The sequence below is a fragment of the Myxocyprinus asiaticus genome, chromosome 11 (genome assembly GCF_019703515.2).
Source record: "Myxocyprinus asiaticus isolate MX2 ecotype Aquarium Trade chromosome 11, UBuf_Myxa_2, whole genome shotgun sequence".
NCBI classification, from domain to species: Eukaryota; Metazoa; Chordata; class Actinopteri; order Cypriniformes; family Catostomidae; genus Myxocyprinus; species Myxocyprinus asiaticus.
In genome coordinates, this window is record NC_059354.1 from 44293749 (window position 1) to 44437927 (window position 144179).

The 144179-nt window shown below is 37.4% G+C and overlaps 4 protein-coding genes across 12 annotated transcripts; all 4 read right to left on the bottom strand.

The window, feature by feature from the left end:
• Positions 1 to 5975: 5975 nt before the first annotated feature.
• Positions 5976 to 27117, bottom strand: LOC127447911 (dnaJ homolog subfamily C member 10-like). Of its 3 annotated transcripts, none has more exons than XM_051710103.1 (23): positions 26829 to 27117; positions 25287 to 25563; positions 25032 to 25197; positions 24844 to 24894; positions 22108 to 22190; positions 21520 to 21651; positions 21316 to 21409; positions 18690 to 18767; positions 18428 to 18471; positions 18144 to 18275; positions 17939 to 18028; positions 17163 to 17273; positions 15805 to 15919; positions 15254 to 15381; positions 14728 to 14844; positions 14037 to 14138; positions 11374 to 11529; positions 11132 to 11265; positions 10975 to 11028; positions 9528 to 9675; positions 8876 to 8998; positions 8668 to 8778; positions 5976 to 6621 (listed from the first exon to the last, which is right to left on the bottom strand). In XM_051710103.1, exons 2-23 carry the CDS (start codon positions 25482 to 25484, stop codon positions 6610 to 6612), a joined length of 2379 nt encoding a protein of 792 aa, XP_051566063.1. In that variant the 5' UTR covers positions 25485 to 25563; positions 26829 to 27117; the 3' UTR covers positions 5976 to 6609. The 3 variants fall into 3 exon arrangements, with proteins under 3 accessions (XP_051566063.1, XP_051566062.1, XP_051566064.1); XM_051710102.1 differs by having other exon boundaries at positions 26296 to 27117; XM_051710104.1 differs by lacking the exons at positions 5976 to 6621; positions 8668 to 8778; positions 8876 to 8998 and having other exon boundaries at positions 11202 to 11265; positions 26296 to 27117.
• A 1591-nt stretch (positions 27118 to 28708) lies between these two features.
• On the bottom strand, positions 28709 to 32033 carry LOC127447917 (spermine oxidase-like). Of its 2 annotated transcripts, none has more exons than XM_051710121.1 (4): positions 31959 to 32033; positions 30407 to 31616; positions 29763 to 29946; positions 28709 to 29156 (listed from the first exon to the last, which is right to left on the bottom strand). In XM_051710121.1, the coding sequence occupies exons 2-4, from the start codon at positions 31594 to 31596 to the stop codon at positions 29037 to 29039; spliced, it is 1494 nt and encodes a 497-aa protein (XP_051566081.1). In that variant the 5' UTR covers positions 31597 to 31616; positions 31959 to 32033; the 3' UTR covers positions 28709 to 29036. The 2 variants fall into 2 exon arrangements, with proteins under 2 accessions (XP_051566081.1, XP_051566080.1); XM_051710120.1 differs by having other exon boundaries at positions 31804 to 32028.
• Positions 32034 to 39247: 7214 nt separating this feature from the next.
• On the bottom strand, positions 39248 to 60889 carry LOC127447910 (villin-1-like). 5 transcript variants are annotated; one of them, XM_051710101.1, is made up of 20 exons: positions 59967 to 60889; positions 51175 to 51285; positions 51006 to 51080; positions 50692 to 50888; positions 50055 to 50163; positions 48552 to 48662; positions 48174 to 48379; positions 47600 to 47678; positions 46573 to 46671; positions 46252 to 46405; positions 45709 to 45809; positions 45487 to 45624; positions 44950 to 45108; positions 43036 to 43215; positions 42670 to 42815; positions 41665 to 41809; positions 41385 to 41573; positions 41204 to 41272; positions 40971 to 41117; positions 39248 to 39833 (listed from the first exon to the last, which is right to left on the bottom strand). In XM_051710101.1, the coding sequence occupies exons 2-20, from the start codon at positions 51250 to 51252 to the stop codon at positions 39720 to 39722; spliced, it is 2496 nt and encodes an 831-aa protein (XP_051566061.1). In that variant the 5' UTR covers positions 51253 to 51285; positions 59967 to 60889; the 3' UTR covers positions 39248 to 39719. The 5 variants fall into 5 exon arrangements, with proteins under 5 accessions (XP_051566061.1, XP_051566058.1, XP_051566059.1 ...); XM_051710098.1 differs by having other exon boundaries at positions 58739 to 60889; XM_051710099.1 differs by lacking the exon at positions 59967 to 60889 and adding an exon at positions 58434 to 58452.
• Positions 60890 to 61033: 144 nt separating this feature from the next.
• On the bottom strand, positions 61034 to 79158 carry LOC127447912 (integrin beta-2-like). Of its 2 annotated transcripts, none has more exons than XM_051710105.1 (16): positions 79011 to 79158; positions 74515 to 74572; positions 73705 to 73796; positions 72785 to 72968; positions 71869 to 72039; positions 68513 to 68754; positions 67314 to 67472; positions 67121 to 67216; positions 66302 to 66391; positions 66063 to 66194; positions 64408 to 64595; positions 63863 to 64095; positions 63191 to 63407; positions 62032 to 62237; positions 61731 to 61894; positions 61034 to 61210 (listed from the first exon to the last, which is right to left on the bottom strand). In XM_051710105.1, exons 2-16 carry the CDS (start codon positions 74567 to 74569, stop codon positions 61142 to 61144), a joined length of 2298 nt encoding a protein of 765 aa, XP_051566065.1. In that variant the 5' UTR covers positions 74570 to 74572; positions 79011 to 79158; the 3' UTR covers positions 61034 to 61141. The 2 variants fall into 2 exon arrangements, with proteins under 2 accessions (XP_051566065.1, XP_051566066.1); XM_051710106.1 differs by lacking the exon at positions 79011 to 79158 and adding an exon at positions 74661 to 74684.
• Between the last annotated feature and the right edge of the window lie 65021 nt (positions 79159 to 144179).

The following is a 144179-nucleotide window of genomic DNA, read 5'->3' on the forward strand; positions in this document are numbered from 1 at the left end:
CATATAGCAATGTGTCTCGTTCGCAGGTGCAGAGTGCTACATGATGAAGGGATGCCCTGACAGTACAGCTCCAGTTATAAAATGCTTTACAGATGTTTGATGAAGTCTGCCTCGTTGCTGCTGTTGCAGAACACTTAAACAGCTGTACACCCTACATTTATATACCTGTTTCTTTGCCCTCTGAAAAATAATGCTGCCCTTTAATGAGGCAAAAGACAAGTGGAAGTTTTCTGAACCCGGTGAACACGTCTGAGAGACAAAAATGTGAACAGGTGTGTCCAACAGAGCGATCTACTAGTTAGTCTTCATCCAGAAATGAATACTGTGTCATCATTTACTCAACCTCATGTTGTTTTAAACCTGTATGACTTTCTTTCTCTCGCTGAACACAAAGAAGAAATTTTCAAGAATCCCAGAGCCTCAGGGCCTGGGTAGCTCAGCAAGTATTGATGCTAACTACCACCCCTGGAGTCGTGAGTTCAAATCCAGGGTGTGCTGAGTGACTCCAGCCAGGTCTCCTAAGCAACCAACTGGCCCGGTTGCTAGGGAGGGTAGAGGCACATGGGGTAACCTCCTCACTCCAAAAAAAAAACTTTCACTATCATCAGTTTTACTCAATCCTTGCATGTTCATGAGTTGATTCAGCTAAAAAGAAGTGTCTTGTCAGCTTTACTTATTCCATGTGCTTTGGGACAACATGTTATTTTTTTTTTTTTTTTTAAAAAACAAGGAGAGTGAATGTTACAATAAGGTGAGTAAATGTTACAATAAGGTGTTATTTTGTGTGTCTTTGTGCAAGATTAATATAAAAGGGGAGAATTGTTAATTGTTAATTGTTAATGTTTTGTTATTTTGAGATTTAGAATAATTTCTGTTATGTTGTAGATTGGGGGAGAACCATCAAGGTGAAGAGTAAACTTGAGCCTAGTTTGAGGAACAATACATTTTGAGTATTCTACAAATCGTTTAATCCATTAGACAATTGCTGTGCTAACTATAACATAGTAATCAAGTTGGATTCTGTAGTGCTTACCACAAGCATGTGTTTAGCATGCTAACATTTCATGTTTTAGCTAGCATTTCACTAAAATAATTTAATTTGTGTTATTTTGACTGTTAAATTTTGTTGGGTTTACTTGATTCCGTTAAGTTAAGAAAACTCATTTCAAACGTGTGAAACCACTGTCCATGATTGAATCATGTTCAGCCAAAGAGTTATTTTTTAAGTGTAGGCAGATGTGCAATTGAGATTTAACCAAATGTTATAGTATATAAATATACATATGAATAACGCCCAAAAAGCTATTGTATGACTTCAGAAGACTTCTAATATAGCAAACAAGTTGTATGAACTTCTTGTATGATACTTTCATGGTGCATTTTTTCCCCTATTCACTTTCCTTATATGAAAATGCACACCTCGGACAGAAAGCAGGAAAGTTATACAGGTTTGGAATGACTTGAGGGTGAATAAATGACAACAGAATTTGTTGGGGTCGACTTATTCCTTTAGCGAGATCCAAGCCCTTGAAGTGCGGGATAAAGACAAACACTGAGGACTAGCCAGGTGAGAATGGGCTCTAACTCCCATTTCGAAGGGATTTGTCATGGTTCCTGCAGCTGTTTTCCTCTTTCTACCAGATTCATTTTGAGCAACACATTCTTCTAGACTCTCCCACAATTCCGTTCTTCAGAACTATGAGGCTTTGCCTTGTGTTTTTCTTGTTTACTTAGTGCTTAGCTTTGTATACTAAATAATTAATTATCTGAAAATAAGCTTCTTCCTCTCAGGGGAAAAGCCAACACTAATTGGTCAAGTACAACCTGCCGTGAGGTTTTGAGGACTGAGTATGCTTAAAGACAAACCCGTTATGATAAGATCTCTATGATAAGCAGCTACAAGCTGCTTTTGGATAGCCAATCAAAGAGGACAGACTTGGCGCAGAGCTGCTTACAAAACCCCAATTATCACATTTGCATTGTCTGGACAAATAGATGCTTTATCTGTTTGGTATCTTATTTACCCAACCATTAACACGTGCTTTTACACATCAAACTGGAGATTTGCATGATAGAAAGTTGATTGAACTAATTTTATTGGGCAGAAAATTCTGCATGTAGGTCAGTGACAAATAAGGATGTTTGAGAAGATGTAAAGGGATTTTTTTTACTTTGTTTTTTTTTTTTTGTTTAAAACTCATTTGCCATGTTCTATTAATAGTATCCTTACATATTACGGCAGGTTATTTCATACATTTAAAAAAATAAATAAATAAAAAAATGTCAAGTGGCATAAACAGTAATAAAATATCTTCCATATACCCTAATTACAGACAAAACATGGTGAAATTACATTTAAAGTTTTTAAATGTCAAAAATGCATGATATTTGTAAATAAATAAATAAATAAATAAATAAATGCCCTGGTGGTATAACTGTCTGGGGATTGTAATAAGAAAAACTTGGAAAAAATATTAAGTAGTTTGGCCTTTATTATTATTTCTTTAAATAATCAGTGGAGAAGCTTTTTTTTCCAAAATACTATTTATATGTCAGTATATATAACAGACATATACTGAATCTGCACCCGCAGATTCCACAGAAAACATGCTAAAATATATCAAATTTATAATGCTTTCAGCAGCCATTAAGACTTTTAAGTACTCTCAACTTATTTTAACTTTTTCAGTTTAAATTAGGACTATCAGTCGATTCAACTTTTTTATAGAATGAATTACATAATGTGCTGATTGATTAACTGAATTAACCGTATACCAATATTTATTGAGAAAGGCCCCCAAATAAAGGACATTTTGAATAATTAAAATAATAATACAGAGGTCTAATAAATATTTTAAGTTAGATAATTCAAATACATTATATTATATTATGTTTTTTTAAAGCATTTACACAAGTAAAGCATTTAGATGAAACAAAAAGTCTTTAAAAGTCAAAATACTTTTGTTTTATTTCCATATCATTGAATATAACTCTATTATTGGCCTACTTTCCTCTGCTCTATTTTTAATTGTTGCTCTAGGTAGGCCTACTCATGCATCAGACAGACACTTTTGGAGCAAATTTGAATTGTCCCGATGGTAGGAACATTGCTTATACTATGGAATTTCCGTACGTGATTAATTACGCTATTTTTTTACGTGTTATTTTTCTGCAAAATCAGCACAATAAAATAAAATAGAAAAGGCAGCAGATTTTGTTTTTTGATTAAATCACATTCTAGGCCTAGGAATGGCTATGTCTTAAAAGTAAACCTTCTGTTGCCCAAAGTCTCATTCGGTTACTAAGATTAGGTTTAGTTTTAGATTTAGTGGTAGGGTTAAGGTTAGGGCTAGATTTACGGGTAAGTGTAGGGTTTCTGTGGGACGCCAAATAAACACAATAAACACAGACAGTGTGCTTACCTAGCGACGACCAGGTAAAAGCAACATTCAGGAAGCCATTTTTATGTCATGTGAAAAGAAAACCAACAGAAAATATAACAGAAAGTATACTTGTAGACCACCATGGTTGAGTGTCAAGGTCATTAGGCCTAAGTTTGATATAAAAATAAAAGAAATTGGACCTTTCTGTGACATGGCAAGGTTGAGTTTACCAGAAGTTATCTGTCTAGACACAAACACACACACACACACAAAAATGTTACGTCATTATGTAGACTTTCCCCTTCCCAGTAGCTATTAGCATCTAAATGGATAGTCATCAGGGAGCTTAAAAGTCTTTTTAATTAAATTTTGCACCTGATGGAGAAAAATCATTAAGGCTGATGGAGAAAAGAGTCATGTGGTTCCAAGGACTGCAGCAAAATAAAAGACTGAATGAACAGACACAATTAAAATCACAAAAACTTATTATTTTGGTGTGCAGTTTAATAAAAAAAAAAAAAAGTATAAAACTTTAATCACAATATAAATTTCAAAACACATTTGTATGATTGTCCAAAAAAGTTTTTAAAAGCGTATAGTTGTTTTCCGTGAACTCTAACGTTCCTCTCATAAAAAAAACAAAAACAAAATGCAACAACTCGCTGACGCCATGCAGAACTGATGAAAAGTGCTGCCAGCAGAAAGAGCCTGTCCAGCGGTCCCAGGTGGGATTTTTCCACCTCGGAATGAAAGAAAATAAACTTGTAGCAATCCCGCATGGTCGCCCAGTTTCCCCAGGCATCACCAGGGCAACCACAGCTCTGGGAATGCTGCCTGACCTGGGCAGAACATTCACACGCATACGCACATGCACAAAACACACACACTTATCCCCCCTTATTCCGATGTTCTCTAATGGTCAAAATTACCCTTAACAATTTTCTTTGTGCACCAAAGAGAAACTTTTAAAGAGACAACAACTTGCACACCCTAAAGATCCAACCTGCCCTGGGATTAGGGATGGGAATACATTTTTTTTGAAAGATTCGGATTCCTCTTATCGATTCTTTTAGTACCTTTGAGAAATAAATATTTAGTAAAACAGAATTGTAAATGCACAATTGTTGTTACATTTAGGCTACTGCCGTCAGCAGTCTGTTGCCAAATAATGAGATAATTTCTGATTTCAACAGATACATTGTTTTTTTTAAATTTTTTTTTATTTATTGCATTTCTCAGCATTTAGTAGCTTCACAAACTGCATTTTTAGAGGAGGTATAAATGCAGTCCAATAACTGGCCAAGCTATAGGCATTCATTAAATAAAATACCACAGAAAAATCACGTGGTCGCATGCATTACATTTTTTTTTATTATCCCCTTTTCTCCCAATTTGGAATGCCCAATTCCCACTACTTAGTAGGTCCTCGTGGTGGCGCGGTTACTCAATCAATCCAGGTGGCGGAGGACAAGTCTCAGTTGCCTCCGCTTCTGAGACAGTCTGCGCATCTCATCACGTGGCTCGTTGTGCATGACACCGTGGAGACTCACAGCATGTGGAGGCTCATGCTACTCTCCGCAATCCACGCACAACTTACCACACGCCCCACTGAGAGTGAGAACCACTAAATGCGACCACAAGGAGGTTACCCCATGTGACTCTACCCTCACTAGCAACCGGGCCAATTTGGTTGCTTAGGAGACCTGACTGGAGTCACTCAGCACACCCTGGATTCAAACTGGTGACTCCAGGGGTGGTAGTCAGCTTCAATACTTGCTAAGCTACCCAGGAACCCTTGACAACTTATAATGTTGAGCTATGTTGTCATATGAGCAACCAGTAATTTGCTACCCTGATTTAATTCTCACAAGCCTTGTGCACATACACAACGTACAGTTCTTAGTTCCTCTTAATGCGTTAAAATCAATATCCCTAGTTTAAACACATTCCGCAGATTTTTCTGCAAAAAATGGGCCTGTCTAAAAGGTATTCCTCATGTTGTGAGGGTCTCATTCGTGGTTACTAAGGTTAGGGTTAGATTTAGTGGTAGGGTTACGGTTAGGGTTTCTGTGGAACACCTGATTCTCTGCATATCCTTGCGAAGGATCGCAATGTTCTAACACAGATATAAAAATAGCTTCATGAAAAGCTATCATGGCTATGGCAAAAATTGTTCCTTCGGGGGTACAACTGTTTGTTACTGGGGAAGTACCCTCAAAGGTAAACCCTCTGTACCTTCTTTATAACTTCAGGTACCAATATGTACCCATTAGGGACAGATAAGGTACAAATACATTTCGATTGACATGCAAAAGTTCAGAGTGGGTGTACCTTTGAGGGCACTTCCCCAGTGACAAGGTGTCGTATTCCTAAAATTAAAAATTTTTAATAAGTGTTTATCTGGACATTGTGTAATATTGAACAATCAACTGAATAAAATGAACAGAGACTGTTTCTTTGTGTTTTAGGTCTGAAGCCATTGATGTTACCTCACTGACTCCTAGTGGCCTCCTTCTAAAACGACACAGTCATGAGAATATTTACACACCCTCACAATACCGAAGATGACATTAAACCATGTTGGGAAAAATGGAAAGTGAAGAGGTTTATTCTACAATGGATCTCTCCAAACACATATGACTGCTGGGAAATAAAATACAAAATAGTGCAGAAAAAAATTAAATTAAACTACAGAGTTTACCAAGAATCCACTCTAACCAGTGTAGTTTTATGCTTTCTACAAAATACTCCATGATTTGGCAACTTTGACAGAATGAGAACTAGAATGTATTCTAGAAAAAGACAATAAAAGAGCCTTCTGAAGTTGAACAGAACTCTAAATTGCATTTTACTAAGAAAAATACAACAAAACTTTATGCAACTGGACAAATGCATCTATTGTTAGTTATAAATACAAGAAATAAAGATTCAGTCATTTTTAACAGCACATTCATATATTATGGACAGTCATAAATAAATTGCACTGTGGTGACCTTGTCTTGCATCAATAACACATTTGGAGGTGTTTGTTGAGTCCTGAAAATCCACTGTGATTTCCTCTTCGAACCCTCTTTGAAGCAGCTGAGGTGAAGTCACTCTCTCTACAGTCTGTTTGGCAGTAAACAAACTCAAACAAATCTTTCTCTCATCAAAGAGTCCTTCCTTTTGCGTGTGCGTTATCATTCCACAGGCAAGAGTTTCTGTGTATTGAAAGATGGTTGAAGTCTTACAGTTCATCCTGTAGGAAAGTAAAGGGAATAGATTTGACGTAAACATTAGTTTATTTATTCAGTTTGGAGTGTTCACACTAGTGCTGGACGACAAGTTTGATATTCACAAAATACTGATAAAGTTAACATTCTTCTGAAAAAAAATCAATATCTCCATTAAAAATGCTCTGCTACGGCACTTCCTGGATCTTTTGGCACCCCAGAAATGGGCGTTTTGTTTCAATTGAGCTGAAAATGCCCAAAAAGTGCTGTTTGTGGGGTTGAAATACCCAGTTTCCAAAAGATAATTGGTGATTTGGGCTTCTTTAAATTTCTACCAGGATCAGCGGATCAGGACAAACTCGGGATTTTTACTTACTGACTTATTTATGTCGGGTCATTTTCATTAATATCACGGATGCTCTAATAAGACCCAATTGAGTCACAGCTGGTGTTGGTAGATTTGAACTTTTCACCAAGGAATCACACACACATCACATTTCTCAGGCTTTAGAAGTGTTAAACATTTGAGAATGTGTATTCATCAACCTTTTACATGTCTGACATAGTTATACAGGAACACTGAACCAAGTTAAAACTAGTTTTGTCGATAGTTCAGAAAGAACCAACACATTTCTTCACCAGAAACCATAGATATCCATTTATAATTAACATTAACAAACATTACTACATGATATAATGCTTAAAATATTATTAAAACCTCAGCGTATGCATTTGTGGCATAATGTTGATTACCACAAAAATGAATTTTGACACGTCCCTACTTTTCTTAAAAAAAATACAAATAAAAATAAAAAAAAGATTAGAGGTTACGGTAGCCTAGTTTCCATCCACTTTTTGCGCTATTTTGTTATCGACAGTGAAAATGCGTAAAAAAAAAAGTTTGGGACATTTGCCATCTTCTGCCTGTTTCCATTGGAATGGCCTTTTATCGATAAAAATGGTGTACGTGATGACGTCATGCCTAAAAAACACTTTATCGCATACGTTTTGGTTTATCGCAAAAGAAATCTGCCCTTAAGCCGTTTCCATACAGAAATGTGTGTTTATCGCCTCCCAGATGTCCCAATTTTGATCAACATAAATTATTATTATTATTTTTTTTTTTTTGTATTATGGGCTAATTCCATGACTGCCATCTATTATTTTGAATGGTGTGGAAAAGCAACTTTGGCTACGGATGGCTACCGCGATTAAATTAATCACAAACAGTGGCCATTAATTTGTTCTCTGTGCACTTGTCGATGTGCATGATACGAGATATTTGTGTTGGCACTCCTGGAAGTGTCACGTTTGCAGCATCGGATCTGTGCAGGTATGCCGTTAAGATCAATCCATAATCACGTACAATAAATTGGCTTTCAAGGATGTATACCTTGTCGTCATGATTAACACAGGCTAACGATTGGGGTAAATTCTGTCATGTGACGCTATATTTTTGCATTAACGCCAATTTTCTCGACAAAAAGTGTTTCCAAGCCAGTTTTTCACGACATTTGAAGTATTGACATAGAGTTTATGCGCTAGAGTTAAACGGAAATATATAATGTCGACACTTGTGAAATTTTAGCGATAATTTGCATTTCCATCAGCTTTATTTTGATGCGCTACAACTATTTTCGCAAGAAATCCTTTGGTAAGTTTATTTCATTTCCTTGTATCAGTTTAAAAAGTCTGTTTCAGAGAATCAATTCAACGATTCTTTGCGCATCACTCAAACATGTTCACGAAAAGTCTCTACTTGGCATTTTTCATGTCTTGTTCATTAAAATGTAAAAATAGATGTAGGGAAATGCTTCTCTGTATTAATAAATACTATTCACCGCAAGTTTTCGGCATTCCAACAATCTTTTTCTATTTTTTACATGGCCTCTGAATAGCACTATGGATCATCACAGTACCACTTTTCAAACTCGCCATGAAGAGTTAGATGCATTATTTCATTTTAAAACTTTCCATGCCAAAAATTTAGACTTGAATTCAGACCTTGAGTACAGAACATAGCAAATTTATTCCTAAACCCATCCAAAATCCAAAAGCAGACAGTCTCTTACTTTGAGTTTGGAGGACTTTCCCTGTGTGGCTAGCTGCTGGAGTCGCTGTCGCACAATGTCTGCAATGACATTGGAGTCTCTGCTGTTAATGTGTTCTCCACCCTGATCTCGCTGAGGGTGAAGACAGATAGAAGATACCCATTAGAAAGGCAACCCGGAGAACATCCTGAATAAAATGTTTGACCGCATTTTGCTGTACTAGCCTTACCCGTGGAGTGCCCAGATGCGGGTAAAACCTGACACTTGGGTAAGCCTTGATGCCAGCACTCTGACAGGTCTGGTAGTGTGCCTGACAGTCCACTTTGCCAGCTCTCACAGTACCCTTCATCATCTGCAGGAGGCATGAACAGGTGACTGATTAGGGATGTGTAAAACTACGTACAGTGGCCTCAAAATCTATTTGGACATATTTGGATACTTGTTTGTTTTTAATGCCACGCCAGCTTCTGTGGCTTTTTGTTTTCAATTCTGAAATTAAGGTTACAATATAAAAACAGGAAAATTAACAAACCTATTTAAAATGTTTAAAGAAATAGTTATAATTCTGTTGTCATTAATTCACCCTTATTTCATCTCAAACTCGTATGACTTTCTATCTTGTGCGGAACACAAACTAAGATTTTCTGATGGAAATATGATGCGTTTTTGTCCATACAAAGCAAGTCAATGAGGTCAAATACTTCCAAGCTATGTATATGCAAAACTGCATGAAAGGTTAGAATACATGTGATTGGCTAAAGCACTGCATGAGCCCCCCCATTGGTCCTGCCAATAAAAATGCATTTCCAACTACATTTGCATTTCCTGAAGGAAGCGCTGTACAGTAATCATTGTCAGTTCAGATTTAGGAAAAGTCTTACCCTGGCAAGAACTTCAAACTCTGGGGCAAAGTGCTGGCAGGGGCCACACCATGGAGCATAGAAATCTAACACCCAGTGATCCTTTCCTCCCAAAACTTTTCTCTTAAAGTCTTCAGGTGACAGATCCACTGAGGCCCGAGGTAGAGAGCTACAGACAGAAGAGTCCATGCATTAGAGGTTAAAAAATGCAATTTAGAAGTGCTGTATCTTTCAAATACGCATAAGCATTATTGCAAGAGCAATAATAACTCCTAAAAACAGCACTAAAACACTCTCATCATTGTTGACTCAATCCATACTTAAAGCGATAGTTCACCCAAAAATGAAAATCCAGATGTGTATGACTTTCTGTTAAACACAAACAAAGATTTTTAGAAAATTATTTCAGCTCTGTTGTGAATGTTGTCTCATGTTAGTGAATGTTGGCCAGAACATTGCAATATCCAAAAAGCACAAAGGCAGCATAAAAATGATCCATACAACTCCAGTTGGTCATTTCTTCAGAAGAGATATGATAGGTGTGGGTAAGAAATAAATCAATATTTAAGTCCTTTATTACTATATATTTTCATCCCTGCCCAGTAGGTGGCAATATGCACGAAGAATGCGCATTCATCGAAATAAAAAAAGAAGAAGAATGTGGAAGTGAAAGTGAAAGTGCAGATTTATTGTAAAAAAAAAAAGTACTTAAAATATTGACCTGTTTCTCATCCACACCTATCATATTGCTTCTGAAGACATGGATTTAACCACTGGAGTCTTATGGAACTTCATAGTTCTGGCCATCATTCACTTGTATTGAATGGACAAACAGAGCTGAGATATTTCATATATTATCTTTATTTGTGTTCTGCTGAAGAAAGAAAGTCATACACATCTGGGATGGCAGGAGGGTGAGAAAATGAGAGAATTTTCATTTTTGGGTGAACTATTACTTTAATGAATAATAAACAGCACACATTGTGTGGTTTTGGGCGGTACCCAAGGTTGGGGAATATATACACATCTCAAATATTTACAATGATTTTGCCAGCAATGTAAAATTGAAGCAATATTGTGAATTATTTTGGGTTGATTTGGCCATAAAGTTTCTTAAAGACTTATTTTCACCAAACAACAACATTAGAGTAGGTTAATTCTATTTATTTCCTTGATTAAGTTCAAACTGTCCATTTTAATTAAATTATTCAAAACTGATTTGCTTGCAATGCATTTTTCCCATCATGTATTTTTAATGTGCATTCACGTTGTCTTTGTAAAAACATATGTAGGTAAATACTGGCATTCATTAACATGACTGAATAATATTGTTCCTGTGAAAAACATGCCTTGATTAGTATCAACTAAACAATTACAGTATTTTACTTCTTCCATTAGGCATTTTGAATTTTGTCCAACCCTAGCCCTAATATTTTGAATAACAGGAAGTGACGTTGATCCTGCTTACCTCAATGCCCAAGTCTTGAGTGAAAAGGCATCCCGATGCCATCCATTGTAACTTCTGTTCACAATGAGAGAGAAAAACAGAACTTGTTGAGCCTGTGTGCAATTGTGTACAAGGTACTGAACAAGACACTTCTTTAGCTCTCGAGGGAGACACGCACTGGTATTGGTCTCTGCGGTTGCTATTCTGAGGGAAGAGGCGTATCTCTGGATAAGCTTGCACATTCTCACCCTGACAAAATGAGTGGTGATGCTGGCAGTCGACTGTGCCCACATTTATAACCCCACTCAGCATCTAGAAACAGACACAGTGAGATCATACACAAATGCATTGACCAGTAATAACGGGTGATAAGTAATGGTGCTCAAATTGGTCATCTGTGGAATAAATGAGAGCAGATACCCGCGCCATTCTCCTCCACTCAGGCAGCAGCGCCTGGCATGGGCCACACCATGGGGCATAGAAATCAACCATCCATGTCTCTGTGGACTTTCGTCTCTTCACCATCTCCTGGAAAGACTCTGGGCTCAAAGTCACCACTACAGGATTCACCAGGTCCTGAAATTAATCAGAGGGACCATCATTTCAACCAAAACTGCCAAGTAGATTTGACATGTTTACCGTTAGAACTAAATAAAATAAAAATCTGTTTAAAATAATCAAGGACACTGCGTTTCACTAAATGAACATAATGAAAAAAAAAATATCTTTATATTTACCAACATATATTTTATAAAAAAAATTCATATATGAAAAAATGCAATGCATTTTGAGTGACGGCACGAGCAAATAGTTGAATTAGTTTAGAATCAATGCATTGAAATGTACATTTTGAACTGATTCAATAACTTTAATGCTGCTTTTTAAAGTTTAAATCAGAGACACTTTCAAAAAACATTTGTCCAAATGCTCTCATATTAGCTAGGTGCTAGAAAAAGAAGAATTGTGAAAATAGTGTAATGACACATACGCAACATCTTATTGAATTTTTGAGAGCGCGCTAATTCAAAGTGCAATTTTCGTGCCAGTACAAAGCACAAGTGGGTGTTGGTGAGAGTGTTTGCACTATCTGTGGGTGTATGCGCGCAAACTGTGGGTGTACTGTATGTTAATGAAGTGGCGCGAAGCGCAATTTGCTATTTTCCTGAGAAAAAGGTCATTGCGCTGACTTTTTAGTACAACAACTGTTTTCAGGTGGTAATAAAGTTAATGTCCAAACTCTGAAAATATAGTGGAATATCAAATTATATCTCTGACAATCACTGATGTAGCCGTTTTATGAAACTAAATTTTATGAGATTTGTGTAAAACCCTCTAGAGGTCATGGTTTATTTTTCATGTATTATTATTATTATTATTATTATTATGGTTAAATTTACAATTGTTTATTTATGATCTAATTTGTATTAATTTTTTCCCACCTGTTGTCGTAAAGTGATTTTTAAATCACTGCAAAGAGGCTGGTGGTAGAAGTTGGTTAGGGTAAAATGTTAAAATATTAAGGGAGGTGGTTTTATACGATTTTTGACCTTTTGTGACTTTATTATTTTGATTATATTTTCATTTAGTTTAAAGTGTAATTTGAATTTAGAAATATTTTTTTTAGTTTTAAAGGAAAATTGACTGGTAGAAGTGAAGTGGGTCCACAAAATCCACAGCCAATCGTGGACGGCCGATATAATCACTGTTAATATTAGCCATGATTTGTGTGTCACTTGGTCAATTTGATTAATAATACTTACATTCACTATTATTTAATGGAGCGTACATCCAAATCCTGACGAGAAACATATTTTCCATGTGTATAAAAGGAGCGTGTCACTAGAAATATGCCTAAAGAGTTGTAGTACGCACACATCCAAACATTAAGGCAGGTGCACTATCAAAAATGGACACTGCTGTAAATGCTTCCATGTAATTTAATAGAAAAGACAATGTTTCGACCTCTTTGTCACTGCCTGATGAAGACCCAAGCGGTCTAAATGTTGTCTTTTCTATGAAATTACATGGGAGCATTTATAGCAGTGTGCCATACTAGAAATATGCCTGACATTCCACAAGGATGCAGATAATACACAAAAGAGTCCATATTCCTATTCTTCTAATTCATGCATTCAGCCTATCAACACTACCAACTTCTTATGAATGTGCCGTCTTTGTTTACATCACTGGTGCTTGACAGGGAATGGACTACATAAAAAGATGCAGATGGTGCAATAACCTGAGAAGAACCTCCAAATTAAATTGCACTTAACACACCCCATTAGTGCTTTGTGCACGCAATTACGTCAAACCCACTTGCACCTAGATTTAGCGCACGCTTGCACAAAAATACCAAAACTTCATGGTCATGCCCACTGAATTTGCACACTTGACTTATCGCATTGTACTGCACTTAGTGCTCTTAAAATAGGGCCCATGGTTTCTGGCAAAGTTAAGTGCAAAAAAATAAATAAAAAAATAATAGCATAAAAATCAGTTATATTCACAATCTCAACTTTATATTACCAGCCAAGTCATTTTAAATATAGTCTAAGCATCAGACGGCACACCTACAACTGTAATTGCTCGCTTTATTTCTCATTTAGACAGCTCTTCCTGACTAAATGAAAAGAAGTGGTCCTTGGCCAGTGTAAGCTGCAATACTTTTGCCATTTTAGTCAAAAAGTTCTGGCTACACAAGACTATTATAAATTAGGGCTGTGAATTGATTACATTTTTTAAACCAAGTAATCGCGATTAATCACGATAAATTATTGTACTTTATAAATTAAAACAAACATTAAAATATAATCGCAAATATATTTACTTAAATTAATATTCTGGGTGTAATACTAGTTAAGCTCAACTGAAATCATTTGTGGCATAATAGATACTACATAAATGTTTTTGTATGCATTAAACAGTCAACTATTAAATCGCAGTAATTAACGTTTTAAATTTCCCAGCCCTATTATAAATATATTGAATATTCAATATATCACCCAGTTCCTATTGTGTAGGAATTGTAAATGAGAGCATGAATGTATGCAATTGTGATCTGTGTGTTCAGGCCTTTCTCTCACCTCTATAAACTCCAGGATGCCATCTGCAGAGTGATGGCCCTCATACTCATGGATACTGGACTTGTTGAAGATCACAGTTGTTGGATATGCATTAATGTTGTACTGAAGAAGGGAAAGAAGCAAGTGAGAAGGATATTCATATTCAAGTAAAATCTGACTATTATTATAAAAATGAAGAGGCCTATAATTATCCTACATGAGATCTAAACATTTCATAAGCAATATCAACACATATGTTGGCCCTGAAAATTACTTAGACCCTTAAAAATGTCAATGTTGCTGTATTAGATATCAAAATATCTAAGTGGCATCTATAAAAACAAATTATGCTATTGCTATTGTCGGAGCTAACTTTTCTGAGCCATTTTTGCAATTATTTTCAAAAGGTGTCAATGTGTTTTTAGTAGATACATACTTTTTGGGGCCAATGTAAGTCAGGGCAAGTTAAATTAATGCTGTGCTTTCCGGTGGATAGGTTTCAAAAGGTTTTATACAATTTATGGTAGATCAACAGATAAACAGTAAGACAGGAAGCTAAAGAGGACTTTAATACATATTACCGGTAACTACATGCTCTGTGTTACTGAAGAGAGGAAACCACATTAAAAAGCTAGAATTAGTCACTGCTGAGCGCATCAGCCAAACAGGTGTCATCAACTTCAAAACTACACATCATGCCAGATTCATTTACCATACTGCAGAGCCCCTCATGCACAGTACAGTCCAGAGTCCCAAATTTCAACTGTCCAAAGAGCTGGATGGAGGCTTTCCTTAGTTCAGGGAGAGCAGCTCGACATGGTGGACACCACTGCAGGACACAAACATTACCCATAATCAATCACCAATATGCTGTGTCTCTAAATTACAGTAGCTATTATTCCCAAATATACATAGAAACGATCACCCAAAAACATTTGCTATTGGAGCAAAGCAAGTCATATGGGCTTGGAACATTATGAGGATGAGTAAATAAATGACAGAATTTTCTTTTTTGGCTGAAATAACTCTTTTAACTTTTGAATTGCAAACTGTGGCAAAAATGTTCACTTTGATTGCATCTGCAGATTACTTCCCACCCTTATGAGCTTCATGAATCAACCATCGACAGGAAGATGCCATGGCAATGTGTGTACGTTCTAAGCAGATTTTTATTAGCGTTCAAATAGAGGCTTCCAGTAGAGGTTTAACAGAGTGATTTAGATGTAATGATAACTCACAGGTGCAAAGAAGTCAACCAGCCAGGGCTCTTTCTCACGATTGGGGAAGTTCTCAGGTCTCAGAGTGGTGACATGGGAATTCACACTATCTTTTGCAAAGGCCACAATGTTATACAGGGCATCCTTACCTGGGCAATTAAACACAGCGTAATTGGCATCAGAAATTGCGTTAACAATATAAACTACGACTGGGCAATATAGCTAGAACAATTATATTTCTATATTTTTCAGCCTTTTGATGGTATATTTCATGAAATGTACAGTATGTATTTGCCACAAAAAATACAATACAAATCTGAACACAGTTTTTATATTCTCTCTTATTTCTTCATTTTATATAGGAAACAAAATCATTGTGAATATATTGTAAATATTCAATATCACCCAGCCCAATCTTGAAAGAATTGGCTGTACTGAACAAAATTTTAAAATATGGATGAATGTTGTTTACAAGTTTTAGTGTTACTGGTTGAGCCAAAAACTGTTTTAAATCACTACAAGGTTATTTAGATGCACAATATCTAGTCTTACTATAACTTTTCTGAACTTACCATGGTGAATCTCAAAATCATGAATTCCAACCCCTTTAAAAACAGCCACACAGGGCTTCTGAATATACAGAGAAGCGCACAGCTCTGAATCTGAGATACAGTCCACCTTTCCCACCTGCGCAGACAAATGAACATGATGAATCCAAAACAAAAGCACCATTTAGCAGAAACTGCACGACTTAAAAGTAAAAGTTCATCGCAAATTAACAATTCTATCATCATTCACACACCATGTCGTTCCAAACCCCTATGACTGACATTCTACTGTGGAACACGAAGAGACGTTTTGAAGAATGTTCTCACTGCTCTTTTATAGGAGATCCCTTAAAGGGATAGTTCACCCAAAAATACAAATTCTCTCATTATTTACTCACCCTCATGCCATCCCAGATGCATTTGACTGACTTTCTTCTGCTGAACACAAAGATTTTTAGAAGAATATCTCAGCTCTGCAGGTCCACACAATGCAAGTCAATAGTGACCAAAACTTTGTAGCTCCAAAAAGCACACAAAGGCAGCATAAAAGTAATCCATAAGACCACAGTGGTTTAATCCATGTCTTCTGAAGTGATCCAATTGATTTAGGATGAGAACAGACCAAAATATAACTCCTTTCCCACTATAAATTGTGACATCAGTAGTCTCTTTGGCTATCACGATTTCAAACTCGATAATACTTCATAGCGGCATCTCAAGCACTAGGAAGCGTAATCGAGCTTGAAATCATGATCATCCCAAGAGACAGCAATGGCGAGATGTACAGTGAAAAAAAAGAGTTACATTTTGGTCTGTTCTCACCCAAAACCGACTGAATCGCTTAAGACATGAACTAAACTAGTGGAGTTGTATGAATTTCTTTTATGATGACTTTGTGATTTTTGGAGCTTCAAAGCTTTGATCACCATTCACTTGTATTGTATAGAGCATAAAACTTTAGATATTCTTCTAAAAATCTTCGTTTGTGTTCTGCAGAGGAAAGAAAGTCATACACATCTGGGATTGCATGAGGGTGAGTAATTGATGAGAGAATCTTCATTTTTGGGTGAACTATCCCTTTAACCAGGAAACTGTCAAGCTCCAAAAAAAAATAAAAAATAAATAAATAAATAAAAAGACCTTTACAGTGACCAGGCACTGTATGCTTCCATTGTATGTGAAAGTCCTGCATAAACATTCTTCAAACATCTCTTTTTGTGTCCCACCGAAGAAAGTAATTCATATGGTTTTGGAACGACACAATGGTGATTAAATGATGACATAATTTTCATTTTTGGTTGACCTATTCCTTTAAATAAATCAGGGAAGATTGACAGACACTATTTTAATAAAAACAAGGACAAAAAGAGAAAATCACGTACCTGTATGTGCGCATCTTTCAGAAGAGCTTTGAGTTTTTTATATTCATGTGATGCCAGATCATTGTGTCCAAAGGAGAAGCTAATGAGCCACCGGTGATGAGCCAATTTATGCTGAAATTATAAAACCATAGATATAAATACAAATATTATCCCCTTAATCACCAGGTTACAAAATAACACCTGCCGATAGTAAAAAATTGGCTTTGGCAAGTAATGCACCAATAACACACCAGTTTGGCGAGTTACACACTAGTTGGCTGGTAACTTTATTAGGAACTGAAAAATTACATGGTTTTAAGTTGCACTGTAAAAACGATAGTCTGGCATGTGCCATTCAAATCAAAGACAAACAAACCATTTTGTTTGTTTTTCTAGGATGCCAAAAGGTTTTTTTCTCTCCAGACCTCCATGTGGCAAGACACAAATATGCAAGTAAAAAAACAGCAATTTAATTCCAATGTCTATAGGGACAACAATACATTTTGGAATAAAATTCATTCAAAATACCATTTCATGGACATTAAGAAAAATGTATGGCCTGTAGATTTTCCTAATTCACCCCATCATATTCAGGTGTTATCTTTAGACCCTGTTCATGCCACTTTAAAACAGTGCCACACAATCATATTTGACCATGAGTGTCAGTTCCCTGCTGTTACTGAGTAAACAAAGATACTGCAGGTAGTGCTGGGTGGGGTACTGGAATATGTTCAATTCATTGCAACAAACTCTTTTAAATGCTTGTTCATATTAATAAAATTCCCTTGAGAACTTACCTCAAAGCTGTCCTTTGTAAGAATCTCAAGGTCAGGCAGATACTTCAATACTTGTGCATATATTTCTTTAGTATCCAAACTCTGGATAAACTGCAAGATAAATAAGAGTCATATACTGTAAATCAAAATGAAAACCAGATCACCAAATTAGGTCTATTAAGAGCTACTAAAATCAAATGCATGATTTTTAGAAAGATGTCCCCACCAATACGCTGCCTTTCTGAGCAAGGGAACTGCCAGGGGGAAAGAGGCCTGTCGTGCTAGTGGTGATCTCAAAGCTGTCACACAGATCTGCCTGTTTGGAGCAATCCATCCATCCCACATTTACCAGACCATCCTGTAGAGCGAAGCAAAGGGAGGACTTTACAATGTTGATTCACGCTCACAAAACAGATTTCAACTGTGAGAATACCCGTTCTTAATGCTTTCTGTTTATGATAATGTGTCACTGGAATTGAATTAGATGAAACATGCCTGCACAGTGCTTACCAACATTCCAGCGAGCTTCCGTCTTGTCTGAGCCTCCAGACAATCTATGAGGAATGGTGGTGTTTTAGTGACTTTTCGGCAAAAACAAGAGTCTTTCTGTAATTATTTTCTATTTTATGCATTTGGCAGTCATGCAATCCATTTATCAGTATTTGTGTTCCCAGGGAATCGAACTGGTGACTTTGGCATTGCAAGTGCCACGCCCGACATGTTGAGCTACAGGAACTAAGCTCCAATTATTAAGATTTAGTAGTTGTCTTACCCCCAGTGTCTGCACAGAACGTTATCAGCCAGCCAATTTTTTCAGTAAACGCTCTATTGATCTCAGTGAAGATATTCCCTGAAAATACAAACCAATTTTAGAGATACAATTTCAGCTTTCAAATATAACTAAAAACACCTAATAACATTTGCAAATAAAAACTGATGTCTCACAATAACCTGTTCAACTTCAGATAGGGCTGCACAATTGAACTGCATTTAATTTCGATTAATAGAATTCATTTATTTGATCAGTTGTGCAGCCCTAACTTATAGAATTGAATTTTAAATGTATTACTTATTTTAGGTGACTCATCTGCATGCCGTAGTCTTTATGTCGGATAAACATCCAATGCAAGCTGAAAACGGTGTCCCTGAATGACTTATTGCAGTTAAAAATCAAGACTAGTTGCCTAACTGTCAACTTACAAATAATAATAATAATAATAATAAATATATATATACGTGTGTGTATGTGTGTGTGTGCATATGTGTGTATATATATATATATATATATATATGTATACACACACACACACACACACACACACACACGCTCTGGATATAAAAAGTCTACACACCCCTGTTAAAACAGCAGGTTTTTGTGATGTAAAAAAATGAAACAAAGATAAATCATAACAGACTTTTTGCACCTTTAATGTAAAAATTACAACCTATGCAATGCCACTGAAAACCAAAGTGACACATTTCAGAGAAAAAACAAAAAAAATAAAAAACTTAGAACAACTTAACTGCATAAGTGTGCACACCCTTTTATAATTGGGTATGTGGCTGTGTTCAGAATCAACCAATCATCAAACTCATGTGAAATAGTACACACCTGTCTTCACCTGAAGTGACTCTGATTAACTCCAAATAAATCTCAGCTGTTCTTGTAGGATTTTTCTGACATCTTGGTTGCAGCTACAACAAGAGCCATGGGCCACAAGGAGCTTACAAAGCATCAACGGGATCTCATTGCTGAAAGGTATCGCTCAGGTGAGGGCTACAAAAACATTTCCAAGGCATTAGATATACCATGGAACACAGTGAAGACAGTCATCAACAAGTGGAGAAAGTATGGCACAACAGTGACATCATCAAGAACAGGATGTCCCTCCAAAATTGATGAAAAGACAAAGAGAAAACTGGTCAGGGAGCCTGTCAAGAGGCCTACAGCAACATTAAAGGAGTTGCAGCTCTTTCTGGCAAGTACTGGCTGCTCCCTACATGTGACAGCTATCTCCAGTATTCTTCATCTGTCTGGGCTATGGGGTAGGGTGGCAAGACCAAGCCTTTTCTGATGAAAAACCTATATCCAGTCTCCCAAAACCATGTGGAAAAATGTGTTATGGTCTGATGAGACCAAGATTGAACTTTTTGCCCAAAATTGTAAAAGGTATGTTTGGCGCAAAAACAACACAGCACATCAGCAAAAGAACACCATACCCACGGTGAAGCATGGTGGTGGCAGCATCATGCTTTCGGGTTGCTTTTCTTCAGCTGGAACTGGGGCTTTAGTGAAGGTGGAGGGAATCATGAATAGCTCCAAGTACCAGTCAATTTTGGCACATAATCTTCTGGCATCTGTTAGAAAGCTGAACATTAAGAAATCTTTCAGCATGACAATGATTAATGTTTTGGCCCAGCCAGACCCAGACCTGAATCCTATAGAAAATCTGTGGGGGGACCTGAAGAGGGCCGTACACAGGAGATGCCCTCGCAATTTGACAGATCTGGAACGTTTTTGCAAAGAGGAGTGGGAAAATATTCCCAAGTCAAGATGTGCCAAGCTAATAGACTATTATCCAAACAGACTGAATGCTGTAATAAAATCAAAGGGTACTTCATCAAAGGGTGTTAGTTCAGGGATGTGCACACTTATTCAGTTAGGTTCTTTTTTTTTATTTATTTATTTTTCTGAAATGTGTCACTTTGCTTTTCAGTGGCATTGCATAGGTTGTAATTTTTACATTTAAAGGTGCAAAAATTCTGATATGATTTATCTTTGTTTAATTTTTTACATCACAAAAATCTGCTGTTTTAACAGGGGTGTGTAGACTTTTTATAGCCACTGTATTTTATATATATATATATATTTTACTGTATATACAGAAGCAAGGTTTCTGATTCATTAAAATGTTTTTACAGCGGTTGATCATGTTATAATCAACCCTTCACAATTAGTTAGGTGTGGCTTCTGCAACTGTAGTCTTGATCATTTATTTGAAGCCCTAACGTAACTGGAAATGAAAATGTATTCATATCTATTCATTATACATAGCTTAATGATATTAATGATAACGATAATATTATTAAAACAGTGGGAATACAAATGACCTTTTCTGCTACTTTTTTCTTTACAAATTATTTATCCGCATAAGAATTTAAGTGAAAAGTTTAATTTAAAAATGAACAATTCTCAGAATTTCTTATTTTCTAAATATTGATTAGTGACCTAGGGGAATTACAGGATCTTAATTTTTTTTTATGCTGATTTTTCAAAATCTTAACACTTTATTTCCAGGTTTAAATGAGAGAAAAAAAAAAAAAGAAAACACACACAAGATTTTTAAAGTTGTCTCATTTGGACCTCACTGAAACGGATTTGAAATGTAACTGAATACCTTGCCACAGTTCCGTCACTTTGCTCTGCACAAACTGCATTGCAAACGTGGTGAGGCTTGCTTTCGATCGGTCGCCATAGTACTTCTCTGGATTCTGTTGGTATGATTGCATTTGTACTTTAGAGTGACAACAGACATTAAACATACCGTATACGTTCAGTTATGTATATAGACACTAACAAAGCAAAGGCAGAATGTTCTCACCATTCCAGCTCTGAACACATAGAGGCTGGGGTAGCTGCTAATGCCTTTACTACGGCACAGTCTGCCATTATCACCACAGTTCACTGCGCCGATCCGAATCACACCGTCCATCTCCTTAGCAAACTCCCGCCACTGCAGGGTCAGGAAAATACATGACATTAACAAAACCAACCCAAACATGTGTGAGGAGGAAGTGACTACACTGCAAAAAATTGTTTTCTTAATTAGTATTTTTGTCTTGTTCGAACAATTTATTAGACAAGCAAAATGGCCTTGTTTTCAAAAAAAATCTAGCTAAATTTAGCAAGGTTTTTGCTTGAATCAAGAAACTATTTGCCAATGGGGTAAGAAAAAGAAACTTATTTCAAAGGGAAAAGAAGTTTATTTTTGTTACCCCACTGCTTGATTTTTTTTTAAGCATAAAATTTCGTATATTTTGTCAGATTTCTCTGAAAATTATCTTAATATCTTATGCCATTTTGCTCGTCAAGTAAATATTATATATTTGACAATATCTTGTTTTAAGAATATGTCGATATTTTTACTGGAAAACAAGACAAAATTACTAGTGTAAGTGAAGTTACATACCGTGGGGGCAAGTTCGTGACAGTGCGAGCAGCGTGGGAAATAGAAATTAACAAACCAGACTTCCCCAGAATTTACTGCTGCATCTGTGGAAAGACCAAACCTGTGTAACAACACTCCATTTCCAAATCAGTTTAAGCCACTATTTGAATACTACAAGATGAGCAATAAAAGAGGCGATGGATGAATTTCACAAAAACCTGTCAAGAACATGGCCAAGTCATATTTCACCCTAAAATAATTATCTTTTTGCACAAAGGAAATGAAGCCTATAATTGGGACCATTACAGTTTTTTTTTTTTTCAATCTGGTTTAAGCATATATATATATATATATATATATATGAATTTTGGCCCATTCCTCCAGACAGAACTGGTGTAACTGAGTCAGGTTTGTAGGCCTCCTTGCTCACACATGCTTTTTAAATTCTGCCCACAAATTTTCTATTGGATTGAGGTCAGGGCTTTGTGATGGCCAGTCCAATACCTTGACTTTGTTGTCCTTAAGCCATTTTGCCACAATTTTAGAGGTATGCTTGGGGTTATTGTCCGTTTGGAAGACCCATTTGCGACCGAGCTTTAACTTCCTGGCTAATGTCTTGAAATGTTGCTTCAATATATCCACATAATTTTCCTTCCTCATGATGCCATCTATTTTGTGAAGTGCACCAGTTCCTCCTGCAGCAAAGCACCCCCACAACATGATGCTGCCAGCCCCATGCTTCACGGTTGGGTTGGTGTTCTTCGGCTTGCACGCCTCACCCTTTTTCCTCCAAACATAACGATGGTCATTATGGCCAAACAGTTACATTTTTGTTTCATCAGACCAGAGAAAATTTCTCCAAAAAGTAAGATCTTTTTACCCATATGCACTTGCAAACTGTAGTCTGGCTTTTTATGGTGGTTTTGGAGCAGTGGCTTCTTCCTTGCCAAGCAGCCTTTCAGGTTACTGTATGTCGATATAGGACTCCTTTTACTGTGGATATAGATACTTGTCTACCTGTTTCCTTCAGTATCTTCACAAGGTCCTTTGCTGTTGTTCTGGTATTGATTTTCACTTTTCGCACCAAACTACGTTCTTCTCTAGGTGACAGAATGCATCTCAATCCTGAGCGGTGCGTGGTCCCATGGTGTTTATACTTGCGTACTACTGTTTGTACAGATGAATGTGGTACCTTCAGGCATTTGTAAATTGCTCCCAAGGATGAACCAGACTTGTGGAGGACCACAATTTTTTTCCCGAGGTCTTGGCTGATTTCCCATGATGTCAAGCATACAGGCACTGAGTTTGAAGATAGGCCTTAAAATACATCCACAGGTACACCTCCAATTGACTCCAATTAGCCTATCAGAAACTAATTGGCTAATTGCCTAAAGGCTTGATATCATTTTCTGGAATTTTCCAAGCTGCTTTAGGCACAGTTAACTTAGTGTATGTAAACTTCTGACCCACTGGAATTGTGATACAGTCAATTAAAAATGAAACAATCTGTCTGTAAACAATTGTTGGAAAAATTACTCGTATCATGCACAAAGTAGATTTGCCAAAACTATAGTTTGCTAATATTAAATCTGTGGAGTGGTTAAAAAAATGTTGTTTTAATAACTTCAACCTAAGTGTATGTAACTTCTGACTTCAACTGTGTGTGTGTGTGTGTGTATATATATATGCTGGATGTGTTTTGTTTTTGTCACCATTTGGAGAAAATTCTAGAGACTGCTGTGTGTGAAAATCCCAGGAGATCAGCAGTTACAGAAATACTCAAACCAGCCCATCTGGCACCAACAATCTTGCCACAGTCCAAATCATTGAGATCAAATTTTTTCCCTATTCTGATGGTTGATGGGAACATTAACTGAAGCTCCTGACCCGTATCTGCATGATTTTATGCACTGCACTGCTGCCACACGATTGGCTGATTAGATAATCGCATGGATGATTGTTGGTGCCAGACGGGCTGGTTTGAGTAATTCTGTAACTGCTGATCTCCTGGGATTTTCACACACAACAGTCTCTAGAATTTACTCCGAATGATGCCAAAAACAAAAAACTTCCAGAGAGGGGCAGTTCTGTGAAAGGAAACGCCTTGTTGATGAGAGAGGTCAACAGAGAATGGCCAGACTGGTTCGAACTCACAAAGTCTACGATAACTCAGATAACCCCTCTGTACAATTGTGGTGAGAAGAATATCATCTCAGAATGCTATTCAGAGATGCGGGTTGGTGCTGTTTTGGCGGCACGATGGGGACCTACACAATATTAGGCAGTTGGTTTTAATGTTGTGGCTGATAGGTGTATATCATAATCCTTATTGCTGTAATGCTAAACAATAACAAGCATTTATACATCACAGTAGTATATTTTATAATGCACATAATTTATGCTGATTTTTTAATAATTGCATTACAATATTTTTTCATAGTATACAGTAAATAAATGTATGTAGTACACTAATGAGCTCAAAAGTAAATTGTCTGGATGCATTACAGTAATGATACTTGATAGGGAAAATGTGTTTAATTGTCATGAAAATTATGTCACAATGTCTGTCACAAATCTAAATAGTACAAAAAATATCTTAATTTTCTTTATGGAAAACATTTTCTTATTTTGATTTTGGAGTGCAATGTGATCTGGACATGTTTTCGTGAGATTCATCCCAACATTCTAGACTCCTTTTCAGTCTGTCCCGAAATGTAATATACTGCTTGATCTGTGTCAGATCAGCTCATTACTTACCAAAGTCCCCTCTGTCTAGTGTAGTAATTTCTTGATCATCGTCATAAATTCCTGGAAAACACATTTAAATGTTTTTTTTCTCGAGGATAGACAAATATGGCATATCTTGAAGAGCTTTAAACATACATTCATTTTTACAATAATTACAATAATATCCATACAGAGCATGATGGAGAGAAATCAATTACCAAAATCATATCTGTAATAGTTCCAGCTTTCATATCTTCCTCCCTGTTGTTCATCTTGCAGGCCCTTCTCTCCATACTTGTCATATTTCTTCCTCAAGTCCTCATCCTTCAACACCTCGTAGGCCCGATTGATCTTCAAGAATTTGTCGTGGGCCGTTTCATCGTTCTAAAAAGACACAATTGCTGAGATCTCAGAGACACTCCAAAGGATGATGTGTTAATTGCTCGATGGCATGCCAAAATAAATCTACTCACAGGGTTTTTGTCCGGATGCATTGTGAGAGCGAGCTTTTTGAAGGCCTGCCGGATCTCTCGAGTGCCTGCCTCTCTCGAAATACCCAACAACTTGTAGTAATCCTCATCGGAGGAAATGGCAACAAACAGCCATAATGCGATGAAGGCAAACACCAAAGTTCTCCTTGAAGGTCTTTGATGATTCTGGAACATCTCCATCGTTGAAGGCTGTAGTTGGTGCAGATTTTTGGTGAAGGATTGCTTACAGGAATCTGATGCTCATCCTCAACAAAGGCACCTTGCGAGCAATGACAGCGAGAAAGAAAAAGAGACACTCTTGGTGTGGAAAGTGAACACGTCAGTGTTTACAGAGGGTGGAGCAACTTCATACTTTCTCTTGACATCTCTGACATACAGACAGACACACCACATCATCTGTCTGTTTGATCACTGGTTCTCGGCCAAAAAATGAGTCGCAGGTCGCGGACAGCAGGGGGGAAAAAAACAATGCTAAATGCAATTAATAAAATGCAACTAACCATATAATCGTGTATAGTTGGAATATTTAAATAAACAGGCTTCGGCTAATAATTTTGCCCATTGATGGGCCCATGCAATTGATTGTAGTTTTAATAAGTTCCAATGCCTGATTTGTTGCAGCATTGTGTCTCCACTTGCCAAATTTGGTTCCTAAAGCAAAGCCAGTTGAGAACCAATCATTTTATTCAGATCACGTCATTTAACAGTCAATTTGTTTTCTTTACTGTCTTTACACCTAGTTATACAACACATAGCTTAATATGAAGCTCGAGATTACGTATTATATCTCTGCTCACATTAAGATATTTTTTTCTGTTATAATACATGTTTATGCGACATTACAAACATAGACTAAAACCGGTTAGATAATTAGACATCTAATTCCTGAATTCCACAGCAAAACTTCTGACCAAAATCCAATCAAGTCATTCCCAGTATAAATTAAGTAAACTCAACGTTTGTTTTCGATGCAGTGTGTATATGGTCTCACCTTTTTTTGAATACTCTACAATAATCAAGCAGCAGTGCTCTAATTCATGCTTTTATTATAGGACAGACACCGGTGACAATAACAGCGTGAAGCAAGCAGTAGAAGGAGAGCAACAAGCCACCAGAAGTCTTCCTCTTCTGCAGTTTTTTGGTGGTTGGCATTCACTGCCACCAACTGGTAAGGAGTGTGGGTCTGGATCAGCTAATTCTTCTTATACAATTGTGACCTAAACTATGAGACCTAAAGTCTGTCTGTATGTCAGAGATGTCAAGAGAAAGTATGAAGTTGCTCCACCCTCTGTAAACACTGACGTGTTCACTTTCCACACCAGGTTGTATGAAGAGAAAAAAGGTGCAATGTAAGTGAATGTTGACTGAGGCTATCAGTCTCTAATATTCTGCTTAACATCTCCTTTTGTGTTCAAACATTTTGTCTTTTTAGTCATTCATATCTGTTAAATATTACAAACAGACACATGTCCTGATATTCTTATTAAAGTTGTATAACAGTATAATAGATAATTAGCAGATTACAATTTCCAAGCAATGGTAAAATGATTCTCTGTCTGTTTTCTGTCTTTGAAGCATCTACAGGTGTTGTTTGCTGGTGAAGCTACACATGTGAACTTCTACACCACAACCCATGGAGCTTACCTCACAGGGGTCAGAGAAGGGCAAAGACTCATAAGCCATTACTCTGGTTGAACAGTACAATCCTAGAGAGGAGAATATACACTTTGGTTTCATGAAGATAACATTTTATGAGTGTATACCATTTTATAGACTTGCTCTCACACCCTAGACTTACACAAGTTTTTAAATGATCCACAGGAAGTTTATAGCTGCCTGGAAATCTGCATAAATATAAGTGTTTACATTCAACTGTACAATGCATATTTCTATCCTGTTCATTGTTAAACAACCTCAGCTACATGATGTACATGCAGTTTTGATGAAGAAATATTTTTTCTGAGTCTCTAAAGCAATGTTGAATAATATTCTCATTCTTTAAATAAATGATAAAAAATGTAAAGATGACTGCAGTTGTATTAAATGGTCTCAAAATCGGCTGAACTGATTAGAATGAAATTGAATCCGATAATCAGATTAGAATAAAAAAAATACTATTTCTATCTAAAATGTGTTTTCATTGAATATTATAATTTATGAATCCAATTATTTAACACAAAAGAGTTGACTCATTAACCACATAATCCCCCCCCCACCACACACACACACACACACACACACACACACACTCACACTTTAAGACCCCTTTATATAAGTAAGAAAATTCTATATTGACCATATTTAAAGATGGAAAAAAATTTGGTCTCTATAACATGTGTAGGTCTTATGGCGTACGGTCTGTAATGAAACAGTGCCTTTTTGAAACAGTAGAAAATAAAAACAAGCATGGTGTGAATTCAAATACACTTGTAAACAAAATGCATATTAAGTTACAATAGTTTGCAAAATTCACAAATAGACATTTTTTATTTTTTTTACAAGTAAAATTACATTGATTTATGGTATGTAGTCAAAATAATGATAAGATGAATGAATGAAATTATTTATAAATCAACCAAGAAGCACATTTTCCTATACCTAAATATAAGATGGTTATTGGAAAATTAACTTTTCCTGATCAAGTACCATTTTAGTTTTTTACTTTTTTTGTTGTTGCAAAAATTTTTAAAAACAAACAAGGCACCTGCGACATAATCTCAACTAAGCTGAGCAGACATCAACATAATGGTAAAGGAGTAAAAAAAAAAAAAACATTCTTTTTGTAAACCAATGTTAGGTCATTCCAAGGCTTTCTAATAAAATAAATTATTTATTAGCATTCTTCTTCTTCATATATTTCAATTACCTAAAAAAACAAATGTACTTATTTCAAACAAATATTGAAAGCAGGTTGGGTCTTCATAAATTTAGCTGTACATAATCTAAGTGCCCGAAATTGAATTTTGTAGCCACCGGAAGTCAGTGTGTCTTAATCAAAATAAAAGTCTGCAATCTGTATAAATCGAAGTGACAGTTTCATGGTGTATTACAGAAAGCTAAATTTATGAAGACCCAACCTGCTTTCAATATTTGTATATGCCATAAGACCTACACATTTTATAGAGACCAATTTTTTTTCCATCTTTAAATATGGTCAATATAGAATTTTCTTACTTATATAAAGGGGTCTTAAAGTGCGAGTGTGTGTGTGTGGGGGGGGGGATTATGTGGTTAATGAGTCAACTCTTTTGTGTTAAATAATTGGATTCATAAATTATAATATTCAGTGAAAAAACATTTTAGATAGAAATAGCATTTTTTTTATTCTAATCTGATTATCGGATTAAATTTCATTCTAATCAGTTCAGCCGATTTTGAGACCATTTAATACAACTGCAGTCATCTTTACACTTTTTATCATTTATTTAAAGAATGAGAATATTATTCAACATTGCTTTAGAGACTCAGAAAGAATATTTCTTCATCAAAACTGCATGTACATCATGTAGCTGAGGTTGTTTAACAATGAACAGGATAGAAATATGCATTGTACAGTTGAATGTAAACGCTTATATTTATGCAGATTTACAGGCAGCTATAAACTTCCCGTGGATCATTTAAAAACTTGTGTAAGTCTAGGGTGTGAGAGCAAGTCTATAAAATGGTATACACTCATAAAATGTTATCTTCATGAAACCAAAGTGTATATTCTCCTCTCTAGGATTGTACTGTTCAACCAGAGTAATGGCTTATGAGTCTTTGCCCTTCTCTGACCCCTGTGAGGTAAGCTCCATGGGTTGTGGTGTAGAAGTTCACATGTGTAGCTTCACCAGCAAACAACACCTGTAGATGCTTCAAAGACAGAAAACAGACAGAGAATCATTTTACCATTGCTTGGAAATTGTAATCTGCTAATTATCTATTATACTGTTATACAACTTTAATAAGAATATCAGGACATGTGTCTGTTTGTAATATTTAACATATATAAATAACTAAAAAGACAAAATGTGTGAACACAAAAGGAGATGTTAAGCAGAATATTAGGGACTGATAGCCTCAGTCAACATTCACTTACATTGCACCTTTTTTTTCTCTTCATCCAATGAAAGTGAATAGGGACTGAGGCTATCAGCCCCTAAAATTCTGCCCAACATCTCCTTTTTGTTACACAGAAGAAAGTTTAGAACAACATAAGGGCTAGTACAGTAAATGTTAACAGTTAACAGTTAACAGGGAGGGGGGGGTGCAATATCCCTTTAAAAACATCTAATATTTTGCATATATGTCAGGGTTCCCACACTTTGTGTCCAGTGAATTTTCATAACCTTTCAAGCCATTCCCTTTCAAGTCATTAGAGTAATTACATAAAAAGTGAACCCTTATACAAGATAATGGACTCACATACTCTCTGAAACAATATGCATTTATTGATATAAAAAGAAGCTGAGCACTTACCTTCCTCCCTCTGCTTTTAGCTTTAGGAGGAAGAGGTGACGCCAATGCCTTGTGTGCTTTCACTCCATTAACACCATGAGGAATAAATGTATAGGAGCCACTGACGTGGGAATCACAACCCCATCTGGAGATTAGTGTCTTTGAGACTTCTGGTATTGACCAGCCTGTGAAAGATCTTAGCAACCTTTAAAGACATAAACAGGATTTGTCAGCAACAAAACATGCACAAAACATGCAATGAGCCTATCTTGCAAATTAGTGATAGACTGATATATCTATTGGTCAGGTCAGTTAATAGGCCAATAATTGACCATTTTAAGATTAGGTGCATCCAGAAATAACCATACTGTTTGGCCTATTAACAGAAGTGTTCCAAAATCTACCAACAGTCTTGTCAATTAATAAAACAAAAATTCTCTTTTGATTTTTTTCTGAATTTGGAGTAATTATTGCGTAAAATAAGACCATTTAATTTTGGCAGTTTTGCGTAGGCCTACTTCTTATTTGCTGTCATGGCCACGCTGCTCTCTAAATAGATATTGGCATCAGCATTGGCCACTGAAAAACCCATAATGGTCATTTGTCACTATTACAAATGGCTCTAAATGAATGTAGTTGTCTGACAGCTGCAATAGATACCATACCTCACACAGATAGCTCCAACTTCACTGTCCTGAAGCGTCTCCATGTATAATGCTTCTCTACCAGTGATCCAGCCACACAGAGCTGTTGGGTGACGTGCCACCGTATCAAACCCGGTGATTTTCTTGAACCAAGTCTTCTTCCAGGATTCTCCTTCTAGCAGAGACTGATAAACGTTTTTATCTTCAGGGCCCTCATCCCACACAAGTTGAACCCCAGCACAGTCTTCTGGCCAAAACCTTTCCTCGAAATACAGGAAGATTTTGTCCACTATCCCAAAGCCGAGATTCTCAATTGCAGTCAGCTTGGATTTTGGTAAGGATGGCTTAAACATGGATGTTGCTTTGTCTTTGAGGACCCCCAAAGACACTGTGACAATCACATGGTCTGCTTCATAGCTCTCTCCATTTTCACAGATGATCCGAACAGGATACTTCTGCCCTCCATGCTTCCCTTTTTTAACCAAATCCCACTGGATGCTGTTCACCGGTGCACTACACTTGACAGTTCCTGCAGGAAGATCTTTTAGGAGAACATCTAAGATTGCCTGATAGCCACCCGGTCCCAAAGTGTTAAAGAAACCTCCCTCTAACGCAGTGTAATAACTAATCTGCGAGGCAGACACCTCATAGAGAGAAGAGCAGGCTTCATCTGTGCATTCCGTTCTCTTGCACCATTCGAAAACTTTTTGGCCATCCTTTCCCGCTGCTAAAGGTGACTCACCAAATGCATCATCCAGATAACCTCCCAGAGTTAGCTCTCTGTGCCTGCGTTCAAGAGCATCATCAAAAGCTTTGGCGGTGAGCTTGCTGAAGTGCGAACACACTGGATCTACAACCGTTGTGGAGACCTGCTTTCCATCTTCCTTGAAAAAGTAATCTCGAGGAGTTACCGAATGGGGCAGGCACATGATCTTGCTTGCTGATGGTCCCTCCGAGAGCAGGTTCTGTTCTTTTGCAAGCTGGAAAAGGGGGTTTCCTTTCTGTCCGTGAATCCAATTAGCCCCAACTTCAATTATATTCTCAGTGAACGGTTTAGTGGTGTAGACTCGCCCTCCAATTCTTTCCTTTGCCTCAACAACCAGGACATTTTGAAATCCTGCTTTGACCAACGTTGCCGCAGCAGCCAAACCTGCAAAGCCTGAACCTACCACTACAACCTTGGCACTTTTGGGTGCTGTAGAAGTGCTCATTCCTGCAGCTTTGTTCGGCTCTTTAGAGAAAGAAAAGCAGAAATTTAATACAGAAATTTTTAAAAAGCAAGGTGTCTAAAGTCCTAAGGGCAAACAGCAACACTTGCACAGCAATAAGGAGGAACTTAACAAAGAGTACAGGTGATACTGCCTGCAACCTCTGCACTAAATGTGTTTGCTTTATGTGCCAGGTCAATATTTAAACACCTGGTAAGCTTGACGTCATTGACCTTAAGTCTATATGTCATTGTTATCAGAGTTCAGGCGGTCATAGTATATCCAATGGCAGATTAAGTTTCAGATACTGTAATATGCAGCAAGACCTTCCCTCGCGTGCACTTGGAAGGTTGCATGTTAACTACCTGCGACTGCAACCCACTCGAACTACATGAACACGCACTCAACATGTTGTTTTCTACTGCCTAACGGCAATGTCGTAAACAGCAGTGTGAAGCAGCGACATTTGCGAGAATTCATGGACCGACGAACTTCAAAATAAATGTCTTTGTAGAATAATCATAAAATAACACAAAATATATTTATATCGGAAATTTGATGTATAAAAAATAAATAAATAATCTTGCATTTATTGAGTGACAATTGGTTAAAAATGAATGAATGAATGAATGAATGAATGGCTGTACTGTACACTTCTGTCAAACCCAGTCAAAACATTATGCTTAAACTTTCTGTATTTATTTAATTAATTTAATTTCTTTTGTAAATTATACAATTTGTCATTCCATGTAAACACATAGATGGCGCTACTAAGCAACGCTTTTCTCGTTTCATTTTTTTTTTTATGTGAAACGATCAGTCGACGTTCCATAAATGGGACTTTATAGAATTTATAATTATATTATATTATATTATATTATATTATATTATATTATATTATATTATATTATATTACCACTCTGAGTCTCCCATCACTTTTAATTGGTGGTTGCGATTTCAAAGAAACTAAATTTCCCAACAAAACTATCAGAAATATGTTTGATAACATTTTATTCCCTACTGTAGTTTATAGAAACTTTATTTCACAGTTTCTCTCAAAAGAAACTATTTACAGATTACGTACACATTATTTAAAATTCCCATTAACTCCCAAAGCTAAGGAAATTCATTTCAAAATTTTAAACGATGTTTATCCCTCCAGTGAATTTGTACGACTAAGATTTGGAATTGAAACTAGTAATTGTGTATTTTGTGATAATATTGAAACTACTGATCATTTATTTTTCCATTGTATGTATGTAGATGCTTTATGGCTTGATATTCATGAGTGGCTTTATCCAAAGGTTCCTCTTCTTGATGTCTTCTCTCATAAGGACATTGTCTATGGACTTGTTATTAACAGCAACAAAGACGATTTTCTGTTTAATAATATTCTTATTCTTGGGAAATTTTATATACACAAATCTAAATATTTGAAAGTGAAACCCAGGTTTTCTGTATTTCACAATATGTTTCTTTCTTATACAAATGCCCTTATGTTGATGAAAAGTACAAATGCGAGAAAACGTTTTGATATAATAGAAGAATATGATTTGAAAAACAAACCCTAGCTTTCTTTTTTATTTTTATTTATTTATTTATTGTAATGGTCTTATGCACCTGATCTCATTGCTATATTGCAATGATGTATAATGTTGTTTGTATATGACATTGTTAAAAAAAAAAAAAAAAAAAGAATATATATATATATATATATATATATATATATATATATATATATATATATATATATATATAATTTTACATTATATTATTTATTATATTATATTATATAATATTATATTGTATTGTATTATTATATTATATTATATTATATTATATTATATTATATTGATACGGAAAGCTTTTCACACTTGTTAATATTAACAAGGTTTTGAGTTTGAAAATCATTCAAAAGTTAACAGTCAGAGAGATGGACCGACTAACTGCCGATTGATTGTTTTGAATGGATCATTTATACCTATGTGAGATTAATTATACGCCAAAATACGCAAAATCTTACGTATCTGCCATACGAATATAAAGCATTGTATTGGAATGGAAAACTTTAAAACAAAAGCTCATTAAGAAACTCATCACTTTGCTAAAAGGCATAAAACAACCCAAATCAGCCTGGGGTAAGATGCAGATTAATGTGCCAACGTGTAAAATGCTCATTTTTTTCTTTTAATTTTAGGCATTACATTTTATTTGGCCTCTAAAATACTTGTTCTTAATAGCAGGGCCGTAGCAAGGTATTGGCTATTTCCTATTAAAAAATACTGTTTAGAATTGTGGGGCCCCCCTGGACCTGTGGGCCCCTGGAATCGTTACCAACTTTCACCCCACTAGCTACGGCCCTGCTTAACAGTATTTTGATTGTAGGCCCGGTCCAGTGTTGGGAGAGCAAAGCTCATTTGGGAACAGATAAAGGTATGTTATGGACATGTTTTTAGTTTGTTTTTGTCAAGTCTGGTCCTGGTCATTCATTAGATGGCGCTATGACACTATTTTGTGATCACTTGTGCATTTAGAGATAAAAGAGTATGGGATCAAAATCCCGGCAAATGTATTGCGGTCGGATCCAAAAATAATAATCGTGAATAAAAAAATAATAAGCGCAGATTAAAAATTATAAGCATGAATCAAAAATATATAAACACATTTAAAATATGCTGCAAAAAAAAAAAAAAAAAAAAAAAAAAAAAAAAACAAGGCTGGGTTGGTGTGGATGTTTGATGCATGTTTTTACTAGCTGTACCAATGTAGTCGTGTGTTCAGAACCCAACATGATCCGCTTTTCCATGTTGCTGAATGTGCCGTTATGTACTGATCCTACGTTGGCATCACTGGCACGGCTACACGTAGTTTCTTTTTACACGATACTGCAGTGAAATCAGAAACAAGTGACCAAGCGTCCCCACGTAAATTAATAATATAATAAAGTTGGCTTGACGTTGGACGTTCTTGATTCACAAATAGTCGCAAATTTAGGGACCGTCTCTAAAGATACAGCATACATTTGCATAACATAGAGTATACAACTTCAGTAACATTTGAAGCAAATGACTTACAGGCATACAATCAACTCCAAAGTGCGCATGTAGGTGTCAGCAATAATGCACACCTTTTACATTTTTGATATAATAATAATAATAAAAAAAAAAAAAGTCAAGTTATATGTAAGCATTTCTATATACATCAGTATTGTAATAGGGCTTGGTGTCGGGATCTGGATTTTATTTAATGGAAAAGTGAATCAAGTTGGGTTCTGAACACACGACTACATTGATACAGCTAGTAAAAACATACATCAAACATCCACACCAACCCAGCCTTGTTTTTTTTGTTTTGTTTTGTTTTTTTAAGGTATGCAGCCAATAACCTACAAAAAAGGGAGTCTTAAATAATGCCTAAACTAAAGACTCTGCTAACTAAATTCAGCTGACTCGATACGTGTTAACGGACTGTGATAATGGCCTACTCAGACAACACATTGTTTCCTAGAGCTGGCAGAAAATACTCAAAATAGACACAAGCAGTGTATCTAACAACCACAAATAATATCATCATGATGGCGCTGCGGATGTCTGCCTCAGTGTGGAGCTCCTCATTTGTTGTTTTTGTTTGTTGGTGCTGTGTTTAGTAATCTTTTTCCAGTCAGTTTTAACAGAGACGAACTGCTGAACATTCGACAGCATGTACCAGACAATCTTTTCCCGGTTTTTAAATATTCAGACATTTTGCTAGACATTTTAGTGAAGGCGCGGCTTTGTTGTTCAGGAGACACAGGTGAGGGAGACGAGTATTCACTTAGCGAATCTCCGCTCTCTTCCTTACAAAACGGACGAACTACATCTCCTCACAGTAAAAACAAGGACTTTTCAACCTCTGCTGCCTTGTGCTTCACAGAAACCTGGCTGAGTGAAGCCATTCCGGACAGCGCGTTACATCTGCTGGGCTTCCAGCTGTTCAGAGCGGATCGAGTTAACGGGGAAAATGAGAGGTGGTGGAACATGCTTTTATATCAATGAAAGTTGGTGTACAGATGTAACAACATTAAAGAGGATGTGCTGTCCTAATTTGGAAGCTTAACTGTAAGCCTTTCTACTCGCTGCGGGAGTTTTCCTCATTTATTCTGGTGAGTGTGTATATCGCACCAAACAAGTGTTTGAATGTCGTGGTGCAAGAGCTGGCTGATCAAATCACAGACATGGAACAAAAATACCCGGAATCAGTTATTATTATTCTTGGGGATTTTAACAAAGCAAATCTCACACGTGAACTGCCCAAATACAAACAGCACATCACATGCCCCACCAGAGACAGGAACATACTGGATCATTGCTACACAACAATAAAGGATGCATATCGCTCTGTCCCTAGAGCAGCTTTGGGACTCTCTGATCACTGTCTGGTTCATCTTCTTCCAACCTACAGGCAGAAATTAAAATCAACCAAGCCAGTAGTAAGGACTGTAAAGAGATGGACCAATGAAGCAGAGTGGGAACTACAAGCCTGCTTCGATTGCACAGATTGGAGTGTTTTTGAGGCTGCAGCCACAGACCTGGACAAGCTCACAGATACTATTACATCATATATCAGTTTCTGTGAGGATATGTGCATTCCTACTAGGACTTATTTAAAGTTCAACAATGACAAACCGTGGTTTACAGCAGAGCTCAGGCAGCTTCGTCAGGCCAAAGAGGATGCTTACAGGGGTGGGGATAAAGTCTTGAACAATCAGGCCAGGAACATACTGAATAAGGAAATCAGAGTGGCTAAAAGGAGATACTCTGAGAAGCTGAAAAACAAGTTTTCAGCTAATGCCCCTGCATCAGTGTGGAGCGGCATGAAACAACTCACAAATTACAGGAATCCTACCCCCAACCCTGTAGAGAACCAACAACTGGGTGACGACCTGAATGTGTTCTACTGCAGATTTGAAAGGCCCAATCTCACACCCCACACCCACTCTGACCTTCACTTCACACAAACACCAACACCTCCTGCAACCCCCCTCCTCCAACTTCCTGCTACTCAACCTGCACTTAAGATCTGTGAAGATGATGTGAGCTGCGTCTTTTTGAAACAAAAGATGAGGAAGGCTTCAGGCCCAGATGGCATCTCACCAGCGTGTCTTCGATCCTGTGCTAACCAGCTGGCCGCCATCTTCACACAGATCTTCAATAAATCACTGGAGCAGTGTGAAGTCCCATGCTGCTTCAAACGCTCAATCATTATTCCTGTCCCAAAGAAACCAAAAATCACAGGACTTAATGACTACAGACCTGTCGCCCTGACGTCTGTAGTCATGAAATCATTTGAGAGACTGGTGTTGGCCCACCTGAAGAACATCACTGGACCCTTTCTAGATCCCCTTCAATTTGCTTATCGAGCAAACAGGTCTGTGGATGATGCAGTCAACATAGAATTGCATCATATCCTGCAACATCTGGACAGACCAGGGACATATGCAAGGATCCTTTTTGTGGACTTCAGTTCAGCTTTCAACAACACCATCCCAGCTATACTCCAGAATAAATTACACCAACCCTCTGTTCCCATGTCTATCTGTCAGTGGATTACCAGCCTTCTGACTGACAGGCAGCAGCTTGTGAGACAGGGGAAACTCACTTCTAGCACCTGTACAATCAGCACTGGTGCCCCCCAGGGATGTGTGCTCTCCCCAATACTCTTCTCCCTCTACACCAATGACTGCATCGCCAAGGACCCCTCTGTCAAGCTCCTGAAGTTTGCAGACGACACCACTGTCATCGGCCTCATCCGAGATGATGATGAGTCTGCATACAGAAGGGAGGTTGAACAGCTGGCTGTCTGGTGCAGTCAAAACAACCTTGAGCTGAACAAGCTCAAAACGGTGGAGATCATTGTGGACTTTAGGAGAAACACCCCAACACTGACCCCCCTTACCATTCTAAACAGCACTGTGGCATCAGTGGAGTCATTCAGGTTCCTGGGCACTACCATCTCACAGGACCTGAATTGGGAGACCCACATTGACTCCATTGTGAATTTCTTTCGCCAGCTGAGGAAATTCAACCTGCCACAGGCGCTACTGATACAGTTTTACTCAGCATTCATTGTGTCTGTGCTCTGCACTTTAATAACTGTCTGGTTTGGTTCAGCTATGAAATCAGACATCAGAAGACTACAGAGGACAGTTTGGACTGCTGAGTGGATTATTGGTTGCCCCCTGCCCCCCCCCCCCCCCCTTTTAAAGAACTGTACACATCCAGAGTGAGGAAAAAGGCTGGAAAAATCACTCTGGACCCCACTCACCCTGCCCACTACCTTTTTGAACTGTTGCCTTCTGGCCGACGCTTCAGAGCTCTGAGCACCAGAACCGTCAGGCACAGGAACAGTTTTTTCCTTCAGGCTATCCATCTCATGAACAGTTAAATTGCCCCATTGAGCAATAACTATGTGCAATACACAGTTTAGTCTTTTTTATATTTATCCAACACATCCAAGTTCTTCTGCCATTTCATTCCTCTGTCACCTCCCCTCTTCGAATGATTGGCTAGAGGAGGATCTGTCGATCAAGAACTAGTGGACCAATAGGGACGCAAAACGCCCCCTGATTTACATGAAAATCTACTCACAAGTTTTGGAAAATCAAGCGCAGAACTTGGAAACAAAAGCAAAGAAAAATATGGCATAAGCGTACAAAAAAAATGAAAATAAGAGCAATTTTGTCCGAGAGCACAAAAAACAGTAATATAACCAAGGAAAACATGGTTTTGTTTGCAATTCTGATGATTTTGATTTATTTATTTATTTATTTTTTGCAGCATATTTTAAATGTGTTTATATATTTTTGATTCATGCTTGCTATTTTTTGATCCGTGACCACAATACATTTGGCGGGATTTTGATCCCAAGTTTATCCTATAAAAATCGCCTTCGCCAGAAATTCATGACGAAGTGAAATGAACTCGATCAACTGTTAATGCAATGGCGTATAACTCATCAAAAACCCAAAATAACGAATATAGACCAGCAAAAACGATCTTTACGGACAAATTATAGGGAGAACAAACCTAGAGCAACCAACCAAAGGACACGACACCACACATGGCCCCACGTAAATGTCGCCATCTAGAAGGTTCTGCAGGGATTACAACCAGCTCAAGGTAACATCAACATCTTTTTCAGTGTTTTTTCACAGTTGCATGACTTATTTATTCAGATATTTAGTTTGTTTTAGTCATTGTTCTACAAGGTATCTGAGGTAAATCTACATGTCTAAGTTGGCATGTTTTGGGGTTAGGGATAGGGTACCAAACACCTTTTCTGTGTTTTTCTGTATTTACCATCACACAATAGCTTGCCTGAGTGACTATGAGGCTATGCCTGTCATCTTTTGTGTATGCTTTTAAACATTTGGTTACCATTCCCAAGCAAGAATGTGTCTATTTTGTTTAATACAAGAGAAAAAAGCTGCCTTGCCTAGGGCTACAATAAGAGTTTTACAATATGACATTGAATTTGTGCATGAGTTAATGTATAATGTTATCAAAGAGGTGACAAAAGAGTTTCCATTACAATGAGGTCTTTTTCTGTTTATTGACTTTTCCATTAGACAGGTGATGTGCCTCTTGTGTACAGTGAATGATTAATTCCATGGAAGTTAGAAATTAGATAGTATAGTTTATTATCAGTGCTCTCTATGCATCAATGAACCTCATACAAAACCTTTATCTTAGTTACTGTAGAATATTACATTTTATTGTAGTGCTTAAACAACTGAAGAAAAACAGATTTTGGTCAGTGCTTTATCCATCCTTTCGAATCCAATACAAATCCCTGTGTAAATAAGACAGATTTGCAAACTTAATTTCCCCATTTATTCCATATTCTCCATTCAGTTGAAATTATACTTTGAGGTAAATAATTCAGTTCCATAACATCAACTTTAAATATGACTACCAATTTGATAGCTTTTCCAAAAAATATATTTAAATAAAGTAATTTTATGTAAACATGTAAATCTAAAAATCTAAAAGGAAATGATCCTGACTGTTGAGTTTTTGCACAGCGCCACTACTGGCATTCAGACAGTTAAGCACGTGCTGTAGCACAGAGATGCATTTGTGCGCTTCCTAAAACAGGCCCTTTTCTTTCTTCAGGTTCAGCTGCTTCCAGGCTGGCATGGCATAGAAATCCAACCGAGAAATCCCCATAATCAGTGCAAAGTCATCATTTGAGAGATAATCCTGCACAGACAATAGAGGTAAGGTGTTAGGTTTAGAAATGGGTACATTTTGTCAAAACACGTCCAGGTCACGTTTCATCCCAAAATTAAAATGAAAAACATTATTATAAAAAAAATTAAGCCTTTTTGAACCATCAAGATTTTTGCATTGTGAAATTATTTCCTTATATTATGATTTTCCCCCCCACATTATAGTCATTAAATTAAGATTTTTTATTTTTTTTATTTTTTTGGATAACATTTGTGAGATTCACCCACATCGATAATATATTATTTGTATTCTTTAAATAAAGTATGCTTAATTTGTTTGGAAACAAAACTTGTTTTGCTGAATGCTAAATGATTTGAATATGCTTACTAAAAGTAATATTTTATTGATTTTGGGCTATGATTTTGGAATTCATTCCATTTAGAGGTCTGCGCAGGACTGTTTTTCACTCCTGCAAGTTTCTATCCCGCACTCTAACTCTCCCGCTGAATTTTACTCCATGTTCACCACTCTCTGCCTGCAGTAATTTTCTTACCGACCGCTCCCGTTACTGCAACCATTAGTTTTCCACATTGGGCAAAAAGCATTCAAATAGACAACACGTGTACACAAAGAACATCTTGTTTTTCTGTTATTGCTATTATCGGATGACACGTAACATGATGCCCATCTGACTTGCCTGAGGTTGATTTCTTAACACTAATTGACCATTTTGTAGTCAGTTTCACAGCAGTTGAATACCTGGATAGCCTGCTCTAAATATTGAATAATTTGATGCACGTGCTGTGTCCACATTTCTACATAGCATTTTCTGTTGTTAAAAATAAATTTGTTGTAATATAACATAATAATTAGTGTTTTTTTGTTGTTGTTTTTTTTTTTTCTTTGCATTCATAAATTAATATAATAAAAACAAGATATCCACATCAGGTTTTTCAGGATATTCTCTGATTGCCTGCTCCCATCCATAACATATGGATGTACTGTCTGCTACCGCCATCATGTCGGAAATTTAATTCTGCACTGCAAGAAACGTAATTGGTCCCGCGAGCCCTGTGGGAGTTCCACGGGAATGCAGACCTCTAATTCCATTTCAGTAGTTTGTAGGTTAAATTTGCTACGGTGTCTGAGAAAGTTAGATAAGTTTACCTCTTTTCTTGTGGGATCGACTCCATCAGGTAGGTCCTCTGTTATGTTCACCAGCTTGTCAGGAGGAAAGGTTTGCGCGACAGGTCGTGGCATCATGCCTCCAGAGTCTTTTGAGTTGGTTTGGTTTGTTATAGGCTGGGTCATATCCTGTGCACAAGATGTAATATCATGTTACCTGTTACATCAAGAATGGATCACTACAACTTGCCCTGTTGAGAAACTTAAGAACCTACCACAGTAATTTTGATAAGATCAGTTGCATCTCCAAGCTCTGATTTGAGCTGGTCATAGGATTTCCCACCCTAAAAAAGAATAAAATACATTTCTGACTTTTAACTTGTGCTCATGCTTGGAGGTAAGTTTTTATGCTGAAAGGCTCAGTGGGGAAACTTACAGTATGTAAGATCTACTTACACTCCACTTTTGTGGGTCCCAGGCATGGAACCAGCCTGTAAAGGTAGGTGGCTCAAATCCTTGCTTAACCACCAAGATAGGTGTATCCAGGTCACGTCCTGCAGGATGGGTCTTCAGATATTCCTGTGCTGTAACCACTGCCTCTTGCTTCTCCTTATCGTTGGCACCTTTACCGATCCACAGGAACACCTGACAGAACATACATGTGCTGTGGTCTTTTTATTGTTGTCTATAAATGATGAAAATAATTGCAAAGGAAGACAGCTGCCCAAATGTTCACCTGATCCCAGATGTCCAGCAACATGACATCGTCTTCATCCAAGTCATCTTGATTGAAGTTTGCAATCTCAGTTGCTATAAAGCGACCAGTCTGGTTGGAGCACTCAAACAACCGTGGCGTGACATTGCTGTTCTCATCCTGAAGTCTGCTCACGAGAATGGAAAACTAACTAATAGGCTCTGTTCCAAAACCTGTGAGTTATATTTGTAGTTTACTTAAAAAAACAGCCAATTTTGCGACAGGTGAGATTGATTTTAATGCACTTCCCATTATTTCTATGGTATCCGCAAATGATGACTGACTGTCGTAAAACTCTGAAAGCGATTCAGTGATGTCAGGACCATTATTATATACTGTATTATTGGCTTTAAATGTACATGTGATCCAAGTTGAGCATTACGCTTTCTCCAATTATACAAATGTGGAGGTTAAATCAGTGCTGGTGTAGCATTGTTACTGAAGCTTAACAACATGCTAATGTCAAACTCTTCTGAAATCAAAGTCTTTTTGAGCTTCCCATGAGGAGTGCTATTTGTATGACGCACAGAGATGCTGCCTTCCTGTAGAGCATTCCAAACCAGTAAATTATGAGGTTCCATTTCAGAAGCTGCCATAAGGGCTGATTAAACTGAACATGGTTGTACATCCGTCTGCACTGTTTTTTAAATTGTTTTTTTTTTATGTAAACATGCTCTAGGCGGACACTTTTGACTGTTGCGGAGCGTCTCGCTGTTTTTTCAGCGTCTTGTGCATGATGCCTTTTTTAAGATGCTGTGTCAACTTAAAAGAGCTTCAATTTAAAAAAAATGTGTCTCAATACACTAGTGTTCTGTTCCTTTTGTTGCACTGTGTCTAGCTTTTTTTGTTCTGCAAGAACATGTTCGGCCTGGACGGCCCCTTAGAAGGCAACTGCCTATGTAGGCAGTAGATCACTAAGTTTTGGAACAGAGCCATGTTGTTTAATGTTGGACAATGTGCAGTAACAGTGTTTGAATGGTACTGTACCTTTTGCTGCTGGCATACTGGGACTTTCCACCAAGGTTTACCCAGAAGTCAGCAGGTTCCTGACCTTCTGCAATAACTTGCTTCTCCCTCTTGGAGATGATGTCAGCCAGCGTTTTAGCCATCTCTCTCTCATCTCCACTGCAGCCCTGCATTGTAGTATTTAATTGACATTTAAACCCCAGGTAAGTATGTAGGACAGACCAGAAAGAGAGCATTATCCGGACAAAACAAATAACAATAAATACCAGAATACCAGAAATAATAACACAAATATTGGTGCTCCCCTACTCATATGCAGAAACACTAAATATTCAAACCCTGGTTGGATTCTGCTTGATTTTACCTCAAGTAACATTGGATACCAACCTTGCCATACCACAGGTAGCAGCTCTTCTCTGTGCTGAGCACAAACACATCATTGGAGTTTAGAGAGGATGAGCTTGGAGGAACTTCAGTGGCACGTGTGTTATACTCATTTGTGCCGTGGAAATGAAACAGTCTTACTGGTGGCTGAGTGTGGTTGGAGCCTTTCCTGGAAGACCCTTCCTGTTAAGCAATCACAATCAGTAACAACAAAGGGAAGAGGCATACACTGTGAATCCTTAAAGGAATAGTTCACCCAAAAATACAAATGACATCACAGATGTGTATGACTTTCTTTCATCTGCTGAACACAAATGATTTGCAATGATTTCAAATGAAAATATTTTTAGAATACTTTCTCAGCTCTTTTGGTCCATACAATGCAAGTGAATGGTGGCCAGAACTTTAATGCTCAAAAAAATGACATAAATCAGCATAAAAGTAATCCATAAGACTCCAGTGGTTAAATCAATATCTTTAGAAATCAAATGATAGGTGTGGGTGAGAAACAGATCACTTTCACATTCTTCTTCTTGTGTTTTTGTGATTCACATTCTTCATGCATATCGCCCCCTATTGCTATGTTTCTCACCCACACCTATCATATTGCTTCAGAAAATATTGATTAATACACTGGAGTCGTATGATGTGCTTTTTGGAGTGTCAAAATTTTGGCACCCATTCACTTGCATTGTATGGACCTACAGAGCTGAGATATTCTTCTAAAAATCGTCATTTATGTTCTGCAGAAGAAAGAAAGTCATCTGGTCATCATACACATCTGGGATGACATGAGGGTGAGTAAATGTGGGGAATTTTCATTTTTGAGTGAACTATCAATTTCATTAGTGGCACACATAACAAAAATAATTATTTTTTCAAGCAGATTTCTGAAACACTCCTACTACTCCTTTTGCCTTGCCACTTGTTTATAGTTGCTTTCACACGTACAGTACAGACTTGTCCAAAAAAATAAGGCCATTTTTCACCATGTGTGAACAGGACCCATAGTGAAATACCGGTAAACCGGAAAATTCCCGGAATGAGAAGTTGTAACATTACCGGAAATGTTCAGTTTTGATGCTATGTGTGAACAAAGCTTTTAGATTAATGGCTGACGTAAGAAGTCTGCTTTGGGCCAGTCACAAAGGTCTGACAGAGATGATGCAATTACTCTGTGCCGTTTAACGCGTAATTTTACTGTGCTTTTTAGCTGCTGGTAACATCTCTGCCTTTGTATGTTAAAGATGCATTTTGTTCCCTTCAGTTCATAAGTTCTATTTGAAGACATCAAATACAATGCCATTGGGTCACAACCAACTGTATAAATGAAAACATCAACAACATTACAGACAGTGTACGTTCAGATACAAGTCAGTCATACCCCGCCGTATTTTCAAATTAAAAGCCTAATTTTCTGACACAGCCATTTAAAGGTAATTTCTGGCAAATGACATCAAAGAGTTTATCGGGATTTTGGTGCTGATGTGTGAATGGTTGCAAAATGAATAAAAGATAGAAAGCTGATGCATGTGTGAAAGCAGATATGGTTCATTTATCCGAAAAGGCAGTCCGGCTATTTTACTGCAATTTGATAGGTTTCTTGTCTTGGGTGAAAGTGGCTAATCATTTTGAAAGCACCATAGTGTCCACTCTTCAGGAAGTCAACCAAATTGCATACTTACAGTTGACTTTGCACAATAAACTTGGATAGGAGAACATACTGTAACATCGAAAATACTACACACTTCCTCCTTAACCACCCAAATGTATACTTAGTTGCAAGTACAAACAAGATCACTGTTAAAACAGGAAGTCTGTTTGGGTTATGGGTAAATTTCCATTATTACATCTGAAGACATTTCTAAAGACTTCTTGTAGTGCAATAAATAGAAATAAATGGGATAACAGACCTACCTCATAAACAACCATTTTACCCTTGAAGATGGCCATCAGGTGCATGGGCTCCTTTCCCATGGGAACGCGAACTTGCACCGGTTCTCCATTGTACTTCTGGTCCAGAATCACAGCCTGATATGCAGAGGCTGTCAACTCTGCTGTGCTGGCATGGCGACCCTAAAACATTACCAACAGAAATTTTACAATCAGGTGCACCCAAAATTGAAAATTCTGTCATCATGCACTCACCTTCATGTTGTTCCAAGCTCATATGACTTTTTCCCCCCAGGGAACACAAAAGGACATGTTAGGCAGAATGAAAGCCTCAGTAACCATCCATTTTCATAGTAGGAAACAAAAAACAAAAAGCACTGCTGACTGAGAGTAACACACAGCCTAACACCTCCTTTTGTGTTCCACGGAAGAAAGTCAAATGGGTTTGGAAAACATGAAGGCAATTAAGACCAACATGACTGCAAATGATGGCAGAATTTTCATTCTTTGATTCATGAGATGTACATAGAGGGAGTAAATGTGAGAGAAAGATACACCTACTTGCCACATGTACAGAATGTACTGTAGCTTGCTGTTGACTTCATATTTGTAGAGAATAAGGTAACAGTCACCACCGTAGAAGTGCCCAAGCCACTTCCTATCTACAGGGACAAGTTCATTGTCCTCTATCCTCCATACCTAAGGGATGAATAGACCCATTCAGATGATTTCATGTGATATGTCCTTATTTCACAGAGATGAAAGGCAATGTATTTCACTGACCTCAGCTTCGCCTGATCCATCGTCCACCATTTTCTGCTGTGCAGCCAAGTCAGGTCTAGCATGCATTGAGGTGGCATCAAACTTGATTTGCTCAACCTTGGCTACAAAAATCAATCAAAACACATCAAACTCAGAATATTGCAGAAAAAGGATGGATCTCTTATTATTACTATTATACTGTACTTTCTTTGCCTCAGTAGCTGGTAAAAATGATTTGTCAATAATAATTATATATTTTTTATATTTTATGATAAAGTATACATTATAATAAACAATTTACTATAATTGAAGAAATGTTTAGGTTCTATTAGGTTTTTTAATTTTATAGACATTGCACTCATCAGGAGCAGTGTCTCACCAGTTAAATATTTTAGAACCTAGCAAAAATTCACCACTTAATGTATTTTGGCATAGTTAATTACTACAAAGACAAAAACATTATCTACATTCACAACCACCTGAATTTGAGTTAACTAATTTTTTTATACCAATGCTGCAGCTTCTTTAGTAGTATGTCAATTGTTACTATTAAATCATGTTTACCTATTTTCCCTGGATTGTGTGTGGTGCCCAGTCCAACTGTCTGTCCCTTCTCCGTCCACCGCTGGAAGAGCTGCTTGAAAACTGACGATTCTGCACCTTCGCTCACTGTCTCTACATAAGTGGATGCAGGATAGCCTTTTGCCTTTATGTAGGCCTTGAACAGAATGTTAAGTATTTCACTTCATTTCATAATTTACTTTTGGGAGACATGACAACACAGTAAATGCGTAATGTGGCATACAACATTCTGAAGTCCATATCTTTTATTAAAAAATGCTAATGACTTGGGAAGCAAAAATACTTAGGCAGGAGTAAAAATACCTCTGCTTTCTTCAGAGATTCTGCCCGCTCAGTTTTTGATGCTTTTTTGCCCTTCCAAACAAAGATCTTCAATCCACCTTGATCCAGCAGATAACAGTCCTGCCATGGAAATCAGATTTCAGAGTTGTGGCAGACTTTTCACATTTAGTCACTCTTCTAGTTTCCCTCCATAATTTCAGCTATCTTTGCTGGTGTCTCTAACAGGTAACAGATGTGCAAAAATTGGTTCTATTTTTTATTTTATTTTTTTTACTAAATGTCTCCATTAACATGAAACCATAACATGAAATATAAAGCTAACATAAAATTAAAATTGACCCCATTTTGTTAATGCATGTTCCTGGTCTTTTTGTGCACAATTCAATTGTGCACATTATTCCAAAATTTTGATCAAAATGTAATAACTTGCTCCATCTCTCAATTTACTTTTCTTCTCAGCTGACATCACAAATCTCTCTTTGTTTTCAACCCCTTCCTTTAAACCAGGTGGCTCCATTCTGGTATGTTACGCCCACTTTACGATCCAATCAATTCCAAATGGATAAAATAACCTTACATACAGTGAGATGTTTTTAATCCTGTGTTGCTTAGAAATATATCAGATTGCAGAAGAAAAATGGGCTGTGAACAGAGTTTCAGGTTGAGTTTAATGCTTTGGCTTTCACTACAGTAGTCAGTTATATTTAGACTTTCAAGACCTCAATCTTTTGAACAGGCCTAACTGTGAAGTGGGCTTGACTGTGTTCCTGATAGCTCTGTCTTATCTAAAAAGGCATCCATTATGTTTCCTTATGCATCTTGCTGATGCAGACAGAATACACTTATCTAACTCGTTTATGAGCCTCGCTATTTTATCAAGTGTGTCCCTCGAAAAATGCCGGTCAATGGAAAATAGCTGTGCATGGTTGTAAGGGGTGACATTTGACCTAAATGTCAGTGGAGCCTCCGCTATCAACATGGCCTTTAAACAGAATTGCTTTATGCTGTGCTGGGTTAAATTTGGGGTTGGGGTCAGGGTTGGTCTTACCTCAGTTTTCAGTAGGTCTTGAGTGAGGGGTTTTACTGCTACCTCCTGTACTACAAGGTTTCCATCAGAATCTGAAATACTTTGCACACCATATTACTTATTTTAGTTTGAGCACATACTGTATTGGTTGTCAGAATACAGATGTATTTTTTACATCCATCCCAACAATGCAACAACAGTTTAATTTGTTATTCAACATTAAATCAAAATTTACTGTATTTACTTTAATAATGCATGTTCCTTGTCTTATTGTTACCGATTCATCAGTGCTTTGTAATCTTTAATCAAAATCTAATAACTTTCTCTTCCACCGAAATAACTTTCCTTTTCTGCTGATGTCACTTAGGCCATGCAGACTATTTGGTAATGTTAAATAGCTATTTAGCCATTGTTTTAGCAAACCCACATTCATTCTATCTCCATTTTTGCATGGAACAATTCTCAATGGATAAAATCAGGTCCCACCCTATATTTTAAATATTCTGATTCACTCGGAAGTATGTAACATTACAGAAGTAAATGGGTTGTGAATGGAAATTTATGTTGGCTATAAAACAGTGCTTAAATGACTCACTGAAATAGTTTGATGGCAGTCTTCATTTTCTCATCAACAATTTGATCGGGGATGACATCTTTGATGGCATCTCTTTTCTCTCCCAGTGCTTGCTTCATCAGTTTCATGGCTTCCCCAGATGATTTCTCATCATCTCCTTCCACGACAGTTACTTGTGCTCGACCACCCCTCTCTCGATCACGAATGTCCTTAGCTAGATTCATCCCCTACAAAAATAGAAGTCTTCATTAAACTTACTGACCAGATGTGCTAATATACACCCTCAGTATCAAAAACTTTCCCTAAGCATCAAGAACATGTGATATTTGAAGTCACTGAATTGGTGTTATTGTTTTATGGAATCTATTTTCACATGGGAAATAAGCATGAATGGTTTACCTTTAACCTCTCCATACGGTTACTTTTGGGTCCATTCCACTGAATGATCAGGCTCCCAAGGTCCAGCAAGAACACATCACCTTGATTGAAGCTGTTCCAGCTCATTTCCACCTGACACAGAGGAAGCGCTTAGTGTGCATCTACAGTATTTATTACATGACATAGTAAAATGTATACAATCACAGTAAATCACCATATCTGGCATTCAGTGTATACAATAATTAATTAGGTTTATGTTAAAAAATATATCTCAAATCTCAGCTCTCAAATCTCCTTTGCGGTCAAGTATATTCAAACTTGCAGCATCACAATTGGTCACCTGACACATGATCGCCAGTGACATGAAATATATATATATTTTTTATTAAACAGATGCACAAATGAGATTTGTGAGCTCTGCTTGATTATCACTGAATAATGGCAAAATTTTGGCCTAAGTTTTCTTTCTAAGATTTGAAAATATAGCTCACAAATTGCATGAAATACTATTATGGTGCTTTTTTGTGAATCACCATTCACTTTCATAGTATACTTTCGGGGATGGAGCACCATGATCATGTATATGATGACAAAATGAACTATTCTTTAATACTCATACAGAATTATTTCTTGACATAATTTAGACATTAGATTATTCTTTATACCCTTGAAATGTTATTTTTCATATGCTGTTATTTCAGCATAAACGTCCTCCATAAGACTCCAGTGGTTCAATTAATGTCTTTTAAAGCGATACGATCGCTTTTGGTATGAAAAAGATAAATATTTTTGTACTTTTTAACTATAAATTATCGCTTCCTGTCAGTAGCAGTATGCACGTTCACAAGAGCGCTGAGTTCACGTGGTCTCTCGTGTGACGTATTTGCGTTGGCATGTTACGTAATCTCACGTTTTTAACTTGGTTGAGACATCCAGGATAAGTACACAAACGCACCATTGTGAAAAACATACAGATACAAATACAGATCTAAACCAAAACCAAAACCAGGGAAGCTTCTGTGCAGCATTCCTCCTTCTCAGTTGTAAACAGCGCTGTTTTTCCGGCTGTGTCGCATGTGCGTCAGTTCTCACATGAACATGCCAACATGATTATGTCAAACTGCTGCTGACCGGAAGTGATGATTTATAGTTAAAAAGTACTTTAATATTGATCTTTTTCAAACCAAAATGATCGCTACGCTTTAGAAGACATTAATTTAACTGCTGGAGTCGTTTGGATGACGTTTATGCTGACTGTCTGTTCTTTTTTGAGCTTCAAAGGTCTGATCACCATCCACTTGCATTTCAAGGACCTACTGAGCTGAGATGTATTTCTATTTTTCTTTAGATGTGTTCTGCTGAAGAGAGAAAGTCATACACATCTGGGATGGCATGAGGGTGAGTAAATGATGAGAGCATTTTCATTTTTGGATGATCTAACCCTTTAACTTTTTACACCATTAATATGCATTGCGGTAGTGGTTTTAATTTCCTCTTTTGTTATTTGGGTGCGGCCATTCTCACCTCTCCTGCAACTACATGCTTATTTCCCTTCACATGCAACAGCCTTCGAATGTTGTATGTGTTGGTCTCCACTTGTTTCATCCCAGTTGCAACTCCACCTTTTTTGTATCTGAAATAAAGGGACTAACAATGTGATACCAGTGTGACCATTCAGGAACCCATTCTAAAGTCTATTTCAGTTTATCTTCACCCTCAGATTATTGCTTCTTACAAACTGAAATGAAGAAGTCTTGTTTTGTAAACTTCCCCAAAATGTAGTATTTGTTTTTAGACATCGTGACTAAGAGAAAAGAGAGGTGTTGTAAGTCATATGCTTCCCGCATGTGTTGTACTGCCTTTCAGACTGATCTTAATTAAAAAAAATGACTGTACTAAGGTAAATTTTTACTTCAAAATTAAAACGATTGGATGCATTAAACTAATGAGAATTTGGGGTTGAAATGTGCTTGATTGTTATGAAAATATGTGTTACATTGAAAATATCCTAGTGGTCATAAATGGTCCTTTTGGTTGGTTTATTTATTAATTTTTTATGTAATGATCAGTACACGTTTTGGTGAGATTAACCCATGGTAGTTTTAAAATGACTTTTAATACGAAAAGACTTATTGATTTCTATTCTGAAGAGAGGGCTTACATGATGCCCTGTTTGAAATATCCTTGGAAAATGGCACTCTCTTGGCCCTGGGTCTCTCGATGCTGTACGGCAACGCCCCCCAGGTGCTCATCCATCTGGGTGGTGTATATTGCTGCTGCTCCCTGCTCATCCTGGGAGGTGCATTTGCCCAACCAATAATGGATGTCATAAGAGAAGTGGTTGCTGGTCTTGTGAGTCTGAGAATGATAAACTAATTTAGCACAATCATTCGTCTTCATTGATCTTTGTGTTTATCAGCTCAAAACTATTACAACTATTACAACACTTGATTGTATCTAAGTGCTGGTACTTACATAGAGTATTATGTAGCTGTCTCCCTCATAAAACTGTCCGTATGTTTTAGATGGACAGGGCACCAGTGCCATGTTCTGACCAATGATTAAACAGAAGATTGATTAGTGATTTGTTTTAGTTGTCTAAATCTCAAACAAAGTAAGCTTGTTGCTTATTGTTCCTTCATACCTCCACTCTCCATATCTGAAGTCCTGGTGTGGTTTTATTGAGGACTTTTGGAACATCGGTCTTGATTTCCTGTGGCATGATGCCAGCTTAAGTCTCAGGGAATTTAAATACCTGGAAGAAAGAAGTAAGTTTAGAATGAACAAAATTACTTCCATTCAATGACATACATTGTTTCCTGGAATTTCATATCAGAACTACATACATTTTCTTCAGAAAATGTAAATGGTGCTTGCCCATGAAAAACTTGCCTGAAGATCAACCAAAAATGTAATTCCAAACCTGGAAGCTGTTAATGTTACTGCTGCTACCAATGACTTAAATTTAGATCTGTTCCTTACACAAAGCTATCACATGGGTTTATAAGACTAGCGAATGCTTTTATGCTTAACAGACATGGTCACTATGATCTGTCATTGTATGAAAAAAAAGCTGCTTAAAGATTCTTCAACATTTCTCCTTTTTGGTTCCACTGAAAAATTAACAGCATATGAGGTTGGAACAACACTAGGGTGAGTAAATAATCACAGAATTAACATTTTCCAGTGATCTATACCTTTAATATATTAAATCACTGTTAATGATTTCTTGCCTGTTAGGCTTTTTCAGTGTCATTCAAAGGTGTAAATGAGAATGGCCTTATCAGCATTCATTGCACTGCAATTCATGCATTAGTAAACCCAGACACAAAGCTGAAATTTAAGCTTTAAGAGGAAGGAAGATAGATAGCCACCCAAAGGAAAGGAAGTGAAAATTCATGTCCTATATCTAATGCAAATCTTTAAAAAGATACTGTGCCTATAAGGGAGTTATAATCAATATGGCTGAGATATGATCAAAGGCCACAGTCCCTAACTTTGCCTACTCCAGTGAGCACATAGTTTATACATCCTTACAATGTAGCTTTTTTAAGGCTATTTATTCAAAAAATTAAGGAACTATACAGAAAATGTTATATTTTCTATCTGATCCCCTTATATTATTCACCTTATTAATATTCTTTGGAATGATACACTATAACAAGATAACAGACTTTTTAGTATGTTTTAAGGTTGGACATGGTTTATGATAGAAAACTGTAAATAATTTTTAAAAGTTTGCTCTGTGTCTTTTTTGTGTGCACATTACCCAGCTGTTTAAATACACTGCAAACTATGTAGGGAATCGATTCCAAAAAGAATACATATATCACATACATACATTTTATTTACATTTTTTTAATATATTGTAAGAAATAAACCAGTTCAACAATGTGAATTTTTTAATAAAACTGAAGTGTATTGTTTGGACATTTTGTTCAGTGTACGAAAGATAGTGGACAATTGCTGTATATTCTAATTTAAACCTCTTTCTAAACAAGAACTCACGAGTGGTAACAGACAGTTTCAATATAGGTTAAATGGTGCTTTCAAAATATTTTCGGTAGTTCTTGGAAATATAGGCGCATCTACTCAAACTTCCCTCAAATTTATCTCATGTGATTGAAGCATCGCGCTTTGGTATGTGCATATAGGCCCTAATTAAATTTGAGAATGGACCTATTAATAGTAGATGTCATTCATGCTATTATAAACAGTGCAAAGAACGCTTTGTAGTGAGCTATTTATTATGAGATTTTACTTTGCCTCCTGTTTTTTTTTTTCGTAATCAAAAAAGAATCAAATAAATGAGTCTGGAATCTACTCTTGGAATCGATTCTAAAACCAGGAAGTCGATTCCCAAATTTCTGGAATCGAACAGCCCTAAAACTATGTGTTTAGCGAGATATACAGTAGTGTCTCTTTTTCAGAGCTGAGCCATGGCTTCATCTCATGTTGATATACCAACTATATCCTCTCTAGTATCCACACATCTATGTGCTATTCATCTTGCATCTGATATTAGCAGGAAATTAAACATGTTTCTTCCAAAGGTTCAGGTACCCTGAAATTAACCCCATTCTGACGAAATACTGGCAAGCGGTGGCTAGGCGATAGGACGATGTTATCGACGATATCTTACAAAGATCCCGATGCCGATTGCGACAATCAATTGACAGACGATGATAGACAATATCGGGAAATGGCAAAACCATGGATCTGGGAAGTCGCCAGATATATTAAACAGTGGCCAGGGTGTGAAACAAGCACCCACCACCCGCGACAAGGCGAGGCTGAATCCAGTTCGCAAGCTCCTCATCCAAATGCAGGTATTTCATGCGCTGGTAATTTTGCTCATCTACCTGCAACAAGCGGGCAACCTGTAAGACATCTCAGAGTGACACATGACAATACATGCTGTTGGTAGCAAAGACATGCCCTTGAAGAAACACACGTCATTATATTTTTAAGAGCAGACAAAAGAAAATCCCTCAATGCTCGTGTCTGATTTGCTGTTTGAGGTGTGCAGTGCGAGCCTGTGCATGTAAAGAACAAGCGCATGTAAAGAATTTTCACTCTTTTTTCTCTGTTTCATTCATCTGAAAACTGTTTGGAAGAATAATGTTGTCTGTGACAATGCTGCATATGATCTCGGATCATCTCAGGAGGTGCTGTAAGTTTAGTTCGCTTTATTTCCACGGACCAGTTCGTGGTTAAAATGCATTGTGAACGCAACTCTGCACATTCAGTAATGTATATCTTTCATTGTATTAAAGAAACAAAGACGAAAGTGATTAAATAATAAAATAATAAAAGACATGTTCACATTGAACCTAAAATTTAGTTTTTTTTTTCTTTTCTTTAGGCAGCAATAATTGTATTACCAAAACGCAATACAAACACAAATTCGATAAGAACACATATTTGGCAGCATTATTTTGGAACTCAAGGAAATTTATTGGGCTTAATTATTATGATTATTATTATCTTTACATTATAATTGTCTTTAGTTTTGAATCTGTATGCTATTAGTAATTTTCTACCTGGTGTCATTGACTGATACTTGTGTGATGGCAAATGTTTGGATTTGAGGAGGTAGTTATATAAGATTTTTTGATCATGTCATAATTTTAATTGCTTTTTTCATTTAAAGAATAAGGCTCTCTGGAATGCCTTGTTCTGATTGGTCAATCGAGGCTTTTTGGTCAAATATTTTTGAACAATGATGATTAAACTGAAACTATATAGCAGCTGTTCCTGTAGCTCAACTTCTATAGCATGGTGCTAGCAATGGCATGGTCATGGGTTTTATTCCTATCACACATACTGATGAAATGGATACCTCATGCGCTGTACAGTATGTAGCTTGGTATAAAAGCATCTGCCAAATGCATAAATGTAAATGAACAATTGAACATTGTCCCGGGCAACCTATTTCCATACATTACTCTGCGGTTTCTCTCTTCTCGTATAATAAAGTTGTTCAGTTCAAATCAAATTTCTACTAAAATCAACTGAAATTTGATATAATTTTATTTTTTTGAAAAGAATCAGGTCGGATTATGTACACACAACTTCACATCAGGGTCCTGATCACCTTGTCAGTTTATTGTTATTTTTTTATATACTGTACTGTACATTATGCCTTAGATATGCACACCCACACCCATACACCCCCTAAGGAATAATTTTTTGTTTGCATATACCAAATTTATGAGCTTCATTATCTCTATTTTTATTTATGTTTGCCTAGTAACTTGCAGCATAGATTTTGATATGGTGTGATAATGCGGATGACTCAATCACTCTTGTTTGATTGGATGTTCGAGTTTTATTGGGAGGTTGTATCGCTGTCTCTATAGCATAAGCAGATTGCAACGACTCATGTCACCGATCACGATCCCTCTGTCCAGTGCAAAGTTCATATTTCCTATCTAAATCCTAAAGGTTTCTTTGTAAGTGCAATAATGTCTTAACTGTCCTACACCACTGTTATAATTACAGTAGGCATATCATGAATTATCTGCCCTCCAGCATTACAGTAAAATATGCAGGGATTTTACGTAACCTGGCATTACAACACGCCTGATCTGTGTATCTATACTACCCCACCTCCATTCCTATAGCCTTGATTAATAGTATTCCTGCAGACTTCATTAGTCTCCATCATTGCCAACACAACATCATGTTTTAAAGCAAAGCATGTTGTTCCACTTGAGTACAACAGATTTTGTATCTGTAATGCAAACTCATAATGTAAAATGTAAAATAGGCACACACATACAAAAAAAACAAACAAGTTATTTAAGCTAAATATTTCATTCTGTTCTTATCCTTTTGGTTAGTCTGAACATAAAAGCTTGATCACAACTTAGCCACCTAGATTACCAGTCAAATGTTTGGACATGGCTATTCATTCTTTATTATTACTATTTATTTCAACCATTTTAGAATTAAAGTCATCAAAACTATGAAATTACTCAAACTGAAGTATGGGAATTGCGTGACCAAAAATGTTAAATCAAAGCTTTCTTATAGTGTATGCCTCAAAGTAGCCATCCTTTGTCTAGATTACAGCTCTGCACACCTTGGGCATTATTTAAACCAACTTCATTGAAGGAGTTCCTATGAATGCTGAGCACTTTCCTTCTCAATCTGCTTCAACTCATCCATTTCAAAATAAATAAATAAAGTTTATTTTAAGTTTTGTAAAGAAATGCTTAGGCATTGTGTCAGGAAAACTCATTTCAAGCATTAGCGTGCAAAAGGTTTTTAAGATCACAAGAAACATTTGGTCAAGTGTGTCCAAACCTTTGACTGGTAGTGTAGCTGTTAGAAGACATTTACTTATTTTGGCTTTGACCGTTCAAAATGAAGAACAGCAAACAAGCTGCTAACACGCTTGCTGACGAAGTCAAATTTGAACATCAAGCAAACTTTGTTATTTGTTAAAGCACCTGTAAATAATGATTCTTGCTAAAAATTAAGACATAACTGCTGGATAATATTCTGTTGAGTCAGAGTTATGCCTTCATTTCAAAGGACAAGTGCTGTTGCAGCATTTTACCGAATTTCTCCTATAACTTTTACAATCAGCTTGGTAAATGAATCACTTTGATGAGCATGTTCAAAGCTGTTTTGGGACATGCTAAAAGTCTTATTGTCCTCAGCATTAAATGTTTCTGCAAAGAAAAGAGCAAGAGGGATTAGAGGCACTCACCTGCCACCGGAGAAATTGAGAAGGAAGCAGCCAGGTAAAGGTGCTGCCAGATCACAGACAATAGTGGAGACTGTACAACTACCTTTCTCCCTACTTTACAACCCTTGCATTTTATCTCTCTCTCTGTATTCAATCACTCAGGTCCATATATGGCAAGAACAGGTGATATGCATACAGGTGTGTGTCATATCTGTCTTACGGGCATTAGTCGCTCATCTCGCCCCCTCCCCAATCAATGACTCTGAGCAATAGAGCAAAACAAATGTATTTGTTTACCTCTCCACCCCCAGCCCATCTGGCGCTGTGCATACTTGTCCTTTGCATTTTACTGTGCCGTGTTGAAATGACTGTGTACTGTACTGACTACAAACCTTCTGCACTGATACAGTTTTAGTGATACAGTTGCCACACCTTTTGAGTAATGAGTATCAATGACTTTTCTAGATAAGCATAAAACAAAAAAATCATTTTATAGAGATAGCACACTCCAATAAAATATAATTTTTTAGCAGAGCATATTATGTTCACTATAGAAATTTCCAGGGTTATTAATTAACATGGAAATCACAACTTGAAAATGTAAATTGGTCATTTTTGGTATTTCCAGGTTTTCCATGACGATGGGACCCCTGGTGAATTTCCTAAAGGGTACGAAGTGCCGTCTGTATTTCTTTGCTTGACTCAAAAGAATTGTGTTCCACAATAATAAGATCATTATAGATTTTTGAAAAAGTATACATTCCCTTTAGCTCATCAAATCTGATCTGCTCAAAAACAAATGAACACTTAAGAAGGAGAGGCTTCAAAGTGTGAGGTCACATCTACTTATGATAGATAATGGCAATTGGTTAGATGACATCAGCTGGTTTGATCACCAAACTAACCTTTTGTGTCAAAAAATGCTATTGCCCTTCTTCTAACATTGCCTTTTTTTCTAACATGATTTCTAGAAAAAATATTTCTCCATGATTTTCAGCATATATTCACCCTAATCTTGACTGGAATGCATTAGTCATTAACTCTTTGTACTCCATGGGATTACATGTAATTAACTACCAGTCAAAACTTTGGACACACTTACACTCAGTTGACTCAGAATTAACATTCTTTCATGGAGCACAAAAGAAGTTCTTAAGAATGTGTTGATTGCTCAAAATGGACAAAAAAAGCACTAGAAATGTATCATAAAAGTGGTCCACTTTTGTGCTATACTGAAGTCATTTGAAGTCATACAATAGCTTTGTGTGAGAAACAGACTGGTGAAATGCTTGAATGAGCAAAAATATTATATTTTGACTGGATGTGTATATGTAAGAAACTTACTACAACTTAGTACAAGTCCTTTCAAATTAACCATACATACCAAATGAAATTATGTACACCATGGTAATTAAATTAATAGTTTCAAAATAAAGGAGCAGGTTATGTTGGTTACTTCCTGTGTTTTAGTAATCTAATTAATGGCTCTTTGGACATAGATCTCCCTTGGTGAACCTCAGTATGTTCACCAAAACTTTCAGGTCACGTTTTCCTCAGGACCCGTTTTTTGGCAAGTGAAGTTGGTTACAAAATGCTGGGCAACCAGAAAAAGCCACCTTTTTAGAGAGTTAAACAGACCATCAAATGTGGGTTGGTGATCATTTGTGAGATGTACAGTGGCTCACTGTATAGGCCCTTTTAGTCTAGTACAGTCACAACTATTTGTTGTGTTGTGCTCAACCCCATGCAGCGAGCTCAACAGAACAGCCTTTGTGAATGACATAGATTATGAAGGGTGCATTGGAAACAAGGCGCATGGGAAACAATTTGCAGAATTACTACTGAGGATACACTCATTTATGACTTCTAAGACACTCCCCTCCCCTAACCCCCAACACACATTCCGCCATAAAATGGCACTACAAAGGAGTTACACTACCTCACACTTTGATAAAGTATGAGGTAGTTTACATCAGTGATTCTCAACAGGTGGGTTACAGGTCTGTTCTGACAGAGTTGCAAACAGCAGAGAGAAAACGATGCTAAATTTAAATAATATAATGAAATTTGTCTAGTAAGGATAGCAAAATAAATAGGCTTATCAACTTTTGAAAGGGTGGAGAAAACACTTTCCACATCTTTTGCTGCTCACGTCCAAGGTTGTGCATCCAATCAAACTCTATGGAATTTCGCCGCATATTCACCTGTCACTTGTTAGAAGCTAGCCAAATTAGGCAGATGCGAACATGGTCAGGTTGCGTGACATGCCTTCATCCTTGAAAATGTTGACATAGACATATTTCAGTGCTTGATCTTATGGACATTTTGTTTACTTTTGTAAAAATTTTGCTACTGTGCTGAGTATAAAATATGGGTCCTGCAGCAATACCAGCCACATTCTTAATATTATAAAATCTGACAAAAGTTTTTGGAATTAATAGTTGTTCCCAACCATTCCAATTTGACACTAAACATATAATCTAATGCATTGACATGGAACATTGCCTACCTTTTTCAGGCAGCGTTCCTTTCCTTGGTAGAAGATTGTTGGGCGCTGTCTCCCTATCTTTTCTTCTCCCTGATTTTTCCTAGGTGAACTTCAGACTTCAGAATGTGGGCGCTCCCCTCTTCTTCCTTAAACTCATTAACCAGCCTTACTGCTGGGAGAAAGCAGCCACCAATGCTCCAGTTCCAACTCTCACCCCCTTCTCTTACATAATCCAGGACACACATTAACGTGGCTGTTAGTTCAGCTCTGTGACTCTGCTTTTGTGAATGTGCTGCAGAGTGTGTTAGGCCTTAGTGGAGGCTGGGCTTTGGCCTCACACCGGTTCTCTTCTTGGCTGCTTCCGTAATGTGACAAATTATGCCTTTGCAGGCAGGATAAGGAGGTAGGAAGGCATCAAGGCAGATCCGAATTCAATATTTGCTTGACTTCCTGTCTATTAAGATCCATTTATCTGGTCAGTTCTTGAAGGCAGCATAGGCTGCGTACGATATTCTGTGTGTGCAGTTGGTGGAACGAGTAAAACTCTTCACTTAAAAAATAACTTATGAATCCATTTTTACTGAGAAATATGCATCGTAGTCATTAACTATTTGCTTGTTTATGTCTAAAACTCAATAGATCTTTGACATGCATTATGGTGCCTTGGAAGCCAGTTTGAAACCTGTTTCCTTATGAGGTACCTTCATGCAAAATTGCTGTCTGTTTAGTCATTGAATGACTTGACAGGTTTTCGGACACATTCTGATCTGTTTACAGTTTTAATATGGCTTTGTGCCATCAGAAATCCCAGAAAACAAAGCACAATTTCTTACTTCGGTAGTTTGGGATGCAAAAAGGTTACGTTCCCTCTGCGTGATTTCAGGCCTACATACAAAGTACGAAAACGTGTTTGTCAGTTGCACTGGTTGTTGCTGCTGTCATGATACACACATAATACACACAACAATAGGACAAACTCTTAAACTGCCAACACATTTAAAACAAGTCACCTGAATAATAACATCTGGTTTTATAGCGCAGACATTTAAAGGTAACTATCACCCCCTTGAGTACTGAGGTTTGTTATTATTACAATAGTACAGGAAGCTAAATATGTACAACCTGACTGCGCTTTGCAATGCGTTGGCCGATCATTCACGTTTGCATTGCCGTAGAGTATGTTTCTAGCCTACTTCCAGATGCTCAATCTCCCAAAGGCAAGCACTTGATAGAAGTTGGACGATTTTACCTTGGTAATTTTATTATCGTTGATATGCGCCTCAGCAGTAATCACAAAGAAATGTGCTTGGTTTCCTTTTCATCCTGGGTTTCCATTCATTTTACATATAATTGGTGTAAGCTGTATATGTGGGCAAACAAAATATGACAGAATAATAGATAATAGATGATATTTAATAGTAAAATATAATAGTATTTTTGTTTTAAACACATGAAAACAGAGCAGTTCCTGCAAATTTTTGGTGTAAATCCAGATTTAAGAAATTTGACAAGGCCCTTATATACATACACACACTACAAGCTAAGCTGGATGTTATGAACAACGAAGGATCAAAAAGAAGGTTACAATGCAAATCTAAGCAAATTTCCTGGTCACCCCTCCATTATGCTTAAAATGGGGAAAACCAACCTATGTTCAGTGCTCATATCTCATAATGGAGAATCTGTGCATTGCAGTACAGTGACATTACAGAATGATCTCATTAGTTTTCATAGGTATTCGTATTTAAAGTTTACAGGTAAATTTTTACGTTAGCTAGAAGCTGTCATTACATTGCTATTGTATGTATCAGTGTTTATTAAAATGTAAAAAAATGTATGTGTTCTACAACCACACTTTACTTATAAAAACATACTAATTCTATTTATATTGTGCAGGACATTAAAGGTGCACTCAGTTAAATTTCTATTTATGTGCACTGACAACTAGTGGCGTAGATGCAGCATCATGCAGAAACAGAAGTTCTCACTTTCTGATGTCATTGTAAAAATGTGCTATTTACAGTCAGCCATGATTAATTTATTCCACGAGCATTCAATTACAAAGGAATATTCAGATAAAACGAGTTATATTTGGCTGGTCATGTGATCGTGACATGCTGTGCTTATGTATGTGTGTTCAGTACCAAATTTAAAATAAAGCTGCTTTTCTCTAAGACTAATATGACTGATTTAATTCTCCCTATCATGTGTGTATTTTAAAAAGATTTTTCAAAAATACTATACTACAATTATTATTTCTTTGTTTAAAAGTTTATCAGTTAGAAATTAGTTAGAATTACTGAGTACACCTGTAAGAAATGTTAAAGCTGTTTTATTTTATTTCATGATAATGTATCAAATTCATATATTTATTAATATACATCCACTCTGTGCTTCATCACCAGCATTTTCCATTCAGGTTTCTTAAGAATCTCCGGAAAATGTTGGGTTTTGAACTGTGGTTGTTGCGTCCTTGAATAATGGGTTGGTACCCTGTGGGGGAAGGGAAAAACAATCTGTTATATTACATTAATCATTAAAAGCTGTTCGCAACCCATTTTACTTCTGTAATCTTATGGATTTCCAAGGGAAACAACATTCAACAAGAAAAAATGTTGGACGGGACTTGATTTTATCTATTGGGCATTGAATGGATTGGGAAAAGTGACTGTTACATGAATGAAGCCAGGTGGTTTGTAGAAAAGGGATTGCAAAAGTACAATTTGTGACGTCAACTGAAAAGGAAATTATTTATTTTTATGAAAGATCACATAGACTTTTTTTAACGTACACCAATGAACCAGGCACAATAAGACCAGGAACACTGGTTAAGAATGTAATCAAGGTATTTTGATGTCACTTTGGCTTTAAAAGTTAAGTATGATAACAATCAGGCTTGTCATAGCACAGCCATCTTCAATTCAAAGATTAGCCGCTGTATTTCTGAGATCTGAAGAGGGTTTGACTGAGGATCAAGGGAAGGTTTTTTATAAATAGAGAAAACAGAACTTACAGACATTTTTTCATGTTTCCTGTCTTTTTCAAATCTTCTCCATTCTCTAAGGTCACTTGCATAAAGCAGTGCCTTGACGATGAGGAGGATCAGGAGACCAATCAATGCCACAGCTGCGAGAGATCCTCCTACAATGGCCGCTATGTTTGGCCCCTCAGGACATTCTAATAAAAGATTGGAAAAACATGAAGGTGAGTAAATAAGAGCATATTCATTTTTGGGTGAACTTCTTTTAACAAATGTGAGTAGCCAGTACACGTTTCAGTATTTCTTGTAATACTCCTTAAGTTTAGATCCATACCTCTGTCTTTCAAGACATTGACAAGATAATTGTCGAATCCATCCAGCTCAGTCATTGTAAATGACATCCAGCAGCCTTCTTTATCTTTGACACGACAATCGCTCTTGATCAACTTCTCAACCGTATTGTGTTTAAGATGGCCACAGGACAAGGAACAATTCTTTTCAAATGGACCGGTTCCAAAGGCCAAACATTCAACACAACTCCTGAAATAGGTGAAAAATTTACTCTGGTAATGTGACAATGTTTTGAAAACAGCTGAGCTACTCTCATGCCACTGAAAAACATAGTGAAAGGGATAGTTTGCCTAAAAATGAAAATTCTCTTATCATTTGCTCACCCTCATTCCATTCCAGATGTGTATGACTTTCATTCTTCAGCAGAACACAAATGACGATTTTTAGAAAATGATCTCCACTCTATAGGTCCTCAGAATGCAAGTGAATGGTGATCAGACCTTTGTAGCTCCAAAAATCACATAAAGCAAACATAAAAGTAATCCAAATGACTCCAGTGGTTAAATCCATATCTTCAGACATGATATAATAGGTGTGGGTAAGAAACAGAACAATATTTAATTTCATTTTTACTCTAAATCTCCATTTTCACATTCACTTTCAGATGTGAAAGTGAAACTAAACAGGCACCACATGTGACTTCCAGATGTAAAAGTTAAAGTGGAGATTTAGAGTAAAAAAGGACTTAAATTTTGACCTGTTTCTCACCCACACCTATTATATTGCTTCTGAAGATATGGATTTAACCACTGGAGTCATATGGATTACTTATATGTTTCCTTTATGTGATTTTTTGGGCTAAAGAGGTCTGATCACCATTCACTTGCATTTCATGGACCTACAGAGCTGAGAAATTCTTCTAAAAACCTTTGTTTGTGTTCTACTGAAGAAAGAAAGCCAAACACATCTGGGATGGCATGAGGGTGAGTAAATGATGAGAGATTTTTCATTTTTGGGTGAACTATCCCTTTAAGATAGTCGCATCTCTACTTTATGTCATTTTCAGCCCTACACTGATTTGTGATCATAAAAAGGTTATGAAAGGCAGCCAAAAGCTGTACAAGCTAGATATGGCATCCAGCTGTGATTTTGTTAAATATTTATTTTTATAACACAGATAATTTATTCTGGTGGTTTCTTACCCTGACTGTTGACATGGACGTTGGCAAGTAGGACACGTTTTGCAGTAGAGCCCCTTGTATCCTCTCTCACATTCACACTGGTTACATACGCATTTACCACGTTTATGACAAACAGTTCCATCTATTTTACAAGACTCATCTGATTTTGCACAATGACACGCGGTTCCCTCGTAGCCTGCATCACACTCACATTTACCACATTTACACTTCCCATGACCTGGAAAAAGTTAACACAACTGTAGATGTAAAAATTCAAAAACAACAACAAACTAACTAAAACAAACTAACTTAAATATAGGCCTGTAATGAATATTAAATCTACTTTATGATTTAAGGTAGTCATGATAATTGTGCATATTAAATGTAATTGACATTTTGCCATCCAGATAAAGGAATTTGAAAAGCAACAGAAAAATATTTTTCATGACTCTTCTTCACTGTGCGATGCACAGTATGTTCACAATGCCTTAAAGGACCGTAAAAAATTATTCCACGTTTTTTGAGAATAAATTACATCTTAAGCGTGTAGGCGTACTACTCTGTGACATGAACAAAAAAGACAATTAAATCGTTAATCGGAATTAATGGTATAACAATAAATCTTCAGCAAAAAAGGATTATGACAATCCTACTAAAACACTTTTTAAGTATCAGCTTCTCGCCATGATTCACCTGCACACTGTTTATTGTCAAATTTTTCACAGTGCTCATCATCACATTCACAGAATTCTCCATAGAAATTGCCGCCGCCCTCTGTGAGGTGGCACTGACATCGTCCGCACACACAATCTCCTTTTCCCTCGCATTCTGTCACGTTGTCCTTCCTGCATTGTGCTTTTAGTGAGGCCTCGTCTTTTTGGCCTAGTTTGCACTCACAGTGCTGTCCTAAGAATCCAGGATTACACCTATGGACATGTGGGGGTTATATGCAGTATTTTAGAGATACATAGTATAATGGACAGTCTGTAATTGTATAGGCAATAGTGGAAGTATAATACAATCAACTTTAAACAAATGTTAGTTTTAATATTGAGCATGTCATGAATATGTCCTGGTCATATTTCACCCTAAAATAAATACATAATATTTTGTTGAAAACATGTTGAAATATGACCCAGACATGTTTTTGTGAGATTCACCCAGACAGGGCCTTTTGAATTTAAAAGCAGTAAAAGTAACTAAAAACAAAAGAAGAGCAAAGGATATTTTTCGAGTACCTGCAGCCACCACAGACGACTTTGCCATTTCCTCCACAGTGGGGATGAGGTGCATTTGTGTCATCACATTCACACTCGCATCGAGTTGAAACGTTCACCTTTAGTTTTTCACTAAAGCCTAATGGCCCGATGAGGAAAGACTGAGGCTTAATACATTTCTCAGCTGTAACGGTTACCCGAAAAGTCACCTGAAAAGATTCCGTTAAGAATAACAAAGTAATTCACACAGTCTAAAATTGTGTCTTATTGCACTTGTTAATATTGCTAATATGATAAGTAAGGAATCTGCAATATTAGGCATGTGTAAGATTATTGGCGCATCATTGGAGGAGAAATGTTGAAGGCCAGAATGGCCAGAAATTGTGCAACACTCTGGACAACACTAAGAATGGGACAATGCTCAAAATAATACTCTTTAAATGAGACGTTACCATGAGCATTGATTTAAAATGAGGATTGTTGCATAATAAGAATGCTACATCTTATGGCACACCAGGGGAATTTTCTCTGAGGAGGCAAGGGAGGTAGTTCCTCCTCGAAATTTACTCAGATGAGAAAATAATTGACAGGAAAAAAATGAAATAAATAAACACTTAAAAATATGACAGTGAATATATAATTTTTTTCTGTATTGTTTGGTGTGGCCACCTTTGCCTTTAAAACAGCACCAATTCTCCTAGGTACACCTGGACACAGTTTTTCTTGGTTGTTGGCAGATAGGATGTACCAAGCTTCTTGGAGAATTCACTACAGTTCTTCTATCCATTTAGGCTGTCTCAATTGCTTCTGTCTCTTTGTGTAATCCCAGACTGACTCGATGTTCATTGGGGGGCTTTGTGGGAGCAATGCCATCTCTTGCAGGGCTCCCTGTTTTTCTATTCTAATAATTTCTATTTGCAAAAGTAATGTTTGGGAGTCTAAAATGTATTTTTCCTATTGACACATTAAAGCTGAATATATAAATAATCATCTTATGACAAATGTTTTTGTGAAACATCTTAAGTACCTAAAACTTTGCACAGTACTGTATATAAATATGTATAAATATAAATATACTGTATGTACAGCAAAATATAGGTGAAAAGTCATGTGACACCACGCAGTTCCTCCTTGTTGCTGCGACTGGCTGACTACCCTGTTATTGTGATAATATCTGTAATATATGATGTTCACAACAGATCTACAAATCGGCCTGAATGCGAAAGTAACTAGTGGAAATGGATGGACTTATTACAAAATAAACAGCTCATCCACTCAACTCACAAAATTACAATATATGTGAGTGATCCAGTTTTTAGCAAGAACTAATCTTGGCTAAATTAAAGCTCCACCTCTGTGTCATCCCCTTGACCCTCATTGCACCTGTTGAGTTTACCAAGGTTTTAACTATTGGTCCAAAAAGACAGTGAGGTTAATAATAATAATGCTAATAATAATAATAATAGCCAAAAAACAGTTGGTGCTAAGAAATTAAAGATACTGTACATATTGTACTAGTAGTGTTATTAACACGAAAATTTAAGATGAAACTTTGTCAAAAACATTGCAGACCCCCTGTGCTAAACAAATCACTACAATGTTGCACTTGCAAACACTCATATGGGGAAGTACTCCAGTGCTTCACATTTAACACTACACACTTTTAGTAAACTCACCTTTTCAAATTTCACATTATCACATTTCCCCCGGTCACTGGGCTTTTCTCCACCTTTACAGTTTGATGTGTATTTCACAGATATGAAGTCTGGGAGGGTATCATGTACCACAATCACTTCCGAGGTTAGGTTCTGTTTAAACCCCATTGGATATCAAATAGGTCAAAGCTCTGCTCTGGTAGCTGAATTATAAGGCTTTTGATAAAACATGTCACAATTCAAAATCCAAATGCACTCACTTTGTATGCATCCATAATTAGTTTAACAACATTGTTTGAGTCTTCAGAAAGCACTCCAACTGCAGATTTAGGGATCAGTTTGCTCAGCTCCTGTTAAAGAACACACAACTGCAATCAAGTACACCATTGTACAACTGCTATTAAGAATAATAATATGCAGATAATGCCCTCCCCCAATATATTTTTATTATACATTGTTATATGAATAACCAGACAGTAGTTGGATTGATTTAAGTTTTTTTAACCTTACAAATGTGCATTTTTAAGGTTGTTTTTAAAACGTGTACAGTAACACAGCAGTGGTTTTCATCTTATTTTGATGTGATAACCTGCTGTTCAGTGAGGGAAAGAGTCATCCGAGCCAATTCAGTAAGGCGGAGAGTTGACTGACAGATTAAGTCCAATGACTCCTATGTTTGATTTGGACTGATTCACCAATTGATTCAAGTGATGCAATTAAAAGAACCGTACAAATTGAATGTTTCATTTGCAAACTGGACAGCGTATTGCAGTGTTTTTGTGTGCAGTTAGCGATGACAACGCAACAGAAAATTGTGTTCGCTATGTGCTGTCAATATATTATTTTGCGGTCTTTTTCTCTCATTACATACAACTCACAAATTCACAACTCAGAAAAAATAGGCCTTTTCGTTGGAGCTGTGGTGCAAAAAGTGCCGCATTTTCCCCTGACATATACTGTATGTATGAGCTGTTGGCTCACGGGCATGATTCTAATCTGAAATAGGTTGTGTCTTCATCACATTCCCCTTCTCTTCAATAGCGGTGAGGGAAACACTTAACTAAATATGATTTACTCACTGTGTACACAGTTTCCATTTTCTTGGTGACTGCAAAAATTGGTTGTATGTTCTTCTCCTCCAGCTTTCGCGCTATCTGGCCAACAGATGGATAGTCCTGAAAACAGATCATGCCATAGTTTTGACTTTTTCATGGTTTAGTTCAGATGTTCTTAACAAATATCCAGAACTGTAATACCAGAAATGAATCATACCCAGACGTTGCTCTTGCTGTACTTGTTGTTGACAAGTTGACAGGTTTCTTTGTTTGGTTCTAGAATGGCAGCGAGTTTTCCATCACCTGCCATGTGGAAGCCATCATCTGTGGCCAGTACCAACAGCCGAGTACTACTGTTTCCCCAACCAATTTCATTCTGAGTGTGGAGAAAACATTAAGCTTGGTATTTGCTCAAATCAGTGGTTGAAGTCGGAAATTGTTTTTTTCATGTATGTATGTACAGTATATATATATATATATATATATATATATATATATATATATATATATATATATATATATACACACACACACTGCTGTTCAAAAGTTTGGGGTCACTTGTGGTCAATGTTTTTCATCTTTTGATCTGAAGGCGTATTCTTAAATGTTTCAAATGAGTTTTGTAGACAAAAATATAATTGTACCAACATATTAATTGATTTCATTACAAAACTAAAATTGTATAAAAAAAAAAAAGTTTTTGAAATGGATGACTTGACTGAATAATAAAGAAAAGCAGCCAATAAGTGCCAGGCATAGATGGGAATTCCTTCAATACTGTTTAAAAAGCATCCCAGGGTGATACCTCATGAAGTTGGTACAGTTTGTCTATATGTACATTAATATATATATAATATATATTAATGTACATATAGACATACTGTATACAGTATCTATATAATCAGATAATTTATATATATATATTTTTTTTTTCTCCCTTTTTTTCCCCAATTTGACATGCCCAATTCCCAATGCGCTCTAGGTCCTCGTGGTGGCGTAGTGACTCACCTCAATCCGGGTTGCGGAGGACAAATCTCAGTTACCTCCAAGTCTGAGACAGTCAATCCACTCATCTTATCACGTGGCGTGTTGAGCGTGTTATCGCGGAGACCTAGCGCGTGTGGTGGCTCACGCTATTCTCCGCAGCATCCATGCACAACTTGCCACACGCCCCACCGAGAGCGAGAACCACATTATTGCGCCCACAAGGAGGTTAACCCAAAGTGACTTTACCCACCCTAGCAACCGGGCCAAGTGATTGCTTTGGAAGCCTGACTGGAGTCACTCAGCATGCCCTGGATTCGAACTTGCGACTCCAGGTGTGGTAGTCAGCATCTTTACTTGCTGAGCTACCCAGGCCCCCACGTATATAATCAGATATTTTCATGATATGTTAAATAATTAATCAAATCTCACCTCGCAGACTGCAGCTTGCATGATGGCATCCAAACTTCCTTCTGGGGGGTCCAGGTTGCCAGATATGTTCTGCCTTGCTACCATTGTTTTGAATCTGTCTCCGTTTTTCGTCAGAGAAAGGACATGCTGAAAGCCAAATGCTGGCTGACATGGTTCATTTTTGTCCGGACAAGGTCTTTGGAGCTTGTCTACATTGGTGTCAGTGAATGGAAGAAGCGTCTTGTCAACAAACGAACCGAAACCTGAATCAGGAAAGGAGATTCATTACCTTTTAAAAGCTTTTTTTTTATTATTTTATGGTGTGTGTTGTCAACGTGAAATTCCATTCGCAATCCATTTTTCTTCTTTAATGTGACATGACTTGGAAAAACTGACCGTTCCATACCAGAATGGAGCAACACCTGAATGCGAGTTTGCAAAAACAATGCTTAATAGTTATTATACTATTGGTTAACATTATCTAGTAGCCCCTGTAGCCTAGGTGAAGTCACAGAAAAGGAAAGTCATTTTTGAAAGATATGTTATTTCATTTAGGGATGCAGCGATCGATCGGCCACCGATCTAGATCGTCGATCTTCCTCTTAAACCTGTGATCAGCGATCAGACTAATCATGCCTAGATTCAGGACTGATTTTTTTGATTTTATCGCAGCACAAACAAAATCACACATATACTGCTAACCCTTAATGAATGAGTGCTTGCTCAGCCCTCGAAGCATGACATTGTGGCCACTGGAGGGTGTTATTCACCATTCTGAGCATTCGCAAATTTATACTCTCAAACATGCAGAATGAGAGTATAATATGAATATGAATCTATCTTATAAATACTATATATAAATACTATTATAGGTTATAAATATAGGGTATAATAGGAGATGGCAGTGGCGATAACTTCATCTTGGACACAAGCGTGAGTAAGCGTGCGGTGTAAACAAAGATGCAAATGAATTCCTTGCATTCAGCTGTCTCCTAAAAAAATGCAGATTGTGAGCAGCAGCAAGCCGCCTTCCCCTGGACATCTGATGAGTTATGCCATGAAGCGCACATATACGCAGTTGTCGTTCACTCTGCTGTGCATAATGGCACCAAAATAACAAAAAAACAAAAAGTACGATGAGTCGCGTTGTGTTCTCCATGCGTGTTTGTGATGACGTAAGATGAACGCAAATGGACCGGGGTTTGATAGAATCAAGTGAGTGTGAAACCAGATCAATGCTGCGGGGGGCACCGGGAACAACCTTAATCAGAATTACTTAATCAGATTACATGTAATTGGATTAAATTACATTTTAAATACTCGTAATCAGACTACAGTTACTTTTTTGTAGATTACATTATTACATATTAACAAGGCAACAGCAGTAAATTGTTAATAATTTATTGATCATCCTAATCATTTTTCAATCTTTTACATTGTCCATTCTAAATCAGCACACCACTGATATCCGTTCAATAAGTCTTTGAATATTTTCGGAAGAGAGCGGGGGGGGTAGGGTTGTGTGTATTGCACTCAGAACTGATACTCGCTACTAGCCAGCCAGGTGATGATGGAGCGGTCTACCATAGCATTTAACCACTGGATCTATAGAGATTATTTCATTTTTAAGAATGAAATTACACCAATGGTGTGCAGCTCACACACTGAACTTAACTGCTTCAAAGGATCTAGTGGATGCCATCTCTAAGGGTCCTACCCGCAGGGTACACGATTGTTCAACTGCAAAATGTGCAGAAATATGGAACAAAGCCCATTGCTCTACTGTTGCTGCTGATGGAGTGGAGTCCACTGCATGAAACGTGACATAAAACTTGACACAATTGTTCCTTGCGTGACTCGGTGGAAATCTGCTGTTAATATATTCTGCTCTTTTAGAATACTCTTGCTGTTCAAAAGATAAGACTGTATCTTTTACCTCAGCTTTGTATTAGGTGATGGACTATAAGTAAGCAGTAAGGGTTAAAAGTGTTGCAGTGTTTTTAGATGAAAGCTTTGACTTAGCAATGTCATTGCTGTTGATTTTATGGTCAATAATGTTTGTAATGTTGCTATCGTTTAATGCACTTAAAATGAACTTGATGTCTCAGTGTTTTGAATTATAAACTTTGGCCACGCACTGTCATTTCTGTTAGATTTAATGTTTATTTCATTCATGTAATTTTTAAAGCACTTTTTAAAAATGTCATAAGGAGCTCTTTTAGTAAGACTCTTTTTGTTAGTTATAAAAAATGGAACACATTTTCTTCCTCTTTGTACTTTTTTGTTAAAATGATTATCCTACTCAAATGCATGTGTCATAAAATAAAATTGAATTAGTTTGAAAGTAATCCAAAAGTAATCAGATTATATTACCCCAAAAATGTAATCTACGATATTACGTTACTGATTGCATTTTTTATCATGTAATTTGTAATCAGTAACTGATTACAATTCACAAGTAATCCGCCCAGCACTGATTACAAAGAAGTATTTAGAATAATGTGCATTGATAAATTGTTGACAATAACACCAGGAACATGCATTAAAGGGATAGTTCACCCCAAACTGAAAATTTTCTCATCATTTACTCACACTCAAGCCATCCCATTTCTGTATGACTTTCTCTCTTCTGCAGAACACAAACCAAGATTTTTTGAAGAATATCTCAGCTCTTTTGGTCCTCACAATACAGGTGAATGGTAGCCAGAACTTTGAATCTTCAAAAATCACGTAAAGGCAGCGTAAAAGTAATCCATAAGACTCCAGTGGTTTAATCCATATCATCTGAAGTCCTATGACTGGTGTGGGTGAGAAACGGATCAATATTTACAGGAAGCCCCTTTTTTCTTTAAATATTCACCTTTGACTAGTCCTGACCAGTAGGTGGCGATATGAACAAAGAATGTGAATTGTCAAAAACAGAGTTAGTAGAATTTAAAAGTGAAAGTTTAGATTTATGGTGAAAAGGACTTAAATATTAATCTCTTTCTCAACCACACCTTTCCTATCGCTCCTGAAGATATGGAGTCTTATGGATTACTTTTATGCTGACTTATGTGATTTTTGGAGATTCAAAGTTCTGGCCACCATTCACTTGCATTGTATGGACCAACAGAGCTGAGATATTCTTCTAAAAATCTTCATTTGTGTTCTGCAGAAGAAAGAAAGCCATACACTTCTGGAATGGCATGAAGATGAGTAAATGATGATAGAATTTTAACTTTGGGGTGAACTATTCCTTTAAGACAGTAAATATGGTCAAATTTGTTTTTCAAAAAAAAAAAAACACACACACACACACACACACACACACACACACACACACACATATATATATATATATATATATATATATATATATATATATATAAACTCACCTATTCTGGCATTGCCAGTGATTTTAGTAAGCTCATCAAGTAAATCTTTGCCCAGCTTTTTCACATTCTCCAAATCATCTTTCATAGAGTAGGAGAGATCCATCAGGTAGTAAAGATCCACAGGATAGCCTTCTGCCCTTTTAAATTCAAAGTCAAAAGTGTGGGGCCTTCCTGAGAAAACAAAAAAAATCGAACTTATATATTCTTTTAGAACCACATTTAAAAAGAATAGATAACATTCACACATCACAAGCCAATCAATTATTTAGCCCTTTTTGGCGAATCGCACCTGCAAAATCCAAAAACTGTATTTCTAGGTTTAATTAATATTTTGAATAGACTTGAAAAGCTTAGGCTTACCCCTAAACCTAACCCTCACAAAAAACTTTCTGCATTTTTACATTTTCAAAAAAACATTGTTTATTATGTTTTTTAAGCAATTTGAATTATGGAGACACTAGAAATGTCCTCATAAACCACATTTATAGCATAATACCCTTGTAATAACCAGGTAATTTTAGGTTTCTTACCTAAAATTCTTTTCTTGTAAACCACCCAAACCCGCCCACACACACACACACACATACACATGCACACACACACACACACACACACACACACACACACACACACACACACACACACACACACATATATATATATATATATATATATATACACACTTTTTTATATATGTTATTTCATTTGAAAATGCATTGATTTTGCTACTTTTACTCCTTTCGACCACAACGTTCCTGGACTGAAAACCTTTAAGACCTACAAAAATGCACTTTATTACCACATACTTTGGAAAACTATGACGTTAGGAAACTGACAACAACATTTTCAAATGAAAACAGATTAGTGTGGATGTAGCTTAAGTGTATTGTAAATAAGCCCAAAGAATAGAACATACCTGGTCTGAGATTCAGTTTTACTTCTTGTGGTTTGATTTGCACTGGGTTATTCAAAGGCTTGTTTGCTATTGGTACAAAGTCATTCGGAGGATTTTCTATATCTGTAGATGCACACCCCTTTTCTTTAAGCACAGCAACAGTGTCACAACGCGCAGCTTCCTGCTCCCCAGTCTTGGTGAAATTCTGTGGTTTAAATTAGATAGAAAGCAGGATGTGAAGGAGATCTTGACAGTTTCTTTAGTTAAAATAACTGAGAATCAATGTTGGATAACCAACGTGAAGGATCAAGAACGCTCTGCCTCAGACCACGGACCGCCCACAATCCTTTTACTGACTTCAGCTGCATATTGCACTCAAAACTGGAAAGCACTTGTGAAAATCACAAGTTTAAATAAGATTTCACAACACCAATGCAACTTTCAGAAGTCAAGTTTGTAGTAGTTGACCAGGAAACAAAATTGTCTTTAAAAGGTACGAAGTGTAGCTATTATATCAATGGATTTACCAAAGTTTTCAGTTTTATAGCTTCTGATTCTTGAAAGATATTCATAGTTTTATTTGAGGCACTTAGTGAGAAAACAATATATTTAAAAGCGGAAAAGTATATGTTTGTTATCACTGGTCCTAAACGGCATGTAATGTTCCCTTAAAATGTCAGTTAGATGGTCTCTTCCTGTCTAAGAAGGCAGTACTTGGCCAGAATGAGCTGCAAAGTGGATCAAACTTTATGCTGAAAGTCAAAACATTCTGTCTAGGCGAGACTATGTATCAAAACATTATTACATGAGGGCTCAGTTCAGGCAATTCTTTCTCATTTTTGAACTCCAATTAAATTGTGTTGCATATTTTCCCCACTACTGAGATCTTAATATCTGCACCATTATCAAGATAATCTACCACTCTTTAAAGCAGGGCTTACCACATGTTTACACCAGGCACAGCCGGGCCCGGACTTGATGCAGTCTCCACATGTGTTTACTGACGCTTTTAAGCATTGCTCCTGAGTGTAGACTACAACAAACAGTTTAAACTTCAGTTCCATCTTTAAACAATCTTTTCATGATTCACCATGCTGGATTTTTGCTCAGTAACATTTCAAAGAATTAAAAAAAAAAAAAAATTTTTTTAAAGCACAGTACAAACTGCATATATTTGTGAGATACAGGCTCAATTCCAGAACCTAGTGGGCTGCCTATGTTGGCGCAAGCTCTACTCAAAATCAATTGGGAGTCAAGTCTCTTGTGCATTTCATGTGAGAAGTACTATTTGAGGTCTCTTACATGCCATACTGGTGGAACTTTCTGGAGAACCTTTGAGCTTAAAGGAGCCTCAAATATTCTATTTATGCACTTGAGAATATACAAGATATTTCAAGAGCCTCAAAGTCTTTCTCTTATGATGGGGTTACTGAAAGAACCATTGACAGTGCTTAGAGGTCTTTCGAGTTCTTGAAGAAATACAGTAAAAGCAAGTGTTTCAAGCTAATTTATTTCTCTAATAATATCACATTATATTACAAATCCTTGTCTGATTAGTTGGCCATGGGTGCGTGGCTCTCATTTAAGCTTTGATGTAGCTTAGAAAACACTTGCCTATGTAGGCAGTAGATAGCAATGCAGCTCACTAGGTTTTGGAACAGAGCAACTGTTCTCTGACTGAGGTCTGATATAATCTTGAAAATGTAAAATGCAGTTTAAGAACATCTGCACAAATTGTATAACATACTTACCATGTCTTCCCATCAACAACAGGAGAAGGCTCCTCAGACACAGTGACTGAAGCATTTCCTGTTGAAAACAGCATTCCTTATTATCAATTTGACCAAACACAGTACATACAGTATATCTCAATCCAAAAATGTTACAAGTTCGTCACCAAAAAGAGAGGAAATTAACTTGCTGTCTTAAAACCGAGATGGGAATCTACATCTAAATATGCTGTATTCTGCATCACTTCTGATCAGTTTTGCAACAGTTATGCAACAGTTGTGAAAGGCACTGCACGGAAGAAGTATCAACTTGAAAAACAGCAGAAGATTTTAGCAGAAGTAAATGTGGGTGACACATCTCAGAGAAGGGAGTGGATGCTATTCTGTATGTGGCTATTGCTGCATGCATTTGTCATTCATAGCTTCATCGTGGATCTACCCCTTCGCCCGGTAAAACTCATAACATGATGGTTAATTTAGCCCACTCAGAAAGCTTGAAATGTTTGTAGTGGTTTTTACATTAATAACAAACAAAAATAGAAAACAATTTCTATGCAGAAATTTGCAAGAGAAATTTACTCTAATTAGCAAATAAATATGACAAGGCTTTCTACTTTAGGATTGATACAAGATGACACATTGTAAAGATAACAAACAATAATATATAATATTTACTTGAAGCCAGAGCATTCATTTTTACATATGTGAATTGAGTACACATGTTGAATTTACTTAATATTTTCAAGTTCATGCTTAAACTAACTGATTAAATATAGAAAGTACTTAATCTTTTCTGCTATATTTACCACAAAATATTTTTTTTTGTGTATATTTACACCTTAGTTTCTACAGCGAGATGAAAGTGGTAAGCAATACGGCATTTTATGGACTGTAAAAATGCTTACAGCAAAAGAAAAAAAGTTCACTCTAGAAAAAATAAAAAATAAACATTTTGTCACCATTTACTTACCCCTATGTTGTTCCAACACTGATTTATATTATTTTTGCCATGAAACACAAAAGATGTTAGGCAGAATGTTTGAGCTTATGTTTTCAGTACCAAAAATTTTAAAGTGATCTAAAGGCCCTGATTTACTAAGACCTTAACTAAGTGCTAATTTGCTTGTGCAATCTAATCAAATTGCTTGTACTCGTTGTGGTTGAATTGCAGGTAATTTACTAAGAAAAACTGCGCAAAGAGATGCACATGCAAATGAGGCTTTTGCGTGTGCCAATTGCACCAAATGCACACTCACAGTACGGCTCTCACTAAATAATAATATGGCATTTATTCATAAATATATTTACTAATAGAATTATACAATATCATTATAAAATCCCTGCTATTTAGCAAGTGTAAGAGTAGTTGATGAGATTAATTTACAAAGAAGAAAATACCATATTATGTTCACGTTTAGCCATCACACCAATGATTTACATTAAAACTAAATCTGAATTTCAAACCACAAATATCGTAACCATGTTTAAGTTGCGCTTGAGAGAGACACAGAGGCTGCCAGCACATGTTGCTAATTTTATGGGAGCCAAACACACTTGTTTGGAGTACTGGTGCGCACTGGCCGGACCACTTCAATCGAGCACTGGGTAGAACCAACACTTAAAATATTTTGACAGTTAAAAACAATGTTTAAAACATTGAATTGCTTTTTTTTTAGCTAAGAGTTATAGGAGATGGATGATCATTAGCATCATTAGACATAAATACATTTCCCATTGATGTGTGTCATCAATGGGTGTTCTATGTATTTTCCGTGGTCCAAGTCTCTTTTTTGCCACAATAGCATTGTTTCCACTATCGGGCCAAATGAGGGCGTGCTAGTGCTGCCAGGGCCAGTTGCATTCCCACTGTCCCTTCTGGGGGTTCATCGTGCCACCTTGGGGCTTTCTTGGGGCCAATGGCCCGCCTTTGGCCCGCTGATTACCGTTGGGCCAAACAAGGCCAGCTGGGGACTGAGGCAGCGTCGATGTCAAAGGCAGAGTTTCGCCGAACTTGCTAGGTTGTGTATCCAGCGTCCAATGGGACAGGTTCAGGGAAAAATAAGAGAAATTGCAGGCACAGTACAAATCCGTTATAACCCACAATAGACAAAGAGGTGCCCAAAAAAAGGACTTTCTGTGGTTCGAGATCATGGATGGTGTGTTGGGACATCATTCCCTGTTAGAGGATGACTACACGGGACACCATGGCAGTTACAGAAGGTGAGTTGTCAATGCTAACTTGTCTTGCTAGCTAGCTAATGTTTACAAATAATATAAACACGATATTCTACATAACATGGTACCTCAGCTTGAGCTTCCCTCTTGCTTGTGAAATGGGTGGGGTGTGTGATGTTGGCAGCAGGTTGGCACATTAAGGTTTTAGTGCAACGCTGTGGGGCCTTTGCAAGTAGATATAGATGCAGGCCGTATATCTCCAAATGTGGGCGGAATCTCCAAAATAGGTTGTGGTTTCTCCAGAAGGGGGCATGGTAATTCCAAAAGAGGTATGTGCTAACTCCAATGGGGGGACACCTCCACAGATGGTTTGCTGGTGGTTTGGAGCTCCTGTCCCTTTTTGGAGCTCTGTCTGTGGCTATACACTTCTCAGCATTTAGCTCGCTGGTGGGAATGCAGATCGATTTTGGTCTCGAGGACCAATGCTATTGGCCTCGGCTGGCCAGTTGATAGCCCTGGCTCACACTGGCCTGATAGTGGAAATGCGGCTAATGACAGGATAATGCACAGCTCGATTCAAATTAATACCTGCATTTTTTCATTCATATTAATTTGCTCTTGCAATTTATGAAATGACTTTCAGGCTCAATAAATCCCTTCGCAAGTGCAATTTGATGTATTTGCATCGACATTTGCCTTTATTATGCACATTTGAAGGCATGCCTCTAAATTCCATATTGCAGTATGCATGCAGTAACATGCATAAATTGTCAATACGTGCTATTTTGCGCATCTTAAAGATGCAATACTTAGAAGACTACTGTACGTTAGTAGATCAGCTCAGACCTTTTTTGAGCGTGCTATCAAGTTTGCATATGTTTTTATACATGTAAACCTGTAGTAAATCAGGGCACAAGTCTTTTGAAGTAATACAAAAGTGTTTTGTGAGGAAAAGACCAAAACCGTTATTCACTGATAATCTTCCCCTCTGTCACAGCTCTCAAATATATTTTGTGGTCAATTTTTAAATATGTGTTGCGATGACACGTGAACATGAGTGAACAAATAGTGATTGGCTTCAATGACTTTAAAAATTTTTTAATTGAACTCAAGCCAAATGGTATTTGTGAGCTCTGGTGGAAGGGAAGATGTTGACATAAGTGTTGGTCCATTTCTCACACGAAGTGTGACTGCAGAAGACTTCGAATATAGTGCTCCACATTTATGGACTACTATTTTGAAACTTTTGTGGTCATAGGCATCACTTACTGGTAGGATATTTCTTGACCACTTTTTTATTTTTAATGAGTGGTTTCTGCAATTCTTATCAGTTGCAGAAAGCGACAATGTTCTCTCACGCTGACAGCTTTGTCAGACACACACTCTACATATCTATTGCTTTTACACAGCTCATGATCCGTTCCAGAGAAATCTTAAAATAAAATGCAAACCCTGAACCCCTTGTACTCAAAGCGACAACTTAATCAGTCAACCAATTAGTTAAACTTAATATTAAAATTTTGATTTATATATTTATCCACCAACCTACGAAATCCTCGGAATGACAGTGGCAGATGTACGAATAAAGTGATCTAATTAAGTACGTACATAGCTGATCTCAATACATAACATAAAACTATTTATTTATCAAAACAGTAAAAGATTGTTTAAAATTATTTGGGCATAAACTAAATATACAGATTTTTAAAACAAAGTGAGCCCTTACGGTGCTTTTCTGTCCTTTTTGGAGCTTTGCACTGGCAGTATAAAACTTTCCACTTTTGTTGTTAGGAAAGGAGCTGCTCAGACATTGCACCTAACATTTTGTGTTAAATGGAATAAAGATAATAAACCTGAATTGGAAAGACATTAGAGTGAGTAAATGTTTGCAAAATGTTATTTTTGGGTGAACTATTCATTAAAGGTAATGCTAGTATGAAGTAGATATTTTATATCTGTAACAATTCCACAATCCTCCACGAATGTAGTAAATGGAGATATTGTCATCACACAAGTTCTCCAAATCCTTTAGAGAAATTCTCTTTACAAATTTTAAACACAAAAAAATATATATTTTAAGTTTAATGATTTTTGTACTGGCTAAAGAGGTTACATAGGCTATTTTATACACAGTAAATCAACATCACAATTATTAATATTATTCGGATTCATCTTTGATAATACTTAGTATGGGTTTGTTAGTGAACACAATGCTATGCAGATAGGCAAGATATAACTGTTCTATAAATATGGAGTCACTTTAGTAAAAGAAACTACTCTAGTCATAATTTTTCACATAATTTGTTAAAAAAGTTTAAAGCAACAAATTTGCCCATACTTACCGTTGTTAAAATGCAGCAGCTTTGAGAAATACTACCGTCATGAGTGGGTATGAGAATTTTTTTTGGTTTCCTGAAACAGATCACAGTTGCTTCAGCACAGAATAGAAGTTAGCAAACTGTCGTACACATGACAGGAAGAGAGAGAGGAAGTAGAGTGAAGTAAGTCCTGTGAAAAAGAAAGGGTGGTGATCAAGGGCGATTAGACAATGCAAACCCAAAACCACCACCATATGTACTGTTAAGTTTTCACCATGTCGGTACCCCAGGATGATTTACAGGCCTAAAACTAGATTAGACTAATCTTAAGATTTTGAATTTTTGGATGTTTTACAATAGATATTCATTTGGCACCACAACTAAGATACCTTCAGTTCTTTATTTGATTAGTAGACTTCTTAAAGGAAAAGTTCACCCCTTAAAATGAAAATTCTGTCATTTGTGCAATTCCAAACCTGCGTGACTTTTTATTGTGATGAACATAAAAGGAGATGTTTTGCACAATGTCTGCTATGAAAGTGGACATTGATATTTAATGCCAAACTCCATGCAATAAAAAGGACAACAACAAAAAAAAAAGCATAATAAACGTACCATTAAAGTTTCCCATATGTCTTATGCGCTATATTCCAAGTATTTTAAAGCCATATGATAGCTTTATATGATGAACAGACTGAAATTTGTCATTATTTTCTGAAAATGTCCCCCTCCACCATGGCCCTCAAATATACAAAAAGGTGTTTTTTTATATATTTTTTTTTGGTGTCCTTTTTAGAGCTTGAAAGTAAAAAACACCGTCCACTTTCTTTGTATGGAAAATAGTGGATAAATATCTCCTATTGTATTCCATGAATATGGAATGATATACAGGTGACCGTGAACATTGTTTGTTGTGCCACACTTAAAATGGCATGATATAATTCAACATTCATGAAGAATAATATAAGTGCATTCCATTTTGTTTGAATATTCGTTTATCATTTCTTTTGCAGGCAAATGCAAGATACAATTCCTGTGAAGTTCACACCTCTGACCAAAACAAAACGAACACTAAAAACTGAACAGGACCATTAAGTGTGTTTTGAAAAATGTAGAAAATGATTTATGCTACTTTCAAAAATTATAAAGTAGAATCTTGCTGTGTTTCTTTGGTGAATACAAAAAAAAATATGTTCCTGAAGAAGGAAGTAACAGCAACAAAGAGGGAACTAGCTTGTCTTGTTCTTGTCTAAATATACTGTATATAAGAGATGGGCGAAGGGCTAACACAAAAGTTTCTGTAAAATTACTTTTTAAAATTATAGACCACACAAGTGTGTCAACATCTTCCCCTATTCATTTTCTCTATGAGGATATTAATGAATTCTTAAATAAAGCTAAGCCTTGAACCACAGATTTAAATAAATATTTGAAAAACAGAAATACAAAACTGTCTTAAATATTTCACAGTGGCATGTTTTATTTTTTGTATCTGACAAACCTGCTGCATACTGTACACTGCGTTTCATGAACTCTTAACACTTGCAGCAACACATTTGCCACAGACCTTTGTTATAAGTGAGATTTGCACTCGTGATGACTCATACCAGAACCTGAAGTTAGCGGTTCGAAAAGATGGACCTCAAATTAATTAGCTCAACACAAGAGCTACTTTTTGTTCAAGGGTGATGTATCCTTAGATAGCTAACAAACTACAGTATAAAGACAGTGCCTCTTGGAATTTCTTTCTGTCTGAATTGTTGTGGAAATAGCACCATCTTTAGAATTTCCCAAGAAACACATGGTGTCAACTCCATAAACAAATCTAATGAATTAATTGAACTCAAAACCTCTACATGTTCACCATAATCTTGTAAGTTATTTCAAAGGAGTTATAGTATACTCACTCAAAGGAGCTGACATTTACTGCATTTCTCAAAAGTCCCAATGAGTCATAGTTAACCCCCACTCAGACTATTATTGCTTCTGTCTGAATCAATGATCCTTCACAAAAGTTGCTCTTACTAAACATCATGGGAGTCATTTTCTCTTAGTCATTTTCTAAAATTTCTCTTTGTTTAGTGACCCAAATTCCCCAATTTCAGTTCTACATTATTTTTGGGGGGACGATAGGATGAGGGTGGGGCAATCTTTATCTAATGTACTGTTCATGAACCAAGCTATTTTCTGTCAAGCTATTTTCTGATGTCGGTCTAGAAGCCATTCTTTCTCTTGAGCGATGAGGGGACTCAGAAGCGACTCTTGTGATTGCTTCTTACAGATGAAAAAACAGATAGGATTAACTGATGGACTACATTTACATTTATGCATTTGGCAGATGCTTTTATCCAAAGCGACTTACAGTGTACTTATTACAGGGACAATACCCCCGGAGCAACCTGGAGTTAAGTGACTTGCCCAAGGACACAATGGTGGTGGCTGTGGGGATTGAACCAGCAACCTGTTATGTGCTTTAGCCCACTACTACGCCACCACCACTCACTACAAAAGAATTGCGTTGATTATTCGAGAAATTATGATAATTTAACAATTAGTGCTTTTTTGTAATGTTTAACATTTTGTTGATCGAGGAAATAAACAAAGTCCGAACACATAGGCGTTACTAGACCCTTTTTAGGAGGGCTTTAGCCCCCTAAAATTCATCTCAGCCCCCCTGAAAATCTGTGTCTTTGCAATCAGCATGCAAGTGCTTTAAATTAGTGATAGGCGCTTTCGAAGCATTGCTTCATGAAGCTTCGAAACCTTTACGAACAAGTCATGCCTCTGAGTGAACTTGACTCCCAGTGCCTCGGAATCGAAGAATCAATTATTTTAGGAATTGACTCCCAGCCCTAGCCGAAATTCACAACACAAAATGTGTTGTTTTTTTTTACAAGAAAAAAGATGATCAGTTGCTTGTTTCTATTTGAAGCGGTAAGTTATATACAGTACACGACACAACCAGGACAAGGTTCAGCAGACGTATACTGTAGATTTTACTCTTATCGTTAGTTCTACTACTGTTTTGGAACGATATCTAACATTTTGTCCTACGATCCTAATCCTACGATTAGAAGTGACTTTTACTGATGGAAGGAGAGGCCTTCATTGAAAAACATTGAGAAACAGATCTTGCTGTTACTAGCTATTTAACAAGAAAATCAAATTTTGAGATGGCAATGTATATCAAAATATTGTGTTTTGTAACTGTAGAAGGCTCTGTACAGAATAGTCATCTTGAAAAATGGCAGACAAAGGTGAAACTCACCATAACGTGATGGCTGCACAGAAAGCAATATTTATACTCTGATTTCTACAAAGAAATCCCTGATAGCACACGTACATCACCGAGACGTCTATTTGATGTCTGTGTGTTTACATATGGAATATGTATTTTTTAGGTTGTTTGTTCATCTGCCAGTAGCGGATCCTGGCATAGGTGATATAGGCAGGCGCCTAGGGTGGCAACGCTCTCTGGGGTGGCACGACAGGGTACCTTATTGATCACCCCTGCACAGAGCTCGCAAGATCGCGGTGGGTGAAAGGTGCCCCAGCTATTATATCGCTTCTGAAGACATGGATTTAACCACTTTAATTGTGTGGATTACTTTAATGCTGCCTTTATATGCTTTTCGGAGCTCCAAATTTCTGTTCACCATTCACTTGCATTGTATGAACCTACAGAGCTGAGATAATCTTCTAAAAATCTTAATTTGTGTTCAGCAGAAGAAAGAAAGTCATACACTTCTGGGATGGCATGAGGGTGATTAAATGATGGGTTAACTAAATTAGTTTACAATTCCTTTCAGGTATGGAGTAATTGTTTTACAAATCATTAACATATGGCAGCGTCCTCCATGTATTTAGGCAAAACTGTTGTGAAATGAACATTATTATGAACATTAACAGGAAGTTTAAAGATGATCCTCCATTTTTCATAATTCTATAACTGGCCGAATAGCTAACAGGAGTAGTAGTGGTGGTTTATTCATTACTGATTTTTTGAACGACTGTTTAAAGTAAATGAATCATTCGTGTTAACTGGTCAAGACTGACAAACTGACAATAGTGCAAGCCAATAGCACTCACAATTTATAGACTTGTATTGGTCGTGAACGGTGCTGGTTAGCAAGTCAGTTAAATGAATGATTCAGTAGGCCTAACTCACCCATAACACATAAATACGCTCATTTGTTGTAACCTACTGGCGGAAAGACGTCACTAAAAGAATCAATTAACTTATCTTTATGGTGAACAGATTCAAAAGACATTTCAAAACGCATCCAAATCATCCTGTACCGTCATGAATATTATTTGGATGTCAGGGATGATGAGTGAACAAACTTATGCAGATAGGCAAGATCGAAAATAGAACAGAAAAGATACCTTCATAGTAATAAGTACTGTTAATAACTATTGATAAAATTACATAATGTTTCACATTCAGAAATGCATCACAGTTGCTAAAACAATATTAAAAGCTCTGCACAAGAAATGTATTTTTCCAGAACAGGTATGTGAGATAGACTGCATTGTTCGGTGCAAGTTTTGGTCACTAGATGGGAGCATTATAAAGAATAAAAGGCTAAAGATATTCTGTATCTTCACAATTTCTTGTAAGGATTCTCTGACCAGGATGTTTATTTATATTAATCTATGGAATCGATTATGTTTTTTCACTCTAGTTCATGTGAGGGTATTAGCAAGATACAAATTGTTGCTGTACACAAAGCAATATACACCGTGTGACTGATTTAATAAATCTCTTATGAGTTGTCATTTCAAATGCTAAATTACTGACCTTCGTCTCAATCATGGATTAATTCAATAACATTTTTGAAATGTTCACTTTCTTCCCACATTCTTTTTTTGATCCGACACAGCACATGAGATTTCTTGTGAAAACTGAATTTCATAAATCAAACTGCCCTCACATTTATGTGGAATTCAGTTTGTTTTGACAAAACAAAGGAGAACAGAGAAAATGCTATACAGATGTGCTGTTTGTTGAAGTTCTGCTGCTGTGCGTAGATGTTTTCTTATGTTAATTTGTCTTTTAGAAGCTGTTTGCACACAAATAAAGGTAATATCCTCCCCACTGAAGGGCTGACGAAGGGAATTACACAGCTTTGACCTGCCTGGACAGAGAAGGATGCTGATATTCAGGACTTGAGAGAGTTTTGGACAGATAAGTGCTCTCTGCTAGATTTGTTTGCACACTTTTGCTTTCATTATTTAATAATGCCTATGTCTTGGTTAGTTATCTTTCATCATATTTCTCTGCAGGTATTTACTCTGTTGCAGAGGATTAGCTTATTGCTTGAAACATTTTTTGAAAGTACAGCTACGCAATTTCAGGGCATTAGAAGGGCATTGACGGATAGGATCGAGTTTTGTGACGGAGTGTCGCTTTTGCGAAAACTTTGTGTTTTCCACTATGTCTTTGCAATGCACCATACCTATTGAAATCAATGGATTTTCAGTGTTCTATGACCTCATCATGTTGCATATGAGTATTATTTTTACCATTTGGCCATCTAATCTAAAAATATACATTTCTGACTAATGTGGCTCCTGTTAGATCCATCTTTTTCTCACCACCTTTGTTCTATGTGCTGACTAAGGATCACTGCAGCAGTGTGTGCGTGTGCAGGGGTGAAGCAAGCTATTAAAAGCTGCCACTGTATAAATAGCCCACGTGTATAAATGAAGACAGTCCGACAGTATTAGATGCTGGGAAACTGCATCCAGCACTCCACAGGATGTCGTTGACTTAAGTAAACACACAATACATCTAGATCAGATGTGAGTGGACCTATTTGAATGAATCTAAGCTAAATACGGCATAGAATGTTTTAAAGTATTGGCCATATTTAATAAAAAGGCAGCATTACAGCAGAACATTTGGTTACTTATGCATTGTATTTTCAGAATTCGCCCCCACTGCAATTTCAGTGTCTCAAAAGAAGCTGTGATTTTGTGTGGATACCAGCCATAAATATGTGTGGAAATTTGGGCTACCATTTTGCCTGCTCTATGCAGATGGTGGCTGTTCCCTGTAGCTACTGAAGGGGATATAAATAGCAGCAGTTTCTGCCTCATCCCTCAGTCTCTCTCTCTCCACACACAATACAAACACACTCTATGTGTCTCTCTCTTTCTCTCTCTCATTCACATCCTCACCCTTGCTCATCAGTTTGACTTGTAGCTTAAAAATGTCCTTTCTTCTCTCTTCTTTATCTACCTCTGTCTTTCCCCAATCGTCACTCCCCATTAAGAAAAATGACAAATCTGGTCAAAGGAAAAGTTCGCCCAAAAATTTAAATTCTATCATTATTTACTCACCCTTATGTTGATCCAAACCTGTATACTGTTGTTGTTGAGTTTCATTTGTTTGTTGTTCTTGTGGAACACAAAAGCAGAAATTTCAAAGAATCTTAATGCAGCCCTTTTCCATGACAGAGTAAAAATATTTATTTTCCGATGCATCACGATCTTTGTTTGAACGATCTTGATATCAATTGTTAAATCCCAAGAATGATCTTTTACTCTATGTGGCGACACTTTATAATGCAAGTAAAACATTCACACGTGTGATCAACTTTCATGTTCTGCGCCTAAAAATGTCTGTCTTGTAAACTTTCATATTTTACTCACCAGTGATTGAGTAGTTCTTTTCACTGAATGCTGAGAGTATCTCGTTCTGTGCGTCCAAAGACAAGATTCACACAATCCATATGTCATTAAAAAATGTCTCTTTTAATACACTTTCTGTTCTTTACAGTCAGTTTTTGATTATAAACAACAACATCAACCACAAGAAATACTTATTTAATTCTAGTTACACATGGATGCACTAAAGAAACATGTCCTCTCTTGTTATATGGCATATGGTTATTACTGGCATCACTGGCTGACAATTTTGCAAGTGTTCTACATATTAATGTAAATACTTGTAAATAATACAAATTATGCAATAAGGAATAAACATGTAACAAACAAAATATATGCAACATAATATATGCGATTTCAATACATTTATTGATGAAATAGACTGAATTTGAAACATTTTTGAAAGCTAAAAGTGACCAATATGATGCAAAACTAATGATAAAATATAATTTGTAAAATTAATATTTTCGAATTGTACCTAGAAGGGTTACCTAGAAGGTAAGAAGGTCCTTTTATAATTAAGAGCATTAGCTGAGAGAGAATTTCTTTCATATGTAAGCAAAATGGACATTGTAACAGAAATATACCCATACTGTTTGAATTGATATCAAATCGAAAGCTTGTGAATTGGAATCGAATCAAATCAGGACATTTTTATCAATACCCAGCCCTGCACTTTTCCATACAGTAACAGTTCATAATGACCACAGCTCAGATTCTTCTGCAACCATACTATAGCTTTGTGTGAGTATGAGACTGAAATTTAAGTCATTATTCACTAAAATCTTCCCCTTCAATGCAGCTCTCAAATCTAATTTATTAGATTTATTGAACTTAACTGAATTTGAAATTGCATTGCTTGTATGGAAAACAGTAGCTGTATAGTTTTGTGTTTTTAACAAGAAAAACAATACAGGTTTTAAACAATCGGAGTATTGAGGATTATTTATGAGGTTAATAAATAATAAAGATATTTTATTTTTAGGTGAACTTTCCCTTTAGTATCTTAATTGCTTCTCTAAGACAGCAAAGAGATAAATTGGGGAGCAAATAGACTTTTTGCTTAAGTGTCCTGCTTTTTCTGGGAAAAAACGAAAAAAATTGTGCTTAGATTTGCCAGGATTACCCCAGTTTGCGAAAGTCTTCGATTCACTCAAGAAAAAGCTTAGTTGGGTCGTTGGGTGAATAGTTTGGTCCTTAGTGTGAAAACTCCATAGCAAATGATTGTTTCTATTCAAAACCTTTTTCGTACTGAACAGTCACGCTGAATAGTTGTGTTTGGTGTAAAAGTTGTTCTGAACCCAATTCACCACCTTTCTTTGTGGATTAAGCCACTTTTACACCATCGGGCTGAACGGTTCTGAGCACGGTATGGAACGTTTACAGTAGCATTTCTGCTAGAGCACGGCACAGCGCAATTACAAACCATTCTCGGCACGGTTAGCTACACGTACTCAACCATGCTGGTGGAGTGGCTTATGATTGACAATTTGTCAATGCCAAGGTTGTTTCTAGCTTGCCAACTTTGCTACTATTTAGGTGAAGTTAATAAAAAATTGTGTATGTTTAGTGTATCTTCATGACTTTATGATGATGGTTTAACTAGTATTATTGCCTAAATTTATTTTTCTACACACCTTTAGCTCATTAAAACTCAGAATATATCAATATATTCTCATATACTATTTTAATATAATACTTTTAAAATATTTTTTAAATAAACATCATTTTTAGCTGGTCTAGGAACTTTTACCTTTCTGCATGTTTGTGTCCGGTGGTAAACACAAGCCCTCAGCACATGATGGTAAACCTCTCACCTTTATCTTTTTGCTTTCCTTTTTGTTACATGGCCCATGTATTTCTGTGTATTAGAAGAGTAAATGCAGGGAAAATAGCAGTCTTAAAAACTGGAATGTGTGATCATCCTCCATAGCGCAATCGCTTCAATGTTTACCTCTCACGCTGTCGCCAGTAGACGGATCTGTTATGGACATTCTCCTGATTTCATCGCGCCACAGTGGAAAAAGAAACTGCAACCTCGCCAACTGGCCCAGATTGGCACAGAGTGGTATGGTTTTGCGATGACAACTTTTTGGTCCAATGCTGGAAAAGTGGCTAATGGTTGGTGTAATTTAGGTGCTTTTGTTGAAATCAAATTGAAATTAAAATTACAAGCATTTTAAAAAGCTCTGAATTACATTTTTATTCTAGTATTATAAATAAAAAAGCCCTTTGGCTCTCTTAAGATTCATGTTGTATGGGACAGATTTAGTATGTAAATGTAGGACCAATTATCCAGCAAGATTAAATGCTGCAGAGAAACCGTGGTGTACAGAAGTTAGCAGCCTGATCTTTTGGATGTAAAACAAAGAAATCAGATGCAATGCTGTACTATTTTTTTGGTTTGTTTTTTTACTCAAGATCATCTCTGCAGAAATGCAAGTCTTCGTGTTTGTACTCCTATAGATGGGCATCTCAGACATTGATTGGGAAGCTACTTCAGAGACTCCCTGTCAATACAACACAGCTTCTTGATTGATCTGTTGATATGTCTATAACCACTAGGGTATCTGATGAAACTGGACACATAGTGCATCTGTCTGTCTGTCGGTCCATCTTATTATGTATTTATCTCACCCATTTGAATGGGTTATGATTAAAAACTAACATTCAGAAGGTGAAAAATTTCTCAGCTGAAATTCGGATCCAACTGTTCTACATTTCACTGTTCATTCCACCCCCTGCTAGGCTTATTATTCTCAGTTTTCAGAATAATTTAACACAAGTCTGACTGTTTGTTTTGGCTTGAACAGGAATAGAAATGCATGCAGGATATTGGAGTGTGGCTATTCCTGGCTAATCCTTTTACTTAACAGCAAATCAACACAAAGGCACTGGCGTAAGGGAGACCAAATGCAGGGGAGCCTTCAAGGGGTTACGAGCCAATTAAAATCTAGAGCAGTCCTTATTCTGCAATTGAAGTTGCATTTATATAGTATATATTTTATATAGAACTTATATAGCATGAAAGTAAGTGTCTACACATACTTTGTAATGCGGTATAATAAATAATGACAGAATTGTCATTTTTGGGCAAACGATTCCCTTATTCCTAATATTGAAAATTACACACTTCACCTTTAAAGGGGTCATGACATAAGGAATAAAATTTTCCTTGATATTTTGACATATAAGATTATAGTGTGTACTATCAAAACACTAAGTTTCAGAACTGAAAACTTCCTCCTTAATAGAAAAATAGCATTTATTTAAACCAGGCTCTAGAAACGGCCGGTTTGGGATTTGTGGAGCAGCTTGTGACGTCACAAGGACCAAATACATCTGCATAAGACTGCCTCTTCAGCAACACATCAAGGCCTTTTTTTTATGTCATTGCACCCTTGGCCCCACCCACTGGTGCTCACTGCTCAGTTACACAGGTGAAGTGGAGAGAAACGGGCCTGTCATGGGAGATTCATCTACACCAAAGGGGACTTACACAGGACACTTTGGACGTCTTTGATCATTTGATGCGTTTCCGGGGTTGTGCGCCCCGTTTTAAGAGCGGTACAAGCGCAACTTTTAAAAATACGTTTCATTCTGCTGCTGCCACTTACTGGGAGAAACACATGCTGTTCTGTGTGTAAACAAACACGGAGGATGTGTGAGATGTTGCTTCTGTGAAGACCAGCGTCTCTGCTTTTGCCTGTTGAAGCATCCAACATCTCTGTGGATTGTATTACGTTTGTGTTTTCAGAATGTTTCAGCGTGGATTGCTTGTGAACCAGTCGCAATTTGATTCAAGCTTTGCAAAGGAACTGTTATTAAAAGACGGGGCAGTTAAAACACTATTGGACCGCAAAAACGTAAGTAAACAATTGAATTTATGAATATTTCATATGTCATGACTGTTGGATAATTCATGGTGCTGCTTGTGTGAACAGTTTAATATATTCAGATAAAATGTGCTAGATGTGCGTTATATGTTAATCCTGAAATGTAGTTTTTTAAATGTCTTGTGGAGTTCGTTCATTTTCTTCGGATTGGGTTTCAAATATGGTTGTATTGGAAGGGCTGCACGATGTTAGACAATCATAACAGTGGCCAGAGAGCTTAAAACAAGAGCCCGACCGATATGGGATTTTTGAGACCGATACCGATTTTACAGTGGGGAAATTCACCGATTACCGATATGGTGGCCGATATATTTAATTTTTGTGCTGGAATGAAAACAGACTTTTTCTATGTGGATTTTTCACCAATTTTGCACCGATATGACTATGCAAAGGTACTCAGAAGGCTGCTTTCGTAAATAAATATTTTTATCAAAGAATATTTGACATTATTATTATACATTGTCAACAAATTCTAGAAATGAACACTGAGAAAATAAAAATAAATAAAAATACAATAAATAGCTAAAATATCTTTACTGTTTTTAGTATGTCAATTATTGATCATTTAAATAAAGCATAAATAAAAATAAAATAAATAGGTAAATAAACATCAGTACTGTATGTTTAGTATCAGTCAAATGCTGACCATTAAAATAAAGAATAAATAAAAATAAATAAATAAATAAATAAACATCAGTACTGTATGTTTAGTATCAGTCAAATGCTGACCATTAAAATAAAGAATAAATAAAAATAAAATAGCTAAATAAACATCAGTACTGTTTAGTATCAGTCAAATGCTGACCATTTAAATAAAGAATAAATACAAATAAAATAAATAGATAAACATCAGTACTGTTTAGTAACAGTCAAATGCTAACTATATTAATACTGCCGAGACAAGAGATAAACAGCAGCAGTGGTGTTACACCGTATTCTGCTATACAAGTTCAGGGGAAACTTTCAACAGTGGAAAACCAGACTTCTAAATGTTACATTTTATAAATGCAACGACTGGAATTGTTCGGTTGAAGGAGGTACCAAACTGTGAATCCTGAACAAAACAGTGTGGTGAATACATGTTTACTCATTAGCTTCCACTCAGCTGACAACAATGTGATTAGCTAGTTAGTTATAAGCTCATTGTCATGGAGAGTAAAAGACGGACATTGTTTATTTTACTTTCCAGCATTGTGTCTCACCATCTAAGTAACAACATAGCATGAAATCAACACTCAACAGACACAATCCACCACCACACCATTGTCTGCTGAGCTGCAGAAAGATGCTCTGATGTTTACCTTTCAATCTGCTACATTACTGACTGCACTGACAAACTATAGCTGGCTAACAGCAAACAGACAGGAGTGACATGGTTGTCAGGGACAAGGTTAATGTTATATTAGTTATATTGAAAAGGGAAAATGATGGGGTCATTGTTTAAGTTTCCAGTATGTATTTCACAAACTAGTTAACTTAGACACCACTAAACTATGCCCTGTCTGCAGAGCTACTATCAGCCCAGCTCTGTAAACAATGGAGTCGGAGCTCGCTCTGCTGGACAAACTACGCTATGACACCATTTCTAAAGCATTGTTTTCTGCATTACATGTTCTGAAAAAAGTTTTCATATCGGTAAAATATACGCCGATACCGATATGAAAGGCTAATATATCGGTCGGGCACTACTTAAAACTGAGTGTTTAAGACAGAGGGCCAGAGACATAGTGGAAAATTATTATATATTACTAAATTATGACTGTTTTGGTGCAAAAAACTATACTAAAATTATAGAGTATGTCATGACCCCTTTAAATGACAGAAATACTGTATAAAAAGAATGAAAAAAAGAACTTCCAAATGAAGGGAAAAGTATAGGAGAGCGCTGTATCTACAGTATATACTGCACTTCAAAAATAGTAAGAGTAGTATGGTAGTATGCTATTCTGAACATGGCCACAGCTTTTGGTTTGCAGTATGCCATTGGACAAGTGCTTATATTACAGAGAAGATTATACAGAAGAAATTTTGTTGGGCTGTAAGTCAGAGACTGGGCAAAATACTGTCTTGTTGCTGAACAGTTGTGATTGGGCAGGGCTTGTGGGCAGCCTAAGAGCTGTGTAATGAAATCTCCTCCACACTGTGTCCATAACACACAGTTTTTACCACCACATTGTTGTTGGGTGAATCAGACAGGATGATTCTGCATGGTGCTTAGCAGTTTATTATCCAACTGTGCATACAGTATGCCCCTTCTCGGAAATCGTTCACATTTGAGGGAAAGAAATAGCCTTTTTCTCCATACACCACCATGGACACTCCATCACCGCCCGCTCATGATTGTTTTTCCATTTTAATGGACTGCGCCAAACTTTACCTTGGAGAGTGTCCCTGCTGTGCTGGAGTCCTTTGTGTTGACATCGAGCCATGATCTCTGGAATATCCTCCACAGTGTGCATGTTTGTGAGAAATTCGTCTCTCTGAATTGATATCATCTGTCCCACAATTCCCACTTCAATTATCCATCCCAAATTTCTCTCTGCAAGCAATCACAAAATTTCATCAGGTGCACACTTAACTTGGCATTCAGTCTTAGTAATTTATAGTATAACAGTATACATTAAAAGAGCACACAGATAATTTATGTTAGATAACCACAATTATGTTTCATAGTTATTTAGATAAATGGGGATAACTTTTCTTTTTTAAGCTGAAGTGTGAAATTCCTGCACCACTAGAGTAACCAAACATATTTGCAGAAAGACTAGATTTTTACATTTTCTAAAGAGAATGTGACTGATGTTTGCCCATGCAAATCACGTTGCCTCAATATAAAGGAGTTGTGAGTGGTTGCAAGTGTGTTGCTGTGTGGTTTTCCTATGTAGTTCCACCCTAAACTCACAATCTGGTGTTCAAATGTTTCTTCTTGTTGCTGTTCATTAGGCTATTTTAATAAAATGTACTTTGATTTATCATTGGCAAGGCATTTTGATGAATTAGCTGGTATCACCGAACTCATGATAGAAAACAAATTATCATAGTAAGCCATATAAAACCAAACTCTCTGAAAAGATAGAATAAATAGTTAACTTATACCATTCTAGAATGAGTTCTATGATACCATCAAGTTCCATCCATCCACCCATTTGCCATGCCAATGATAACTGAAAGTAATTGAAATATAAATAAAATAATGAACAGCAACAAAAAGAAACATTTGAACACCAGATTGAGAAACATATTTTTATCAATAAACGGTGTCTGCTCAACTTTACTCTCACAATAAAAGAAAGTGTATGTTTTAATATTTCAGTTTAATATTTAAGAGAGTATGGGATTACTTTTGTGCCAATTGTTTTTAACATAACTTTTCGAAAAGCAAATAAAAATATAAACTGAGAATGAATAAAAGCATTCAAAGGCTAAATACTTTGTTAATTAAATTCTCTGCTTGAGTTCACTGATCAGGACATACGAATGTGCTGCTCGCATTTTCAGTCACGCTTGCAAAGTTTTCACTCTCGGAGTTTCATTCGCAGTTCTGACTACAAAACTATTGTGTGGGCGGGGCTAACAAAGAGGAGTTCTCATTGGCTTGTGAGATTGTGAGTGACAGCTCTTTGACCTGGAAGTAGAGTTGACCTAGAAGGGACTCTGGTTCAGGTTTTGCAGGTAAAATGCGAGAATCTGTTAGGCGGCTTCATAATTACTTAGTGTTTAGTGATATATTTAGGCGCATGTTTTTGTATTCTATCTGTATTTTTTTTTCTATGACTATTTTGGTGAGATAATTTGAGGAGCAACACGGACAAATGCCTTAATCGTCATCAGCAGGACACTCGAGGCAGCCTGAGGTAAGTCAGTGTAATTAAGACAAGCTAATAAATAAATAAAAGTTATTGTTAGATGACAGAGAGGGATTTTTCTGAAACAGTTTTGCGTGCTCTTTTACTATAGTAATATTGTAGACTTAAGTAAATTACTTTTGTGTTCCATGAAAGAAAAAAGGTCAAATATATGGGCTTGAAATAAAATGACACTCAAATTTAACCATTTTTGAGTAGCCACATCCACATTCTAGAAAATTGTTCTAAACAGTTTGTAGTGTTTTACTATAATCTCTTTCCCTTTTTGTTTAACAGTTTTTCACACCAAAAAACAAAAACACCAAAAAACAAAAAAAAAACAAAAAAAAACAACAACAAAAAAAAAAAAAATCGGATGACCCAGAGGATGGAGTGGTGGTACCAGAGATCCATTGCCACTTATCAGTCTAGAATCGTCTTGCTGTTCTGCATGGATTACTGAATCCCTTGACATCACCTTTGAAAGGCCTGGGGTTCCAGACAACATTATACTGTGATATTCTGCAGACTATGTTCTACAAAATTTGTTTTGAGTTCTAGATTCAAACAAACACAATTCACAAGTACACAAGCAGTTACACTGTATTAGTCTATATCTGACTCTTTATATATGCAAGTCTATGACTTGCATCCCATCAAATAAATATTAATCCCTGATATTGCACTCAGTACCATATACTATAGAATGCATACTTGGAAAGGAAACTGCTTATGTTACAGATACAGTACATCACTAGGAAGAACCCTTGCATAAGGCACAGTCCATTTAAAATTCAGGCTACAGTTGTTTGGTGTTTCTTATATTAACATCCTTTATGCTTATAAAAATACTTGAGACCACTTGAAGATATAGAAAAATCATTATAGTCTATTTGTTGGTTTAAAATATAAGTAAATGTCTGTCAGCTGCTTTAAGAGAAAGAATATGGAGCTTAATCTCTAGACCAGACACGTGAGTTTTCTGGATGATAAATTATGACTGTCAATTGATGACTGAAAATAAACATGAATAATATTTCTCTAGCTTGATTTTGCACTTTTTTAGCTATTTGATTTCAGTTGTAAAACAGTGGTCTATTACTGATGCTTGAGGTTAAGACATTTCAAATGATATGGTTTGTCCTGATTAATTAAACTGTAGAAATTGACAGTGAAATGTACAGTAAAGGAACACTGAATAAATGAAAACAAGACTGTGTTAGTGTCCTCGTGAACGTAAATTTTAAATGTGTAATGCATTAAAAAAAATGTTATGTACTGTATATTGTGTAGTGTGTATTATGTAATATGAATATTGTGTAATATAGTACGTGTTATGTTTTCTGTATATCTTGTATATTATCTTATAACTATGAGATGCAATGTTGGTGAAACTGCACTAATAAAGTGATTTGATTTATATTACAATTTTAATCAATTTAAATTCTTTAAAATCAATCATTCAGCTGGTTTTGTAGAAGCCACATTTGAAGCAGTGAAACACCCATGCAATGCAATACCATTGAAGGTCTATAACCTGTGAAAACAAGCTCCATGCTTGATTAAATTCTTCAGAATTCACGGGGAAAAAGTGCAGCACATGCTCTAACAATGGGGTAGTCATGATGACGGCATTTATCCATGCTGCTCCTGAAAGCTAATCATGACAAAATAGTCGTAGGAAGAAAAAAATACAGATATAATACAAAAACAATCGCCTAAATATATCAGTAAACACTAATTAATCATGAAGCCGCTAACAGATTCTCGCACATTTACACGCAAAACCTGAACCAGAACCTCTACTAGGTCAGCTCTACTTCCAGGTCAAAGAGCTGTCACTCACAATCTCACAAGCCAATGAGAACTCATCTTTGTTAGCCCCGCCCACACAAGAGTTTTGTGTTAGAATTGCGAATGAAAACTCCGGGAGGGTAAATGAAACTTTGGAAGCGTGACTGAAAATGCGAGCAGCACATTCGTAAGTCCTGATCAGTGAACTTAAGCAGAGAATTTAATTAACAAAGTATGCCGTTTATTTGGAGACTAAGTGTAAATTTTGCCTTTGAATTATTATTTTTTATTATTATTACTAATTATTTTTTTTTCAGTTTCCGTTTGCATTTATTAATTCTCACTTTATATTTTTATTTGTTTTTCGAAAAGTTATGTTCAAAAGAATTGGCACAAAAGTAATCCCATAAGAGAGGAGAGATACCCGGAGGAATGACGCTGAGCCATATGAAGAAGAAGCTGTCTGTCACATTATTAAACCAATCAGGTCAGAGTACACCGGTCAAGGAAAACCGAATTTGATTGGCTACTAGAAGCAGGTAGACCCGCCTTCCCTCTCGCGCTTGCAAAATTCCTTTCAGTGAGAAATTCGTGGCGAAAGTGTGAGCACATCAAAGGGAACAGTGTATATCGGATTATTTCAGGAAAATATTTATGCCACAAACACAAGGCATTTAAACGTTTGCAGTAGTTTATTTTACACATACAGACTGATTCTACGTGGTTTGCTGTTCATTACACCTTTTCTTTGCTTGCATATCGCTGAGTGCAGGTTTGCAAAGTTTTTGGCCATGTTTAGGCGCATAAACTGTGCCCAAAGTGTACGCGCGAAAAAAGGAAGTCAGAAGAATACAGACCACATTTACTTTGTGTTAATATGAAATCGCAGATTTCGCAACACACAAATTACACTTATGCAAAGCATTAAAGTATTGCTAATATTTTTTACCCCCACGCGTGCAACTTGATTTACACCTTTACAACACCTTAGAGCTTGTCAGATTTGTGTGTAATATGTATTAGACAGTCAGAGAAAGGTTGTTGGGGCTGAGAATATGCTGACAATAATGTAATAGCACCCCAGCACCAAACAGGCACAGCAAAAAAAAAAAAAAAAAAAAAGCCTATACTGAGATTGCACCCACGAGGAAGCTGACATCAGGGCTGATAATGCTAAGCTCACCTGGGAAGTTGCTAAACTAGGTCACACGCACAGTGAAAAGTTTGAAATTGACTAGCAGAATTAGGAAAGGAGGAAGGGGAAAGGAAGAAACGTAAACGACATCTTCCTCTTCTAGGATCTGGTCAGATTATGAGAGAGTTCCCCATAAGATTTGAACCAAGACATTCAGGGAAACAGCCTGAATCTTGGCCTAATACAAACTCTTGCCTTCTCTATTATCTATTTCATATGGATTTGATTATGAAGAAACAGCTTTCAGCAGGTATGCACATTTAAAATGTACAGTACTGTCTCTCTTTTCTGAGAATACGGACAAAAAATATTGATGACGCACACTGCACTCACTCATTTTGTCCAATCAAATGCTTCATATACCAAAACAATTCTGTGCATCCTTTAAATTAAATGCCTGCCTGGCAGAGCGCAGAAAAAAATGTGTTCCCTTATCTCTTGTTCCATGTCCCTTGGGTGCTTGTTACTGGCGAAGAGATAAACTCCTATCAGAGAGTTTTAATTGGATCAGTTTAATAACTCAGAGCAGCCAGTGATGCACAGCATATTTATCGTCACTGAAGTACATTTGTTCCTCACAGCAACAAGTTTTTTTCTCACATAGTGTCTCAGAAGAACAGTTTGTGATGTCTTTAGCCTAATGTTGTTGTGGCATTAAACGTCTGAACTGTTTTACAGCTCTAGAGATACACTGGTTCTTTATGTGTTAGCAGGACCAGCATCAACACCAGCATCCCTTGTTGTGGACCAGCATTCAAAACACATCATTTGATGGTGACCAGCTTTTTTAAAGGAATATTCCAGGTTCAATACAAGTTGAGCTCAATCGACAGCATTTGTGGTATAATATTGATTACCACAAAAATAAATTTCGACTTGTCCCTCCTTTTCTTTAAAATTAAGCAAAAATATGGGTTATACAGTGAGGCACTTACAATGGAAGTGAATGTGGCCAAATCGTAAACATTAAAATACTCACTGTTTCAAAAGTATAGTCACAAGACATACACAATATGTATGTTAACATGATTTTAGTGTGATAAAATCACTTACTAACCTTATTAGTGTAAAGTTATATCCAATTTTACAACTTTGTTGCCATGAAGACATAATGCTCTAAACCCTAAAACGACCATAAAAGCTATTACTTAAACAACTTTACAGCTCAAATAGTACACAAGTTTTAACCGAACAATTAATGTAAGTGCTTTTATAAAATTATAAGCTTCACATTTCTGCATTTAAACCATTTAAATATTGGCCCCATTCACTTCCACTGTAAGTGCCTCACTGTAACCTTGATTTTTGCTGTTTTATTTATTTATTTATTTATTAAAGAAAAGGATGGACGAGTCTAAATAATTTTTCATGGTAATCAACATTAGACCACAAATGCTGTCGATTGAGCTGAACTTGTACTGAACCCAGAATATTCCTTTAAGCTGGGAAGATCTTTTAGCCTTTGAATAAGATCTGTTCACTCCATCTTTCAGACTGTTCCAAAAGGATGCCAAGGTAATGTGAGCATGTGAAAATTGCCACATGGATTAAAACTCTCGACAGAGAGCTTTCATGAAACATGAAACATCTCACATACCTTCGTTCTCCAGTATATTTCACCACTCTCTTATTTCCTCTGTATAGCATGTCTGTCTCTCTCTCTCCCTCTTCTCAATATGTTTCTGGTCTAGCTGTGATTGGCATTGCGAGTGTGCATGTAATCCCGGTTTTCTACTCCTGCTTAAAATGTTTGTTTTGATTCACTGAGTGGTCAGCTGTAGTGTAAAGCAGGCCATTTGTACTGTACTTCCTGTTGCGGTACTGTAACTCGGGCCAGCAGCACTTCGAACAACATGAGGAGTAGTGGTTGACAGATATATCGGCGAGGCCGATAAATCGTCCTATATTCCGAATTTTTTAATTATCGGCATCGGATGATAAATTTTCCCCTTTGGCCGATTTGTTTCTTGAGAGTGCTTAGAATCGTCTGCGTGCATGTGAAGAGACTGAGACATGTAAACGACCAGTCACGGTTCGTTTTGTTGTTACATGCCATCGTGTTACTACAATAATAGACCAGTGTGCAACACAGTCTCATTTAAATGGTCCGCATATCAGAGCCGCAGCAGATATGCGGCAGAGCTCATAATGTTAAAGTGCTCGCCTGTTTCATTCTCCCTCTCTCCTCAACAGTTCCCTGTGACTTTTAACAGTCTTGTCTAATGATAAAAAGGCAAATATCAATAAAATTAATATCATATACTGTCTGCAAATATGCGCATACCTTGTTTAAACAGATGTAATAAACCAACCTCACACAACTTCAGCAGATCCAGCATCCTGTGGAACGCTCAGAAATCTTCCTCTGAAGCACATATTTAACAGTTTCTCCTCAACAGCTCCCTGTAACTTTTCTAATGATCAAAGGCAAATATCAATAAAACTTCTATTATATACCATCTGCAAATATGCAGTATCTCGTTTAAACAGATGTAATTCACGAACCTCACGAAATCCAGCGTTTTCATCCCGTCGAGCGCTCATCTAATATCTTCCTCTGAAGCACGTATTCCATCAGCCAGAATCAAAAACTTAAGGATCAGGATCAAAAGTTCCTCTGATTCACAAATCATGACGGTCTCTCCGTGACAATCCAAGCAGGCAATCCAGGCCATTTAAACTGTCAGGAGATTGTTGCTCACGCTGGATCTGCACGAGTATGTGAGTGCAACTTCAAAGTAAAAGCACTTCATGTGCGCCATAAATAAATGTCCTATTCACTATGTACAATTGGTTTGATTCGGTATTTTTGGAGAAAATGAGATTGCTAACATGGACATGCCATCCATGGTTGCTGGACTACTGTGTGTACTGTTATTTCCTTCTTTCTAATATATTAAAACAAATTTCATGCGCAAAAAAATTACTAAAATTTTATTACTAAATAGAAATCAGAAGAAACTGCTATCTACCATTTAAAATACAATATTATTATTTTTTAGATTCTTTTTTAAAAGTTAAAGTTTAGTGTGAAATTGTGTAAATATAGTGCTAAATAAGAGTTTAGTCCCTTTTTTTTTTAGCAATTTTATGTTTATGTTATTTACTATATTAAATTGTGTGATATATCAGCATTATATTGGCCTATCAGCCACCCTGCTCTCTGGATATCGGCATCGGCCATTAAAAACCCATATCGATCGATCACTAATGAGGAGTAGGAGTGGCTGACAGAGCAGAATCAAAATATAATAACTTGCCCTTCCGCTGATATGACTTCTCTTCTCTGCTGACACATACAAGGCTGCTTGGCAATTAAGCCAAAAGTCAAAAGTTTTTAGTCAGTTTTAACCCTTTCCTTCAACAACCCGTCATGTACACAAACCTGGCTTCAAGCAGCAAACACAGAGATGGTGAACAGGTGTGTTTTTGGCTGTTTCCATACACCAAACTACATTGGTTACGGACCCACTGGCTCGAATTTACGTTTCGGAGAAAGAGGAATAATGGCAAATTTGCGGTTGTGTTCAAGGCATTTCACGTCTGAATGTTTCCAAAGGTGATCACTTCTGAATTCTGACAGTTATAGATATTAAACTATGCTTAAGACTCGTAAACAAAGACCGCAATGCACTGTGTGTGTTTGTGGGCTGGTTTTGTATTAATGTTGTCAGGTATAGTATCGTTGGGTTCTCAAGTCAGTGGAAAAAATGGACGGAATTGAGATCGGTTCTGTTTACCCAATAACCGACTCTGACATGAGCAGCATGGTGTAAAGGGAGGTATGTGTGTGTGGCTGTGCCGGGCTGTGTTGTATAGTAAACTAGGGATGTGCTCTGTTCCACCCCCACTTCATGTAAATACGTCAAAACACCAAAGAAAACTGAGCTCATCAAGGCACTTCACTGTGAGATTATACTGTAGTAACATCACTTGCAATTGACTGTTAAAACGCTGTTTGCAAGACATTTTATTTCTGTACTCTGAGATATTTGCAAGTGAAACAAGATATTAAATGGAAGGAAATGTAGGGCAGAACTTGATTTCATGTATTGGAAATTGACTGGATTGTGAAAAGTGGGCATTACATACCAGAACAAAACCAGGTGTTTGGTGGGGAGTTGTTAAAAAATAAGAGGGAGATATTTGATGTCAGCTGAAAAGGTGGAGCAATTGATTATGAAGATGTGGAACCGACCAATGCACCTTTACATTGTGCCCAATAAGACCAGGAACATACATTAAGGAAGTTAATTGGATCAATTTAGATTTTATGTTGACTCATGATTTATGACTTAATATGAGAGGAATTGTTCACCCCAAAAAAGAAAATTCTGTCATTATTTACCTACTCAGCCCCATGTCGTTTCAAGCCCATATTCTGTCATTTATTTTTTTTTCCAGTGGAATACAATAGGAAAACTGTTGAAGAATCTACATGCAGCTCTTTTCCATACAACAAAAGTTCATAGTGACCATGTCTGTCAAACTCCTAAGACCAAAAACACCATTAAAGAACCATAAAATATATATTTTTTATGTACAGTAAGTGAATATTACAGTGAATAATGACTTAAACTTTTTGTTCTTCGCACAAAGCTATTGTACGGCTTCAGAAGACTTCTCATATGGACTACTTTTGATGGTGCATTTGTGGTGTTTTTTGTACTTTTATATGAGCTTGACAGCTGTGGTCAGTCACTATGAGCTGTCAATACATGGACAACAGCTACGTAAAGATTATTAAAAAATCCCTCTTTGAAGGTGAGTAATTAATGCCAAAATGTTCATTTTTGGATGAACTATTCCTTTGAATGTTTGCAAGGACGATTCATTGGACAAAACAGTGTGCCAGTGCAGCAAACACCTACTTGCTAACTCAGCAGCCTCTTTCGCTTGTGGCCACATGTGGGACCGGCTCCATGAATGTAATTACATCTGTTTAAGCGCATTTAGAGCATTTCCTTGATTGCCAGGGAAACACACTTCTGTTTGGTGTTTATATTGCAACTGTATCTTTCAATATAGAGGGATTTGAAATCTGCACCGCACAATGCATACCCTGGACAACACAGCCAGCAGTCAGTAATGCTTTAAAAGAGCATGGCAAATCATGCATGTGCTGGATTCTTCCATGCCATATTTCATGCATGGACATCTGCTTTCCCATGCTGACTGCCTCATCCCTCTGCGGGCACGCTAATGTCTTTTGACAGATGACATTTTGCGAGTGAAAGGCAAAGCATGTTTGTCTCATTATGATCTCCAGAAGAAAGCTGTGTAGACAGTGTGAAAATAATTTCTGTCTAATATAGGTTGTATTGTTTGCCCCCTCACTGCACACAGTTCCTCTGATTAGCACACATCGAACATGCCCACACTTTGGTGACACTGATGTAACAAGTTGTAGATTGCAGATTTTGGAGGGTCATTTTTGGTTTTGGAAGGTGATATTCTCACAGATGTCACTGAACAGTAGTATCTCAACTTCTGTAGACAAAAATACAAGCATGCTCTTAAATATACAGTATTTCTCCTTGTGAAGTTGGAACATGATTCAGTTGATAATGGTGTATACTTCAAATGACTCTATAGGCCTATCTCGCTTCTACCAACGATCGAAAACTCTGTGTAGGGCATCAGTTTGGCCAGGGCTGGCCCTGCATAAGCCTATACTGCATCTCTGGACTAGTCCACAGCAATTCATTGGGCAATTGAATTTGTCAATCTGTCCAAGGTAGACAGGACTGTTCTTGCAGGATGCATTCTTGCATTGTGCCTGCGCTATTTTTGTTAGTCTTTGTACATATCTGTCAGATGGGCACTTCTGGAGGGTCTCACTGTGGTTACATAATATTTAATTGGTTTTAAGCATCTCTAGTCATAACCGCTGCATTTTTAGCATGATGTGTAGTGTTGTGTGGTGTGCATCTGTCTTTGAACAGCTCTGCATTAAGGCCACAAAATACTTAATACACAATCAAAGAACGAACGGGTGTGACGTCATTTACAAAATCGGACCAAAAAGAAGGTGTTTTTGAGTTAATTTCGGTGGTTTGTAATAGCTCGCGGGGGAAACTTTTAGCTGACCAGCTGCTAAAAACCTTTCTGTCATTGGTCCACATCATTGGTAGGTGTGACCTAGAGCTCCACCTACATTGAGACCAACAGCTAATTCTGTTTACCTTCTTCAGTCAGTCAAAATCAGTCAACGTGCACACCGGCGTGTATAGTTATTAGCATGCTGCTGCATATTTACCTACATCTGTATGATCGTTCACATAGAGATATTTTACAAGAACATGTCATGCGATTTTTTTTGTTTTAATTAGTCTACAAATTGCCCATTCACTCATGTGCCATCTGCAGCGAAAGCCATTCTCACATCTGCCCAAAGTAAGATATGCCTCTCTTATCATCATTCTTTTGTCTGTTTTTCCCCATTAACACTTTTACACACCCACTTTTGAGTAGTACCATCATAAATTACAATAACAGAGTGAAATCGGCACATATTATGGCCGTGTATAGCGTGTTGCTAGCACAATAACTCCATGAATTCAGAATGTAAACATGACAAATAAAATTTTTTCTACTGCATATCTTATGTAAGATTGACAACAAGCATTTGAAATGGGTACTGCAGTCCAAATTCAAAATATTGGAGAGTTGTCTCCCCGCCCCAGACTTGAAGCTCATGCGGGTTGCCAGAATGTAGACATGCAAATTAGCCAACTCAGCATCCGTTTTAAAGGATTTCTGGGCTTTAAGCTGTCTCCGTCTTCCAAAGGCATCTCCAATATTTATCCTTGTTTCACTACGCCTCTGGTCATGGTGGTATTTAGACAGATGGCGAGGCTTTTTAGGTCGGGTGGAATCTATGATCTCTGATCCAATTCGTTTGCTGGCTTCTATGGCTGCAGCACACAGTGTTGTTTGCCTGCAAACTTGTTCAAACCTGGCAACCCAGCGGTGTCTAAATACTATTGGTGAGTGGGCAGTGGGCGGGATCACACAGGCCAAAACATAAACAGAAATTCCGGCCCAGAATGGAAACTTCAAAGTAGAATATACTGGCTGTAGTATTGTTATCAGAGAAGCCAGTATTTCAACTTAGCATGTTTCCTAATTCTTTAATGACATATTATGGTCATTTTATGGTTTAGTAAAGTAAAAATATTACATACAGCACCTTTAAACCATCGTTGAGTGGTTAAAACAACTTCTTTTACTGACTTCATGTGAATTCTACTCATAAAATGAGGCACAAAGTCATTGATAACACATTTTATTGACACATTAGTTAAGGTTTTGCATGTCATCTTGAGCGTTCTCATATTTAAATGTATCTCTAAACGCCGTCCCAAAATGGTGTGGTGTGTGTCTGAATGTTCACAAACAGTATACTGTTGTTCGCTGTTTCGAACTTCTTTTTACCCCTGAACGAAGAACGAATAAGAACTTCTACGGAAGTACATCAGGGCCTTTACCTGTACAGCTAGAGCTGTGTTACTGCCCCCTGCTAAATGAGGTACAATGGAGGCGGTATTTCAAGCTAGGTAAAAAAAAAAAAAATCTTTATTACGGAATTTACATATGGCCAGGGGGCATGACTAATGTGTTTATTTTTTTATTTAATTGACCACACTGAATTAACATGATTTAAAAAACAATCTTAAAAATTATGAAAAATATTTTCATGGCTGGTACATTTTCTCAATGCATGCGCCATTGGCAGGTGTGGCAAAAAGTTGTAGATGCTGTTGAACAAAATCTTTTAATAAACACAAGTAAAAGTCACTCGTTCTTACACTTGCTTTTCTTGGTATTCTTTAATTTAGAGAATGAACTTATCTTCAATATAATTCCAATGATATTTACTCTTGACCCGGGCAAAGCCTTTTTTTATCCTCTATCTCACTTTGATATTAGATACAAGTGGTCTGCCATCTCAGACTATCTGTGACAAGAGTAATAAAAAATTGACTGGGAAAAGTGGCTTGAAGCTAGAGGTGGCAGGTCTGTAAATACAGAGCTATCATTTTTCCCTGTGTGCAGTGGGACAGACCTTCTTTGAGGACACATGATCACAGCAAAAACAGCCCCACCTGCACACTAGATCAAGTTCTATGCACTCCACTGTCAGCAGGGAGGTATGTAAACAGCTTCCTCCTGATCACTATCTCCTGCTCTCCTCTGTAATGGAAGTACAACATATTTGTTGTATGTGCTGTGGTGGTATAGATACCAAACGGCCACAGTCTGCCTGATGGTGGCCCATTTTTTATTTTATTAGGAAAACTTTTCTTGATTGCGCCCCTATCTTCCTCAGGCACACATAGCAAATATTAATTCTTTCAGTAAACAGGACACCCGTTGCATATGTAGAATTGATCGGAGATTTAAAAGAAAATATTTAAATAATGAGCTGCATAAAAAGTTTGATTTCGAAGATAAGCCTTTTGGTTTAAAGCGTGAAATTAAAAATCAGATCAGACCGTAATTGTATAGAACATTTACCATGTACTGCTTTGTTTAAAGGGGTCATTCCTTTTTTTTTGTTAATTTGTTTTTCATTTTTTCCCCAGTGGTCCACTTATAAATCCACTTATTATTTATAAGATTTTGCTCTTAAAATATTACTAATTGAGTTTTTCCACACTCTCTGATTCATAAAATTAAACAGGCCATTTTTTCCCCTGCTGTGCCTATGAGACTTCTATGTAAACGCCCTCTTTGCATGTGAAATAAGTTACTGCAAGCTGTGGGTTTTCTGTCAGGTCCAATATAATTTGCATTGCCCCAACCTTCAATAACGGCCTCTTTTAAGAGCTTGCATCACATTGATTCACTAAACAATCTGCTCTGAAATGTACTGCTCAAACTGATAAGATTAGTCTTGGCTGTTCAAGCTACATAGGCCTATATTAACTTTACTCCACCCAAACAGCGCTACGTCAGCATGAGGAAAAAGTGAAACATAACAGCAGCTACCGAGTATTTGCATAGGGCTCACGTAGCGTAATAAATAATAACAAATTAAGAAACGGATAGGAGAGACAGAATTTTTTTCTTTCTTTATTTATACAGATTATACTTGACGAAGTTGAAACTAAACTCTGACAATAAGTACGGCTGATGCGCATGGACATACAGTATCTTACCTACGACAAGCCCAGATTGGAAAAATACACAGTGTGTGCACACACGGACACAAGCACACTGGGCAAAGTCGCTTGAAATCAAATAATAAATCACACCTTTTAAATTCGCTGCCCGGCATTAACACAATTGCAGAAGTGAACTGTCTTTTATTTGCATATAGCGCAGGAATTGAAAATCGGTTTTATATCCGTTTGGCGGAGACACAGTGATGTGGCCAAGTGTAAATGGAATGTGCTTATTTAATTGGCTAGCTATCCGATCAAAGGCATGAAGTGACCAAATGTAAATACCCCCTATGAATATTGTAAATAGAGTCCTCAGACTCTCTTCATGACATTTAAATGTTTTCTTTGCTGGAATCCCATCTGGGCTGCGACTTGCACCTGTCTGGTGCGGTAGCAGTTTGTCAAGGTTACAACTGAGCAAAACATGGAGGCCTATTAGAGCTCTGCTCCTTGTTTAAACGATTTCTGCACCTCCACGAGCGACCTGGACCATTCATTATTCAGAAGCTGCAGCCACACTCCGACAGCTCCACTAGAATGTTTGCCCTGACGCTTCAACTGGGCTATTAATTTGAAAAACCTCTGCGAGGAATTCCTGTTAGCTTTATTGAAATCTGTCTGCACAGCTACTTTCTTGCAATCTATGCTGTTAACCGCTACCCTCTCTCCCTCTGGGGTGGTAAGCGGCTCTCCAGACCCATATTGGATTCTTATTCCAGCTTGGCTGTGTTTAAATCCAACATATTTCATTCCGTGTGTAATTAGAGGCTTTATAATCTGTGCAAGCATGATCATCACCAATACACTGCATTATGGGGAGGAAATTTCCCATGTCACAGCATGATGTTTTTTTTATTTCTTAATATTGTATTTAGCTTTAGCAGCATTTCGGAATCTCTGGGGCTGTATTTCCTGAAATAAAACAGGAATGCTGACAATGTAAAATAGTGTAAAACAGCCTCGAGGCACATGTCTTTCAGCTTATTTGTCACTTAAACAAGAATCATTACGGGAATTCATTATGAATTCGCATGTGAGCGCTGCTCAGACAATATCACTAACTGCAGTTTCCCACATTCCAATACCAAAAGCAAAGAAAGTACTGTTTTACACCATTTAAGCACACATTGAAAATAGCTCATGAGTCAATCCCACAAAACCTATCGAAAACACGTCCACATCACATTTCAACCCAAAATAAAAAAAATAAAAAAATAAGAAATTATTTGTAATTTATAATTTACAAATAATTTATAATATATAAAGAAAAGAAAGCTTATTTTTTAGGACTATCATGTTTTTGTGCATTGTGACATTATTTTCTTGACAGTCAACACATTTTCCCTTCAAATTCTCATTTTCATAATGCGTCCAGACGTTAAACTTTTGAGGGTATTTTATTATTCTCAATGGTGAGTCTCAATTTGGCAAATTTATACTAAGTGGGTGAACAGGCTTCTTTTATTATACCAAAAATTATGATGAAATGCACGTTCTTTATTTACAATTGTCAGTGCCATCTGTGCACTAGCAAGGTTACTATCTGAACATTAAAAATGTATCATTTTGAAGCCCGTCTCTCTGAGGTTGTTCAAAAGTACACACTTTTTGACAGAGAGCTGACAATTTTCCGTGACTTCAGCGTGAAGCATTTCCATTGATCATGGATATAATGGTGGTGGGGGGGGGGGGGGGGGGTTGCTTGTTTTGATTATTATTGGTTCAGGGATGTAGATTCTCCCCTGGAATTTACGCCCCTGAGTATCACAAATAGACTTAAAATAAACGTAATTTTCTACATGAAAAATATAATTTTTTAATTTGTTTCTTTTGATTTTGGGGGGTTATATGACCTGGACATGTTCTTGATAGGTTTCATGTGATTCACCCTTATATAAAAAGACATCATATTAGCCAATATTCCTCTCTCTCTCGCTCTATCTCTCTCTCTGTCTCTCTCTTTCTTTTTCTCTTCAACCCATTTATCGCTCACTCTTTATTCTCATTGTGTTGTTAAAACAGGACCACGGAACAAGCTATTGATTGAAATGACCTCTGAGCATAATGAGAGATCATATGCTAATGGCGCTTATCATTTATGTCAGTACACTGTAGACAGTTATAATTAAGTACACAGTCAATGCTGTTTCCATTAGAGAGAATGTTAATGCTCCACATAGTTATATAAACATTATGTAAATCCTCATATCTTTATTCTGTTTGTGTCTCTTGCTTGAACATCAGTCTGAACTGCCATAATTATTGCGCTTCTTTTGGAGAGCATGCAATTGATGTTTAGTGTATTTTTACAAAATGAAATTAATTTCTAGGCATTTTGTCATTGTTGCATATTGAACCTACTCGCTGTGGGGGAAATGCCACCATAAATAGATGGCTTATCTTTTCTTTATGGTGATACTGGTGATAAGAAAACTTGTGAATGTGAAATATAAGAAAAATATATACAAAGGCATTTCTATCTAAATGAAGAGCTAAGTAGCTGTTGGCAGCTCTTGTGATTTAGCTCTAACAAAAACCACACATAAACCACATCCTGTACTGTTAACTTTACAGAAAAACATATTCTGGTGTTGCAAAAAGTTAATCCAAAAATAAAAAATTCTACAGTTTTCTACACTCTTTATCTGTTATTTAATATGCTCTCTAATCAGTCCTTGAGGATGTAATTTCTTTGTTCTATGCCTCTGTAAGGAGATTGAATTGCATTATGATATGATTGTTTTTCCTCCAAAGTAGGCAGTATTTTGTTATTGGATAACCCTCATGCCAGCATATCAATGGGATGGAGAGAGTGTTCTGAAATTGTATTATTTCTCTCAATCTCTCTCTCTCTCTCTCTCTTTAGCTGCTTATGCCTTAATTGTTTTCCTTCCATTTTACTGTGCATCAGCTTTACCCAAAAGGCCGACTAGGAAATTTTGAGGACCATTGACTGACTGGCGTTAGATAATCAATCAATGTTGTCTACGTGAGCACTCTTATGCCACTGATGTGAAACAAAATGGTCTGAATTTACCATTGAGATTCCGGGGAGAAATGAGGTCATCTTCACTGGAGCTCATGCCTAAAAGAGCTCAGCAATCCATAATCACACCAGGATGTGATGCTTGCAAAAATGACATACCCAGATGTCAATGACGCAAAATAACACTTTTTCCCATTAAGTGATGTAAGTATGCACCACATGTACTTATAACCCGGGCCAGACTGAATCTGCAGACTTTTTTCAGATTTTCTGCTACAAAAATATCAGAAGAATTCTGCAGAATGGATGTAAACATGGTAAAATGAAAATCAGAATTTGAGATTTTGGCTTTTAGTCCATGTCTGTTTTGCCAGCTTTGTGAGCTTTTAGGACATACAGTAATATGCTAGTGAATACTTAAAAGCTGAATTTTTTTTTTTCTAATTGTTCTTTTTTTAAAAATTGCATTTTAAAATAAACAAATTTTACATACAACGTTAATCCCATTGGCATTATGGGAATTGCATAAAGTTAAAAAAATTTACCATGCTAGAATTATTACTAATTTCTCTTGTATCTCAATGGCAGGGCCAGACGGAATCTACGGCTGCAGAAAACTCTGCAGATTTCCGCTGAATTGCAACATCTTTCATTTACAAATGTTCTACACATTCCCCAGCACTTGCATGTTTTTTTAATTTTGTTTTATTAAATATTTTGACTGATTTGATACTCAGCCAATTTGGCTGATTTGATACTCTCAGCTCCATTTAGCACATTTATAGAATGTTAAAATCCCTTGCACAGAATTCCCCAGATTTTCCCTCGAAAATGGAGCAGAAAATTTGAAAAAAGTCTGCAATTGTTATCAATTATGTGACTTGGCACATAACACAGACAAGAAACCACTATCCTCATTTTTTTTCCCATTGCAGATACAGATAGATTTTAGTGGTTATGAAAGTTCTTTCCCCTTTTCTAGGAGGCACATTGCAGAAGTCATGTCCTTTCCCTGTGAGGGATGTGTTTGTGCTGTGCTGCAACCCACAAGAGTTCCCTGCTCTGAATAATTGAGAGGCAGACCTGGACAATCCATCACAACAGAAGATACATGAGCACGCCTGTCATAGCTGCTGGAGGGGGGTGAGGACGTGCAAAGAGTCACCTCAACACATTATTGAGAAACAACTTCAGTCATTTCCTACAATAGGGCCAGGAACCATCAAAATCAACTGCACTTAAAGGAATAGTTCACCCAAAAATGAGAATTCTCTTATCATTTACTCACTCCCATGCCATTCCAGATGTTTATGACTTTCTTTCTTCTACAGAACACAAATGAAGATTTTTAGAAGAATATTTCAGCTCTGTAGGTCCATCCAATTCAAGTGAATGGTGACCAGAACTCAGAAACTCAAAAAAGCACAAAAAAGCACATAAATGAAGCATAAAAGTAATCCACACTGTGGTTTAATAAAGTCTTAAAGTCTTCTGAACCGATATGATATGATTATAATTGTATAAAAAATATTTGTAATCACAAATGATATCATATGATATGTACAAGACTAGTTGGCTAAACCATACTGCTGCTAGTCGGCATTGGGAATACTAGTTGGTTAAATATTTTTCCCCATTACATTTTTTAACATTTTATTTACTTTTATGTTTTGCTTTGCTTTTCTTTTTTTTTTTCTTTTTTTTTTTTACGTGTTTGTTTTATCTTTTTTTCCATTTAAATTCTCTTCCCTGCCCAGTAGGTAGCGATATGCACCAAAAATGTGAATCGGCAAAAACAAAAGAAGAATGTGGAAGTGAAAGTGGACAATTAAAGGAAAAATGGACAAAAATATTGATCTGTTTCTCACCCACACCTGTCATATTGCTTCAGAAAACATGGATTTAACCACTGGAGTTGTATGGGTGACTTTAATGTTGCCTTTATGTGCATTTGGAGTTCTGGTCACCATTCTCTTGCATTGTGTGATGAGGACGAGGGCGTGGCCAGGCCGTGAGTGTGTACACCTGGTGCTGAGTTGCCCCAATCAGCAGGAGAGAGAGATGAGGAGGAGCCAGGGACGCCAGAGAGAGAGAGAGCGTGAGAGAGAGATGCACGCAGCAGTCTTGTGTGTGTGCATTTGGTTATGCTGAAAAGCACTGTGACGAGGAGGAGGGCGGGGCTGGGCCGTGAGTCTGCACGGCCAGCCCCCAATCGGGCTAATCAGCCGAGGAGAGGGATAAGGCCGAGCCAGATGCGGCAGTTCAAGACAGAGAGAGCCACACGCAGCTGCCGTGTGTGTATTTGTTTATGTCTTTTTAAGTTTTCATTAAACATTATTTTGACTGTTCAGCCGGTTCCCACCTCCTCCTTGCCCATTTTACCCCATTACAAGCACTTTTATGGTGTGTTTTGTTGAATTAAATGTCTACGTGTGTTGTTCAACCCTGTCCCAGCTTCCTCCTAACCACACAACAATGAACCGTGTTACATTGGTGCCGAAACCCGGGAAGGAGGAAGGATGCACTTTCATGGAGTCCTCACCGCTGCAGTCCACCTGAGGCCGAAGGAGGCCGCTGCTGTCCGCCAGGGGGTAGTACAGCTGGCTGAGGACCATGTGACAGCATGTTCGGGGGCCGGCGAACTGGAGTGTTTTTCTTTTTTTCCCTCTCTCCCCCCTCTCTCTCGCTCTCTCTCTCGGGCTCTCCCGCTCTCTTTCTCTCTCCCCTCTCCCTCCCCTCGTCCTACACAGGTTCCCTGGGGGTGGGGAAGACCAGCCTGTGGTGGAATGGCCGAAGGGGCAAATCCTCCCCTCAAGGAAGAAGGGGGGTGGAGGTGAGTAGGTCAGGCTGGTTGGTTCATCGGGCATTGGGGTATGTTACGAGGAGGAGGGTGGCTAGGCCATGAGGATGCACGCCTGATAAGGAGGAGCCGGTGATGCCAGAGGGAGAGAGAGAGAGAGAGAGAGAGACGTACGCAGCAATCTTGTATGTGTGTGTGTGTATTTGGTTATGCTGAAAAACATTTAAAAAAAAGCAATCTTCTGTTGTGTTTTGTTGAATTAAATGTCTATGTGTGTTGTTCAACCCGGTCCCAGCTTCCTCCTTCCCACACAACAACGAACCATGTTACATTGGTGCCGAAACCCGGGATCTTTGGAAGAAGTGCTGCCGCCATGGAATCCTCACCCTTGGGTGAAGTCATCTGAGCCCTTGCAGACATACAACAGATGCAACATCAAGCCCTCCTGGCCCAGGAGCAGCGGTTCCAGGAGCTTCTCCAAGCTCAAATGGAGGATCAGCGGGCATTAAGAAGTCCTCAGCCGCGACCCCGGAGGCAGTGGGCTACTCCGCCTCCTGGCGGACAGCAGCGTCCTTCCTCGTTCCCGGGTTTCGGCGCCAATGTGACACGGTTCATTGTTGTGTGGGAAGGAGGAAGCTGGGACTAGGTTGAACAACACCCGTAGACATTTAATTCAACAAAACACAACATAAAAGTGCTTTTCATCATAACCAAATGCACACACACACAAGACTGTTGCATGTCTCTCTCTCTCTCTCTCTCTCTCTCTCTCTCTCTCTCTCTCTCTCTCTCTCCCTCTCTGGCATCCCCGGCTCCTCCTTATCTCTCTCTCCCGCTGATTGGGGCAACTTGGTGCCAGGTGTGCACCCTCACGGCCTGGCCATGCCCTCCTCCTCGTCACACATTGAATGGATCTACAGAGCTGAGTAAATTATAAGAGAATTTTCATTTTTTGGTGAACTATCCCTTTAAAGAGTTTGTTCACCTTAGAATGAAACTCTGTTATCATTTACTCACCCTAATGTTGATCCAAACCATATGACTTTCTTTCTTCTGTGGAACACCAAACGAGAAGTTAAGCAGAACATCTGAGTTGCACTCTTCCATACAATGAACGTGGATGGGGACTAGGGGTCGTCAATCTCCAAAAAAATTATAAAACAACACCTTAAAAGCATCATAAAAGTAGTCCATGCAAATTGTGCACTATATTCAAAGTCATGTGATAGCTTTTTGTGAGCAATAGAATGAAGTAGAAGTATTTTTTCACTGAAAATGTTGCCTTGAATTTAGCTTGACAGCAGTGGTCACTTTCATTTTGTAGAAAAGAGAAGCTTGCACTTTCTGTTTACAATTAATAATTTATTTTGTGTCCCATGGTAGAAAGTAAGTGACATGGGTTTGGAACAATGTGATGGTGAGTAAATGGCAGAATTTTAGGTGAACTATTCCTTTAAATTTGTCGGCACTATTTGCAAGCATTTGCATGCGGCATGACATGCAGCCAACTTTGCTGCGTTTGATTCTCATTTTGATTATCAAGGAAAATTAATCTGTTAACATCAGGCTTGCCGTGGGACAGATGCATAAATGAATGTAGAATTTTTAGTAACAGACAATGGGATTCCAAATCTTTCCCAGAAGATATTTCCTGGAAATTGAGGATGAAAGATTAATCTCATCATTCGTGGATTACCCGCATCATATAAGTGTGCTCATCCATCTTGACAGACCCATTATTTGGACATGGTAATGGAAAAGGTGTGTTATGGCAGAGTACATTTATGGCACATCTTTGTAAAATCATGGACAGCTACCAGTCAGTGCCAATTTCTTAATTTGTAGTCTTCCAGTGTAGTCTGGTTCCTCCATAAGCTTTCAATTTAAAATAAATTGGGATTCTGGGTACATCCAGAGCTATCATCAGTCCATTATGGGACTAAAAGGTCCATCAACCCATCATGGGTCCATTATAGCCTCCAAAAGGATAGTAAATAAACACAAATCCACTTATGGGTCATTGACAAATAAGGTTTTCGAGGTGATAAAAATTAAAAAGCTTTTAAAAATCTAGTTTAAAGGGACTGTTCACCCAAAAATGAAAATTCTCTCATCATTTACTCTCCCTCATGCCTTCCCAGATGCGTGTGACTTACTTTCTTCTGCAGAACATAAATGAAGGTTTTTAGAAGAATATTTCCACTCTGTAGGTCCTCGCAATGCAAGTGAACGGTGACCAGAACTCAGAAAGTCTAAAAAGGATATAAAGTCAGCATAAAAGTAATTCATAAAACTACAGTGGTTAAATCCATATATTCTGAACTGATATGATAGGTGTGGGTGAGAAACAGATCAATATTTAAGTCACTGTTTACTGTAAAACTACACTTTCACTTCCACATTCTGGTGTGGAAGTGACTTTCACTTTCACATTCAGCCACCTACTGGCTGGACAAAGGTGGAGATTTATAGTAAAAAATGACTTAAATATTGATGTATTTCACACCCTCATCTATCATACCATTTTAGAAGACACGGATTTAACCAGTGTAGTCAAATGGATTATTTTCATGCTGCCATTATGTCATTTTTGGACCTACTGAATTGTGGTCACCACTCACTTGTATTGTATGGACCAACAGAGCTGAGATATTCTTAAAAAATCTTCATTTGTGTCCTTCAGAAGAAAAAAAAGTCATACACGTGTGATGGCATGAGGCTGAGTAAATGATGAGATAATTTACATTTTTGGGTAAACTATCCCTTTAAAACATGTACCAAGTTCATAGAAATGTAATATGTGTCCAATTTGGCTTAATACATTTTTGAAAAACATTTATAATTTATAAAATTTATATATAAAATATATACTTTACTTGCACCTTGAATACATGTGTTCACAACTTAACTGAATAATTTCAAATAAGTTTTCAAACACATTTTTCAAGGTTTTATGTCACAAATTTTTGTGTCAAAAATATAAGGGTTACACCACATGACCCGAACAAAATGCGCCTTTTCATAAAAATGTCAAATGTCATTTTTATGGTTTTTGTCAACATAAATAGCAAAATGGTTACCTACATGTTGGTTACACCACATGACTTTGATTTTGTAGATAAAGATGTTTTTTTTTTTTTCAGAATTACTTTGAACTGAGAAATTGAAAAGATGTTCATCATAGAAAAGGTGTACTCAAGTAATGGTTTTGTCTTAATTGAATTTTTATGTAGCCTATTTATGTATTATTTTATTATTTAGTAAATCTGGAAAAAATTGCATCCCGCAATTTACCCATATACAGTATTACTGCCAATGCACGGCAAACAGTTCTCACAGTGCTCCAGAAATACAGACTTTGTTGTGAGCTGTCTTGTCTACTGCTTCATAGGCAGTTAACTAAAATGGAACCTTGTGAAAGTGACCGATTTGGAGCGCTCTAGACAGTAATTAACTCTGTCCATCATACAAATAGCGCTTCTCACACAAAGCGCATGGGAGACTTGACTCTACAATTGTTTTCAATAGAGTTTGGTGTGCGGATTTTTCAAAGCTAATGAAGTGATAAATAAGCATAAAAATAAATAGCACACACATATATTACTAAGATTTCTGATTAAAATGAACCAGTTTTTATGGTTTTAGAACAGAGCCAGTATGCTCTTTACTGATTTCCACAGTTTGTGGATTTTTGGAGATGTAGGCCACATCCACACCAATACATTTTCAAAACAGTTTTGAAACGTCATATTTTTCCAAAGTATGTGGTACTAGTGAATGTTTTTGAAAGTCCCAATTTTTGGTGTGGATTAAAGGTGTAAAGCGTAGAAATTTCAATGCATTTTCAACCGAAACTGCTCTCGTGGACATGGCCGTAGGGTCTTTGCCACTTTTTAATCCTGCTCTGAGAGAACTGCGCAGGCTCAATAATATAGCAGGAGTATTTAAAATTTACTAATCAATACGTCAATGTGCCATGGCCTTGTTTTTCCTAATTACCTGAGGATAGTTCGTAGTCTCTTGCTTCAAACTGCCTCTGAAAGAAATCCTGACTGGCCTTTTGGCAAGTGTCCCCGTTGTGCTCCCTTATTTAATAAATGTGATTATTAATTGCATATTTGCCCATTTTAAATGAAACTGTTACATAATGGATCTAAGTAAAGGATATTGGCAGATATTTAGAATTCTGAATTCAAACAATGAGCCAGTCAGTTGATTAGTAAACTGATGAACTACTGGAAGCAACTGAAAGGGCATGTTCCCTTATTTGCAGCTCAAACTAGTGGAACATGAAATATTGTGTTATGTTCGGTTCATATATGAGAAACAGTGGCGTTTGGCATCAATGATGACAAATCTGGCACAGTGTGATTTTTTTCATCTGAACAAGGAAGCAAATGAAACTTCATTCAATGGAGGGGAAGATAAGATATGTCTGTTCCACAAACAAAGATATCATATGGCTTCAGAAGACTTTGCACATGAGTTATATGGACTACTCTTATCATGCTATTATTGTGTTTTTTGTCCTTTATGGAACTTGACAATGGTGGTCACTGTGAACTGTTATTGAATGGAGAAGAGTTGCAAGAAGATTCTTAAAACATTCTCCTTTAGTGTTCCACAGAAAAAATAACAGCGACATCATAATGGTGAGTAAATGACAGAACTTTCATTTTTTTTGGACAGTTATTCCTTTAACCCAGTAGAGTCTGTTGAAACTGCAACAAGTACAAGTTATACACCTTTTGCATTTACTTTTTCCTCCCAGCAGTATATCGTCCTTTGATTAAGCATCATCTTAGCAATCACATCTCCAACCTTGTTTTCTATATATGCATAGACTTACATCTGCTCAAATGTCAGCCAGTGCTGGCATAATGTACCATATAGGGACATTGGCAAAGCCATTGAAAGCTAATGACTTGCCTACAGTATTTGCTCATCTTGAAGGCATAATTAATCTGCAAATGTGACGGAGGCTGAGCCCACTTGGAGGTGCTGGCATGCTAGTGTCCACACAGCTCTCTATACAGCTCTGAGTCACTGTGCCAGGTGTCCTGCTTTGCCCTTATTATGACAAAGAAAAAACTGTGGTGAGTGTAAGTAGGAAAGAGTTGGGGTGCCTGTACACAATAGAGAATGTAATACTGTTCAGAATGGAATTACTGAATACTGTATACACTGTGTTCCTACTTTAAAAGAAATACTGAAACAGTGATGAAAGTGAATGGAACACGATAAAACAGGCAAAAAATTCCATACGCTTGCGTTGAAAAAGGGACCCTTGCTGGGCGGTTCTAGGATTATAGGGGCTTAACCTACAGTAGACCTCTGAGGATACGGATGGGGACATGCTTACACATTATAATAAAAGTTTATTTGTTACGTCTGTGAGGTGTCATTTATATAAGTACTACAATAGACTGGAGCTCTTTTGTTGATTATTCTATGTACCATATTAAGTTTAGGATGAACTGCTCTACATTCAGTTGGCAACCAACCAAGATGTCGAAAATGAGTTTCATCCACACGAGTGAGATGCTGAATCCCTAAAACTAATCTAATTCATTTATTTTGAGATGCTTGCAACCTTCCCATCCACATCGGGATATTCAGGAATTACAAGCATAATCTAAATGACATTGCACTAAACATGATGCTAGTAATCTTAAACATTCTCTACCTAGAAATCCAACATATCTAGCAAGAAATTTGGTCCTGGCATTAACCTTGCCTAGAACTTTCATGGCCATACATACTCCACTTAATCTATAATCAAGAACACAAACAAGATAATTAACTAATGTTCTATTTGAAATTACACAGTTGCCAACCTTGACAGTCAGCTCAGCAGCCCTATGCAATTTACTGTATATTTAGAACCAAATAATATTGATTCCGTTAATTGATTGATATTGATTGATGCCATTGATTCTTTGTGTGTTTTTAAGTTAGTTTAGATGTTAGCAGGCTGTGGATATGCCAAAGTTTGTGAGGTTCATGGCATTGTGTTGCATCTGGATGGACAAATTCAACACAGTTTCCAACATCTCACCAATACAAGAATTTGGACAGTTCACACGCACAGTCGCAAGTCGAGAGCACTCTTCATACATGCGCACACATACGAGTTGTGCCTGCAGTGGGTACTAAACAGTGGGTACTTGGTGTTACTGACAGTGTAGAAAGAGCGGTATCATTTATATACATTACTCAATATTAAAACTTATTCATATTTTAGTTTGGACTTGATACAAAAAATGTAGTTTTTTTACATCCGTACAAGATGATAAAACATTTGGGGCTTTGCTTAAAACATTCAGTGCTTAAGCCCCAGCAGCCCATCCCTATTGCCACACATGAACCTAACCCATATCTAGTGATCAGAATATCATAGAGACTTGTGGGTGGGCTCTTTTCAATTGGGCCATTATGCAACCAATTAGCAACCACCTACCTGTAGCAATGCCCTGGCAACCACCCACAACACCCCATCATCTTAGTTGTGAGTTTTTCACAGGCTAGTGTAATGGGAGCCAGCTGGTACGTGATAGCTGTGCAGAATGTGTAAACCTCACTCCCCTGACCTCAAGAGACTGATGCTAGGGGTTGTAGCTTTTAGCCTCCTCGTTAACACTCCTACCTCCCATGTTGGCTGACGCTGGTTCATATCCCGCTCGGAGGGGGTTGAGCAGGACCGGTTACGGTGGTGCCGTTGACCCAGATGGGAGTGAGGTTTAGGGGGGTGCCAGCTGGTACGTGATAGCTGTGCGGTATGTGTAAACCTCACTCCTCTGGCCACAAGAGGCGCACTAGCGACTGACATTAGGGGCTGTAGCCTTTAGCCTCCTCGTTAGCGTGCTTGCCTCCCATGCCGGCTGACGCCGGTTCAAATCCTGCCCAGAGCATGTCGAGCAGGACCAGTTACACAAGCACCAATAATAATTTATTTAGAAAAGCTAAAAATGGGGCCTGGGTAGCTCAGTGGAGTTCACTAGTTCGAATCCCAGGGCGTGCTGAGTGACTCCAGCCAGGTCTCCTAAGCAACCAAATTGGCCCGGTTGCTAGAGTGGGTAGAGTCACATGGGGTAACATCCTCGTAGTCGCTATAATGTGGTTCGTTCTTGGTGGGGTGCTTGGTGAGTTGAGTGCAGATGCCGCAGTGGATGGCGTGAAGCCTCCACACACGCTATGTCTCCGTGGCAACGTGCTCAACAAGCCACGTGATAAGATGCACAGGTTAATGGTCTCAGATGCAGAGGCAACTGGGTTTCATCCTCCACCACCCAGATTGAGGCAAATCACTACGCAACCACAAGGACTTAAAAAAAGCACACTGGGAATTGGGCATTCCAAATTGGGTAAAAAAGAAAAGAAAAGCTAAAAATGTATTTTCTTCTGTGGCTCTGGATGTCTTTTTTATTTACTCATTTGATTTATATTTTAGACTTTGATTGTGACTTATTTGAAAAAGGCAATGCAAAGCAAAACATGCAACAGATGATTTTTTGTTTAATATTTGATATTTATTTTGTCAGATAGACTAATAAAATTGTTAAATCCTCAAATATTGTGCCTTCTTTTAATCACAGTCCATTAATATTCCTGTTTGTCCTCTGATTGTAATCTCTGTGCAGGGTTTTTCTGTTTGTCTCAATAAGAGCAGCAAAGGAAAGTGTAAACTTCACTAAAGGCAAGAGGAGAGGCATGAAAATGCCACAAGTATCCTTGAGCGTGACTCTCAGCCACCCACACCAGATGTAGGAGGCAAAGGTAATTCTCCTATGCCCGTCGCACACAGAGAACCATGCTAATGGCAGTAATGCTAGAGAAATACCACTGCTTTCCTTTTTTGGTTGTTCCCTGTACTGCATTGCTTTGTGAGGTAATGTCCCCCCTGATGCGATTATCCTCTGGTTTCTATTTGCTTGTATTTTTAGCATCTAACAGCTCTTTGTTTTTATAACGCAACTATAATGTAATATGGACTGAAGCTTTAAAGCCTTGGTGAAAACTGTAATGGATTATTAAAAAAGGTTTGTTATTTTCAGGAGGGAAATAACTATGTTTAATCACAGCCTATGTTATTATAAGCTTTCCCAAGAATCTTAATTGTTGAGTATACAGTTGACTCTTAAATGGATAGTTCACCCAAAATGATATGACTTTCTTCCTTATGTGTAGTACAAAAGGGGGAAAAAAATTAATATCAAAGGCTGTTTAAAATGAAAAGTAGTCCATTGGTAAGAAACCACTCAAAATTTTTGTAATTTTTCACTGAAAATCTTGACGTCCATTGCACGTTCATGAGCGCTATGAGAGAAGCTTGTACAAAAAAGAAAGACATGCGGGTTTGGAAACCACATGAGGGTGAATAAATGATGACAATTTTCATTTTGGGTGAACCATCCCTTTAATTACCTTTCACATGAACAATTTAGATTACGTATCTTTACATGGGCATTGCTAACGGTAAAATAAAGCAAAGTGCTTTATCAAAGTAGCGCTTGCTTTTGCCGTTGAGCGAACGAGCCCTGACGCGAATCATGTCAAAAAGCCTTTAGGGTGTTTTCACACTTGAGCTTTAGCTGTGTTCATGAGTGTGAAAGCGAATTACGTTTTCATAACTCAGCTGCTAACTAGCAAGCTGCACCAGAGTCCACCTGAAAAAGTGATCAGAGGTATGGATCGGTCCTTGTAAACTGTGGTTTATAATGTATAATTTGCATATTGCATCTTTACATGCTCCTTGCCACGTACAGTTCAATAGATTACTGTATAATGTTTAAATTGCCTTTGGAGAGCAGCTTGCATTCTTTGTATCTCTTGCAGTGTATCCAAGGCAGAAAAATGCACATTTTGTTCTGTGTTTAAGGTTTTGGCAGTAAAGTTTGTCTATTTATTCGGAAGAGAAAGACCATACATTTTAACTGTGTATATCTGTTAAAAGTGACCTTTATCAACTTTTAGAAGTACACTAACATAAAGATGGCCTCAAAGCTAACAGACATGAGCTAAAAGCCACAATACTCACCTTTTGATTTTAACCAAATTATAAAGGCAATTTTTAATTGCGGACCCTTAGACCCAGTGTACCTTTTTTGCACCTGAAATGTTGTTTAGATTGTCTTGTTACATTAACAAGCCCGTGAATATCAAAATGATGGCTAAATACTCAACTCCTTTAGCCTCTTATTGTCTGTCATTGTTTAATACTTCGCCAATTTTCACACGGCACAAGCATAAATCACTATAAGTATTCCTGGACATATTTCCTATAGTTAATCTAAAAGGCAATTTGGCAATTTATTCAAGCGTATCACACTGTTATAGGATTATTCAGACCAGCCTCAGCATTTTGTCAATATCCACATAACAAATATCATCTTCCTTCTGCAATCTTAATTCACGCCTTTGTTCATAAAAAATTCCTTTGGTGTTTTGGTGGCTGAGAAGAGGCCTACAATTTCTGGCCATGCCGGACAGCTTCTGTGGGATGGATGTTATTATGTGTGTCAGAATCTGTAATTACTCTTGGGTGGAGGGGGACAGAATGTGAATTGATCTGCTGAATTAATTCCCAAAGGCTGTGACTGCGCAGCCAGTTGGGTGGTTTGGGAGGGTTCATTCTTGCTATCTGTCAGAAATTTGCTGCATTTTTTCATGTAGACACGCATGTTTCAGTGAGAATGAAAAGGACAGGGAATGAATAAAAAGAAAATCTGATTCCTTACTTTATTAAGCAGTTTTCTACAAATCCACAGTGGCAAATAGGGCCAGAAGAGAAAGTAAAAAGAGAGGGAGGGGCTAATCTGGGTCCGCTGAGGAGCAGATGAATACCAAGCTCCTTAATCTCATTCACATGGAAAGTTGCCTCTGATAAATTGTAAGCCAGTGGCGTGTGGAGGACTTCTGAAATGAAGAGGCAAAACCCACTCTCTGGGTTTGCTTTTTTTAAGTCCAGTGCAAATTCATGTTGCCACATAGACATAAATGCTGTTTATTGTGCTTAATTTGTTTTGAACCCGGAACATTTCTTTTAGCTCATCTTTTTTAGCAGGCGTGATTCAAACAAAGGAGTTTGTTTTGCGTAGAACTCCGAAATTTGCCAGAGGGGGTGTTGTTTGCTTTCTCACTAAATGATGCTGCCTTCATGTGCTATCAGAATTATCCTACTTCCCACTGAAGTGGTAATTATAAGTATGTTGTTTTCAAGTGCTTTGTTGTCGTAAAGAACAGGAAACATGGACAACGGCAGGTTTATTCATAAATATTTTTTGAGGAACTTTTATTTTGACAGTATAAGACATTACTCAGTTAGCTTGCTGACGATAATGGAATTTTGATCAAATACAAGCTATTTTCACAGTGTAAAAATTTACAAAATTCATCAAATGGTTGTTGATATACATAAATATCAGGTAAAACAGTATATGACCGAAACTGCAAACATTAACGGTTAGCTGTATTTAGAAAAATGAATAAAACCTGTCATTCACTACAGAAACCATACTCTCCTCCACCATGTTGAAAGTTTACGACTCCTCAGCAACTCGGGTATCATCTAGAATTCCGAGTTTCCCAACATATTTCTGAGTTCACTTGAAGGGCACATTAAACACAATATTTTGCATTCAGTCCATTCTGAGGCACTGATTTTAAAATTTGTGTCTTTTTAACATACTTTTGTATCTTCAAACTTAAAACAGATCTCTGAAGCACTTTTCAGAATCTGCCACATGCAATCAAGTTCTCTTCTCTTGATGTTGTTCTTTGCTACCTTGTTGCTAAAGATAGCATGCACATCAATTATACATTGTGTAGGCCAGCATCTCTCCTTTACATCCATCAGTTTATTGTTTCCCCTTTTATCTGTGGCATCTTCAGATTAACACTTTTTGTTTTATCTTCTGGTGCACCCTCTTGTGCCCTAACCATGCAGGGTTATTTTTGAGGGATTATAGTGATGTGAGATCCTGAAAAAGTAGAGTGTGGGTTTAAGTGCTTCCTGCTTTACAGATGCAACATCTGTTGTTATACAACATGTTCTCAAACTGCTTTCAAAAAGTAATTCTCAGAGTCATCCTGACTCTATTTTTAAGCTGCTTCACTGTGTTATCACAGCCAGAACTTGTCTATCATGGCATTTTGCAGCACTGATTTAGTTCACAAGGATCTATTCCAAAATCTAGTGAGCTGCCTTTCTGTCTATTGCCTACATAGGCAGCTATCTTTTAAGGCCACATCCACACTAATCCATTTTAGGTTGAAAACGCATCCACACTGGAACTGCGCTTTCCTCCACCAACTTTAGAAAATGCTCTCTAATACCGCATAATTTGGAAACAATTACTGATGTTTTGTTCTTGAGCAAATTTGTGTTTTTGAACTAATCTTTTTAGTGAACGAATTGTTCTCATTCACTTCCATACACTGACTAATATTTCTCGTTCAGTGACGTCTCTCCCTTTCTAAGCCAATGAGCTCTAGTTTGAAATGTGAGACTGCTTTGGTGGCTTTTCATGCCTGTAAAGACTGATTTTAGCATGAGCCAGTAGCATTCAAGAGCGGGCTGTGAAGGTGCATATCATTGGTTTGACTCACTGAACGAATACACCCTTCACTGGACTAGTCAGTCATGTAGTTTGTGAACGAATTGAATGAATCTGTCATCTTGTTCGTGAATGAGGATCTGCTGTTCGGCTGAACAAGAGGAGGCATGTCATTCATTCAGTTCGTCAATCTCGTTCAACTAAAAAAGGAGCCGGATGAATTGTGAATAAAAGTGAGTAATGACTACACATTACAGTGGCATATGGTTGTTATTGAAACTCGGTTAGTTTTGTGGTCTTTTTTTTTTTTTTTGTATAGCTTGATAAAAAGTTGCACAAGAGCACAAGATGATCAATATGCTTTGTTGTCATTTGTGGGGAAATGCTTTTTATGCTTAAACACTCTGCAATGCTGCAGTCTCTTAGTAGAGTTGTAGAACTGCAAATTTTAATAAAGGATAATTAGACTTGTTTCTGTTGTGAATTACTATTTTGCTTTTGATTCTATGCAATTTACACATAAAAGATGGTTATTTGGCACTTTCTTCAGGCTCAAAGGCGTAATTTGCAGAAATGGTCAATGAACGAATCAGTGAATGAATGTAAACAAATCTTTTTGGTGAACAGATTCAAAAGACTCGAGTCACTGAGATGAATAAAAATCACCACTACCCAGCTATCAAAAAAAGGTCCTCAGAGCGTCCCCTAAATGACCTCTGCGAATGTCCCACGAACGTCCATGTGTAGGGTCCTCTTGTCGTCCTCCGGACGTTCAGGGGACATTCACAGGACGTCCATTCAGGACGTTTAGGGGACGTTCACAGAGGCCATTTAGGGGATGTTCTGGGGACCTTTTTTTATTAGCTGGGTTAGTTTAATTTGTCCTTTGTCTGAGTTGCAAGGTGTCAGGTCTGATGATAAAAGGGAACACATGGGCGAATGGATTTTGCAAGTCTTGTTATGGAAATGTCAGATGAGGGACGATATAGGGACGGTCGCAAACTCTGGCCCAGACGAAAATTGGACTTGTAGCGAAAGCAGACGCCCTCGGAACTACCCTGTTTGCTGGGTAGAAACAATGACGTTTGGAAACGAAAAGCAGAGTTTTCAACTAAAACGCATTAGTGTGGACGTGGCCTAAGGCAGCCTCGTAATTTTGAATGATCTAAAATGGCAGCAGCTCTGTACATCCCACAAATAGGTCTACTCACTTGAACCACACAGAAAAGACGACTCATAAGAGTTTAGTGTTAGCATGTTGCTAAGCTAACGATGCAAAACTGTAATAAGCATAAAAACACAGCACATAAAAACATTGGGTAAAACAGTCATTTTTAATCTGATTTAAGTATTTCTCTTGATTTCTTTTGGTAATGAGTTATTCATAAGTTATCATTTAATATTGATAGTTTACTAGTTCTGTCAGTCCATGAAAATACTGAATCACTATTAATTGCATAGTTTAGTTAATCACAATTAATCACATATTTTGAAAGTGCTTAAATTTGACTCAATATATACTTCTTTTTCTGTCAAAATGCATTTAGTTCCTTCTTAGAAAAGAAACCAACATGTAACAATAATGTTTTATTAACATTTTCCAAACAAAGTATTCCATACTATAAAGATAAAAATGCACTAAAATTGCACTAATTCAAATATCATTAGACGGAAGTGGAAGATTGAATAAATGAAAGAATTTGAAACTGGTGTTGAGCATGTAGAATTCAATGAAGCTATCAGCTGAGGACATGTGAGGCTTCTATTTCTCAAACTAGAGACTCTGATGTACTTATCCTCTTGTTTATTTGTATATCTGGGCCTTCCACATCTCTTTCTGTCCTTGTTAGAGCCAGTTGTCCTTTGTCTTTGAAGACTGTAGTGTACACCTTTGTATGAAATCTTCAGTTTTTGGCAATTTCAAGCATTGTATAGCCTTCATTCCTCAAAACAATGATTGACTGATGAGTTTATAGAGAAAGCTGCTTCTTTTTGTGCTATTTTTGACCTAATATTGACCTTAAGACATGCCAGTCTATTGCATACTGTGGCAACTCAAAAACAAACACAAAGACAATGTTACGCTTCATTTAACGAACCAAATAGCTTTCAGCAGTGTTTGATATAATGAAAAAGTGATTTTTTTAGTACCAAATTAGCAATTTAGCATGATTACTCAAGGATAAGGTGTTGGAGTGATGGCTGCTAGAAATGGGGCCTGTCTAGATTTTATCAAAAGTGACTTTTTTTCAAATAGCGATGGTGCTGTTTTCTACATCTGTAATGTCCTGACTATACTTTGTGATCAGCTGAATGCCACTTTGGTGAATTAAAGAACCAATTTCCTTCTGAAACAGCAAAATCTGTATATTATTCCAAACTTTTGGCTGCCAGTGTATATGATTTGTGCCATTTTGAACTCAACATGAAAAGCACTGGTTCCTGAGAATGTTTTGTTTTGCTCTGAACTCAGACTGGCACATGAATGATTTCATCCAAATTGCCTGGTAAGACGGAAAAATGCTGATGTTTCACTCCAGCTAATCATGAGAATGCAGCTTTTCACAGGTCCCATCTGGATTTGTTTTCTACAAAAACAGGTCCTTTTTCCATCGCTTGATCATTGACATGGAATCAACATGTGTGTGTGTTTGTGGGGTGTCAGTGTAAAAACCTGGGCACATCACAAAGGTTGCACCCTATTCCAACCAGCGTTCAGGACTCACATGGAGCTGAATGAAATGTCAGAATCAAATGTGAAAATTGATAAATGCGTTAATCGCGTAAAAAAAAAAAAAAAAAAAAAACGTGTTTAACATTTTTAATAAATCACATGCATTAACCCATTAATTTTGACAGCTTAATCTGTTATCCTGGATGGATTGTATTCTCCACTAAAGATACGTGCAATGCTGTCTTAGAATTTGGCCAGAACAAGGTACCTACCTTTTGGAACAGTTGTGTCAGGAAGTGCTTCTATGAGGCCTTAAAATACTGCCTATTTAGGCAGCTCATTAGGTTTTGGAACAGACCCATATATCACATAGGATGGGATTCCATCAACCACTAACAATTTCCTCCATCATCTGCTCAAATATTGGTCCAGTAGTGTCCAGAGATTACAGTATCAGTCACACTGTTCTACAGTAATTCTTGCTTAATAATAATAATAATAAGTACTAATTATTTCACAGATATAACTAAGAAAAGCAGAATATACAGGTCAGCTTATGGATATCTAGTTGCTTGCGTCTAAGTGCTTCAGACAAAACTCCGAGTTTCTTTGAAATATTTTATGCCACAAGCCTTGCAGGCCTTATAAAACACAACTTTGCTTCCAGGTGGACCGGTGACCAGTGTTCAAGTGTATCTGACAAGAAATCTTTCATTGTTTGTTTGTTGGTAACAGCTGTTATTGTTGTTGTTTAATCACTCACCCATGGAGTCAGTGTAGGTCTGTTAATTGCTATATTTACAGCCAGTGTTCATTTGTCTCTTTGATTAAAAGTACAACAGGGTTCCCGCTCATTTAGACCTGCAATTTGTGAATCAGGGGTAGTTAGCCATCAATAGCCATCAGTCTAGTAGCATATCAGCATCTTTTATATTTTATTGAATAAAAAACATGTCCAGGTCACATTTCACCTCAAAATTAAAAGAAATAAGAATGAAGCCTATTTTAGGACCATAAAGATTTCTTCCATTGTAACAGTATTTCCATGACAACTACATTACAACTAAGCACCCTCGATTTACTTTTGATGTTTTTTATAATTCACATTATTCATGGTGATTCTTGTTAGATTTTCAACACTGTTAAATAATATTTAAAAATGTATTACAGTAAAAAATACTGTAATACAATGAGTTTCATATTTTCATCAACATAAATTAAAGGCAGTACAACATATCACAATACAATTTAAATAATATAATAAATATACAATTAATTATAGAATTAATACTACATACATTTTGTATATTAATGGTTTAAAAAAATTATTTTCAGTGAGTAAATAGATATACTGTGTGTGTGTATATATATATATATATATATATTAGGGGTGTAACGATTACTCGTTTTCTTGATGCATCTATTAGTAATCCTGCCGATCCATGTGCATCGATCTTGCAATATTATTTTTGAATCGAGAATCATTAGTGTTGGTCAATAATCTATTTAAACTGTTAAAAATTGAATGATTTGCGATTCAGCAAATCAGTATACAACATTTTACAATATTTTATACCCTTCACAGGATTGCGCCTGCTCTCCATTCCATCCGTAACTCTCACTGAAACTTTTTCTAAGCAGCTTTCCAAGTCTTTCAAGCACCTTTTGTCTGATATCTCCTCCGGATGGCCACTATCTCATGAGCAAATGACAGCTCGCAGTAGCGCTCTTGTCACGAGTCAAACACGCTCAAACCTTTTGATACAGCTGCCAACTTGCTGCGTGGCCACTACATGGTCTCAAATTAAGGGGAGCTTGAGGCAAAAATGGCATTAAAAATCATAAAATGCTCCCGAATTGTAAAATCCCTACTAAAAAAATCCAGCACTGCTGGTCACCAGTTTAAGTTGTTTTGTGTGCTGGTCCCTTAGCATGGCATGCAGGTGTGCTGGTGACTACAAGGATAAACCAGCTTTACCTGAAAGACCATGCTGGTCAACCAACTTCACCAGCTGGGTTTTATTGGTGAAAAGCATGGCTATGTTGGTCCACCAGCAAGACCAGCACCAAACCAGCATTAACCAGCTTAGACCAGAATGGGAATTGCATGCTAGCTAAACTGGATTTTTTAGCAGGGAATTGGAAGCCAAAAATGCCCTCATTATTAATTCTTCTGGTTTTTAATTGTTACATTCTCAGACTTAAGAATTTGTACTAATGAATTGATGACATTTACATTTTGACATTTATGGATAAGACACAGTTTATGTTTTAAATTGATAGAAAAAAATGAATCCCTCATAAAGGGAAAAAATGCCCCTGAAAATCAATTACAGGGGGCAAATATTGACCATAAATGTAAAAGTTAATTTCTGACACTGGGACATTATATATTGAAATAAAGTGATTTAATTGTGAGGGAATTTATTAAGCCGTTATTTTCTAAAAGATAAAATAGTGCCATTCTTCATTGTTTAGTTGGGGGCTTGGTGTGCAGAAAACATTTAAATTGAAATCATCAATATGATTGCTTTTCTCTTTTGAAACTGAATGTAGTTAGATGGTGCTACTTTAATGTTGTAATATTTAGATTTGTTTACTGATTCATAGAAAAGTCATAGAAAACCTGGAAATATCAGGGAATTTTAAAATTGTGATTTCAAGGCCTGGAAAAGTAATGCAAATTAATAAAAATACTTTTTATAGTGAAATATGGAATATGGAATATTTTCTAGCTATGTTCATCTCTGAAATATTTTATTGGCACATTTTACTCTTGTACTGTTATTGTATTCCAAGTAGCCTGTATGTACAGTACATGTTTTTAATGTGTTTTCTTTCAAGTTACATTTGGTGGAATAAACAATAAGTAGTTTGCCTTTCTTTTTCTTGCTTAAGACACATTATGGGAAGTATTTAAAGAATACTATAAATGCATTATTAAAAAAATGCAGAATTGTATCATTAATCAAATCTAATTTCATTGTGAATCGAATCAAATTGAATAGTTTAGAATTTTTTCCTTTCTTTTGATTTTGGGGTGAAATATTACCAGGTTATGTTCTTGACATGTTTTGTGAGATTCCTCCATTTACTATTAAAGAATATCTACTCTACTCTTTATCAGCATAAAAATAATCCTCATGAGAACAAAAAGTAGTCAATTTCAAGAATCAGTATAGAAAGATTAAATAGAACTAAGCTTTTTTTTTTTTTTTTAATAAAATAAATCTTCCAGAAAGTGCTGATGATAATGACATTCCATTATCATCTCATAATTCAGTGGTCTGGAGAAGACTCATTCAAAAGTACCAAAGTTCCACTTTAAACCATGCAAACAGTTCTTAATTACAGGCAAGCAGTGTTTTCCCGCTAAATGCCTGAACACTCAAAAAAAAAAATAAAAATAACTGCCTATAGCAGGTGTTCTTAAATAGAATTTTCACGGCAATAAGTGGAAATTGCATTAACACATTATAGTAGACAGTATGCTGTGTGTATATTTAGAGTGAGGTACGTTGTGGCTGACAGGCTGGGGGGCGTGCATAGAGAGCACAGTTTTCCAAAGCTGTGAGTGTGACTTCATCCTCTGTGAATCTCATTACATAGGTTGGTTTGAGTTTAAGGGGCATGTTATCGTATTCCGTAATACAGCTGCGCTCCCTCTGCATCAATTCTTCTCAGCACAGATGCCTACCTGGGACCAGGGGCACCATCATAACCCATACAATTAACCAAAGTAACCTTGATTCTGGCACCAAATGCAAGCAATTATGGTTGGTTTGATTGTTTGGTTTGAACTCGAGTTTGATTCCATGTGAGGTAAATGTGACATTCTAACATTTAAGTCAGGTATGGTGCAATATTTTTCTTATTTCAAGGCAATCATCAGACAATGTTCTTGAATCTTGAAAAGTGGCAATACAGTAGGTCTATATGTGCCCTTTTCCCTTGCAAAAAGACACACCTTAGGTAGTTTTAGGTTACCATCAACAATTAAGAAAGCCATGAACAAAATCTGAGACAGTGCAGCAACAGACCTATCTGATTTGGCGTCGAATCACCCAATTGTTTGTTGGCACAACTTACTGGAAAATGTAAGCCATAAGCTAAAGAAGAGCTGTGTTGCCTAAAAAGGACTCATAGTTCCAAAGGAAGAAGGTAGTGAAGTAATTAAAAAAGAAAAATTAAGGGGAATGCACTTGATGTTCTAATTGCTTCCCAGTTTTATCCATAACCGGGGGAGAGTTGGCACCAAATGACAAGTCAGTATTCATTACCTCGGTGGTTGGATAGTTTGCCCATTATCTTAGTGGACCCTCGGGGTTTACATAAGACCTGCACCTGGTCTACTTGATCTCATTAAAAAGATATACCCTAATATCTAATTTCATGCTGGTAAACAGATTGTGTACTCAAAATCTAACCTACTTCCATCATGTTATGTTCATAACTTAATGCGGCCCTGCTGGAAAATCCAGCCTGTGCTGGAAGATGTTTTGGAACATGGGATCAGGTTTCTACCTCCTTAAAGCTAATCATTAGGTGGTCAGTAGCCAGATGACCAGCAACCATGTTAAAAAAAAAAAAAAACAGTTTGGGGGGAGTCACGTGATGCCATGTGAGGATTGGACGTGTGAATGGCAAGCTCTGCACACTTTACTAGTTTTAATACTTTTCATGACATAAACCAGTGAGATGTGATACACTCTGTTCCATAACTGTACTAGGAGGATAATATGTCAAAGAATTCAAAATCCTCAGGCTCTGGAGACATTAAAAGACACTTACGTACTCAAGCTGATGCCCCCGAGCAGGCTGCAAGCCTGGGAGTCGACTTAGTCAGGGAAGTGCAGGAAATGCGGTGAGAGATGCTGAACATGTCGGCAATGCTGACGAAGGTTGTTGCTGACTTGGAGGATCTTGCTGTGATACGTCGATTGATCACTGCCATGGAGGCAAAGTTCACTGATGTGGTTACAAAAGTGGGGGATGTCGAGAAACATAGAAGACTGTAGAACCGAGGAGGGCGGGGCAGGGCTGAAATGACGCACGCCCGGTTCCCAATCAGCCTGATGGGGCGCGCGAGGGATAAAGGCGGCCGAGGACGACAGTTCGAGAGAGAGAGAATTACAGGCAGCTGGGGTGGGCATGTCTTTTATAGTGCTGGCTCGAGTAAGAGCAGGGAAGTCATTACACTGATAAGTAAACTTCTATCCAGAAGACTCGCAGACTTGAGTGACATTTAAGATGACATTTATTTGATGAATATAAAACAGAAATGTCTCTCTTTGGCGTAAGCCCCGTCTGGCGGTCCAAAGAAGTTGTACTCGGAACCGTCATATCCTGCCGGAGATAGGAGGCAGGGGCGAGGAGCCTACCCTCGTGCAGGACGGGACTCAACTGGTGGTGGTGGGGTGGTGGAGGTTGCCGTGTTAGCACACTGAAACAGCAATGTGATAGATTGTGAGCAGACTTATAATGCACTGGCTTACATGTGGTTGGCTAGGAGTTACCTAGCTTATGGTGCGATGATGTACAGCTGCTAATCTTCCCGCTAGAACTATGCTGCGCTTACATATCTACAATTCAAATGTCTCAAACAGATTAAAGATAAATTAGGAAGAGTCATTATTGTCACTATTTTGGCTAATATTTATGCGCCTAACATTGATGATCAGGGCTTTTTTATAGATCTTGAAGGGATGTTGCAAGCCGTTGGCACCCCTCATGATATAATATTGGGAAGAGACTTTAATCTTTTGATAGACTCAGTCCTTGATCATAGTGAAGCAAAAGTGTGCAAGCCCCCTAGAGCAACATTGATGCTTCACAGGATGTGTAAAAATCTTGGTTTTACAGATATTCAGAGACTTTTGAACCCATCTGGGAGGGACTATAATTTTTTTTTCATCAGTCCATAAGATTTACTCTAGAATAGATTTTTTTAATATATCTAAGTCCCTCATTTCATCAGTTGCTGATTGCTCAATTGGAAACATTTTAGTCTCAGATCAGGCCCTGGTGTGTTTAGAGATGTTGCCACATATGGAGAAAAATAAATCATATAGTTGGCACTTTAATGTAACTCTTTTGCAAAATCCTGAATTCCAACAAATGCTAAAGGCTGAAATCAGTGTCTATATGGAGACCAACTGGTCCTCAGTATCCTCCGTGGGCGTGGGCGTAGTCATACAGTATGCTTCATTCACCAAAAAATCCAAAGCACAAGAACTCGTGGAACTGAGGGGGGTTACTACACTCGGTGACCTATATGAGAATGGAGTGTTCAAATCTTTTGAAAATTTGGTTCAACATTTTGGGATTCCCAGATCTCAGTTCTATAGGTATTTACAGCTGTGCCACCTGCTCTGTATTGTTTTTGGGAGTAGCATACACCCCCTTAAAGCGGCAGATACTCAGGGAGAGGAGATTATTGCTTTTGGAAAAGGTCATACGGCATCAGTGTTTTACTCCCTGTTAATTCAGAGTCTGGGGGACAGAGCTCTAACTTCTATCAAAAGATTATGGGAGAAAGATTTAAACTTGGTATTGGAGGAGGGAGTGTGGGCTAGGATTCTAAAAAATGTCAAGTCTGTATCTAGAGATGCAAGGGTTCACCTTATGCAATTCAAGATTTTACATAGATTCTATTGGACCCACTTTCAGGAGTGGTGCTCGGAGATGGGGAGGGTGGCGGCTTCAGAAGAAGGGTCATATAGAAGATTGGGGAATTTGGATTTGTTTGTTGGGAAATGGGGTAGATACTTGCCGTTCTTGGAGGGTTCTCAGGGTGGATCAGTGGAGAGAGAGGGGTAGTTATTAATGTGTGTGATTTTTATATTTTTTGTTTTGTTTTTGTTTTCTTTTTTATGTGCTCATGTATGAGCACAGGGGTGTTTGTTGAGGGTTGGGGATGGGGAGGGGTGGTAGTGGGTGTTAAAAGTTGATTCTGTGTATTTATGTTTTGATTTTCTGTGTTTGAATAAAAATGTTAATCATAAAAAAAAGAACTCATGGAATTGGAAGGGAATATTAAAAGTGCAGAGGCAGAGCTAAAGCACTGAATGTCGTCTAATGGCCTCAGGGAATTGACCTGATTGAAATACAGATATAATAAGAAGGTGGAGTTTTGGCTATTCAGGGCAAGACATAGTTTAATAGTTTAACATAGTTCCAGTTTAACACCACCAACTCTAGAAGCATGTGGCAGGGAATTAACATCATCACGGACTTTAAAGGGAATAAAAACTCCGCCATGAACACCGCTGCCTCTCTACCGGATGAGCTAAATACTTTTTATGCTCGTTTCGAGGGAAATAACACCGCCCTCGCGGAGAGAGCTCTCACGGCCGAAGCTACAGAGGTTAGTTCACTCTCCGTCTCTGTAGCGGATGTAACCCGATCCTTCCGACGGGTGAATATCCGCAAAGCCGCGGGTCCAGACGGCATTCCGGGCCGCGTCATCAGAGCGTGCGCGAACCAGCTGGCTGGTGTTTTTACGGACATTTTCAACCTTTCCCTCTCTTTGTCTGTAGTCCCCACATGCTTTAAAACATCCACCATTGTGCCTGTTCCAAAACAATCGAAAATAACTTGTTTAAATGACTGGCGTCCTGTTGCTCTGACCCCCATCATCAGCAAATGTTTTGAGAGACTAATCAGAGATTACATCTGCTCTGTATTACCACTCTATCTTGACCCGCTGCAGTTTGCTTACCGCAACAACCGCTCCACTGATGATGCCATTGCATCTACAATACACACTGCTCTCTCCCACCTGGAAAAAAAGAACACTTATGTGAGAATGCTGTTTGTAGACTACAGCTCAGCATTCAACACCATAGTGCCCTCCAAGCTAGATGAGAAACTCCGGGCTCTGGGCTTAAACAGCTCGCTGTGCAGCTGGATCCTGGACTTCCTGTCAAGCAGACGCCAGGTGGTTAGAATAGGCAGCAACATCTCCTCATCACTGACCCTCAACGCTGGAGCCCCGCAGGGCTGTGTTCTCAGCCCACTACTGTATTCCCTGTACACACATGACTGTGTGGCAACACATAACTCCAATGCCATCATTAAGTTTGCTGATGACATGACGGTGGTAGGTCTGATCACTGACAATGATGAAACAGCCTACAGAGAGGAGGTGCACACTCTGACACACTGGTGTCAGGAGCACAACCTCTCCCTCAACGTCAGTAAGACAAAGGAGCTTGTGGTGGACTTCAGGAGAAAAGACAGAGAACACAGTCCCATCACCATCAATGGAGCACCAGTGGAGAGAGTCAGCAGCTTCAAGTTCCTGGGTGTCCACATCACTGAGGAACTCACATGGTCCGTCCACACTGAAGTCGTTGTGAAGAAGGCTCATCAGCGCCTTTTCTTCCTGAGACAGCTGAGGAAGTTTGGAATGAACCGCCACATCCTCACACGGTTCTACACCTGCACTGTGGAGAGCATCCTGACTGGCTGTATCTCCGCCTGGTACGGCAATAGCACTGCCCACAACCGCAAAGCACTGCAAAGGGTGGTGCGAACTGCCAAACACATCATCGGAGGTGAGCTTCCCTCCCTCCAGGAAATATATACAAGGCGGTGTGTGAAAAAAGCTCGGAGGATCATCAGAGACTCCAGCCACCCGAGCCATGGGCTGTTCTCACTGCTACCATCAGGTAGGCGGTATTGCAGCATCAGGACCTGCACCAGCCGACTCCATGATAGCTTCTTCCCCCAAGCAATCAGACTTCTGAACTCTTGATCTCCCACGATCAAAATACATCAGCCCTGCACTTTATTACTCTTTTATCTCACACCGGACTGTCATAAATTATATTACTGTCATTATATTATGTCTCTCTTAACAACTGACTATCAACCGACAGCCTGAATGTCAATACAGTACAATACTGTACATTCTATATATATACTTTTTTCATATATATTTTAATTTTTATTGAATAATGTGTATCTATATAGTATCTATATAGTAAAAAACAAAAAAAAACAAAAAAAACAAAACAAAAACAGCATATTGTATACTGTACAGTGTATGTTATTATTTGTATATTGTTGAGTGTAATTGTGTATAACAGATGTTTAAATTGTGTTGTGTTAATTTGATGTTTTAAGTTGTGTAATTATGTATAACAGATGTTTAAATTGTGTTGTGTTAATTTGATGTTTTAAGTTGAGTGTAATTATGTATAACAGATGTTTAAATTGTGTTGTGTTAATTTGATGTTTTAAGTCGAGTTTAATTATGTATAACAGATGTTTAAACTGCGTTGTGTTAATTTGATGTTATTGTAAATTGGTATATGTCTCATCACTGTCACGACTGCTATGTTGATCGGAACTGCACCCAAGAATTTCACACACCATTGCACTTATGTATATGGCTGTGTGACAATAAAGTGATTTGATTTGATTTGATTTGACAGTCATACTTTGAGTTGGGGGACAAAGCAGGGAAACAGCTGACTAGATATATAAAACAGAGAGAGTCTTTTTCTACCATTCCCTTAGCGAAATCTGCTGGTGGTGAAATATTTACCTCGGCCATTGATATTAATAATGCTTTTAAAGAATTCTATCTTGATCGCTATAGTTCCATGTCTTCGTCTACTGATGAGGATATTAGAAACTTTGTGGAACCATTAGAACTTCCTAAACTGATAACTGAGCAAAAAAGTCTCTTGTTTCTGATGTAAACTTGGATGATCTTGGTGAGGTCATTAAGGCCTTGCCTATAGACAAGGCTCTGGAGCCAGAATTTTTTAAATCTTATGCTACAGAACTGGCTCCACTTTTGCTAGAAGTTTATACGGAAACATTAAAGAATGGAAAGCTTCCGCCAACCATAACGCAAGCCCGGATCAGTCTGATTCTTAAAAAGGACAATGATCCAAGTGAGTTTAAGAGTGTATAATATATATATACAGGTGCATCTCAATAAATTAGAATGTCGTGGAAAACTTCATTTATTTCAGTAATTCAACTCAAATTGTGAAACTCGTGTATTAAATAAATTCAATGCACACAGACTGAAGTAGTTTAAGTCTTTGGTTCTTTTAATTGTGATGATTTTGGCTCACATTTAACAAAAACCCACCAATTCACTATCTCAAAAAATTAGAATATGGTGACATGCCAATCAGCTAATCAACTCAAAACACCTGCAAAGGTTTCCTGAGCCTTCAAAATGGTCTCTCAGTTTGGTTCGCTAGGCTACACAATCATGGGGAAGACTGCTGATCTGACAGTTGTCCAGAAGACAATCATTGACACCCTTCACAAGGAGGGTAAGCCACAAACATTCATTGCCAAAGAAGCTGGCTGTTCGTAGAGTGCTGTATCCAAGCATGTTAACAGAAAGTTGAGTGGAAGGAAAAAGTGTGGAAGAAAAAGATGCACAACCAACCGAGAGAACCGCAGCCTTACGATTGTCAAGCAAAATCAATTCAAGAATTTGGGTGAACTTCACAAGGAATGGACTGAGGCTGGGGTCAAGGCATCAAGAGCCACCACACACAGACATGTCAAGGAATTTGGCTACAGTTGTCGTATTCCTCTTGTTAAGCCACTCCTGAACCACAGACAACGTCAGAGGCGTCTTACCTGAGCTAAGGAGAAGAAGAACTGGACTGTTGCCCAGTGGTCCAAAGTCCTCTTTTCAGATGAGAGCAAGTTTTGTATTTCATTTGGAAACCAAGGTCCTAGAGTCTGGAGGAAGGGTGGAGAAGTTCATAGCCCAAGTTGCTTGAAGTCCAGTGTTAAGTTTCCACAGTCTGTGATGATGTGGGGTGCAGTGTCATCTGCTGGTGTTGGTGCATTGTGTTTTTTGAAAACCAAAGTCACTGCACCCGTTTACCAAGAAATTTTGGAGCACTTCATGCTTCCTTCTGCTGACCAGCTTTTTAAAGATGCTGATTTCATTTTCCAGCAGGATTTGGCACCTGCCCACACTGCCAAAAGCACCAAAAGTTGGTTAAATGACCATGGTGTTGGTGTGCTTGACTGGCCAGCAAACTCACCAGACCTGAACCCCATAGAGAATCTATGGGGTATTGTCAAGAGGAAAATGAGAAACAAGAGACCAAAAAATGCAGATGAGCTGAAGGCCACTGTCAAAGAAACCTGGGCTTTCATACCACCTCAGCAGTGCCACAAACTGATCACCTCCATGCCACGCCAAACTGAGGCAGTAATTAAAGCAAAAGGAGCCCCTACCAAGTATTGAGTACATATATAGTAAATTAACATACTTTCCAGAAGGCCAACAATTCACTAAAAATGTTTTTTTTATTGGTCTTATGATGTATTCTAATTTTTTGAGATAGTGAATTGGTGGGTTTTTGTTAAATGTGAGCCAAAATCATCACAATTAAAAGAACCAAAGACTTAAACTACTTCAGTCTGTGTGCACTGAATTTATTTAATACACGAGTTTCACAATTTGAGTTGAATTACTGAAATAAATGAACTTTTCCACGACATTCTAATTTATTGAGATGCACCTGTATATAGACCATCTAATGATCAGCTTGGACCAGCTAACGATCAGCCCGGATCATCTAATGACCAGCTTTTGACCTGCTTAGGCCAGCTAATGACCAGCTAGAGTTAAGGAGAATGCACTTGCTGTTCTATCTGCTTCCTTGTTTAATCCATGACAGGGAGAGACCAGCCTTTGATCTGCTTGGACCAGTTAAAGACCAGCTAATGGTCAGCTTGGATAAGCATAGACCAGATTTCGACCTGCTTGGGCCAGCTAACGATCTGCTTAGACCATTTAATGATCATTTTAGACCATTTACTGTAATGATCAGCTTAGATCTGCCAATGACCACCTTGAACTAGCTAATCATCAGCTTTGACCAACTTAGACCAGCTAAAGACCTGCTTGGACAAGCTAATGATCATATTTGATCAGCTAATGATCAGCTTCGATCAGCTAAAGATCAGCTTAGGCCAGCTAAAGACCTATTAGGACCAGCTAATGATCATCTCAGTCCAGTGAATGACCAGCTTGGACCAGTTAATGATCAGCTTGGATCAATTTAGACCAGCAAAAGACCTGCTTGGACCAGCAAAAGATCAGTTTGGACAAGCTAAAGACATACTTTGACCAGCTAATGATCATCTTAGACTAGCTAGCTAATGACCAGCTTGGACCAGTGTGGGGGTGGGGGCGTGGTCGTGTGTCTGTCTGCGGGAGAGAGAGAGTGGTAAGGCTCGTCACCTGGGTTGTAATTATCTCTAACACTTGTCTCTTGTTATAGTTATGGTGGAGGAAGACTTAAAGGCCACCAGCTGACCAGAGAAGAGGAGAGAGGAAGACAGAGTATGAGCTTGATGCTTACTGATGATCTGACTGTGTGTTCCAGAAAAAATATTTTTGTTATCCGATTGAGTATAAAGACTGCATTAAATACTGTGAACCTGAGGCGAAAAGAAATAAAAAACCTTGCCTGCACTGCTTTGTTGCCTCCTATCTCCTCCATTGCCCAAAGGAACTTGTGCCGAAACCCGGGACTCTGGAGGACCATGCTGCAATGTAATCTTCACCGCTGGGCGAAGTCATCAAATCCCTCGCCAGCATCCAGCAGACACAGCACCAAGCCCTCATTGAGTTACGCCTGGAGCAGGAACAGCGGTTCCAACTCTTGCTCCAGGCCCAAGCCGAGGACCGGCAGGTATTCTGGAGCCTGATCGAGAGAGAGGGGGCTGGCGCTGCGTATCAGCTTAGACCAGTAAAAGACCTGCTTGGACTAGTTAATGGTCAGCTAAGATGAGTTAATGATCAGCTAAGACCAGCTAAATGACCAGTTTGGACCAACTATTGACCAGCTTACACCAGATAGAAGCCATCTACCATGTTCCAAAACACAAGGTTCCAGCAGGATTCTGTAGGCATACAAATGATCTTCTCATCCCCAGCCTTGTCTTGGTCAGATGGCCATAGCCTCGTCACCTCTGTGATTATGGAAATGTTCTTTTTGATTTAAATTCTAATAGCTGTAATTTCACTACTTCCCAGTGTGAGCCCCACTGTGCCACGACTCCCAAAGTCCAGCTTGTTTTTTGTTTCGTATCAGTTTGTAGTTGTTGGGCTCTATCCAGCTCACTGGTGGCATCTGCTCAGCCTGTCCGCTGTGTTGTGCAGAGACAGATGGTACACCCAGCTGGTGTTCTCTCTTTTCATGGGTCATTCAACCATAACCCAGGAAATACATTTAAAAACTTGGCCCGAACTGCCATGCTGCACTGCACCCAAGTCATAGCCCAAGTAGAATTAAAATGGAATAAAAGTCAATGAAATTCATGCAGCAAGATTAGTTTTTGATTAAAAAAAATGTGTAGTTTATAAGAAATATAAATTTTTCAGTGCGATTTGTTACCCATTAACATGTTATAATACACACAATATATGTAGTATCTTCAGAAACATTACATCAAAATTAATTGTGACTGGCTATCCCCATTTATTATGCAGAGACAACTATAAGTAAGGCATTTGTTGGTTGATTTCCCTCAAAATTTTAAACACTGTGAATTTGGGGCACTTTCAACAATGCTTTCTACATTGTCTCAAACTATGATGTGAGTTTGGGGTGGGACTACCAGTTGTACAACTAATGGCAGATTGATGGAGTGTTTAGAAAAGCATCAAAAGGGAAAACAGATATTTTGCAGGAAGATTTCCCACCTAGAAAACAGACTGAAAATCTACACCCCATGAAGTAGCTTCAATGCATGTTATTGCCTACTCCTGCAGCACAAGTTGTGTTTGACCAGCATACCTCCACATAACTTCTCACTTCTGCGTTTGCCATCAACTTTATCAGCTCTATGAGAAAGCAATGACCAGCAAATCATGCCTCAAGGAAACACCACAGTATGTGCTCTCAGACTGGGTCGTTAGAGGTTGTGGGAAAAGTGGCCATTGAAGGTCAATGTGTTTGTAATTAGTTGGAAAATGACGTCAGAGTAAACTACATGAGCTGAAGGGTGTAATAATCACTATTCATCACTCTGTGCAGCCACTGCATCCTACATCCTGCTGATCATGGTACAGTTGGCAGCTAGTGTTAGGACGGACACTACTGAACACAAAACAGCCTATCGGCCTGCCTAGCATCTCCTTTTGTGTTCCTTTTGTGCTCCCCATAAAATATGCACCTGGAGATGCCAGTGAATTCTGCAGTACTGGAGAGCACTTTAATGCTCATACTGTTTCTTCACACCTCAGGGCTCTGTGTTTGAGAGCAACCCCTTCAGGTGCCATAGACTGCAGTGAGATTTCCACAGAAAGGAAACAGATTGCTTAACAGTGGGATGACATTTACATCAGCTCTTTCACTTTCATTAGTGGGCGATGGGGGAAGGGTTATCTCCTTTACATATGGAAAAGACATTTATCATAATAAGAACGCAGAAGACAAATGTGTGGTACTCTGCAATACCATGAAATAAAACTATGTGATGATAAATCAGGCCTGACTCCAGCTCTAAGATGTAAGGTAAGGAAAGTACCAAACAGTATCATGGTAATACCCTGGGTTTTTGAAAATGCTAATACAATGATATACTTTGAAGTAAATTATTATAGTATCAGATAGTAATAGTATGGTACTTTGTACCATTATACTGAAAGATTGCCATATTGTAAATATTAATTGATTAACATGTTATAAGATTACCATATTCCTTGAAGGTGCTTCAAACAATACCATGAGTTTATCATGGAAATACCATGTTGCTTTTTTTAATGTCACTTGTTTATTTAGCTTTTGTTAAAGTAAAACTAAGGCAGGACTACTGTTAAACATGGCAATAAGCCATAAAAGGCGTTAACATAAAATAAAAATCCGCCAAGTAAAATAGTTCATTAGCCTAACTGTAGGCTGTTTATGGTTGCCAACTAACATAGTAACCTGGTGCATTAATGTAGAATGTGCGTCATGTCATAGGTTTGTTTTTATCAGCATTTTACAGTGTTTTGAATGTGGCTTGTCCGATAAGAATTTAAAACTAATCGTTTTAGATTTACTTTAGCCAGGTTCAGAACACTGTGCAAGTTTTTGGCCTTGATTTTTCTTTATGAGACAATTTTCATGGATTGTAAAAGATTTCTCTTGTTGTAGGGTAAAATCGGCAGTCTCTGATTGCTTAGTGTATTATGATCACCGTCGGCCGATTAATTGCCTTTGCGAGGAATCTCCGACAAAGTTCTGCCAGTGTCAGAAATTTTGTGTCGCAATTGTGCAGTGTGACTGTTCCTTCTGGAACAATCTGGATAATTGGGATCAAAGTCTTGGCTATGATGCGTATTGTACAGTCTGACATAATGTTGCGCAGGGTGCCATGGTTTTACCCAATATCTCACTTGGATTATAGACCATTTCAAAGATGTAAACAATAACAAAGAATTAGAACACTACTGGCCTGAGAGCACTTCCAGTATCATTACCGGATCCTTTAAATAAGGCTCTGAGTTAACATATTTTCTCAAAGAACATCAAACATTTACCTAAAGTGACTTAACCATGTTGTTGATACTGAGCGCATCTACGAGAGAGAGGCGATGAAACTGTATTGTAGTTTAGATGCTCACAATTATTTCCTAAGCGAAATGATCGGGAATATTGGATCGCTCCTATTGTCACGGTCCTGTCACTATGTCAGTCTGGGTTTTGGTCTGACAGGACCGTAGCACCATCGTCCCATGTCTGTCTTGTGTTTCGTTGTCTGTCTTTGTGTGAGTGTGCGGTTTCAGTTGTATTCCCTGCCTAGGGATCGTACAGATGCTTCAAAGTTAAATTCAAGGACTTTCAAGGACTATGCTCGAGATGTCATTAAAACAAATTATTTTTGTTAATTTTAAATAAAAATATTTTAACCATTCAGTTAATTTATTTTGATAAAACACCACCTATTACAAATACAACAATGAGCATCTTTAACTACATATTCTCACAGTAACAATTCTTGGTTCATTCATGATGAAACTGATGTGCAATTGTTGTGTGCTCCCTTAAAACGCACTTCGCTTTCCAACAAAAGTGAATAACTGGGTCCGTAAACAGTAGTCCATATGACTCGTGCTGTATTCCATGTTTTCTAAAGTCACACATCAGATTTATGTGAGGAACTGACCGAAATTGCAAATGGCTCATTCTCAAAAAAATTTGACTCTCCATCTTACAAAACATTGAAATTTTCCATTTAGTTCAGTTTTTGCCTGTAAACGCTGAGGGTAAACATTTGGTAACATGTTGACATTAATCTTTATTTATAAAGGACAACTTGACTGTTGTTCTTTCTTTTATTATTTAATTTTGTTTCACGAATGAAGCACGTTAACACTAAGTTAACGCTAATGAGGGTTAAATGGGTTACAACACCACATTCTGAGGGTTCAATGGCGAACAACACCAAATATTTTTGTGTGAAAATAAAATGTGAATTAATAACTTTTTAACATGCTGGGAAAAATCCCTAAATGCATATTTAAGCAGTCTCTGAACTTAAACCTTAAAAATTATTTTCTACGACTTTGTGTATTTAAAATTTTTTAAAAACATAAAAAAAAATTTTTTTTAAAAAACATACAAAAAAAAAAACTTTCAATAACATGAAATCAAGGGACAAACATACTTTTTAAATTACTAAAATTATTAATAATAATTTTGTTTTGCTTTTTTGCACACTTGTTCGGCCTTGCACTAATGCTTGTATTTAAAATAAGTACAAAATAAATACACAAATAACTTTACATGTCATAGAAGTGGTGTACCAGATGAAGGGAACAAGGATTTCTTCTGGCAATTAACAATTTCAAATATATTTTCAAAAAAATTAGCAAAACAGAGTCAAGCCATTTCATATTAAAGGTTAGGTTATAAAATTATATATAATTATATATATATATATATATATTTCTTGCTATTTGAAAGCTTTTTCATGACTAAAAAACATATTTTGATATTGACTCAAATGTTGCCAGAAATAACCTATTTTGTGAGACACAAAGCTTTCTTTACAGAAGGGGGCACTAGACGGCTCACAAAATTGAATCCTCCATTGATCTGTATTCAAATCATTCAAACATTTTTACATCTCATATAATTTTTTAAATCTGGAGAGTAAATTGTAATTAAAACTGATAGTTGCAAGTTTTCATACATGCTAAATCTGCAACAGCCGTATCTATAAAATATATACACTTGATTGTGATTGGCCCATTCTGAACAGCGCTGCCAATAGTAACAGGTGCCACGTGACAGCACTGTCTATGCGCTGCCTGCTTCAGCAGTGGTCTAGTGCGTCTGTCATCGTATTTTTCCGAAAATAAATAAATACATTTCATTTAGTAAATGATTTAAGAAACGTGTTTTAAGATTTTCTGTTATTCAAGAACTTTTTAAGCACCTCTTGGTAAAAATTGCTATTTTCAAGGGTTTTCCAGGGCTTAAATTTGAAAAAGCCAAATTCAAGTACTTCAAGCACTTCAAGCACCTTGTACGAACCCTACCTGCCGTGCGCTCTTTGGTCCGTCTTGTTTCATGTTGGGAGCACGGTGTCTGGATCCTGACTTCCTGTCTGGTTCAGTTTCAGTCTGTGTCAGGATCTGGACACTCGTGCTCCATGACTGTCTGTCATTGATGTGGGTGCATCGTGCTTATGTCATCTTGGCAGCATGCACTCACATCAATAGTTTGTCTGGCTCTCGCGAACTCAGGTGCGCCTCGCATCATGCTCGCGTTGCGTTGTGCGCCCAGGTCGCAAGTTGTCTTCATATTGTGCTGAGGTTCAGTCACTTCGGTCTAAGGTGTCGGGTGTGTGTGTGGCCGAACTCTCGCACAGGTGTCCTGTCTTGTTTTAGTCGCCTGTTGCGTGTATCGCATGGCGTTTGTCTTGCGATGTACGCTCAGGTTTAGTTTAGTGTGAGAATGCGTGGCATCGCTTTGTTTGCCGTTGCTACGCATTCTCTCATCTTGTTTGTTGGTTGGCATGGGCGTATTGTCTTGGCGATGTGCGCTCATGCCATTCGGGTGTTTTGTTATCTTGTGAGAGCACGTGGCTTTGTTTTGTTACTGTATCGCCACGTGTCTCTCTGTCTTACGTCATACCCGCCTCCTTGTTTGCTTATTAGTTCATTTGCCTCACCTGTTTCCTGTTAACCAATTTGATTTCTCTCCCTATTTTAGTCTCCTCATGTTTGCTGTCTAGTGCCAGTTCATCTTGTTTCCAGTCCTGTGTGTTTGTTTATTTCAGTCAGTCTGTCGGTCGGTCTAGTTTCCTATGACGGTTCTGTTTGTCAGTCCTGTTTCATCCCAGCTCGGTCCGGTCGGTCCTGTGCTTTGTTCTCCTCTGCCCCAGCCTGGATTGTCTGTTTCCCCTACGGGGTAGTTTATGTTTGTTTTTTCCCTCTTGTGGGAGTTTGTTAGATTTTGCCTTTTGTTTTTGTTTAAATTAATCCCCTTATTTTTCTACTCTGCGTTTGGGTCCTGTTCTTCTCTGCTGATTCGTGACACCTATTATAATCAAGGAAGCCGTTCAATGAAGCTGTCAGTGTGACCTGCGGGTAAGGTAAGTATTTCT

What these genes read in the sequence shown, in the direction of transcription:
- LOC127447911 (XM_051710103.1), bottom strand. Translation starts at nt 25,484, where the DNA reads ATGGAGATGTTCCAGAATCATCAAAGACCTTCAAGGAGAACTTTGGTG. An exon ending in TGAAAGATGCGCACATACAG is followed by an intron (nt 15,920 to 17,162) that starts GTACGTGATTTT and finishes TTGTCTGCGCAG; the next exon opens with GTGGGAAAGGTGGACTGTAT. An exon ending in GCATCCTGGAGTTTATAGAG is followed by an intron (nt 11,530 to 14,036) that starts GTGAGAGAAAGG and finishes GATTAATTTCAG; the next exon opens with GACCTGGTGAATCCTGTAGT.
- LOC127447917 (XM_051710120.1), bottom strand. An exon ending in GTTGGAGCTATCTGTGTGAG is followed by an intron (nt 29,947 to 30,406) that starts GTATGGTATCTA and finishes ATGTCTTTAAAG; the next exon opens with GTTGCTAAGATCTTTCACAG. An exon ending in CTAAAAGCAGAGGGAGGAAG is followed by an intron (nt 29,157 to 29,762) that starts GTAAGTGCTCAG and finishes CTGTCTTTGAAG; the next exon opens with CATCTACAGGTGTTGTTTGC.
- LOC127447910 (XM_051710101.1), bottom strand. Translation starts at nt 51,252, where the DNA reads ATGCCACAGGAAATCAAGACCGATGTTCCAAAAGTCCTCAATAAAACC. An exon ending in GGGACCCACAAAAGTGGAGT is followed by an intron (nt 41,273 to 41,384) that starts GTAAGTAGATCT and finishes ATTCTTTTTTAG; the next exon opens with GGTGGGAAATCCTATGACCA. An exon ending in TCGATCCCACAAGAAAAGAG is followed by an intron (nt 39,834 to 40,970) that starts GTAAACTTATCT and finishes TTGTCTGTGCAG; the next exon opens with GATTATCTCTCAAATGATGA.
- LOC127447912 (XM_051710105.1), bottom strand. Translation starts at nt 74,569, where the DNA reads ATGCTTCAGTCACTGTGTCTGAGGAGCCTTCTCCTGTTGTTGATGGGA. An exon ending in CACTGGCAATGCCAGAATAG is followed by an intron (nt 68,755 to 71,868) that starts GTGAGTTTATAT and finishes TTCCTGATTCAG; the next exon opens with GTTTCGGTTCGTTTGTTGAC. An exon ending in GTCGTCTGTGGTGGCTGCAG is followed by an intron (nt 64,096 to 64,407) that starts GTACTCGAAAAA and finishes ACATGTCCATAG; the next exon opens with GTGTAATCCTGGATTCTTAG.